The sequence below is a fragment of the Chelonia mydas genome, chromosome 27, assembly GCF_015237465.2.
Source record: "Chelonia mydas isolate rCheMyd1 chromosome 27, rCheMyd1.pri.v2, whole genome shotgun sequence".
Classification (NCBI taxonomy): Eukaryota; Metazoa; Chordata; order Testudines; family Cheloniidae; genus Chelonia; species Chelonia mydas.
In genome coordinates, this window is record NC_057860.1 from 9,763,968 (window position 1) to 9,904,793 (window position 140,826).

The 140,826-nt window shown below is 45.5% G+C and overlaps 6 protein-coding genes across 13 annotated transcripts; 4 read left to right on the forward strand and 2 right to left on the reverse strand.

Annotated features, from left to right (window-relative positions):
* The first annotated feature begins 710 nt into the window (after window positions 1-710).
* LOC119564558 (pro-glucagon-like) lies at window positions 711-27,176 on the forward strand. The gene is made up of 7 exons (XM_037887222.2): window positions 711-822; window positions 16,369-16,501; window positions 21,447-21,535; window positions 22,187-22,333; window positions 22,662-22,793; window positions 24,264-24,356; window positions 26,418-27,176. The coding sequence occupies exons 3-7, from the start codon at window positions 21,462-21,464 to the stop codon at window positions 26,425-26,427; spliced, it is 456 nt and encodes a 151-aa protein (XP_037743150.2). The 5' UTR covers window positions 711-822; window positions 16,369-16,501; window positions 21,447-21,461; the 3' UTR covers window positions 26,428-27,176.
* A 4,811-nt stretch (window positions 27,177-31,987) lies between these two features.
* Window positions 31,988-50,245, forward strand: SNF8 (SNF8 subunit of ESCRT-II). 2 transcript variants are annotated; one of them, XM_043536826.1, is made up of 8 exons: window positions 31,988-32,133; window positions 33,907-33,957; window positions 37,397-37,535; window positions 38,361-38,465; window positions 39,592-39,664; window positions 40,812-40,953; window positions 41,245-41,319; window positions 49,106-50,245. In XM_043536826.1, the coding sequence occupies exons 1-8, from the start codon at window positions 32,080-32,082 to the stop codon at window positions 49,130-49,132; spliced, it is 666 nt and encodes a 221-aa protein (XP_043392761.1). In that variant the 5' UTR covers window positions 31,988-32,079; the 3' UTR covers window positions 49,133-50,245. The 2 variants fall into 2 exon arrangements, with proteins under 2 accessions (XP_043392761.1, XP_037742718.1); XM_037886790.2 differs by lacking the exon at window positions 49,106-50,245 and adding an exon at window positions 42,012-42,592.
* On the reverse strand, window positions 42,518-56,281 carry UBE2Z (ubiquitin conjugating enzyme E2 Z). The gene is made up of 7 exons (XM_037886791.2): window positions 55,791-56,281; window positions 53,004-53,076; window positions 51,079-51,266; window positions 49,209-49,320; window positions 48,178-48,290; window positions 47,172-47,262; window positions 42,518-44,874 (listed from the first exon to the last, which is right to left on the reverse strand). Exons 1-7 carry the CDS (start codon window positions 56,129-56,131, stop codon window positions 44,704-44,706), a joined length of 1,089 nt encoding a protein of 362 aa, XP_037742719.1. The 5' UTR covers window positions 56,132-56,281; the 3' UTR covers window positions 42,518-44,703.
* Window positions 56,282-61,044: 4,763 nt separating this feature from the next.
* Window positions 61,045-64,748, reverse strand: ATP5MC1 (ATP synthase membrane subunit c locus 1). Of its 2 annotated transcripts, none has more exons than XM_043536974.1 (5): window positions 64,606-64,748; window positions 63,430-63,478; window positions 62,736-62,813; window positions 62,130-62,305; window positions 61,045-61,271 (listed from the first exon to the last, which is right to left on the reverse strand). In XM_043536974.1, exons 1-5 carry the CDS (start codon window positions 64,731-64,733, stop codon window positions 61,157-61,159), a joined length of 546 nt encoding a protein of 181 aa, XP_043392909.1. In that variant the 5' UTR covers window positions 64,734-64,748; the 3' UTR covers window positions 61,045-61,156. The 2 variants fall into 2 exon arrangements, with proteins under 2 accessions (XP_043392909.1, XP_007061983.2); XM_007061921.4 differs by having other exon boundaries at window positions 64,594-64,748.
* A 3,651-nt stretch (window positions 64,749-68,399) lies between these two features.
* CALCOCO2 (calcium binding and coiled-coil domain 2) lies at window positions 68,400-90,887 on the forward strand. 3 transcript variants are annotated; one of them, XM_037886832.2, is made up of 14 exons: window positions 68,408-68,535; window positions 76,071-76,259; window positions 76,936-77,038; window positions 77,645-77,778; window positions 80,398-80,523; window positions 80,606-80,764; window positions 81,771-81,898; window positions 82,415-82,505; window positions 83,676-83,798; window positions 84,659-84,745; window positions 86,155-86,250; window positions 87,726-87,867; window positions 88,559-88,587; window positions 89,239-90,887. In XM_037886832.2, the coding sequence occupies exons 2-14, from the start codon at window positions 76,080-76,082 to the stop codon at window positions 89,407-89,409; spliced, it is 1,569 nt and encodes a 522-aa protein (XP_037742760.1). In that variant the 5' UTR covers window positions 68,408-68,535; window positions 76,071-76,079; the 3' UTR covers window positions 89,410-90,887. The 3 variants fall into 3 exon arrangements, with proteins under 3 accessions (XP_037742762.1, XP_037742760.1, XP_037742761.1); XM_037886833.2 differs by having other exon boundaries at window positions 68,452-68,535; window positions 84,659-84,703; XM_037886834.2 differs by lacking the exon at window positions 84,659-84,745 and having other exon boundaries at window positions 68,400-68,535.
* Window positions 90,888-102,317: 11,430 nt separating this feature from the next.
* On the forward strand, window positions 102,318-133,078 carry TTLL6 (tubulin tyrosine ligase like 6). 4 transcript variants are annotated; one of them, XM_043536977.1, is made up of 16 exons: window positions 102,318-102,354; window positions 108,727-108,957; window positions 112,886-112,923; window positions 113,867-113,985; window positions 114,106-114,236; window positions 115,017-115,173; window positions 116,423-116,686; window positions 117,326-117,411; window positions 121,956-122,181; window positions 122,931-123,112; window positions 125,334-125,522; window positions 125,925-126,081; window positions 126,858-127,160; window positions 130,078-130,441; window positions 130,754-130,967; window positions 132,590-133,078. In XM_043536977.1, the coding sequence occupies exons 2-16, from the start codon at window positions 108,728-108,730 to the stop codon at window positions 132,594-132,596; spliced, it is 2,667 nt and encodes an 888-aa protein (XP_043392912.1). In that variant the 5' UTR covers window positions 102,318-102,354; window position 108,727; the 3' UTR covers window positions 132,597-133,078. The 4 variants fall into 4 exon arrangements, with proteins under 4 accessions (XP_043392912.1, XP_043392911.1, XP_043392914.1 ...); XM_043536976.1 differs by lacking the exon at window positions 102,318-102,354 and adding an exon at window positions 102,360-102,396; XM_043536979.1 differs by lacking the exon at window positions 102,318-102,354 and having other exon boundaries at window positions 108,827-108,957; window positions 112,883-112,923.
* The last annotated feature ends 7,748 nt before the right edge of the window (window positions 133,079-140,826 follow it).

Sequence of the window (140,826 nt, forward strand, 5' to 3'; positions counted from 1 at the left end):
TTATTATCTGCATTATATCTATTGTGTCTGCATTGATAATCGCCCAGAAACTTTGGTATATAAAAATACTTTACATACATTTTCTTTTCTTTTGGTAACCATTTTTTTAAACTGCTTACTTTGGTTTTGGAGGGTTTTTTGGACACAAATTGAATGATACATGCCCTACTAATATGAGTTACTTAATGTGGTTATTCTCTATAAATACATTTCCATCTTTAAATTATTTGGTTTCTTAGTTTTTTAAATAGTATTTATATATTAAAGATTGCTTTGATGAGGGTTTGCATGCAAAGGTTAGTAGTAAACAAACTTTAAATCACTCCAAGACATGAAGTTGTTATCTAGTGCAGGTAATTTACTCCTATACCCAACCGAATGTGTCAATTATATGCCACAGATATCTAGGAGTTTCATAAAAAATGACTTGTGAATTACTTTTTGTCTTAGACTCTTTTAAAAACCTTCACTGCATCTAAATCAGTTTGTTATACCGAGATCCCCTCTTTTTAAAATGGGCACACTGCTCCTCTGTAGGATAAAGTGTGTTTCCTCCCTTCCAGGGGCATTGCTTATTGGCTCTTTTAAAAGACCCAAACTAAATTCACTCTTTACAGGGGCACTGCTGTGGCCATATGCATGTTATTAATGCATTCAGTTTGTAATTCAAGCTTGAAATTTACAGGTGAAAAGAACAGAGCAGTGAAATTTGTAAAGAAACTTACTAGTGCAGAGAATAAGCCCTTCAAAACTTCTTCTTTGCAACTGATCTGAAAACTCTTCAAACTCACATTGAAATGTGGCTGAGATAAATGCAGCCAGGTAAAATAAATGAGTTGTTTTGACCACTACTTAGTTCAGATCTTTTTCAAAACTTGACCAAAATGCTTTTGTTGTAGTTTATTAATTTCCAGAGGACAGACCCCATGGAACATTACCCTCTAAAATTAACGAAATCAAGGGAGCCTCTCCTAAAAACAATCCAAACAAAGAGGGAAGTCTTTAATTTAGATCTGAAACAAGAAAGAATATCAAAGGACTTCCCCTTGGTGGAGCATTCCAGATGCAAGGTATTTAGGGAATGCAAACAGAAGAGAAGGCTAAATCATTGATCTACTTAGGGAAAATAGGCTTGCATTCATTCACTTCAAGAAGATGGTGTGGGGAGACTGTCATACAATGTTGAACTTCCATGTCTCAGCTGAATGTGGGAGAAAATATACTTTTGGTAAACCAATCTACTAAGAGACACAAAATTTCTCATGGAAATTTAAATGTTCTTACTAATTGCAATAAAAAACCCAGTAAGGAAGGCTTTATAAAATGAATGGCTTAAACAACAGTTTTCCTGCAGTTTAAGAACACTGCCAGTTTTATAAATGTGTAGTTTTTCTTAAATATTTCCCTAAACATGTTTGTATTTCTTTTTAAAGTCACTTCAGACAGTTGCATTTTTGTGTATGGTTGAGGCACTATGTAGAATAGAAGCTTCTGTACTTTTTGTTTTTTAAACATCAGCTTAAGGCTTTTGACTTCATAAATACAGTCTGATTTTAGCATTTGTTTTCTTTTTATTCTGGCATTTTTTGCTCAGGCAAAAAAAGTGTTCTTACTGGGTTTTAAAAATTTGTCTGCAAGTATAACAATGATTTTTCCTTAGATGTTTAGGAAAGTTTCTTGGCATGGAATGTTGCAAGTGTTTTGGGGGGGGGGGGATGTGCATGACATTTCATTGAAATGTGGGATTGCTATGAAAAGGCACACTTAAAGTCTATTGTTTTCTGTTTCAGATTAACACCAATAAATTATCTGTTTCAGAAATCTTTTTGGTACATTAGTAGCAAACAAGAACAAGTTAAATGCAAATAGTTCTCTACAAATTCTCGTTTGAACCTTTCATGAATTTATTTCTCTAATTGCTTGTGCAGTTACAAAAGCTTATTTATACAACGTTGCATTTTAGTTTAAAGAAAAACTTGGAACTTTGAAAAGTCTAAATTAGTATCAGTTTGAAAGTGTATCATTACTAGTTGCCAAACAAATGCATGCTGAGAGCTTTAAATAAAATACACAGTATATAAAGCAAGAAGAAATTGTGGTTTTATTTTTCATTTAATTGTAATTAACCATTTCAATTATATAACAATCTTTGGCTGGATCTGAACATAAAGCAAGAGACTGTAGAATATATAAGTGAGAACTCAAGACAAAAGAAATAAGGATGGCTATAATTGTGAAGTATTTCATTTTACTGTAAGTGGAATCACAATTTCAACTATATTTTGTTTAGTTTGTTTAGAAAATATTCATGAGAGGGAAAAGAAACTCTCCTCTCAGAAAATTCAGTTGGTGATAGCTAGTTCTGACAGATTTGTTTGAAATCCAACTCAGTATTAAATTAGCAATTTGCTTATACACCAGATGAAGGTCTGAATTAGCCTATGAATATCTTCTGAGTTGCTGAACATTAACTAAAATCTGCTAATTTAAGTAACTTTTTGTCAAAACACAGAGGTAAAAGAGGATCTGCAATTCAGGACAAAAGATCAGAAATATACTTTCCTTCTGTGAAAGGACACTTAAATCAGGAATATATGTGAGATTTAAACATGGAAACAGGTCTGCCTCAAAGAGAACGAGTGTTTCAGATGAAAATGGTTACAGTTGCAGCTTCCCTGGGGATCTGAACATTTCATAACCTTGTAGGTGCTTCAGTCAAAAACAAAGCAAACACTGAAAGGGGCTTTGGCTCAAAAACCAAATCACATCTGAAAAAGTTCTCTTACCTTTGTTACTAACACCAACTTGAATTGTTAAACCTTAAAGATGGAGGTTTTGAAAATCTATATTTCTCTCCATCGCTTTTGGTTACTGTTTTTGCATTTGATTCAGTCTCCACTGGTCAGTTTCAGGTTTGTCTCTAGGCAGTTTCAGCTTCTGGCTCTCCAGGACTAAAGCAATGTGATGCTGTGTTTGGGTTTACAAACTTCCAAAGAAAGGTTGTCATTTAAACAAAACAAAACACCATTTTCATTTACATGTATCATGAAAATGCTTTTGTTCCATTTTGGTTTTGCAAGCCCCCTCCTTCTTTGCTTTAGGAGAAAACTTTAAATTTGGAGTCTTGAGCAGGTTGGGGAAAGACCTGTAACTGTATTTCAAGGGCTACTGTGAAAGATACCATATTCCCTATAATTTTTCACCAGATTAACAGGTTACTATTTTTTACAGCAGAATTTTCTAACCTACAAGTTATGGTCTCTCTCTATCTCTCCCCTCCACCTCCTCCCTAACAGCTGATGTGAAAAAAATGCTAGGGGCTTCCCCTCCCTCCCCTTCATGGCTTGAATGAGTGATGTAAAGAGTGGGGTTTGATACAGTGAATAAACAAAATTTACTCAGTACATAAAGCATTTAGGAGGATGAATTCTGCCCCTGCTGAACTCCCACTGACCTTACCTCAAGGAGGAGGTGATCTCTTTAAACCTCAAATCCCCCTCAGTGGTTACAAAACACAAATTCAGTGTTGTCCTCACAGTGTATCTCTATCAGATCCTGATGGAGTTTGCTTTTTAAAAGGGAAACGTATGATCTGTGAGATTAGGTTCTGACCTCGCTCATTCAGAAGCTAATGCCCCTGTTCCAAATTTACACTACTAAACGAATTCAGAACCTGGCCCTGTATTTTCAAGTCATAATTCAAATCCTCTACTGAATGGAGAGATCTCTATCATCAAATGTCCCCCCCCCCCCGCTTACCTTTGTAAAGTCTCTGTAACACAGAGAAATGAGTTGCTTGCTGCCTAATGCCATTTGACTTTTGTCTAAAGCTAATTAAATCATGCACAAAATCATTGCCTCTCATGGCATGGGACCCTCAAGCACTGGTTTATATTGTGGATCACTTAATAAATTAGAGATCTCTCCTGGACCAGCCCTACACACCTGTCTTGTTGCAACAGTAATACTTGCCCAAAGAAAAAGTGATGTTAAGACAGCAGTAAACTCACTTTACTGCAGTGGCTGCTTGGTCCCAACTCCTTCCTGGTGTAACTGTGCTGTTAATTTCCTACCCCTGCCATGAATACACTTCATCAGGACTGATTCTTTCCCCTCCTTACTTGAAGCTTCCACTGTTCTAATCTCTCCAGCTCACTTGGCTGTTTCCTTCTAGCTAGGTCTTCGCTGCAAGAAATAGAAAGCCTTTTTCCATAGGGAAAATAATAAACAAACTCTTAATGGAGACAAGACACAGGTAGATTTTACCTTGATGGCGCTAGTCCAGGTGAACCCTATCCCACCATCTGGGGTATACTTCATCATCATCTAGACACACTGAAATAAAAACAACAGGGTTTTGTCTCCACTAAGGATTTTACATTAAGGTAGCTAGCTTGATGTAAAAACATGCCTTTTTTTTCTTTCTTTCTTTCTTTGTATCACGATAGAGCCCATCAGCCCTCATCATGGATCAGGACCCCATTGTGCTAGGGGCTGTACAAACACAGAACAAAAAGATGCCCTCTGCTCCAGAGAGCTTGCAATCTAAGAGCTGGATACAGACAGACTGATGGGGGAGTATAAGGAAGCCTTTCTCCTTTTCTGCGTTGTACTCCAGTTTTTTGGATTTGTCCAAATATCTTGATTGTGGTTGAATTTTCAGCAAGGAAGGATCTGGAGCAGCCACACAGGTGAGTATAGTTGGTCAAGACCAACCTCTGGAAACAGATTCTAGGGCTTATTTGCAATTAACAGGGAATGTCACTGCTTAACAGCATATCAGGTGTCTCACCTCTGTAACGAAAACTGTGTCATTGGCCATCTGAGAGCACAGCAAGCCGGGGCAGAAATGCAATTTAATATCCAGCACAGAGGGTGAAGCAGTGTTCTTCAGTTGTAAGATTCCCCGTGAGCATGATCTGAATCTTACTTGATTCTGAATTCAGATAAGTTTGATTCTTGGGGGAGGGGGGGTGATTTTAAAGGCAGGTGTCAGGCTTTGGATGCTGAGGCTGGCAAATACCACCACAGGGATCTGGAACTGTATTGGCAGGAGATGTGTAATGCCCCACTCCTTGGTGGGATCGAACCTGTGAGCTCTGGATCTTAAAGCATAACCCTCTGGTGCCTGATCTAAAAGATTCACCTTTGTTAGCCAAGGCTGTAGCAGATTGATCAGCTTTACTAAGGGGGACGGACAGCACTCCACTGAAGGGGTTTGGGTCACATCTACGCAGGGGCTGACACAGAGAGTGACACTAGACAATGCAGCTGCCGAGACACAGGAGGAAGTGTGGGAAGGAAAACCTGCACCAGGGTTTATTCCTCTGCAAATTAACTGACTGGACCCACTGACTTCCAAGTTTACTTGTGTCTTAGGCAGGGGGAGAAAACTGGACCCTGAGATTCTGATGCCTCCAATCCCTTCTCCTTTACAAACAGCAAGGCTGAGCTAAGGATGCAACCAGGTCTGAAGTGGAGCAACTAGTTACTACAGGCCACGGGTGCATTGTAAATGGGATTGGTCATACTTTGACATGACCAGGAATGTGGGCTCACCCCACAGCATAAAGTCGTTTTCTCATGGAAAGTATGTAACTGAAATCTGTCTGGCACTGAACAGAACTGAGATTCTTTGGGTGAAGGCAGCATTGGTTGGAGCACACAGCCAGATTCCATCCCCACCCATCTACTCCCCACAGCCTGGATCCAGCATCCACCTAAGTCAATGGGAATCTTTCCATTGCCTTCACAGCAGGCTCGATTAGCCCCCATGTGTCGATCCCTGAACCCATGGAAGGATGATAGTTAAGAGGTGGTTAACCCCATGAGGAAAGGGTAAGATCAACCTGTGGCGGGGCCCCCCTGTGTGTGGATTTCGAGGCGGTGGGGAATCGGGGATAATCAAGCAGTTGGGAAGTTAGCAAGAGGCATCCGCATGGTCTATTCTGACACAACGGATGGGTCCACACAAAGCAAGGAAGCCCATTGCAAAGGTACTGAAAGCATAAGATGCTCGTTTCACTTGCCCATGCGGTGCTTCAGTGCCGTGTTGTTTCTGATAAAACCATTGGGTGTATCCCCCACAGCTGCGCTTGTCCCAGTGCATTCTGGGGCTCAGAAAACCCATTTCCCATAAGTCAGCTTTGCTACTGAGACGAGGGGAATTTGAGTCTCCTCCAGGCATGAAGCACTGCATTGTGGATAGGGTTATGGGGAACATGGAGAACTGGGGCAGCTGCGGCTCTCACGGCTTCCTGTGTATGCTGCAGAGAAACCAACACAGGTTGCACCGGTTGAGCGAGACCAGAGCGAAATGGTCCGACTGATGCTGGTGAGATGCCTGCCCCTGAGAGGGCTCTGTGTGGATGTGAGGCATTGCAAAGGAGTTTCCAGCACAAGGCAACTGAAGCGCTGGGCTTTTGGCAACATCTTTTTGCCTAGTGTAGACAGGGCCTGCGCGCTGTTGGCAAGGAGGGCTACCTTCTTATTGCCGTGGAAACCAGGAAGGAGGAGATGGATCCGCTGCTCTCTCTGAGCTTCAAAGGGTGCATAGCAAGAGCGTGCTCTTAGCCGGGCCTTTGTTCTGCAGGCTCACCTGAGAAAAGGGAGGAAGGATCAAGAAGCCGGAGGGCAGTTCCCAGCAGGGGTTATTGCCTGGGAGGGTTGTGAATCCTGCCGATTCCCAGCAATGCAACCGTGTATTTCAGTGCATTATCCATCAGAGGTGTAAACCCCAGCTGAAGACAGCTGGACGTATTAAATTGCCGCAGGACAATGCACTAACTCCGCGGCTGTTTCACCAGCTCTGGCCCAACATCCCATGTTCCAATGAAGGCGAGAGAGATGGCAGGGCCTGGGCCACCGAAGCGACCAGCAGAAATGTGGTATCAGCCAGGCTAAAGACAGGTCTGCTCCCTCTTCCTGCTGCCAGCCACGTTAATGAGGAAAGAAGATGAGCCACATCGGACGCTGTCAACGGAAACTCTCTGCCCAGATCGATCACCACACTGTGCAGCGGACAGACCCCTGCCCTTCTGTCTACAACAATCACATGCTATGTTGCTTTTGGCAGGGAGGAATAGGTCAGTGGTTTGAGCATTGGCCTGCTAAACCTAGGGTTGTGAGTTCAATCCTTGACGGGGTCATTTAGGGATGTGGGGCAAAAATTGGGGATTGGTCCTGCTTTGAGCAGGGGGTTGGACTAGATGACCTCCTGAGGTCCCTTCCAACCCTGATATTCTATGATCTTTACCCTGGGCCTTTCAAAGGGGCCTTAGGGATTTAGATGCTGCTACCATTCAGCGGGGCACCTAACTCCCTCAAACTTCTTTAAGAATCCCAGGCTTACACTCTTCCTCTCTCTTTTCTTGTCGAATGTGAGGATTTTCCTTCCCACCACCCCCAGTGACGATGTAAGACTTCAAACTTGTCTCCTCCTCAGCAAACTCACTGAATGGAGCCCCACTCAGCAGTGACTGACACGCGGTAGGGCTGGACGTTGGGTGCCGTTGGTCATGTTTGAAGGAAAGGCTCCGATTTTCTCAAGTGTGAAATGGGAATGTGTGTTTCACCCGTGCTGCACTGAACAGCTGCCTTGACAACAGCTAGTGCAGCTATCTAAATAAGACCACCGGGAGGAAACTCTGTTATTCAGTCACTCGGACAGCAACCCAGGGGGTTTCGTGGTTAGCTTGGACGCGCGCACTGTGGTCAGTTATCACAGGCATGGGCAAGACGGTGCAGAAGAAACCTTTACCTCCCAGCATGATAGTTCCCCACTAGTTCCAGGTTAGGTGAGGGAAATCCCCTTCCTAAACCCCTCATTATTTTTGGTATTGAGGTAATTCCTGGGAGCCCCATCATGGGACCCCATTGTGCTGGGGGCGCACAGCGAGTTAATGTCTCATGAATTCTGGCTCCCATCCAGTATTCTTTCTACCCATTTGATCTTACTCCTTCGTGTCTGGGTTCTCAACACCTGACTGCCCTCGCTTTTATTTGAATGGCCTGTATAATCCTTTAGAAGCTGGTAATATTTTCTCCCATATGTACAGCTGATATTTTAACCCCTCCTAACTGTGTCCTAGGGAGGATCCATTTGCTTAACCTATTGTTTCCTTTAAATTGTTAATATAAGTAACTTTTTGCATTTACTTGTTGCTTTTCATAATCAGCTACTTTCCAAATATTGGGCCACGTTAATCCCTGGCATCATTCCATTGTCATCAATTACTTTATAGGGTCTTGCATGTGATACATGCCATCATGTGCCAGCAATGCCCCTCTGCCATGTACATTTGCCAAGCTGGACAGTCTCTACGCAAAAGAATAAATGGACACAAATCAGACGTCAAGAATTATAACATTCAAAAACTAGTCGGAGAACACTTCAATCTCTCTGGTCACTCGATTACAGACCTAAAAGTGGTAATTCTTCAACAAAAAAACTTCAAAAACAGACCCCAAAGAGAAACTGCAGAACTGGAATTAATTTGTAAACTGGACACCATCAAATTAGGCCTGACTAAAGACTGGGAGTGGATGGGTCATTACACAAATGAAAAAAGAAAAGGAGTACTTGTGGCACCTTAGAGACTAACCAATTTATTTGAGCATGAGCTTTCGTGAGCTACAGCTCACTTCATCGGATGACTATTTCCCCATGCTAATTTTCCCCCCTACTGTTACTCACACCTTCTTGTCAACTGTTTGAAATGGGCCACCCTGATTACCACTACAAAAGTGATTTTTCCTCCTGCTGATAATAGCCCGCTTTAATTGATTTGTCTCATTAGAGTTGGTAAAGCAACCCCCATCTTTTCATGTTCTCTGTGTGTGTGTGTATATCTATATCTATATCTTCCTACTGTATTTTCCACTCCATGCACCTGATGAAGTCGGGTTTAGCCCATGAAAGCTTATGCCCAAATAAATTTGTTAGTCTCTAAGGTGCCACTCCTTGTTCTTTTTACTTTATAGGGGTGTTTGTGAAAGTGCAGTTCAGCAGCCATTCATTTGCCACTTGTCCTCCTCGGGAGTTATAAACTGAGCGGGAATGTTCTGAAATCTGATGCTGTATAAGGCAATAATTAAATGATACCAGTGCTCTCCAGGCTGCTTGTCGAGAAGATGGCCCCGCATTTCTGTGCCTCTATCTGAGTGTACGCTCCTTCAGGGCAGGGTGCTTGGAGACACTTGCCTTCGTTGTATGATTTCTTATGTGGATACTTGCGAGGCTGTGTCTGGCGCAACGTTGCTACTTTTGTGCGGTGGCCATGGATCGGGGGGGCGGGGGGGGGCGTGGCTCTGATCACGTCGGTACCAGCAATGGCAGATCTGGGGTTAGGCTACAGGGCAGAGTGGAATGTCTGTAATAATATAAATGCTGTGAGAGCAGCTGTGAATTAGGGTTTATGGGTTCACTGGGGATGCATAAAAGCTAATGGCTCCCCAGTAAGACTTCCTCTCCACTCCCCTAGACAGACACTTCCTCCCTTTAGGGGGGACTCTCCTTCTGAAAACCCATCATGGATTCTTGAGTACACCCTCTGCTCTCGCATCTTTGATCCTTCTCTCAAGAGTGATAGGCCAGGCCACTCCAGGGGGCATTTCCATGGCAGCATCAGCTGTGAGCTACACCATCTCTGACTCATCCCTCTTGGACTATGCGGCTTGGAAACCCAAGTGTTCAAATGTCACAGAGGAAGCTTCTGGTCCCCCGTAACTGCACACAAGTCAAGTAACACCCTTCCTTCACACCTGATTTATTATCCACCATCACTGCAGTCAGCATCAACTTGTCTCAACATGAATCTGAACAGTTGCTGCCTGAAACCCGGCTCCTGGTGCCTAGTTGTTAAAGCCTCACTCTCCCATTCACACTTCTGCAGATGCTTCCTACCAGGTCTTTTGCCTGGCTAGTTCAGACAGCCCCTTCCCTGACTCTGGGCCTCTCTTCTCCATTCAGACCAGCTCCCTCTTATGGGAAGCACCACCTCTAGGTTGCCATCATGAGACCCGAGGTCACCTGAGCCCACCACTCACTCAAGCCTTGAAACCAGCACCAGTGAGCCTCCATGTGTCCCCAGGAGTGTTACAACAAATAACTTGCCTTAATCCACCCTTGGATGGGGTGATGAGGAGAAGAGATTAAATGAATGGTAAAATGGCTAGGGAGGAGCTCTGATCTGAAGTGGGTGTAGGCTGGGATGAGATCATGGTCGAGTCATTTCCACAAAGCAGATCGATCCCCACCTGCCTTTGAGAAAGCTTGCTTGACTGTGTGGTGTTTAAGGGGGTGGGCGTGGTTTCTCCAATGTATGTCTACGGGGTACGTTCAGGCAAAGCTGGGTGGCAAGGCGGGTGAGCGAAGGGCTTGCACTCTGATTTCAGCTGTGTGGGGCATGCTTGGACTGTGGAATAAGTAGCCCAGCATAAACCTGTCCTAGAAAAGCGAGCTGCGTTTGATAACAGGTGCCAGCGATGGCATCCACGCCCGTAGCCCATTGAGCAGTGCTGGTACTGTTTTCTCGCTAGGGTGGACAAGGCCAGCTGAGCTCAACACCCCATGTAGCTGGACACCCGTTTGAACGTAGTGCCTGGCGCACCCTGCGGCAATAAGGAGTGACCTCAGAGGTCCAGGCCAATGGGGAAAATAGCTGTCAACACCGTGCAAAGTGGTAACGGGGGGGGAGCCATTTTGGCCCCTGGTTTAAGCTGCGGCTGCCCCAGGTGCAGGGAAGGCCAAAGCCACGGAAGATTTTGCCAGTAGACAGGCAAAGGAAACGAGTTGCTGGCCCCATCTACGCAGGAGTTTCAGCTGTGCTCGGAATCTGTTTGTAAAAGAGTGGTTGCTCAGATAGCTAAGATACTTTACAGTAGGCAGCCTAAGATGGTTTTCTGGCTGTTGTTATCCAGGAGGCAGACTGGCTGGATCACAATGCAGGAGATATCATGCTTATAAGCACAAGCCATGTAAGACACACCTCTTCTTGGGGTAAAATGGTCGGTATTTTTGCCTGGCCAGACACAACTTTTCAGTGTGGCCAGCCAGGCAAAAATACAGGCCATTTGACCACTCCCGTGGTGGGAGGCTGCCCAAGCCAGCTGGGGCTCATTTGCTGAGCCCTTCTGAAAAAGCGGCCCCCAGGATATGCCGACACTGCACAGTTAACCCAGGCATTTGCCTTATACCTGGGTGGGTTAGCCAAGCCCAGATCTGAGCACGCCCAGGGCAAAGCCTTACCTGTGTCACTGTGCCCTCTTTGCTTCTGCACTCACCCCTGGGTGTCCCAGATCCTGTGCTCCTGAGTGCTGAGACACTCTGAGTCTTTCCCAGGCTGCTGTGCCAGTTGCAGGGGAACTTTACTTGTCCTTTGGGAGGACTATCAGCCGGTGATTTAGCCAGGGTCCTAACTGCAAAGAGGACGGGTTCCAGCCCAAGTGAAAGCAGGGCCTGGGTTGTAACTAATACCCCTGGCCAGGGAAGCTAGTCTTAAAGCACCTCCAAACCCAGCTCAGAGGGTTTTCTGTGTGGAGGGTAGAGGGGGTTGGGCTAAAACCCAGATAAGAGCCCGGGTTAACCATGCAGTGAAGATGGGTGACTTGCCCACTACCCAGAATCACAATGAGTCTGTGGCAAAGCAGGGAATTCAGCCAAGGTCCCCCCCCCTGAGTCCCCCTCCAGTACTTCCTTTCCTGTGTATCTACTTTGCAGGGTTTGGCTAATTAATTATTTCAGATGCTCTGAAATCCTCAGCTGAAAGGTGCTACAGAGGTGCCGAGTGTGAGCATACCAAATATTGAGAATGGCAGGCAGTCCTGTACCATAGATTTGTTAACGGTAAGTTCGTGCTTTCACTACTGTCCTGAACTGGGGCCTGAATTAGTACACAAAGATCAGCCATTAGCATTATTAAACCATGGACAGTTGGGAAACAAAATTAAATGCAGGCTACGCAGGTTCCATTCTTTAATTTCAGAGCAATGCAACAGTTCAGTGTGGCTCCCAGGTGAATGCACTGAAATCACCCTAACTCGGAACAGCCGGTCAGTATTTAATGTTGCTGGATTTTTATTTCACCCTATTAACTTCACATCCTACAAAGGAACTTAATGAAGGGAAAACAAATGTGTTGCGCTTTGGAGAAACAAGATATCAGAGTTGGCTGGGAGTTCAGTATTCAGAATACATATAATAAAGGGCTTGGGATATACTATTCCATCTTATTGATTAGCATCCACACTCAGAGCGCAGATTGGCTATTTGTAGCTATTTAGCACTCTTATATTGCATCATTAGTACAAGGACATTAAGGTAGCAGCTTGGGGTGGGGGTGGGGGGCTGGTATAATAGGTCATTGGTTCAAATCCAGGCCAGATTAAAAGTCGTTACTTTTTGGTTAATGAATAATTTCCCCTCTTCTCACACATTCTACCTAAGGATCTCAAATGCTAAAGAATAAAATCTCAGCACCCTTCTGATGAAGGCAGATGGGGAAACTGAGGCAGAGGCAAAGTGACTTATGAAAGCTCAAACATCAAGTTGGTGGCAGACCCAGGAAGAGAACCCAAGGTTCCTGTCTCATGGTGGAGAACAATGATTTTTCTCAGTCTCAACCATTTCCAAAGTTTGACTAGCCCAAGAGGCAACTACAAGGCACCATGTGGTACACTATGAAATTGCCAGGCATGCTGTAACCAGGGTGTAGTGTGATGTAGCGCTTACGAGCTCTAATAAGACATATGAAGACGGGCAGTGCAAAATGAGGTGGTGTTTCTTACCCTGCTGCAGCGTGCTTAACAAAATGGCTTCGATCGTTACCATGTCATGATCTCTCCATTTCAGATCCGGCCATCTGTATGCACCTAGTTAAGGACGGGGTTATCCAGGCTTTGAAATAGCTGGTACACACCTATATGCTGTGCCAACACCTTTCTGAAGCTACTGGCTCGTACTCCAGAATCTGTTCCATTTAAAAGGAAAATGAAGGCCTTCACTAGAAACTTTTGCCAGGATAGTGATTTTGCTTTCGGGGGTGTGATTTTTTTTTTAAGGACATTTTTATACCGGCAAAAGCCCGAGTGTAGATGCAGTTATACCGACACCATGTCCTTCTGTCAGGATAGCTTATTTCATTCATGGAATTGGTGTAAGCTGTATGGACAAAAGCATTCTGTTGCTGGGATAAACTGCATCTCCGTGGTGCGGGGAGAGGGTAGCCGGCGCAGCACTACCAACAAACCCTTTACAGTGTAGACAAGATCTGAGAGCTTGTCTGCACTTGAAACACTACAACAGCACGGCTGCAGCTGCTCCATTATAGCACTTCAGTGTAGACATTCACTGCAGCGACGGGAGGGCTTCTCCCGTCAGCGTAGTTAATCCACCTCCCTGAGAGGTGCTAGTTAGGTTGTCAGAAGGATTTTTCTCTTGAACTAGCACTGTCTACCTTGGGGTTACATCAGCTTAACTACCTTGCTCAGGAGGTGTGGATTTTTCACACCCCTGAGTGACATAGCTGGTTCGTCTTAACTTTTGAGCGCAGACCTGGCCTGCGTCTCTAGCTGTTATGGTTGCTAAGAAAACGTGAAAACATGATCCAAATGTAATGGATGTGTTGCTGAGTGTGCAGAGAGCCTGGAACAACAGCTCTGAGAAGTGTGCAACACTCCATTCATCTCAGGATTTGTCTGCACTGGAGCTGAAAGGTGTAAGTTCCAGTTTAGGCAGACATACCCGCACTAGCTGTGATCGAGCTAACATGCTAAAAATAGCAGCGTAACCACCATGGAACAAGTCGCGGGACAGACTGGCCATCCTCAGTATGATCTTTTCTTAAACGCTAGGTATGTTCTCAGGGCGGCTATCCCCTCCTGCTGCCCTTGGAGCCATGGCTGCTATTTTTAGCTCGGTAGCCAAGTACTCAAATACCCAGTAAAGATCATTTAAATATCAGTGCTGTTAACTATTTCATTCCATAGGTCTGCACTACGCAAATGCTTGTACCAGAATAACATTTTTGATTAGTCGGGATGATTTTTACCAATGTAGTTATACCAGTGCAGCTCCCAATTTGGATGCAGTTATACCACCGTGAAAGTGTCTGATACCAGTATAGCCTTGCTTGCTACCCTCTAACGACAGCCCTAGCTTTTATATGTAGAAAATAGTTATTGTGGCACAGGTGGGCCATGGAGTTTTTATAGCATGTTGGGGGGTGGAGGCTCATAAGAATGGCCCTACTGGGTCAGACCAAAGGTCCATCTAGGCCAGTATCCTGTCTTCCAACAGTGGTCAGTGCCAGGTGCCCCAGAGGGAATGAACAGAACAGGTAACCATCCAGTGATCCAACCCCTGTCGTCCATTCCCAGCTTCTGGCAAACAGAGGCTAGGGATGCCATCCCTGCCCATCCTGGCTAATAGCCATTGATGGACCTATCCTCCAGGAACTTATCTAGTTCTTTGTCTACATTGTAATTACAACTGTGTTAAGGAATCCAGTTACAACACAGTTGCATCTAGGCCACGTTGTTATAGAACCATAGAAATGTAGGGCTGAAAGGGACTGAGAGAGGTCATCTAGTACAGTGATTCTTCACCTTTTTTCATTTGCAGACTCCTATGAAATTTGGACTGGAGGTGCGGACCCCTTTGAAAATCTTAGACATAGTCTGAGGACCCCCAGGGGTCTGTGGACCACAGGTTGAGAAGCACTGATCCATCCCCTCTCGCTCATTCCCAGCTTCTGACAACAGAGGCTAGGGACCCCATTCTTGCCCACCCTGGCTAATAGCCATTGGCCTCAGAAAAAAAACCTTGAGAACCCATGCTCTACTCAGCACCGGTGAGGCCTCAGCTAGAGTATTGTGTCCAGTTCTGGGTGCCGCACTTTAGGAAAGATGTGGACAAACTGGGGAGAGTCCGGAGGAGAGCAACAAAAATGATCAAAGGTTTAGAAAACCTGATTTAGGAGGAAAGGTTGAAAAAATATGTTAAGGGCTGTTACAAAGAGGACAGTGATCAATTGTTCTCCACGTCTGCTGAAGGTAGGAAGAGAAGTAATGGGCTTAATGTGCAGCAAGGGAGATTTAGGTTAGAAGTTAGGAAAAACTTTCTAACTATAGGGGTAGTGAAGCTCTGGAAAAGACTTCCAAGGGAGGTTGTGGAATTCACAGGAGGTTTTTAAGAACTGGCTGGACAAACACCTTTCAGGAATGGTCTAGGTTTACTTGGTCCTGCCTCAGTGCAGGGAGCTGTATTGGATGACTTCTCAAGGTCCCTTCCAGCCTGCCACTTCTATGATTCTATGAAGACATGGATGGTTCTCATTTGATAAATTTACAAATGGAATTATATGATGTGGTCGCTGAGGATAACAGGGGATTGGACCCGCTGACCCAAGTGGTCCCTTCCAGCATAGGTGCTCAAACTGGGCATGCTAGGGGGGCTGCCACACCCCCAGCTTGAAGTGGGTTCCATCATATACAGGGTTTAGAGTTTGGTTCAATGGCTCTCAGCACCCCCACTATACAAATTGTTCCAGCATCCCACGTCCTATGTTCCTTTCACATATACCCCTTTTATACTGATATAACTCCATTGGGTCAGATTCTGTGCTGCACCTCAAAGCTGATGCAGCACTGGAGACTGAGGGAAAAGGTGGCTTTACCCTCCGCCCCCTTTGTGCTACCTTAATTCTGGCATGGTTAAGGGCCTGCCCAGCTCAGTGTCCCCAGGGGCTGCTCTAAGTTATGGAGGCCATGTATAACTGCCTATGAGCGGCTCTGCTGTCCAGAGCCCTCCTGCCATGCCTCTGATCCAATCCCTCTCACCCCTGGGAACACCCCAGTACCCCGGGCTGCACAGGAAGGCAGAGTAAGGCAGCCTACAGCACCTCTAGGCTGGAGCGGGAACCCTCCCATGCCAGGTGAATTCCCCAGGGATTCTATCAGAGCAGCATAATGGGGCCATAGTGGGGGAGACAGAATTGGAGCCACTGGCTTTAGTGCAGTGACTCCTGCTTTATACCAATGTAAATGAAAAGAGAATCAGCCTCTGGATTGAGTAACAGCTGGCCATTTGCATTTGGTAGAGGAAGTGAGGGGAATTAAGTAACATTGCCCCACTTTATCAGACCCTACGAAACTGGATCTGAAAGGAGGCACCATGTGGGGTTCAGTTCTGGGCCAACACAGTTTATGCCATATCTATCATGCCCATAACGTGCACTAGTTCTTAATTTTGTGATACAGCCATGCTTAATTGCCATTAATGTAAACATATTTTAAAAGGGTATTTTCCTGCTCTGTAGGTCAATGGACCTAATGTAGCTGATCTAAGTGGCTTTGATTTGTTTTAATTAGCAGACTGGTTTCCTGTTTATTTCATGGAAATAGAATTGGTCCATCGCACCGGGTGTATATAAAGGGTCTGAAGGTCCCAAGTTGAGACCTGAATCTGCTGGAGTCCTAAGTGCTACATCGGAGGACCAGGAAGGTAAGAAGCTAAAATCCAATCTCTTTATTTTTGTAATCTCTTCTCTAAAATAATAGTGTGATGGCAGCAAAGGGCTTTGACTTTCTCAGGCAGAAGGAGGTATAAAAAGTAGGAACGTAAGAGCTGCCTTACTGGTCAGATCAATGGTCCATCTAGCTTATTATCCTGTCTCTGACAGTGGCCAGTAACAGAGCTTCAGGGACAGTGAACAGAACAGGACAATTTTGGAGTGATCCACCCCTGTCTTTCTCTCGCAGCAATGAGAGGTTTAGGGTCACCTTAAGCATGGTGCTGCATCCCTGATTATCTTAGCTAATAGCCATTGATGGATCTATGTTCCATTCACTTATCTAGTTCTTTTTTGAACCCAGACATACTTTTGGCCATCCCAACATCCCATGGCAATGAGTTCCACAGGTTAATTGCATGTTGTGTGAAAAAGTATTTCCTCTTGTTCGTATTAAACCTGCTACCTATTAATTTCATCAGGTGACCCCAGGTTTTTGTATTGTGGGAAAGGGTAACTAACACTTCTCTATTCACTTTTTCCACGCTATTTATGATTTTATAGACCTTAGAACCGTAGCACACTAGTGGTTAAAAATCTCCTGGAATGATAGAAAACTTGCAGGCTTGTTGGTAAATTTGGCAGCAGTGAGGTAGAATATTCTGCACAAACGAGAAGAATCTTGGGTGACCAGGGGCTTTGTCTTATATAGGCAACTATCTCCCCCTACCCCTGAAAAAACAAAGTGTCCCTATTTTTCATACTTGCTGTCTGGTCACCCTAGGAGAATCAGACGGTGCACTTACACCATTGCACAGGACAATATCAATTCTTTAGAGCAGAAGCCAGCTGTCAAGAGATCTGGGGTCAGCTTCTGTGCCTCTGTGGGGGCGCTGCATGGAAGGCCTGGTCTAAAGAAGAGGGGAGGGGTGTGTGAGGCAAAAGAGACTTTAAGCCTCTTTTTGTGTCCTTCCAATTCTGAACTGCTGTTGGGGCCAAAACAACCACTGGTGCAATCCAGGCAGCCCAAGAGTGGCTCTAGAATCAGATCATGGCAGCCTCGCCAGGGCTGCCTGTGGCTTATGGTGCTAGCCAGAATAGCTCTAAAGGACTGTCCTGTGTACGACCTTGCCACCTCCCATTCCTGGCTCCTCTCCCAGCATGCCCCCAAGAACATAAGAATGGTCCTACTGGGTCAGACCAAAGGTCCATCTAGCCCAGTCTCCTGTCTTCTGACAGTGGCCAATGCCAGGTGCCCCAGAGGGAATGAACAGAACAGGTAACCATCAAGTGATCCACCCCCTGTGGACCATTCCCAGCTTCTGCCAAACAGAGGCTAGGGACACCATCCCTGCCCTTCCTGGCTAATAGCCATTGATGGACCTTGGCCTCCATGAATTTATCTAGTTCTTTTTTGAACCCTGTTATGGTCTTGGGCTTCGCAACATCCTCTGGCAAGGAGTTCCACAGGTTGACTGTGCGTTGTGTGAAGAAATATTTCCTTTTATTTGTTTTAAACCTGCTGCCTATTCATTTCATTTGGTAACCCCCTAGTTCTTGTGTTACAAGAAGCAGTACACAACACTTCCTTATCTACTTTCTCTACACTAGGCATGATTTTATAGACCCCAATCTTATCTCCCCTTAGCTGTCTCTTCCAAGCTGAAAAGTCCCAGTCTTATTAATCTCTCCTCATATGGAAGGCGTTCCATACCCCTAATCATTTTTGTTGCCCTTTTCTGAACCTTTTCCAATTACAATATATATTTTTTGAGATGGGGCGACCACATCAGCACACAGTATTCAAGATGTGGGCGTACCATGGATTTATATAGAGGCAACATGATATTTTCTGTCCTATTATCTATCTCATTCTTAATTATTCCCAGCATTCTGTTTACTTTTCTGACTGCCGCTGCACACTGAGTGGATGTTTTCAGAGAACGATCCACAATGACTCCAAGATCTCTTTCTTGAGTGGTAACAGCTAATTTAGACCCCATCATTTTATATGTATAGTTGGGATTATGCTTTCCGGTGTGCATTAGTTTGCATTTATCAACATTAAATTTCATCTGCCATTTTGTTGCCCAGTCAGCCAGTTTTGAGAGATCCTTTTGTAGCTCTTTGCAGTCTGCCTGGGTCTTAACTATCTTTAGTAATTTTGTGTCATCTGGAAATTTTGCCACCTCATTGTTTACCCTTTTTTCCAGATCATTTATGAATATGTTGACTAGGACTGGTCCCAGAATAGATCCCTGGGGGACACCACTATTTACCTCTCTCCATTCTGAAAACTGACCATTTATACCGACCCTTTGCTTCCTACCTTTTAACCAGTTACCAATCCTTGAGAGCACCTTCCCTCTTATCCCATGGCAGCTTACTTTGCATGAGAGCCTATGGTGAGGGACCTTGTCAAAGGCTTTCTGAAAATCTATGTACACTATATCCACTGGATCCCCTTGGTCCCCATGCTTGCTTGCAATGCAATGCTTGGTCTGGCGGAATTCTCCTTTGGCTCCTTGTAGGCTGCTTATGGCCCCTGTATACCATCGGAATAGCATATAGAGGCTGATGGGGGTGGGGAAGATCCTTCCTCTAGTATCTTGCCACGGTGGAAAGGCTTGTGTGTTCCGGTGACCCAGGGAGGTATGTTGGTGGGAGTTTTAACTCCTGGCAGGGCCACCCAAGCTGGACAGGTCAAAGGGTAGGGGCCAGACGAAAAGCAGACCACTTGCCCTTCAGGTTGGGAGTGGAGGGACAAGCCAACAGCCTAGCCTTGTAAACAAGTTAAGTTATAGTGACATGACAAGGTAGCAATGCGGGCAAACCGTATGATCGAGGGGGCCGGCAGAGCCGTTTTTATGCCTTACGCAGTGGCTGATAGTGTGGGAGGGATTTGGATTCAGAATTTCATACCAGAACCCCAATCCTGCAATACCGTTAAAAACATCATCACATTACTGCGCTGACTCAACTCTGAGTTTCATAAAATCTCTTAACCGATTAAACCTTTTTCTCCTGGCTCGGGTAAATTTAACATAATTTGGGAATGTTTTACTACACGTTTTCCTTCTCTTTCATACATGGTAAAATTCTACCCCTAGCCCAGCTTGACCAAAAATTACCTTTTAAGTAAAACAGTGTTCTTCCACAGATTAACTATTTTTATATATGTAACAAAAAGCATTTGCAAAAAGGAACAACACCAGTTATTTTAGCTTTATGCCTTTTAAAATTCAAAATCAATCAAATACTATTCAACTTTGCATTTCATGTAGATTCTTTTTGTAATTCTTTAGCACATTCTGTAAACATTTGTCTTCTATTGTTTTAGATATAAGCATTTGAGGGGTTGTTGTTTAGCGATACATTTGATTTAAATATGAAACATTAGATTCTTGATTCATTTGATCTTGATACATTTGATTTAAACACTATCCCTTTGATTTAACCACTATGATGTGATCTTGATTCATTTGATTTTTGATATATTTGATTTAACCACCATACCTTTGATTTAAACACTATCCGTCTGATTACTTTTCACTTAATAAAAGGGCTTCACAAATATTTTTAAATGTCCTGTTTTTCCAGAAGTGAAAAAGGTGTCATTCATGAAACGGCATCTAAAATTTTCACAATTTTTGTAAAATCATAAGTAAGGGACTGATCTTGGAACTATTTAAGAATATAAGTAACTTTATTTATGCGACTAAAGTTACTCTCATATAAAAGTGATTGCTGGACTGGACACCTAAATGCTGATATATAATGATCTTTTTTATTGTTGTTAATAATATTAAAACTCAGCACTGCAGCGCATTTCCCAAAATATCTGTAAAAGAGAGTGAGATGCTGAACAACAAAATGTTTTCAATGTGTTTTGCTATAAATACAATGAAAAGACAGGATGATATTTTTGAAAAGCACTTGGAGAGCTGAGATGTTAATTCAAAGCAGTCAAATGCCCAATGCGTTTTGAATTTAAATCTGGAAAAAAACACGTGGACTAGTGACAACTCAAAGACGCTAGCTTCTTGGGGACTGATCCAAAGTGCTTTCAAGTCAACAGGAGCCTCTCCATGAACTGCAACGGACTTCGGCTTATATCTTTAGTCAAAATCCTACCCAACTGAATGGAAAAAGGCCCATTCATTTAAATAGAAATTAGATTGGGCTCATAAATCCTGCAGAACTGTTACATAGAATAATCTTCCTATCAGGATGCCATATTATTACCATTTATTATGTAAGGGCCTAATCTGAAGCTATTGAAGCTATTGAAGTCCCACCCATTTCACTGGGCTTTGGAGCAGCCCCTAAAGCAGCATAGGGGTACGCAGCCCTTTTGCAAACATGGAGGAAGATAGGGTCTTTGTGTTTGTCTATGCTACGGGCACTCCGGCACCTGGGCTATGCCATTATAACCCTGTAGTGTAGATGCAGGCTACACCAACGGATGGGTTTTTCTGTTCTTGTAGGAACTCCACCTCCCCGAGGGGTGGTAGCTAGGTCTATGGAAGGGTTCACCTGGTGCCCGAGCCGTGTCTACGCCGGGGGGTTAGGTCAGCATGGCTGTGTTGCTCACAGGTGTGACTATTTCACACTCCTTAGCAATGTAGCTCAGCCAATCTACATTTTAAGAGTAGACCAGGCCCTTGCCTCAAGGAATTTACAATCTACCATGTATTGATGATTCCGATATAAAACCGTAAAGTGGCAGGGAATGGCTTTGGGTATGGTGTGTGCAGAAGTCACTTTGTGTTCAGGAGAGACGAGGCTGTTCCAAGCATAGGGATAGGATTCATGCATTACAGTCACACACGCAAATTACACACATCTCCTTCAGCTTGCTTTCCTGTTCGTAGATCACTTGGTTGTCTGGCCTTGTTGGTCATCTGTATTGCCCACACTTTCCGTCTTCCTTCATAGAAACAAGCCAGGAAAATGGTGTCCTTGAAAGTTCTTGCTCTGCTCATGGTCTCTCTGAGCCTTGTTCTGACAGAGGAGAATGACTTCAGGTAAGCCACAAACATTTTCTGTGCACTTTAGCCCTCCAGTGATTTCACTGGGCACTGGATCAGATCCTTAGCCAGATCTCACGTGGTGTATCTCAGTGCGCAGAGAGGCGAGCAGAGCGGATGATCAGGTATAAGGGAGATTTGTCAGCCAAGTGCCCTGAGCACAGGGATGGGAGCCAAGAATTCCTGAGTCCCCAGCTGCAAACTTCACATGCAAATGAGCTAGAAATAAACTAGGATGGCTAATTCCTCAGGGGTGACAGGCTTGGAGGGCTCTCATGTATTGAAGCTGGTGAAACCACAGGCAATTATACAAAATGGACATATGATATGACTCCCCCCCACCCCCCGTAAACTCACTCCCACAGTGGGACACAAGTGACTCCCACTGAAATCAACAGGAGTTACTTGTATCCTGGGGGATGGAAGGAAAGGTGGGAAAGGAGGATCCGGCCCCGGTGTACTTCACTAAGTTGGGCAGGCACTGGGGGAGCCTCGTCATGGCACTAGAGATATTGCAGCTGGTAATGAAATGTCACTAACCACAGTCATTAAATGGGGCATTTGCCTTGAGCTAGAAGCAGGGGGGCCTTTGCAACGTTTTCCCTCTGCCTAGCCATGATTCGCTCTGTGTCTCTCCTGCATTCTCAGTGCCAACCCAAAGAGTCCCAGCACCAGAGCCATACAGCGACGTTACTCTGAGGCCATCCTGGCCAGCGATTACAGCCGGACCATGGATAACATGCTCAAGAAGAACTTTGTCGAGTGGCTGTTGGCCAGAAGAGAGAAGAAAAGCGAGTGAGTCTTTAGTGTTGCCGTTGTCCAAATTTCAGGCTGTCGTTGGCCACACGGAAGCGTATGGAGAGTGCAGAGCCCAGAATATGTTTCTTGCATGACAGCAGCAATGTTGTGGGTGCTTGAACCCCAGGAAATGCTTCTGTTCCATGGGGGGGACACAGCACAGCAAGTCTCCCCTTTGCTATCTAAGGCTGCCTCCTTTGACAGCTGTGCTGCTGGTACATGGCATGGGGAGGGAGATGGGGCTCGGAAATCAAGGAAGGGAAGCATGTTACCACACTCTGGTGGAAACCCAAGCTGAAGTCCTCTTTGAATTTTGCCTTTCCAGGAATGCCATCGATCCATCCAAGAGGGAAGCTGAACCCCAAATGTCAGTTGTCAGTGGCCCAGGCTTGGAGCTGGCCTCCCAAGGGGCTCAGGACTTCTTTGTCTGGCTTCTAAAAAACAAAAGAAAACAGAGGTGAGTTCTGTGACTGGAGAGCTATTTGATTGTGGAATAGTATCCCCATTGCAGGACGGGATCCCCAGTGGTTGAGTGATTTGAAGGAACACTTTCAGATTATAAAGCTTTGCTAAGAATTAGAGAGAGTTGAAACTTGGCATTTCCGATCTTTAATTGGGACGCTGGTAACAACATGACTCACAACAACAAATTCTGCTGGAAAACAAAGTGTATCCCTGGTGAATTCCAAATGCAACTGTCAATTCATTCCATTCATGGCCCTCGCTTTTATGCACGGCAGAAGGTTTAGGAACAGGTGTGGGGGTGTCAGAGAGTTTGTAGAATACCCCACACCCACAAACACACTGGTCACCATGCACCCTAGAACCGCAAAGAGGAGTGAGCTCAACTGACGGACGATCAGTGCCACATTAATGACTGTCTGAAGGGCTTGTCATGTCGGAAGGGGGTTAAGTCACTCACGTTTCCTTCCTGGTTAGTCAGCAGGAACACCCCCAGCCATTGAGATGTCCTCTTCATTCTGCCTTCCTCACTGAAGCTTTTATATTGCACAAGAGAGCCTGGTTATTAAGACCAAAAACCCTTTAATTTAAACTGCCTGTCACTGCTTATGGCTTTGCTGGGATGCTCAGACAGCAGCTTGGGGGCTTCTATTAAGGAGCAAATGACCGAAGGGAGATTGTCTTGCCTGCTGCAATAACCAGGACTCCAAGTGGCATCTTGAGGGACAAGCCTGGATTTATGCAGGATTACCTAGATCAGGTCCAGATTACCTAGATTGGTCCAGATCAGGAGGCAGAGGTTTATTTGGGAGATTCCTCAACACGGGGGGTAAGACGGAGGGAAAGCCATGCTGTGCTTTCAGAGGGAAAGAGCGTGGAGTGATACATTTCGTAAAGGATAATGGGGAGCACTGAGAGAGGCAGAGAGGAGGGAAACACATGCCCCTGACTGGGGAGTCCTTGAACAGTTAGAGCCAGACAGCAGGTGAATTCAGACAAGACCCTGAGCTGCAAAATTTGAATCTGGCTCTAAACTTTCCCATTCAGATCCAGGGGGTTGATCTGGGCCCAACTGAAATTCTCTTGGCTTTACCCTCTGATAAGAGAATCACTGTCCAGTCTGTCCAGCAAAGCAAGTTCTCTTTGACATTGGCACTGCTACCTTTGCAAAAATTCTCACCTTCAAACCTCTCTTCTGGGCAACCTGAACTGCCTGAGCAAATTTTCTAGTGAAGACAAGACTTTGAAGCGGAGAAGGAAGCTTGCTCTGCCAATGCCCCATCCTGTACCTGTCCAGTGTAAGACTCCAGTCTCCAGGGCTGGCAATCAAACATCTTCCAATAGCACTAAAGCGAGTGACTATATTTGCAAGCGAAGGAAAACACAAAGCTGCCGGTCATGGGGGGAGATTTGTATTCCTGGCTTCTTATCAAACCCCTGTTCCTCTGATTTACATTTATTGCAGTCTTACTGCTCCCAAAGAATCTGATCACTTGAAAGACGTTCTGAGCCCGGAGCTATTGGCGTGGCTGATGTCTGCTGATCTCTGCAGACCAACGTGAGTGGCTGTTCTTCCTATTCCTGTTTTTGAATGCTTCTCTTCAGTTCCCATCCCCCTCGCTCTCACTGTACAAATAGCTGCATAGAGGTGCCGGGCTGCTTTGGTGACAGACTTTAGATTTCTTCAGCTAATGTTCAGGTCAGGTCATTCGCTGCGCTGGCACAGCCCAGGAATAATGTCTTCATCCCACCTTAATAATAACATAACATACATGAGAACAGCCACACTGGATCACACCAATGGCCCATCAAGCCCAGTATCCTGTCTTCTGACAGTGGCCAATGCCAGAGGTTTCAGAGGCAATGAACAGACCAGGGCAATTATCAAGTGATCCACCCCCTGTTGTCCAGTCCCGGCATCTGACAGTCAGAGGCGTAGGACACCCAGAGCGTAGGGTTGCAGCCCTGACCACCTTAGCTAATAGCCTTTGGTGGACCTATCCTCCATGAACTTATTTAATTCTTTTTTTGAACCCAGTTATACTTTTGGCATTCACAACATCCCCTGGCAAGGAGTTCCACAAGCTAACTGTGTATTGTGTGAACAAGTATGTCCTTTTGTTTGTTTTAAATGCGCTGCCCACTAATTTCATTGGGTGACTCCAGTTCTTGTGTTATGTGAGGAAGTAAATAACACTTCCCTATTCATTTCTGCACCACATTCATGATTTTATAGACCTCTGTCATGTCCCACCTTAGTGTCTCTTTTCCAAAAATCCCAGTCTTTTAAATCTTTTCTCATATGGAAGTTGTTCCATGCCCCTAATCATTTCTGTTTTCCTTCTCTGTACCTTTTCTAATTCTGGTGTATCTTTTTTGAGATGGGTTGCCCAGAATTGCACTCAGTATTTAAAATGTGGGCGCTCCATGGATTTATATAGTGCCATTATGATATTTATTGTCTTATTATCATTCCTGACATTCTGTGTGCTTTTTTGGTGGCCGCTACACATTGAGTGGGTGTTTTCAGAGAACTATCCACAATGAATGAATAGTAAGAGGGGGGCCATGATAAAAGGATGTAAAATAAGGAACGGTCTACAGAAGGAAGATCAGGAATTTCTGTTCTCACAGTCTCATAACACAAGAACAAGGGGGCATTTGATTAAACTAAAAGGTGGGAAATAAAAACTGTTTAAAGGAAATACTTTGTCACACAACGTGTGATTAAACTGTGGAACTCACTGCCACAGGAAGGTGTTGAGGCCAGGAATTTAGGAAGATTCAAAGATGGATTGGACACTTAGAAGGATATCAAGAATATGCACCACTGTCATAATTAATTATGACAATTTTCAGAAGGGATATTAAGCCTTGTGCATCAGGGTTTAAGCCGATCTCTTTTAGAGACCAGGATGAGACCTGGAGGGTGGGGGACAGATTGTCTCATATCTGCCTACTGTGGGGTTCGTGCACCTTCCTCTGAAGCATCTGCTGCTGGCCACTGTACTGGTCAGACTTTGGATCTGATCCAGCCTGGCAATTCCTGTGTTTCACCTTGACATGTCATGAATTCTGGGAAGGTCTGGGAGTCCCTGCAGCTCCCTGTGTAAGTTAGAGCAGTCCTAGGGAAAGGAAAGACTCTCATTGACTTCAGTGAACTTTGGATCAGGGCCTTGGTGCCCACTGCTCTGCACAACAGTGTGTGTAGGTGGGTATTTAACAGCCAAGAACAACAGGGTAAAGGCCTCTTCTTATGAGAAGTAAGAAGCTTAGATACAGAGGTGATGGGCACCTTAGAAATGCCATAGAAAGAAAGCTGGAGAGGATTTGTAATATCCACCCAGAGCAAGTAGAAGCTTGGGCCCAGCTCCACAAAGTTATTTAGGCTCCTAACTTCCATTGATTTCAATGAAAATGTAGATCTGGGCCTGTTTCTAGATACCATCTAGGAGACCCCAGCAGGGTAAGTTGCACGGAACGCTGTTTAGAATGATGGGCTCCTCCTGAATTCGAACCCACAGCTCAGAGAGAGAATTATTCCTGCCCCCCCACTCCAAAAGGCTTGAATATAGCAACACATAACATTATTCCTTCTCCCAATTATCTGTTTTCCCAGGACTCAGTAGCCCCAGGACTCTCCAGAGGAGCTGTCTATGCACTCTAACAACGGATGTGTTAAGAATGAAGAAGGATTTTGTAGCCACTTAGCTCAGTATTCCCCCTCTGTGCATATTGTGCTCTTTGCTACTGTAAACAATAAAGAAGGTAGTCTGAAGCTGAAATGAGACTGAGATTTTTTTTTTTTTAATTAATGGAAATATGACAGGGTGACTGGGAGGATTGCCAACCCTCCAGGATTGTCCTGGAGTCTCCAGGAAGTAAAGATTAATCTTGAATTAAAGATTATGCCATGTGATGAAACCTCCAGGAATACATCCAAGCAACATTGGCAACCCTACCAGTGGTCCCTTTAAGAGTGAATGGGCTCCAGAGTACCAGTGATTGGTTACCTTCTGCTGAATTGGGTCTGAGGGACGGCCCCTGGGCCTTATATAGGGAGGATTCACAAAAACAAGGAGGAGAAAAAGGAAGAAGGTAAGTCTAGTAAGAGGCACCCAGAGTCCTGTGCTAGAGGAGAAGCTCGTCTCCAGAGAGAAAGCTCTGAAAAGGCACCATCTGGGGGAAGGTGTCAGGGTGCAGATAATGCTTAAAGAAGAAGTTTGTCTCCAGAGTGAGAGCCTGACGAGAGATCACCTGGTGAGGGGGCAGTGGGATGTCTAAGCACTGATTTAAGATGGTTCAAGGAGGAGTGGAATTGTTGAACTGCAGAAATTGAAAGGAGAAGGACAGACTACTTTTGTGTCCGGACTTTGGGGTTTAGAACAAGGTGAAACCTCCTGTCTGTGCGAGTGAGAAGGTGACTTTTTCCCAATAAAGAAACCCAGGTTGGGCATCAGCATGGATCATCCTGGTGTAATTCTAACGTGGAAGCCCTAACTTGTGGGGAAACTGAGGCAAGAAAGGTGCTACAGAGCCACACTTGGCCAGAAGGGGCTGTCACAGGGCAGGCACGCTCTTTTACAGGGAGATATTAAAGGAACAACAACACTGTGCCCTGGCAACCAAGGATCTCCAAGCACTTTAGGAAGATTTATTAATTTTACCCTCATTTTACAGATGGGCAAATTGTGATACAGACAGGTTAAAAGCCAGGTTTTTAAAGGCCCAGCTCCCATTTAGGCACCTGACTAAGGGCCTGATTTTCAGAAGTGCTCAGCAGGCTGATCCCTTCTGCAAGTCAAGCCCTGACTGGGGGCAGTGACCTTTACTAAAAACCTAGCGGTAAATGGCCTGCCTAAAGGCATAGAGTGAGTCTAGGGCCGAGGCTGAAACAGAACCCAGATCTTGCCTATGCTCAGCCCTATGTCATAACCACAAGACAACTTTTCCTGTCCACACTCTTGGTTCCTCTTGCACACGCGTATATATTATCATCCCAGTAGGGCTGGGCAGGGCCGAGACTGGAAGTCCATTGCAAAATAAATCCTTTGTTAGAATCCATTTTGGAATTAAAAATGGTTGCCTGCAATTGTTCTGGGCCCTGATACAGCAAAGCACTTAAACCAAGCATTGCTGAATTCACACCTGAGACGTTTCAGGATTCTAGTTTGATTGGCTCACCGCTAGAGGGAGGGCTTATAAAATAAATCAAGGAACACACTTTACCAAGCTCAGTTTACTATGGCAGGACTACATTTATCCATGGTGTAACTCAGCTGAGGCCGGCTCTATGCTACATAGTTTTGCCGACACAGCTATATCGGTAAGAGGTGTGATCCTTGACTGCCATAGCTGTACCAGCAAAAGCCCTTTGTGCAGGTGCAGTTATAACGGGAAAGACTGCCCGTTTGCTTGTTTCACTGGGGGGGGGGGGAAGAAGGGAGGGTGGAATCAACTAAGGGGGGATACGATATAGATCTATAAAATCATGAATAGTGTGGAGGAAGTGAATAAGGAAGTGTTATTTACCCCTTCCCATAACACAAGAACTAGGGGTCCCCCAATGAAATTAATAGGAATCAGGTTTAAAACAACCCTAAAGAAATACTTCTGCACATACTGCACCATCAACCTGTGGAACTCCTTGCCAGGGGATGTTATGAAGGCCAAAAGTATATCTGAGTTCAAAAACAAATTAAATAAGTTAATAGCAGATAAGTCCATCAGTGGCTATTAGCCCAGATGGTCAGGGATGCAACCCCATGCTTGGAGTGTCCTGAAGCCTGACTGCCAGATGCTGGGACTCGATGACAGAGGATGGATCACTTGACAATTGCCCTGTTCTGGTCATTCCCTTTGAAGCGTCTGATATTGGCCACTGTCAGAAGACAAGATACTGGACTAGATGGATCATTCATCTGACCCTGTATGGCCACTCTTATGTAACAACACCCGTGTTGACACAGTTTTGCTGGTATAAATTGCATCCACATTAGGAACCCTTTGCCAAATACTGTATACCAATATAGCTGTACCAGCAAAGGGTAGACTTGACCTGGGGTTAATGATGGTATCTCATGAATTTGGACCCATACTACAGCCTCATCTAAGGAATGTGCAGGGCACGTTGTCAAGATACCACTGTGTCAGACTCCTCTACTGGATGATGCATGGCCTGGGTAAAAGGATTGCAACCCATTTCACTGTGGACACGCGTCCATGCCATTTAAACCAAAAAAAAAAAAAAAGACACAGTGTTCATTGTCGCCTCTGCAGGCAGACGCAGCCGCAACGCCAAGGCCTGAATGGAGACTGAGCTGCCCTTTCAGTCCTAGAGAGGTCTGCTATAGCTCAGCGTTGAGACACATTGGCAGGAGGTGTAAACGTGTCCAGCTACTATGCATGCTATTCCTGCTGCATGGCTAAATGGAGGACTTTAGTCTCCAGGGTTAGCATTGATTCCCTTGTTATCTTCTTGGGGCATGCACTACTTTGTGGCTCTCCTTTATTACCCGCTGGAGCCAGCCCTGCAATTTTGATTTGTCCTAAGGAATCAGCTGTCCTCCACTTCATTTTGGCCCATCCCCTCTTTTGAGGGGGGCCACCAATTTTGTCTGCAGGCAGGCCCATTCAGGAGCCATCCCACCACCTGCTGGAGATCAAAGGGGATAGCACATTTCACCAGCACTACATTCAACACTGTGCTTTTTAAAGGCAATTAATAAAAAGCAAAATTGTGTTTTACATGGATTTTTAATAATATTTGGACAAGACAATCTTAGAAAGGACCAAGAGTTCTTTTAACTCTTGCTAGCATGGTTGTAAGGGGAGTTTGTCTATAGACAGGGATTGTTTTATTTTGGACCCATGCCACAATTACCAAAAACTTCATTAAGAATTGAGTTTGCCCAGTTGTATCTTGTGCCCTACCAGAATGTCAAAAGCGGCTAAACTGAAACCTCTGAAAACCAGAAAATACAAATTTAGGATAATGCCACACCCAGCAACACAGCCTCTTTGAGCGATGCCCTAATATGCCACTAACATCCACTACCATCCCAGATGCTACAGGACACTTTGGGAACAGAGCACATTAGTATTACAGGACAGAGTCTAATGCATTAAGACCTTTAAAAATCTGGAACTTTGTTTTATTTTTATATAGATCATCTATATATAGATTGAACTTTAAGACAGTTAAAAGCAGAAGTTCCATAAAGCGCTTTTGTGTGTGTGTTTTAAATAAACAAGAGCATTGGAGATAAGGCGGGATTCATTTAATGCATGACTTCATTGAGGGTTCATGAATATCAGGGGGACTGCAACCATCTCGCACCCTGCCAATGTTGCTTAAAGATAAGGGGATCCTGGGTAGATCAGAGGGAAGTCCTGGTATGGAAAAGGTGTCGGACCACTGATTTAATGTATGAAGTTGGATAAGATCTGGTTCAAGATTTAGCAGGCAGGGACTCTCCCAGCAAGTGACATGACTATCTCCATGGGGCTTAAATCATTTGTGAGTTTCACACACAGCAAGGGTGGGGTGAAGCCGAAACGTAAATGTGAAATGAGCAATGTACTTTATAATGAAAGACACCTGAGAGATCTGATCTTCTCTGACTCTGATCCCTGCCTTCTTCTATCATTAGGCAGGCCACACAGGGTATGTCTACATTGCAATATAAGCCTGGGATTCAAACTCAGTCTCAAGACTACCCACCTTCCATCTACATGCAAATCACGCTAACCCAGGGCTTGGTCCCAGCACCCCATGGCATGGAGGGTCCAAGCCTGAGTCAAGCTGGGACCCAGGGTTCAAGCCCTATTGCTATGCAGTGCAGATGCAGCACCACTAGACTTGTGATCTGGGAGCCTGCCAGCAGTACCCCATGAGCCCATGGGCCAACTTTCTTTGTCATCTGAACAGTCAAGTTTGGTGGACAGTTAAGTTTTCCCACACTTCACCATGAACAAAGGGCTACAGCAGATGCCTGCCACATTTTGGGAGGGTGCTATGAAGTCTGGGGAGCCACAGGTGGGGATCCTGCATTCAACAATGCCTAGCCTAGGGTTACAAATGAGTGTAGACACTCAAACTCTAGCTTAGCAAACCCAGGGTCTGCTAACCTGAGTTTTACTAACCCTGAGCTTACATTTACTCCTGGGGGAATTGTGTGCCACTGTGCATGAGCAGAATTCATGTCCCCTGCAGATTTCTTTGCTTCCCCGCAGAAAAATGACTTTCGGACAGGGAAGCAAAGAGCAGTCACGCACTACTCCCTAGCCGCGCAGGTACATTGTTTCAGGCACCTGAAGCAGCTGGCGGAGAGCTCCCACCTTTGTGCAGGCAGTGGCCTGTGCTCCCCACTGCCATGCTGGAGCCTCTGCATGTATTTATTGACAAATAAAACTTGCAGAATTTTAAAATATTGTGCGCAGCGTTTTAAATATTTTGGTGCATAATTTTTGTTTGGCGCCGAATGCCCTCAGGAGTGCTACATTGCAGTGTAGACAGACCCACAGCGTTGGAGAGAAGGCAGGGGGTACAGTGAACCCTTCAGGGCTGAGGTCAGGGGAAGGAAGGAATCAGAGAGCTGCTGGGGGCAAGTGGGACTCAGCCGCCTCTGCCGATTATTTCGAGGCTGCCAGTGGAATTGGTCTCCCAGGAACCTGGGGAGTCAGCTCCCAGATTTTGGAGGGGATGCTAGCAGGATTATCCCTCCCCCGCCCCCCCGCCCTCAGGATTTTGGTAGACGGGGAGATTAGACTCCAACACCCAAGATTTTGGTAGGAGGTTGACCCCCAACATTTGTGGGGGTACACATTGGTATGAGCCCTTCCCCCAGGATTTTGGGTGGTATGAGCCCCTCCCCCAGGATTTGGGGTGGTATGAGCCCCTCCCCCTACATTTGTGGGGGTACACGTTGGTATGAGCCCCTCCCCCAGGATTTGGGGGTACAAATTGGTATGATCCCCCCCGGATTTGGGGATACAAGGGCGTATTAGCCCCCCCCCCCGGGATTTTCGGTAGCAGGGGAATTAGCCCCACCCCTAGAATCTCGGGGGGGAGGGGAATCAACCCCCACAGCGAGAAGGCGCAGGCGCATTGGCGGGGGGTGGGGGGCGGGGAGTGGGAGTTAGCCCCACCCCCTTAGGACGGGGGGGCGGGAGGGAAGAAGCCACTTCCTGTCGCAGAGCGATGACGTTGCCGCGAGGCAGTTCCGGTTCGGCGGACGCTCGAGCGCGTCCCGGGAGCCGGGCGGTTCCCCGCCGCCGGGATGCACCGGCGCGGGGTGGGAGCGGGCGCCATCGCCAAGAGGAAGCTGGCGGAGGTGAGCGCCGAGACCCCCCCGCTCCCTTCACTGGAGATCCTGGGGGTCGCGCCAGATCCGGGGGCGCCACGGAGTCCCGGGTGTCGGCCCCCCCGCCCCCCCTTCCCTCGCTCGAGGGGGCGCCGCCGAGTCCCGGGTGTCCGGCCCCCCCCCCGCCCCCCCCCCTTCCCTCGCTCGAGGGGGCGCCGCCGAGTCCCGGGGGTCCGGCCCCCCCCCCGCCCCCCCTTCCCTCGCTCGAGGGGGCGCCGCCGAGTCCCGGGGGTCCGGCCCCCCCCCCGCCCCCCCCCCTTCCCTCGCTCGAGGGGGCGCCGCCGCCGAGTCCCGGGGGTCCGGCCCCCCCCCCCCCCGCCCCCCCCCTTCCCTCGCTCGAGGGGGCGCCGCCGCCGAGTCCCGGGGGTCCGGCCCCCCCCCCCCCCCGCCCCCCCCCTTCCCTCGCTCGAGGGGGCGCCGCCGCCGAGTCCCGGGGGTCCGGCCCCCCCCCCCCCCCCCCCCCCCCCCCCCCCCCCCCCCGCCCCCCCCCTTCCCTCGCTCGAGGGGGCGCCGCCGCCGAGTCCCGGGGGTCCGGCCCCCCCCCCCCCGCCCCCCCCTTCCCTCGCTCGAGGGGGCGCCGCCGCCGAGTCCCGGGGGTCCGGCCCCCCCCCCCCCGCCCCCCCCCCTTCCCTCGCTCGAGGGGGCGCCGCCGCCGAGTCCCGGGGGTCCGGCCCCCCCCCCCCGCCCCCCCCCTTCCCTCGCTCGAGGGGCGCCGCCGCCGAGTCCCGGGGGTCCGGCCCCCCCCCCCCTTCCCTCGCTCGAGGGGGCGCCGCCGCCGAGTCCCGGGGGTCCGGCCCCCCCCCCCCGCCCCCCCCCCTTCCCTCGCTCGAGGGGGCGCCGCCGCCGAGTCCCGGGGGTCCGGCCCCCCCCCCCCCGCCCCCCCCCTTCCCTCGCTCGAGGGGGCGCCGCCGCCGAGTCCCGGGGGTCCGGCCCCCCCCCCCGCCCCCCCCCTTCCCTCGCTCGAGGGGGCGCCGCCGCCGAGTCCCGGGGGTCCGGCCCCCCCCCCCGCCCCCCCCCCTGCCCGCGCTCGCGGGGGCGCCGCCGCCGAGTCCCGGGGGTCCGGCCCCCCCCCCCCGCCCCCCCCTTCCCTCGCTCGAGGGGGCGCCGCCGCCGAGTCCCGGGGGTCCGGCCCCCCCCCCCCCCCCCCCGCCCCCCCCCCCCCCCCCCGCCCCCCCCTTCCCTCGCTCGAGGGGGCGCCGCCGCCGAGTCCCGGGGGTCCGGCCCCCCCCCCCGCCCCCCCCTTTCCTCGCTCGAGGGGGCGCCGCCGCCGAGTCCCGGGGGTCCGGCCCCCCCCCCCCGCCCCCCCCTTCCCTCGCTCCATCCTGGAGAGGCTGAGCCCTTTTTCCCTCGAGTAAGCGGGGTCTGAATTTTCCATCTCAGGGTGCGGAGAGTCTGTACCCCCCTACCCTAAATTCAGCTGGGTCTGAGTACCCCTTTTGACAACTTAAAGTCCTCCCTCCTCCCCCAGCAACTTCGAAACGACTGCTTCTTTTCTCCGACGCAACTGGCTGTAGGACACCCCTGTCACTCAAACCAGGAGTAGCTGATCCTCTCCCTTGAGGATGAAGGGTTGGTGGGTGGGGGGCAAGTCTGGGATGGGTTTTCTGGTTTAAAATGCAGACATACTGCAGAAATAATGGTGGCACTGGTGGGGGACCCTGCAGAGGAGAAGTGGTCTCAGCCCATGTGTGACCTCTGAAAAACTTAAATAAAATGATTAGGGGGATTTTTTTTATCTCCTAGGCCAAATACAAGGAGCGAGGGACAGTGCTGGCTGAAGACCAACTGGCACAGGTGAGATGCTGGCTCCAAGTTGAGTGTGAAGGGACCATTGCTGGTATGCGGTGGACTTGAAAGTTGGAAGGAATGTGAGGTTTTGCAACATGCTCAGGAACTGAAGCTGTCCACCTGTATATTATTGTGGCTTGATGCGGTGATGTTGGCGAAAAACAAGAGTACTGCACCTGTTAGTTTTACCTGCTTTTAGGCTGGAAATCTGGAAGTCATGGGTGACTGTGAAGTTTCCTCCCACTTACATTTTAGGGCCCTTCTTCACAACAAGAACTATGCTTAGAACAGCTTTCCTCTTCTGTGTGCACCAGGTAGCCTTCCAGATCTCTGCCTCCACCCCAAAAAACACCTGCCAACAGTCTCTTCAGCTGGCTTTCCACCCCTTATCTTGCCTCCCGTGCAAGGTTGGTAATTTCCTGGGGAAAACTAGTTTAGGGCAGGATGCAAGTAAATACCAGCTTAATCCCACTTTAAACTGGGAAGTGGGGAATTGCCTCAGTGTTCAGCAAGCCCAGAATGAACCTTTTCAAATTTTGGATACATCCATTCAAATGCTCAGTCGATCCACTACACATCAGAGTTGGTCCATTACAGAACACTGCATGACCAAATGGACCTGAACTAGTAGGCAGCAAATCTGCATTCTTCAGCTTGCTGTGGCAGGGTCGGGCCGGATGGACAGGAGAGTAATTTTTTTTTTTGAAGCAAAAAAAAAAAAAAAGGGCAGATATATTAGCCCCAGGTTAAGTAGGTTCCTTTTCCCCAGGTAAGGTAACAGGGAAGGTTCCAGAAGAATCAGGAACCTTCTGGAGACAATTAAGACAGACAGGATGATTAGAACACCTGCAGCCAATCAAGAAACTGCTAGAATCAATTAAGGCAGGCTAATCAGGGCACCTGGGTTTAAAAAAGAGCTCACTTCAGTTTGTGGTGCAAGGAGCTGGGAGCAAGAGGCACTAGGAGCTGAGAGTGAGAATGCGGGCTGTTGGAGGACTGAGGAGTACAAGCATTATCAGACACCAGGAGGAAGGTCCTATGGTGAGGATAAAGAAGGGGTTGGGAGGAGGCCTTGGGGAAGTAGCCCAGGGGTTGTAGCTGTCGCACAGCTGTTCCAGGAGGCACTCTAGACAGCTGCAATCCACAGGGCCCTGGGCTGGAACCCGGAGTAGAGGGCGGGACCGGGTTCCCCCCAAACCTCCCAACTCCTTGTCAGACACAGGAGGAGTTGACCTGGACTGTGGGTTCACGAAAACGGCCAAACTGAGGGCTGCCGTGAAGCTCCAAGGCGAGCAAATCCGCCAATAAGCACAAAACCCACCAAGATAGAGGAGGAACTTTGTCACATTGCTTAATGCCTCAAGCCTAGAACTCTGCACTATTGGCGTTTTCATATAATCGATCGTCTTTGACTTTTGTTGCAGTAATACTGAAATGAGTCATTACATATATAGCTTCCTTGAGGAAAACACTGAACCAAAATGTACACAGACATTCTGATGTTCAGTATTTCAATTACCTATATTATTATTACACCCACTGCAGTTTAACTTCTTATTTGTGCAACCTTAAATTAATCCACGCATCTGCTGTCTTATATAACCACAATTTGAATATGTAATGAAATCTAAGTGTAATATGGCCTACGTTAATGAAAAAGTTTCTAAAATAGAAAATGCCTTAAACTGGGACTGACTAGTTTTTTCGGGGATAATAAAAAAAAAAAAAAAAGATTTTACCTCTTAAAACTGCCTCTGGTAAATGCCAGGCCATCCTACCCTAGTGTGGTCTACTCCATTATTTATGCCTGATTGTTTAAATATATATTTAAACAAACAAAAGGATTCTGACTTCTCATTATGTGTCTTCTGTTATATAGTCCATCTAAGATCCCTATGGTCAATTGTCTTGTTTTTTAAACAGCTCCAGAGGCGATCCTGGAGTTTACAGTCCAGTAAACCTAACTTTACTACCAGGAAAATTGTTTGAAACTGTAGTAAAGAACAGAATTATCAGACATATAGATGAATGTTCGGGAAGAATCAATGTGGCTTTTGCAATCATGCCTCGCCAATCTATTACAACTCTTTAAGGGTATCGTCAAGCCTGTGGACAATGATATTGCAGTGGATATAGTGTACTTGGACTTTTAGAAAGCCTTTGATGAAGTCTCTCACCAAAGGCTCTTAAGCAAAGTAAGGAGTTCTGGGATAAAAGGGAAGGTCCTCTCCTGGATCAGTAACTGGTAAAAACATAGGAAACGAAGGGTAGGAATAAATTATCAGTTTTCACAGTGGAGTGGTAAATAGTGGGAGTCCCCTAAGGATCTGTACTTTGACCAAGGCTGTTCAACATATTCATAAGTGATCTGGAAAAAGGGGTAAACAGTGAGCTAGCAAAGTTTGCAGGCAATACAGAATAGTTAATCCAAAGCTGACTGCAAAGAGTTACAAAGGGATCTCACAAAACTAACTCTCTGGGCAAAAAAATGACAGGTGAAATTCAATATTGATAAATGCAAAGTAATGCACATTGGAAAACATCCCAACTATACATACAAAATGTTGGGGTCTAAATTAGCTGTTACCACTCAAGAAAGAGATCTTGGAGTCATTGTGGATCGTTCTCTGAAGATATTTGCTCAAATGTGCAGTTACAGGTGTAAAAAAAAAAAAAAAAAAAGTTAAGCGTTAGGAAAGGGACAGATAAGGCAGAAAATATCAAATGCCACTATATAAATCCATGGTATATCAACACCTTGAAAACAGCACACAGTTCTGGTTACCCCATCTCAAAAAAGATATTAGAATTGGAAAAAGTATAGAGAAAGGCAACCGAAATGATATGGACAGCTTCCATACAAGGAGATATTAAAAACATTGGGACTGTTCATCTTAGAAAAGAGATGACTAAGGGGGAATACGATCGAGGTCTATAAAATCATGACTGGGCTGTAGAAGGGGAATAGGGAAGTGTTAGTTATCCCTTCACATAACACAAGAACCAGGAGTCTCCCAATTAATAAGCAGATGGTTTAAAACCAACACAAGGAAGCACTTCACACAATCAGCCTGTGGAACTGGGGGATGTTGTGAAGGTCAAAAATATAAACTGGATTCAAAAAAGAATTAAGACTCTATGCTCTGGGTGTTCCTAAACCTCTGACTGCCAGAAGCTGGGAGTGGATGACAGGAGATGCATCACTTGATTATTCCCATTCTGTTCATTCCCTCTGAAGCACCTGGCACTGGCCTTTGATGGAAGACAGGATACTGGGCTAGATAGACCATTGATCGGACCAGTCTGGTTGTTCTTGTGTCTGTGTAGGTTAGCCAGGGACCTTGTCATGTTTTGTACTTCAGTGCCATGCCATGCTTTTTTATATAATGTTATAAAGCAAGCGTTCAGTCATAGATGCTTTCCTCTCTTTACTCATCACTTACAGATGTCTAAGCAACTGGACATGTTTAAGACCAACTTAGAAGAGTTTGCCAGCAAACACAAGCAAGAGATTCGTAAAAATCCCCAGTTTCGGGTCCAGTTCCAGGACATGTGTGCAACCATCGGAGTGGATCCATTGGCATGTAAGGAATATATGCTGGAGAGGTTTAAGGCTGAATGTCGTGATTGAGTTTGGAGACAATTTGTATTGTCTTTTCTCAGTAAATCTCTCATTGAAGTTGATAGGAGCTGTGAGTAAAGATGATGGGATTTGGTTCTTAGGGTCTGAAAACTGATGGGCTGTTTTGCCAGCCTGGGAAGGTAAGCAAGCACCAGGCGTAAGGTATTTCCTTTAGGACAGGGATTCTCAAACTGGGGTCAGGACCCTACTGGGGGTCACGAGGTTTTGACATGCGGGGTTGTGAGCTGTCAGCCTCTACCCCAAACCCTGCTTTGCCTCCAGGATTTATAATGGTGTTATAAATTAAAAAACACTTTTTAATATATTTAAGCACTCAGAGGCTTGCTATATGAAAGGGGTCACCCCAGTACAAAAGTTTGAGAACCACTGCTTTAGGACATGTTTTATTATTTGAATAAAAAAAAAATATGAACAACCCAAAATAAAGCAACTCAGCTGACAAGTGTGACAGTCTCCAGTCTGTCAGCCAGAGGAAAAGAGGACAATCCTTATACATCTTGCCGAGCCTGCGATAGGCAGAACTCCGTAACCCCTTGTGGGCTGCTGCATCACCTTATCGCAGGGCCCAATCCTGCAAACCCTACAGGGGACGGTGCTTGTGACTGAGGGTAGCCCTACTGCCATCAGTAAGGCTCAGAGCCGCCAAGGTATTTAGGAGCCTAAATGCCTTGGAGGATCTGGGCCAAAGTGCTTGCAGGATTAGGCTGTTAAGGAAGAAGAATAGCAGTGATGCTTAATTTGATTTTTCTTCTCCCTTCCTTTGCAGCTGGTAAAGGATTCTGGTCAGAAATGCTGGGAGTTGGCGATTTCTACTATGAGCTGGGTGTTCAGATTGTTGAAGTTTGTCTGGCTCTGAAACACAGAAATGGAGGTGAGGACGCTACACGTTTGCCTCTTGAGCACAGGAGCAAATACTGCCTTCCGCCGGCTGTATGTTACAAGGTGCTTCTGGAAACCGAGCCACGCTTGGTAAGACGCTCAGTACGTGGTGTACTTGAGCGGGTTTCAGAAAGTGCCGAGAAAACAGTTTTGGCTCTGGCTCCGGCTCCGGCTCCGCTCCAGTAAATAGGGGTAGCTTGGTTTTTACAGCGAGGTAGCTAACGCACGCAGCTTTTGTGAAAATCCATTGGAGGCAAGGCTCTGTGGCTTTTTCACCGTGCTGTAGCTAGGTGAGCTGAATTGCGGGTGAGGGGGGATAGCGTTGACATTGCCTAGCCACAATGCAGTAAAAGCTACCTACAGGCAGTCACCAATAGGATTTTATAGTGAAATAGCGAACGTGTGTTATTACAATGTAAACTTCCCACACCTTTTTTAGCAGCAAAGATGTCGCTTAACACTGCCATAGAATATGCTTGGTGAGCCCGTAGCGGTACGTCCGGTTCATAGCAAGGATTGGGGGATTAGTAATTGATCTGATTTTTTTTTCCAACTATACAGAGAGAGAGAGAGAAAGAAAAATGAATTTCTGGCCCACTATTGCTAAAGAAAGAACTTGACAAAACTCTTATTTTAAAGAACTGGCCTCGTATCCTGCAAAGTAAAAGTGATAAGTAAGGGCCTGATTTAGAAATACTTCCGACATCTAGAGTAAGCAACTCATTATGCAAGCATTTATTGTAAGGTAATGTCGTGTGTGACATCTGCTGTTAGTTTGTATTGCAGCCCCCGTTTTGGACCAGAACTCCATGGTGGTAGGTGTTGGACAAACACAGAACAAAAAGACAGTCCCTGCCCCCAAGGACCTTGCAATCCATTTTTAATTAAATGTGCCTGATCCATTAATGGGAGAAAACAGCAACCAACTCCGCAGTACTCTCAATTTGGGAATAGAAATGTTTAGACCTTTAATATCCTACCTAAAGCTGTGAAATCGAATACAGTGAAAAACAGATTAAAGTGACTACGTAAATGAAAGGAACATGTAAGATAATGGCAAATGTGAAAAGGAACCTTTGCTCTGTATTAACATCACCGCCCTCATTTGTTCTCTCTAGGTCTCATAACCCTGGAGGAACTTCATCAGCAAGTGCTAAAGGGAAGAGGGAAGTTTGCCCAGGATGTCAGCCAGTGAGTGTCTGCTTGAGCTGTGTTGTAACCCAGGGGAGCCTGAAAACAGCATGAATAAAAAGTGACAGTTAATCTAGGCAGGCACCTGAAGGTGGTTCTGCTGCTAATATGACCCCAGATAGCTTCATAATTATGAAGCTATCAGTAGTGAGTCCATAATTAAGGTTGCAAGCAATGCCCTATTATAAATGTATATGCCTGCTGGAGGGGCTCCTCTCAAGATTATAGTATACAAAATATTGCTGTGATAGCTTAGATACTCAGTTAATAATCAGAATGTGTGGTAACAGTTGCAAATCATATATTAAGACAAATTACACTAAAGTCTTGCAAGTGAAACAACTCAATCTGTATTGCAATGTAATCAGTCTACTTGCATAGAGGAGAGTTGACAGACTAATTTTTTAAAAAAAATCTTATTTTTGACTTTACATTGAGAGTTACTTAAAAGAACTGCTACGATAGGGAAATCTGTATTTAGTATGTTAAGTGTAACGTCTTATCAAAATTAAATTCATACTTTTGCCACAGATTCACTTGAACAGTGAAAGTAGACTGAGTTTCACTTTCTTTTCTTGCATTAGCAAGCTGTTACTATGTACCTGTCCACCTGCTAGAGAGTATTACTTGAACAAATAACAATTTCTACTGAACTTTCATTATTTCAACTTTCTTCTGCTTGGAGACCTTTCTGTTGATAGGGTTTGCAAAAGATTGTCTTACAGGATCTGAATTTTGGGCCTGAATGGCCCTGAGATTCTTTTGAATATTTTATTTTGGCAACTTAGCGTTGGCATTCACAGGACTTGTAGGATGAGTTCACTCAAACAGTTTAAGTGACCATCTCATGATCCTGTTGGAATCAGAGCACACCTTAAATGGAAGCAAGGCAGGCAATCTTTTTTCGGTTGCTGTTGCCTCTTGATAAGTATGAATGAAAAATTAAACAGATAGCAGATAACTTTTCAGAGGTGCTTAGCATGAGAAGAAATAACTGTAGCCACTTAACGTGCATGGTTGGCCTCTGCCTTTCAGACCTTCACTTGTACAGCTGTTGTCCCTTATTTACATCACTTAGGGTCTGGCCCAAGTGAAGAGCAAAAGCTTTTCTTTTAAAGTCTTATGTTCACTCCCACCGCCTCTTCAGGGACGATCTCATCCGAGCTATCAAGAAGCTGAAAGTTCTGGGCAGTGGCTTTGGGATTATTCCTGTTGGAGGGACATATCTGATCCAGTCTGTACCAGCTGAACTGAACATGGATCACACAGTGGTTCTGCAGCTGGCTGAGGTACTGTGGCAAGAGATTTTTGTATAAGCTACCCCTAAGGGGCCCAGGGTACCCTTGATTCACTTGGGCAGGCTCCATAGATAAGAAATAGATGGTATGAAGAGTTTAAATTCTAATATGAGCGAGAACCTAGGGTCTCAGCTTGTAAAAACGTGAACATGTAGGCAAGTAAACTTACCAAAACATGGACTCTGATATTACGTCCAGCTCATTAGCAGATAGTTAGGAGCTTTAACTGTGCACTGAAATCATTGTCCTACTAAAACTTTTTTTTCCCTTCCCTTATTTCAGAAAAAGGGGTATGTAACTGTCAGCGAGATCAAGTCCAGTTTAAAGTGGGAGATGGAACGTGCCAAGCACGTGCTGGTATGTATGTGGACCTTGTGTGGTATGCTTATTACATGCTGTTTGTAGTAGGATTATGGTTGCATTTACACTACCAGCTCCACCGTAATGGTAGGACAAAGTAAAAACAGTTTAATCCCATCTAGTCTGCAGGACCAAACCAGGGAGAAAGTAAATGAGTTCTTCACCCTGTAAGACTTAATGTAGACAGGATCTGAGGCAGAATCCTCTTAAGGGCAGGTCCATACCTTTCATTGGTGCTGCTATGAACTATGTACATACTTCATTTCTTGCCTTGGGATCTGTGCTGCACCTTCCTTAATTCTGTAAAATTTACACACTAGCTATGGCTTTGTATCCATGGTTCTCGAATACACTTTTTGAACATAATCTTCACTTACTGCAGGGACAGATGGAGATAGCTGTAGTGAAGTCAGTATAGCCACTTGCCCTTTAAATATTTGTAGCGGGTGAGAACACTTCCAGTAATGGAGGTGGTGATCTCACAGATGTCTGAACTACCTGCAGCTAGAGTGGGGCAAAGGAAGCCCTGTCTAGTGCTAACTTGAGTCATGGGACTCTTCCTTCTCCTGCCTGTAGCAGAGCTGGAATGCAGAAGTGGTTCTTGTGTACTTGTATGCCCCGGTTCACTTTTTTTTGGCAGATCCTTGTTTTCTCCATTCAGCTTTTGAGCCCTTGGTCTGTTTTGACAGGAACACCTGCTGAAGGAAGGCATGGCCTGGCTTGACACACAAGCTCCAGGGGAATCTCAGTACTGGCTGCCTGCTCTCTTTACAGAACTTTACTCTCAGGAAATCACTCCAGAGGAAGCAAAGGAGGCACTACCCTGACTGTTAAGAGGAACCACTGAGCTGTGTGCACCTGTACATATTCCCCCTTTGCTGTTGTATTACCTGAAGGAGGACATTTAACTTTAAATAAAGTTGTTTAAAAAAAAATCCCCAGGTTACCCAATTGATCAAAATTATACATGCTTAACTAACTTCAGATTGTACCAACCAAACTACCATCAGTGTGATCTAGAGGTCTGAACATGGAGAGATGCAAAAGTGATTTTACCTCCTTAAAGGGTAAATTTCCACTCTGAGCTTTTATCAGCTGTGGAAACTAACTGTCCCCAGCAGCATCCCTGCTCTGGTGAAGTGTTTTAGGAAATTAAACTCAAGTCCCTTCCCCATGAAAAATACAATAGTCTAGATTCTGCCAAAACAAACTTTATTGCACAAAAAAATCTTATGTACAATTTGTATATAAACAAGGTGTTTTATAGTGACACTTGTGCATATATTTTCAAATCATTAGGTCTAAAATTGTCACTAAACCATGTCTGCCTAGAGCAGTCATTGAGGATTGTCACTTTGAAATGGAAACATTCAGAAACAGCAGGACAGGTAACAACGCTATAAAACTAATGTTCACAGCCACATGCTTAGGTGAATGGTGTCCACAGTAAGGCATTGTGTGTGTGGATGGTAATGCCACATGCACCACATACACATTTCTGAACCAGATCTGCCTTATGAAGGCATTAGAGGCCCAGCTCTAACCCATTTTAAAGTGGAGATACTATTGATTTATGAAACCAGTGAAATTTACAAGGGGATTAAACAGAGGCATCACAGTAGCACAGCTCAGACTTCTCATACCAATATGCCTCATATCAAGGAGTAAACTGCTTTATTTACTTCCAGCTGGTGTGTCCTATGTAAGTTTCCCTTCAGAGAAGATAAGGTTCCATTCTAAACCATACCAATGACAGACCCAAGGTGAGATTTTGTTCTCAATAGAAAGGTTGAGTTGTTAAATGGCAGCTTGAATTCAGGAATCTTTCAACTTCTCAAAGCTCCTTAAGCAGCAGGATGAAATTTACAATAGTTGATATTCTACAGAAACAATCTGTATTGAAAATAATTCACCAACCCATAGGACATTTGAAAACTGCAGTTTGATCTACAAAAAAAGACAATTTCTTTAGAACAAAGTTACCTGACCTGGAGCTTCTTTCCATGCTGCAAGAAGAATCAGAGGATTATAGCAAAGAAATTTTTTTGGGGGGGGGGGAGGTTGGTGCACCATAGTATGTGCTCAACTTTTAATCAGTGCTCTTGTAAAACAAGATTAAGCCCTTCATCTGGGGAAGATTTTACCACCCAGTTTGGTGATGGTAAACTCAATCAGGCCTATATCTGCCTGCTTGACCTGGGTGTGTTTCATCTCCATGCCCCTTACTTTAAATACATCCTTGATGTAATGGCACGCACAGCCAGCAGACACCTGCCCAAGAGGTATGAATTGCTCAAAATGAGACACTGCGGTTAGAACTATCAAAGCGTTAAGAACTAGTTTTACCACTGGCCAAGTTTGGCAAGGGAATATTCTGCTGCTATTGACATTCGCTCCATGAAGATGGCTTCCTGCTTATAAATGTCCCTTATCCTAGCATTTTATTTGTCCTGGATCAAAATATTAGCAGAACAAAAAAACAAACACACAACACTGACTTCAGGGGCTGAAAGCAAACAGCAGTCAAGGAAACAGCACTTCCATTTAGAAGAGCCAAAGATTTAAAAAAAAAAAAAAAAAAAAAAACACAAATACAACACAACAAAATTAGATTGGGGGGAGGGAGTGTTTTTTTTAAAAAAACCCCAGTGATTTTCTCTCCAATGTTTCCAGGGTAAAAGCATCTGCTCTTGATTTATAAGCTTTTACAGCTTGCATCCGTTTCTTCCCCCCCCCTTCATCTTTTCCCTCTTCCACCTAAAGTCCAGTCAGCAAAAGCGACCCAGGGACTGGATGAAGCTTTCAGAAAGAAAGCTAGAGTCCACCCTGTTTATCTTTGGTCTGTCTAGAAGAGATATCAGCAGATAGATGGGCTTATGCAGAGCACCTGTGCCCCACCTCTCCCCAGACAGAAGTTAACCCTAGGCAAGCAGCAAGTGGGCCCCTTAGTATCATGGACTCCACCCAAGTGCTCCTACAGCTCTGGTCCTTGGGAGTTCAGCATGGCCAGAGGGAAGGGCACATACTGGGTATTTAAGAACAGAAAAGCTGTAAAACGGACTCGCATTCTACATCTCATTGTTTTAATCCAATAAAGAAAAAAAAGCCACCCAGTGTAGGTGTTTCCAAAATAACCTGATGCCACATGCTCCAGCTTTCTAGCATAGGAAGTACCTTTTAGAGTAGCCTATCACAAGCTTGTCTTTGTCTACCATGAAGTCCTCTTGTTCGGTATCCACCAGAGCATTAAATGAGACTGAAGATCTCTTCCAGCTCTAGCCACTCTGGGATTGGCTTGGTTCTCAAGTCTGTCAGGGGTAATTCTAGAGTTCGAAGACAGAACCATCCCCACAATTGGGTTTCTCACATAGAGAGAGACCTCTAAGCCTTGGAGCTCCCTTGAGTGTCTGTCTCCGTCTCCGAGGAGCTGCTGTCAGAGTCTATTTCTACATTCTCCTGCTGGTGTTTCTCTTGCACCTTCAGCCGAATCCCTTGCAAACGGATTAATAGGGACTGATAGTCAAAGTGGCCTCGTTTCTCACCAAAAGGATCCTGGGGGTGGGGAGGAGGAAGGAACACAAGATTTAGAGACACACTTGTATGGTGCTAAAGTACATCACACTCTACATGGCATCTATGAAACACACCCACCACAAGGGCAGACAACAGCAACTGAGCAGATAACTGCAGGGCAAGGAGAGACATTTTGGCCAAAGACACTGGTTAAACCTCTTTTTGCCAAGCATGGTAGGGGTTCGTCAGTGTCAATGCAGAGCATAGGGGACCTTGGCTCTTTTAAACACACTGAAAAAAACCAAGCAAAATGAACTTGAGGGAACTCAGTTTACCTTCCGCAGCCAGATGAAGGTTTGAGTGGACACTGGCTGGATTTGAACCAGAGTTTCAAAGAACTGATGGATTGGTCTCAGGCAGGAGAGAGGGACAGTCTCAGTAGGAAAGACTAAGGACTTAGTAACTAACACCTCGTGTAGTGCTATAGAGGCTTTATAAAGAAAGGCAAGTATCACCCCCATTTTACAGATAGTGTAACTGAGGCACACAAGTGACCACACTTGCCTACAGTCACTCGCAGTTGGGCAGTGGCAAACAGGCAAGAGAGATTTAGCTTCTACCCTCACACCCTGATGGGACCACACTGGCAGAGCAATTGGGAGGAAGCTTGCACTGCCCATGCTGTACCTGCTCTGGGATAAATAGGAGGACTTTAGACTCCAAAAACCAAAAAGCCAGCTTCTTTCCCAAACACTACGCTCACATGGGAAAGCTGCTGACGACGACACTGACCTCAACGTTTTGGAATGGCTTCGTTTTCACACCATTCTTTCTTTTATCTCTGGTTCATCTAATGAAGTGGGTCTATGCTACAATTTACAACGGTTGGGGACAGGAACACAGCAGTAAGACCAGCACTGTTTGTACAGCGCCTAGCACAATGGGGTTCTGGTCCAGGACTACGGCTCCTTGCAGCTGCAGCAGTTATGACCACAGAATGTGATCGGTGCCATTCCCAAATAACCCCTCAAGTCATAACCCCCTCTAGTCACTGTACTAAAGATTGCAGCTGATGTGAGTCAGACAGTGTTGCCTGGTGGCACTATTCAGTCCAAACACAGGCGGTCTGCTTTTGTCATGCGTTGCGGGTGCTCTCATTTTATGGATTACAGGGCTGTTTGTTGACAATGAAGGGCATGGGTAGATATTCGGTTATAAAATTAATCACCTCTCTCTTTCATCAATGGTGATATCTTTTAATGGGACAGACAGGACATGGGTGATTAGAGCAGAAGCAGCTTCTATTCATACTGAAATATCTTAGCAATCAGCAGTAAGAAAAAGCAGGGTTTTTTCTGATGAGTGGCTCAGGAGCAGTGCTAGGAAAAGCTCAGTGGCTTGTACTGGGTCCGCGAAATCAATGGAAATTGAAGGCACTTGGCACCTCAAGGGACCGGGCCTCAGCAAAGCACCTTTGATTCCACACTTAGGCTAGTGCAGATAAAAATTACAAGAGCTAGTTCTCAGGACTGGAGAGCAGGAAGAAGCCTCACCCCCCACTTCTCAGGATTGTCTTGCATAATGAGTAACATAGTGATGGGGCCCTTAAGAAGAGACTAGAGGAAATCCTAAAACTCCAGCGATGCATAGCCAGAGCCAGCAGAAAAACACCAGCTAGCTACACCTTTGACCAGGACGTAGGAACTGCCCTACTGGAATCACACTACTGTCCAAACAGTGGTAGTTTCCTATTCTCTTAGCATGGGTCAGAGGATAGACCCGTGGTCCTCAACCTATTTACCGTTGTGGGCCACATATATAGCCCACAATATGTTATGTGGGCCACATCCAACACTACTTGTATGGCCCTGATCCACATGAAGAGGAAATACAAGCACATTTAAGCTGGTGTATCCCCCCCCTAAATTCTGGCTTTCAGAGGAAACTTTCAAATGAAGTACAATTGGCACCAACAGACAGAGAATTAAGCAGACATTTTGTGTTAGAGGAAAAACAGTACCTAATAGGAATTTCTCATAGCCTTATTTCATGGCTGATGTGAAATCAAAGCACATGAAGGGTAGAATTTCTTAAATTCCCTCCAGATAAGGAACTCCCATTCTCCTCCCTCCTAAATTAGCCATGTCAAGAGGCAAGCTGATGGCTACCGTGGCTGAAGGAGGTAGCCAAGACAAAAATAATCTCAGCAAGCAGACATCACTTTTCACCACATAGGTTGTAAGAAATGAAAGTGTTGATGTGCCAGCTAACAGGGCATTAAACTGCACCCTTCTAATTAAGTCGTAGCATGGAAAGGAGGGTTGCCAGCAGCTTACCTGCATTGTCTGTCCTTGGAGGTGAAGCCTCTCTTTGCATGCACCCTCGTAGAAGTCAAAGTATTCCATGAAAGACTTCTCCATAACACCCCTGGAATGCCACAAAAGAGCACATGGTCAAATGCAGGCTGAGCGAGCATTTAAGCGATGGTCTCAACACCTCGTGGCCACGTGAGACTCCATTCAGTTAAAAGAAAAGGAGTACTTGTGGCACCTTAGAGACTAACCAATTTATTTGAGCATAAACTTTCGTGAGCTACAGCTCACTTCATCGGAAGCTTATGCTCAAATAAATTGGTTAGTCTCTAAGGTGCCACAAGTACCCCTTTTCTTTTTGCGAATACAGACTAACACGGCTGCTACTCTGAAACCATTCAGTTAAGCAAACGTGTCATTCATCTAATCCACAACACTCTGTGTATGCCTTAAAAATGTACGAGGACGATCCAAGCATTCAAAAAATCTGCCCTGGCAACTGAGGCAATCATCCCGCTGCTCAGCAGAACCTCAGACACATGGGGTTTGCATTAACTTGTGTCACTGCCCTGATTGAATTACACCACACCAGGAACAAGAGTATGCAGGAGGAGGTGGTCGTCATATAGCAATTGGATGTATCGTGAGACAAAGCAGGGCAGGGAACAAGTACAGGTGCTGTATAAATATTATACTCAGTACACATCAGGAACAATTAGCCATCCACCCGTGCAAGCAAGACAGGGACACGTCATCCCCCTTTACAATATGGGAATGGGAACAGAGGGTTTAGCAGTGCCCACCGTGACACAGCTAGGACTGGAACTCAGGAGTTCGGAAACACCAAGATAAGAGTTCCTGGCACCCAGATCAACGTATGACACTGCCCCTTCGACAAGATCCAGCCCCTGACAGCGACTTAGCAAGCGAACATGAAGCATACAGAAGCGCCCAGTTAAAGCGGACCCTGACTGTTCAGAGCGAGATGGGGCCACGTTTGTGCATTCACTTCTCTATCCCCATTACCTACCGTAAAGGCTCAGGACAGGGACACTTTCCTTCCAGCATGTCGCACACGGCTACTCGGATAGTCTCATGCCGAATGCACTCGTTATAGTTCTTACTATCCCCAGGGTGCCTCTCCTGTAAATGTAAATTGCTCCACTGAGTCCGTGTGGTAAACAAGTATTATCCCTTCCCTTCGGGCCATAAGGATTTCACACTCTGCAGCGAACTCTCCTCAGATCTGCCTGCTCAAAGTACAGTGATCTAGTTTATCCTGAAAAGCTGGTAAGAGATTCCACATGTTCCCAGAGCCCAGGATTCGGGTAGCTGAGGAGATGGATCAACTCAAGCCAGCACAATAGTCTCTCTCCCCTTCTCTCTTAGGGACCGTAGGCCAGGATAACCTGAGCAGTTTGGGTCATGTAGGACACAATACATCCCAGGGAAGCCATTTACTTTCAGCACAGATTGGCAGAACAAGAAAAAGCCCCTGCAGATATAATCAGTTTTCTGTCTGTTTCCAGTTAATTCCACTACCTTACTTATAATGTAAATTAAAATGGGATCTATGGCAGGAAGGCTAAACACTTTCTAAACCCATGCTGTCTGTATAAGCCAGGTGACCATTAGTACCAACAGGATATTCCACCATAAAAGTCTCAAAAGGAATTACAAGTATTTGAGCTCTTCTGCAAGTCAGGTAGTATCATGTGGGGTAAATTGGGGCTTGGCACAGTTAACAGACTTACTCAAGGTCACAGCAACTCAGCAACAAAGAATGAAACAGAAAGCAGGAATCTCCCAGTTCTCTTACTACTAGACAACACTCCCTTCAGCTAAAAATAGCTCTCCTTTCCAGAGGTGTTTGCAGGACACCCATCACTGGTATCTGGAGAGATGAACACCAAAGACTTGAATAGCCTCAGGATGACTGACTGAATTCCCTTTTGCAGAGAGACACAGTTGGAGAGCGTGTGTGAGAGTGTGTGACGACGACGACACGGGAGTCAAGTCATTTCAGAACTGGAGTAAACCATGCTGAATCAGAAGTATTACCTGCTCAAAGCCAGGTTCGTTGTGATAGGGGTTCTCAGTCATCAGAGACTGTATGGAGATGAGGACTGAAGAGATACTCTGTGCTGGGCTCCAAGCAGGACCAGTCCAAGTGCTGAAACATCATAAACACAGGAACCGTATTTAAACACAAGCCCTAGAATAGGACTCAGTGACCTCCCCTTTCACCGTTACCATTCTCAAAGATCAACAAACCCCAGTTTAGGAAATCAGAAAAAGCTAAGAGGGGACTACCCAGAAGGGGAAGTGGACAAGAAAAACAGGGAGCCCCCAATGATCTGCAGTGTTCAGAAGCTTTTATGGGTGAAGTTAGTGTTTCTTTTCACCCAGTTGTGAACACTAATCTGGATAAGTAAGATTTTTGTAAATTTCACTTTACTGCCAGCATTGAAGTGCCTGGCAGACTGGAAAAGAGTAGCACGCCCGGGGAAAACTGCCCAACATCAGGGTTAATATTGAAAAATGTTCTGCTTGAATAATAATACCTAGTTCTTATATAGCACTTTCCATCTCAAAGCACTTTACAGCAGAGGTCAGTATCATTATCCTCATTTTATAGATGGGGAAAACTGAGGTGCAGTGACTTGCCCATGGTTATCCAGGAGATCAGTGGCAGAAGCAGGATTAGAATTCAGGTCTGAATCCTAGTCCAGTCGTCTTATGCATTAGGCAACACTGCCTCGTTTAGTAGCAAAGATCTACTGGTCCCTATGCCACATGCAGGGGTGCGCACACCTTTATGCAGAGGGACATTGCTAGACAAAACAACAACTCTGCATTGGCCGCCCTTTGCTACAGATCCTTTCCCCCCCTGGAATGGCAGCATTTCAAAAGAGGGATGCACCTGGCACATGAGATGCTTTCTAAACCCTTTCATTTTACTGCTCCTTTTCCCTCCACCTCCCCCGCGCCTTTCAGTTTGATGCACATCCCAAGAGCTTGAGGTGGTCTGCCCAACCAAGTGCCTCCCGTTTCAAACCCCCTCCCTTCACATCAATAAACAGTCTTCCTTCCTTAAACCATTGTTCTGTGTTTGCTCTAATTTAGGACCCAACCCTGTGAGACGACAAGCCTCTGCCACTTGCACTGGCTTCACGCTGAGCTGCCCTGTGCCCAGTGGCACTCAAGATCCAGCCCTGGCATTGTTAACATGTCAGGGAAGGGATGATGTGTTTGCAGGATTGGGACCATCCATGCATGTTCTTTAAGCACAGTAGTCCGAATTGAAGCTAATGGGGACTGCTCCCAGTGCTTAAAATTAAGCATCTGCAGAATTGGAGCCGAAGTTTGTAAAACCGCTGTTTGAATAGGCAGTGCTCTAGTGGGGACTTAAAATAATTATCCTACTCATGGTTTTGCGCCAAGCACAAGCGGAAGCAGAGAAGCAGTTAAACAGCTTTCCAGGGAGTTCTTAGTGGCTCTTTTTTTTTTTTTTAATTTCTTTTTTAAAAACCACACACACACGGGAAATTAAAACCACCAAAAAAAAAAAAACCCCTACATTCAAACAACAATCAGGGTCGGCCTTCAAACCGCAAAAGCAGAAGAAATGCAAAGTTCAGGCCCAAACTCTATGGGGGGAGATGGGAGGAGTGCTGTGTTACTTAGGCACAATGGAGTGAGAGAACAGAATTCAGTCCTGCTTTAGGTTCAAAGAAAGTCAGACTCGCATTTTTGCTAAATTTTGGCAGCTTTAAGGCCTCCATCGTGCAAGCAACTCCATAGAGGGTCTGTGCAGGCAGATGTCACTGCAGGATCAGGACCTAAATATGCAAAGAGGGTCACATACAGCAGAGAACTGCCTACAGCAAACTCCTGGCTTCCCCCTGAAACAGCTGAAGTCTCCTCTTACCCTAGAATACTCAGGCAGACTTTCCCATTGCGGTAGAAGTTGGGGTTAAACCTCACTGTGTTATTCCCTGTTGTCATCAGTTTGACCCTTGGTGGGTGGATGGGATAATCTGGAGGACAGCGAAACAGGAACAAGAAGAAACCCCCTTCATAAGGCGTGTCAAATGGGCCTGTGATCAATGCATGAATCTGCAAAACAAAAGCCCATCTTGCGCACCACTTCAAAATTGCGCAGCACTGTGAAATTTTCAACAAAACCAAACAAGTGCAAGAAATCGCGATACAGAGCTCACGACCAGGCCTCTCCCACAAGCACGTCATACACAGTCCACTCTTTCCCCTCCCTGCCAGACTCACTTATACCCCGAGCCACTGCCACACATTTCTCTGCCACACCTGGGCGCGATGCATGCCCCCCGTAGCCGTATTTACACGCCTCACACACTTGCACATGCATCCGCTCCATGTCTGCGCAGCCAAACGCAGAGTAAACAGTACTTCATCGGAAGAGCTCAACATTTCAAAAGTTGAAAGATTTAAAAACAAAAAACACAATTAACAAGAAAAAATATTCACTGCCTATTTCCATCCCCAACCTTTATTTTCCAACTTCTGAATTTCCACCAGCAAGAGGATTTTTCTTAGTTTGAAGATACTGCACTGATTTGTACTTAAACGGATCACTAACCTTCCTCAGCCAGGACCTATGGTTAGGAGCATTCTCTCCTCACTGTAAAGTTACCTCTGAAGATCCTGATCACATGCAGGTGAAATTACTCCCCTCAGGCTACTAGCTGAGCAAGGTTATTTCCTTCTGTGCTATTTCAAATGTGCTCACTTGATCAATTTTAAATGCTTCTTAGCTCCTCATGATTTGCAAGATGCCGCCAAGACTAAGACGCTTTAAGACATGGTCAATGATCTAATGCATTGTTGGAAAACGTGTGTGTATTTTCAGCTTCCAGCATCAAGTTGGACCAAAGTTATGATTAAAATACTGAGTATACACTCAGAATACGGAGTATTCTTGTATATAGGAATTCTCTCCAAGAACTATTCCCTTGCAATATCTTAAAACCCAAAGGCCTCACTTCAGCCAAGGGTTAGTGCTGGTGGTACCTGGAAGTGGAAAGATTGTTGGAGAGGTGGGAAAAGCTTGCAGCAACAGGAAAAGAGGTGGCAACTTCTCCTCCACCACTAGCCTCACAGGAAACCAGTGCAGCCCAAAGAGTGGATATGGCATGGAGGCTGGAAGATGCACTGCATAAAATGCATCCTTTCAGCAGCCAGCGTCTGCAAGCTTACTAGGGTATCCTGACCGCAGTGTGACACTTAGCAGAAACGACATGGACAGGCATCTCCCAAGAACACCTCCACTGGGGCACAAGGATGCAGGCTAGCACAGGGAGTGCAAGTGACACCTCTCTGCATAAGCTTGGGTCTGAATCATGGCCTAATCTGAAGTTTCTGCACCCAATGCACAGATGCCTCCTGACTACCACATTTACCACCCCCAGTCTCTGATGGAAGCTTCCCATAGCCCAATGGTGCTCACAGCGGAGTCAGCTGTTCCTCAACATTCCCACTGATCGTTTTCAAGCATTGGCAGGATAGGTGCTTTACCGAGTCATATGGCCATGGCGGCTCTACTGGATTGATCTGCAGAGCCACAGTTTATCACTTCACAAAGTCAGCGTCCTTGAAAGCCCTCCTCCAGTTTTAAAACACAGCCCCGTCTCACTGTCCCCAGGAAAATTTAAGCTGCTATATTCTTTTACAACCTTTTGAGGATGATCTATGGGACTCTTCCCTACCCCTCTGCCCAAAATGGTATGGGCAAGCCTTATATGGATTAACTCTTCAAGTTGCCAGCAAAAGAAGATACACAGAAGGAGAAAGTTGGATCAGTTCTGGATATTCACTTACCTTAGTCATATCATGAGGATCAGGCACAACAAACATTCCAGGGGGTGGTTCCTTATAAATGGACATGATATCCCTGAACAAAGAAAACAGGAATTAGCCATTATCTCCCTCGGGGTCCAGACCAATCCAAAGAACAGAACAGAGTATGAGAGAGAGTGAGAGACAGACAAAATAAACCTGTTACTGAAAGCACTTGTTTTTTTTATTTTGTTGCTGCTTCATTGTTTTCTGGCTAAGCTGTTCCTGCTTATCCAGAAGAAGAGCTGTAGGAGAGAAGGAGTGCACACGCTCTCAAAATACATAACAAGAGACATGGCATCAGATATGACTCATTGTGAGTTGGGGGACATACAGCAGCATTCTACCTCTAACAGCGAGAGTGCTCCTCCCAGTGTCGACCTGAGTTGCACACAGCCACAAAAGGATTTTAAAAAAGTCTTCCTGTTTGTAAAGAAAACTGAGCTGAGCTAAAGTTTCAGCAGTATGACTAAGCAGATGAAACTTCTGAAGTGACAGGAGAACCTCAACTTCTTACCAAGTTAGTGCTTTCATCCATTTGGACTGGAAGCATAATTTGTACCATCTTATGGTGAAGTTCTAGGAGTTTGCATATCCTTGTTCTACTGCTGGTTACTAATCATTTGGCAAGCAGTAATGTTTGTGAGGAGGGAAGAGGAAGAATCTATTGAAATAATGCCAATATTTATAACAACGTAACAACATATTGTTTTAAAGTTTATCAACATGCCAGACCTAATGTGAGCAATCCTTTTACAGGCAGCCTCTAATACTGCAGTTAGACAGGAAACAGCTGAATTGTTCAGTTAGCACCACTCAGGCAAATGAAAGAATAGGGTTATGGGTGGGCCAATAACACCTTATAAAATTCAATCTAGGAACACAAAAAAAGACAGCTATTCCCCTACTGATCTAATACAAAACTACTAATTTGCAGATGCACAGAGACACTTGGTTTCAGATCACTCATTGGCAGACAGCTGGCACAACAGATTAAATTTTAAGATTAAGTAGAGGCAGTTTTGGTCAGGTGAGGCATCATCTTATATTGAATGCACAGGACAGAATCAGGAGATCAGAACGCTACTCTTGTCTCTGACACAACTTCATTGTTAACCTCGGGGAAGTCACTTTGCCTCTCTTGTATGCACCTGTAAAAATGCAGTTGTGAGGCTGAATTCAATGTATGGGCTTTGAGATCCTTGCATGGATGGGGCAAAATATGACTTCATACAACTCAACAGAGCATACATTTTCTTAGCCACTGGTAGCAGCAAGAATGGTTTAACCAGGTGGGGGCAGAGGGAGGAAGTTTTGTTAATCCCCTCTTTAAAATGATAAACGTGATCACCGAAATAGACTACGGCAGTTTTAGCAAGAAGCTGCTGACCCATATGAATTGCCAAATTTCAGTGGTGGATAATTGATTCTGTCTAGTACATTTCCCTGGACATTTCATGTGGACATGGGATGCTTCATCTCCTGTGCTGTACTGCATTGCTGCACGTGGAGAACAGCTATCACATTCCACCCGAGACGTGGATACATGATCTTACATTTATATACCCTGCAAATCACTGTGGGATCCGTCTGGATGAAAAGTGCTTTATAAATACAATGCGGCATTAGCACGCTGGGTCTCGAGCAGCAGCAGTGAGCTGAAACTAGACTGTGTCAACAAAGCCAGAGGGAATCTAAAGCATTTTGATGCACAGAACGTTCTCCTAACCCTGGGGAAGCCTACTAAAACCTAGAGAGATGCAGATACCTCTGGGGACAAGACCAAAGGGGTGATGAGTGAATCACAGAATATCAGGGTTGGAAGGGACCTCAGGTGATCATCTAGTCCAAGCCCCTGCTCAAAGCAGGGCCAATCCCCAATTTTTGCCCCCTATCCCTAAATGCCCCTCTCAAGGATTGAACTCACAACCCTGGGTTTAGCAATGTTCAAACCACTGAGCTATTCCTCCCCTCCCCCCCCCCCCCCCCCCCCCGTGTGTGGTAGGCTCACAGTCCCTTGTGGAAAGCTGTAATTGCCAGTGCATAAAGAAATGCGTCCACTTCCCTAGGATATATAGGTGTCTCCATAGGTGGCCTCAGGCCACAGAGAACAACATGGAAGAGTTCGTCCTGTCCCTAGCACAGAGGCTGATGACATCCATGGGGTAGAGGCTATCCAAGTGGTTATGGCCCACAGGCAGATGGGACAGTGGGTGTTGGTAATGCCAGTCCCCAAACCCTAGGCTCAGAGGGCAAGACGCTGGAAAATATCAAGATGGGACGGGGAAAGATTCGTACTCCTTTCAGAGAGAGGGGGAAGGCCCCAAGCACGGACAACCGGCTCTTTGCGGGGGAGGGGCCGGGAGAGAAATCCAGAAGAGAGCAAGGATCGATCACCATGACGGGGCATTTACTCAGCGGTGATTTCGCCTGGGAAGTCCCTGGCTACCCCAGCACCGCGGCGCGGCAGGAAGAGAAAGGACTGCGGCGCTGGGGGGGGGGTCGCCGGGTCCCGAGCAGGCAGGCGGGGTACTGGCTGGGCCCGGAGCTCCCAGGAAAAGACACTGGAGCCCCACGGGGGATGCCCCAGCACCGGCTGGCCCGGATCAGGCAGAACCGGGTGGGGGGAGGGGGGCCCCGGGTTTGGGGCGCGCGCTATCCCGGGGGAGGGGCCCACGGGAGGCGGGGTTTGTTGTTAGAGATCCCCCCCCCACACACCCCCCGGGGCGGGGGTCCCCGGCCCGATGCGCAGCAGGCCAGCCCGCTCACCGTTTGATCCGCAGCAGGCAGGCCGGGCTCGGCCTCTCGCTGTCCCAGTCGCCGCTCACCGTGGGGTCCCAGAAGGCGGAGTGAGTGAGCAGCGCGGCCCCGGCCGCGGCGGCGGCGGCGGCCGCGGGCAGCCCGGCGAGGGGGGCCCCGCCGCTCCCGGGGGGGGCTCCGGCCCCCGCGGGGGGCGCCCCGAACCCGGCCGCCGCCCACAGCTCGGCCGGGATGAACACGCCGGGGCTGCCCGCTCCGCCGCCCCCGGGCCCCGCCGGGACCCCGCCGCTCGTGGCGGCCGCCAGCACCGCCGCCGCGGCCGCCTCCTCCGCTGCCGGACTCTCCGCCATTCTCCGCGGCCCGTGCCCCGTCTGGGAGAGCGCAGCTTCCGGGACTCCACACCAGCGAGTCCGCCGGCCAGAGCGGCCCTCACCCGGCTCCTCCACCGCCGAATCCGGGCCAGAGCGTCCACCCACCCCGCCCTGCCGCCGCCGCGAGCACGCCGCTCAGCACCATAGAGTCGCCTCCGGGCTGCAGAGTGTCGCTCCCGAGCTGGCCACCCAGGAGACGCCTTTCACTAGAGCGTCCCCCACCCTCAACCAACGAGTTGCGGACTATAGAGTCTTCTCTGGGAGTAGAGTGTCAATCCAATCAACGAGACGCCCAGCAGCGAGGAGGAGGAGGAGGAGTGCCCTGCTTTTCATGCCCAGGAGGAAGTGGGCGTGGCCTGGTGGTGCAAGAATTTGCAGGGGCAAAAAGAAAAGGAGTACTTGTGGCACCTTAGAGATTAACCAATTTATTTGAGCATGAGCTTTCGTGAGCTACAGCTCACTTCATCGGATGCATACTGTGGAAACTGCAGAAGACATTATATACACAGAGACCATGAAACAATACCTCCTCCCACCCCACTCTCCTGCTGGTAATAGCTTATCTCAAGTGATCATCAAGTTGGGCCATTTCCAGCACAAATCCAGGTTTTCTCACCCTCCGCCCCCCCTCCCCCCAAACTCACTCTCCTGCTGGTAATAGCCCATCCAAAATGACCACTCTCTTCACAATGTGTATGATAATCAAGGTGGGCCATTTCCTGCAGAAATCCAGGTTCTCTCACCCCCCTCCAAAAACCACACACACAAACTCACTCTCCTGCTGGTAATAGCCTATCCAAAGTGACCACTCTCCTTACAACGTGCATGAAAATCAAGGTGGGCCATTTCCAGCACAAATGCAGGGGCAGGGCTCTGTGCAGCTAGGCTGGTGCCAGGGTGTCATGACAGCATTGTCCTCGGCCTGTGCTTTTGGTGGAAGGTGATGCTGTATCAGTGTGACGGCATTCATGATGTCATCACATGGCATCACAGCCTGAATGCATGAAATGCAGGTAGAACCGGGTGGGTCCCAGGATATTAGAGAGGGCAGAAGAGATCTCTGCCAGGGAAAGTCAAATGTAATAAGTAATTTCAAATTCAGTGAGTGAGTCACAAAGGCCAGGGAAGGCCAAAGTGCAGTCTGCAGTGACTCATTTCTCTGCTAGAAAGGAGCAACACAGAGAGAGTACACCTCCCAGCAATCCATGCTTTAACATACCCGAAAGCAATGTGTGGCCTTTTATTTACAATTAGACCAACAGGGAGGGGTGGGGAGGAGGGGAGGGCGACTTGGCACCTTAAATAAGAGAAGTGCGTAGAAAATAAACAGGTTTAGAAACATCTGTACAAATATCTCTTGCGGAGGAGAGGAGAGGGGAAGGGAGCTCCATCCCCTCACCCTCACAATACACCCTCACCATAGAAAAAGGCTCCCAATCAGGAGTTGTGAGTCACAATTTGGAAGATGGGATTAGGCCAGGGGTTCTCAAACTGGGGGTCAGGACCCCTCAGGGGGTCGCAAGGTTATTACATGAGGGGTCGCGAGCTGTCAGCCTCCACCCCAAACCCCGCTTTGCCTCCAGCATTTATAATGGTGTTAAATATATTAAAAAGTGTTTTTAATTTATAAGGGGGGGTCACACTCAGAGGCTTGCTATGTGAAAGGGGTCACCAGTACAAAAGTTTGAGAACCCCTGGATTAGGAAGACTCACCTCTCCTTGGGTCTCTGCCGGTGTAGATCAGGGGGTCATTGTGCACCCCCTGCTCTGGGGTGACCCCCAACAGTTTATCCTAAGATGAAAGTACCTTTGCTGTGTTTTTATGTATGTTGTACAATTTGCCACAGCAGCCCCTGTTCTAGGTTATCCCCTTGTAAGATCCAGTTATTCCACAGCTATTCCTGACACCTAGTGCTAAGGGTAGCCTTGAAATTTAGATTAAAAATGGGAAAATATCAAAGAGTCCAATCAGCTGATGGGGATTCTACTCTGTGCTTCTGTCTCATCACTTGACTCATGGCTGACTGACTAATCACTTTTTCCCTCTTGGGTACAATTCTACACTGGAAGAGGCCAGATAAAACAAGCAACAATATCTGACTCCAGATTGTTTCATTGTAACTGGGTACTTAAGATGGACAGGTTTTTGGGCTTTTTAAGATCCTGATGTATATAGAGCTTTTCATTAAACTAGCTAACTCACTTCAGAGTAGGCATATTGCATACATCCTGATACATAGAGTCTACACTCACCAGGCAGGCAGACCCTATGAAGCAGGTATCATTGAGAAGATGTAAGTCTATCATAAACCAAAAGCTTGCCTCTCTCACCAACAGAAGTTGGTCCACTCAAATTTATTACCTCATCCATCTTGTCTCTCAAATATCCTGGGACCGACACAGCTACAACTACACTGCAATAAATGCAAGCATCATCCTTAGATGGGCTCAAGGGGATGGGATCCACACGGGGACGTATGAGCCACGATGCTCAGCATCACAATGCCTAACTTTTAGGCACCCAGAAAATCATAGGAACAGCACTGCAATCCACAGAGCCTGAGTTAGGTGCCTAGGCTCCCTATACAATGAATGGGGAAGAGAGAACCGCCTAAGCTAGCCACAGGAAGAAGCTGAAAGGGGCGTGTGCTAAACCCCCACCACTCTCATAGAGATAGCTGCCTACCCTGCTACTGAGCCTCAAACCTGGGGAAGATAGGTATTTGGCCCACTAAGTCACATGTGGAACTCAAAACAAAACAGCCAGGAGGAGGTGCTCCCTTATAACCTTTAGCCCAGTGGATAGGGTACTCAACCAGGATGTGGGAGACCCCTAATACAAGTCCCTCCTCCACGTGAGGGCCTATGTGGCCCTATGGAAAAAGATAAAGGCACCAGTGATGTGTTATTGCCACTCCCATCTTTCCTACTGCCAGAGAGGAAAAGAGGGAGCTGCCAGGCTCATGTGGGACGATTGCAGAGTCCTACATAGCTGCTTCCTTTATTTATGCTTAAGGCCAACCTTGAGTGGGGGTAAGTCAAGCATGTTAAGAAGCCACACCTATAACCAAACCAGTCAGGCCCAGATCCTCAGAGGTACTGATGATGCACCTTACCTCCATTGAAATAAGAGTTAGGTGTCTAAATACCTTAGAGGATCTAAGTCTCAAGAGTCTTTTCATTTAAAAAGTCGTTGATCCTGCTCCGTGTACAGTGATCCCCTCCAGCAGGACTATGTACATCCTCAGAGCAGTCCACAACAGCTACCTATCTCAGGACAAGTTACATTCATTCCAAATCCTTTTCCCTGCCTTCCTCTTTATTGGGATTTCACACAATGTTTTTTGTCCCAGATTCCTCCTCTCCCCACACAGATACTTGCTCCCCACATAATCACTTTCCTCAGAAAAAGGTAGATACTGGGCTTGTGTAAGATAGGAAAAACAGGACAAGGTTCATTGTATTAAGTGAGTTTTAGCTCACTTAATACAGCAGTTGCCTAGGAAACACAACTGTAGAGCCTTAGCTATGGTACCATATGACCATGTACAGAAAGCAGTTCCAGCCATGCAAGGGGAATGCCCCTAACTGGCTAAACACCAGGACACAGAAGTCACCATACTTAAAATAGCATAGTCCTTTCACAGTCATTTATGTATATTTAGCCAACAACTTTTAACCTGGATTCCTCTGAGATTCAAGTAAGCCATTTTCTTCAACACACTCCCTGCCTCCTGAGGGTACTTTCTCACTCCTACAGGGGAGTTTTGGGATTTCTTCTGACTCCTTGTTACTGTTTGCCTCATAAGGCTACTCTGATAGCTAAGTAATGAGAAAGCACCCTCATTATTAGTACAATCCATTTTAAAATTCACATTGTCAGGAAAGGTCAGAACTAGAACTTCAACAAGGGCTTTAATTTACCAAAAGTTGTTTTAGAATTAATTTATCAGAAGCAGAGAACCAGGTAAGATTTCAACAGAGTTGTGATATTCCAATTTTTATTAAGCACATAATTTTCTTTGCACTAAGATACCAGAGGAAGTTTAATTGAGTTGATTTAGAACCTGTTAGAGTCTTGGTGCTTTTCTCTATGGTATGTTCCAATCTCTGTTATAACACTGTCAGTCATGCACAGCTGCCACGGAAGTAAAATCCATGTATTCATGTCTGAATATCAGTGACAGATCATCAGAATTTTCAAGTGGAAAAATAACCTTCACTGGGTACCACTTTACATATTGCTTACCAGAAGCTGATGCAAAGAACCCAGGGAAGGTTGGTTGAGGACAGCTATTTTAAACCCTGACCTTTGGCCCACCCCATTTCTCTAACACAACAGGGAAGTTAGACGCATAAGGCATGTGTTGTTGGAACTTCTCCTATGATGAAAGGTATCTTACCCACATTCAATTACTACTACCAGATATGCTCAAATTCTCCTTCTGAGACTCTCAAAATACTCAGTTTCAGATGTTGCATAAGAAAGGCACCAGTTAAGATATTGATATGAGGGAATGGTGCTGTCTCATATCAGCTTAAGCAGTTATCTGCTGTGTCTTTTGAGATCTTAACAGATTTGTGTAAGACCGTTGTATTTATGAATGCGATCAGCACCAGTGGCCCTTCCCTCAATCTATTATGGTAGTATAAAACTGCAGACTCAAGTCACTTAGTAGCAACCAGCCAACTTTCCTTATCTTGCTACCTTATTTACAGTAGCTACCTTCTCCCGCAGCCCACCATTCTTACCCTTCTGGGTCATCTTTAAAAATCCTACAAGATTACTTTCTTTTATCAGTATACCATGGAAGATGAATCCCTAAATACATCCCAGGCCTCACCACTGGGCCATACTGAGTGTGAGAAAGGAGGAGTCTGAAACCAGTTTATTAGGAGAAAAGCTTTTGTTTAATTATAAATCTGGAACGCTCTGGTGAAGGAGGCAGACTCAAACCGGAGAGGACACAGAGTGATGGAAGCCATGGGTTGGCTCAGAGGCTGTCACATAGCAAACAGGATGAGGAATGCCACCATCAAACAGAAGAGTCCCATGGCCTCGGACAGGGCAAAGCCCAGGATGGCGTAGGAGAAGAGCTGTTGCTTGAGAGAGGGATTCCTGTAAGGGACACATCAAAAAACAGATTCCTAAGTGAGAAAAAAACAAATGTATTCCACAAGGAGCTAAGGATGGTCTCTCACAAGCCACTGGATTCAGTGGCTTGTGATTATGCCTCCTGAAGACAGGATCCCACAGAATAGTGGATACGGATGAATGTGGACATGACAGTGGGAGACTCAGAACACACACATGCATTAAGTTTGAGCAGAGAAAGAAGTGAGAGAAAGCCAAAGTAGTTCAAGGCATTTCTCTGGCTTCTTAGCATGTCTGTGTGCAATCCCCTAAGCCCCCAAAGGCTGGTCTCCACAGAATTATTTTTATCAGGCAGCAATCCCTTACCAAGCATTAATGGGATTAGGCCCTCTGTGTGATGGCAGCAGCTGTGAAGTTCTACTGAGGTGTTGTAAACATGTTAGAAGAGTGAGGAAGTGACTGATATTCTTTACATCTTGTCTTAAACTATGTAGCGTAGCTGTTTAGCAGTGTAAATAAGTCACTTTCTACCCCAGAGGTGCCTTCATTTCACTGATGGGCAAAGTGATTCCTTAGCATGTATTAATTGGGAATTAAATTTGTAAAGCCTGTGGGATGTGTGTGGATAAAAGATGCTATGAAAATGCAAGATCCTCATTATAAATGGTTCCTTGGGCTTTGGAACACCACAAGTACTCCTTTTCTTTTTACAGTTCTAAATTCACCTTCTTATTCCTCTCCCACTTTTTGGTTTGCTATGGTCAGTCTCAATGTCCTTTTCCTACAAAATAAGTAACAGCTAAAACTGAGTGTTTACAAAAAGGGCCTACAAAACTGACTGCTGGAACAGGGAAGTAGAGTTGAAGCCAGTGGCTTGCTTACCTGGCATAGCCGATGATCAAGCTGCCAAACACTGTTCCAATACCTGCTCCTGAACCAGCCACCCCAACTGTGGCAGCACCTGCACCAATGAACTTAGCAGCAGTATCAATATCCCTAGAGGTAGTGCTCGTTTGGAACTCCCGGTGAGCCAGCTGTAGATGGGAAACACCAGAGAGCTGTGGGGAGAAGGGAGAAGAAGCCAAATAGCAACATTATTTTAATTGAATACATTTATTAAGTGTCTGTCTACAGTTTATCCTCTATTCTAGGTATAGCAAGGGCATCCAAACTTTGCCCAGCTGAAAGGCAACCCTAGCATCTTGGTAGGGCAATACTCCAACCCATAGTACAACCTCTAGCCATTCCTTAATGTAAAGGCTTCTTATCCTCCCCTTCCCCCTCAATCTCTGTACAGAGTCACCAGCAATTTCAGCTGGTAACCTGAGCCAGGCACTGAAGACAAACAGTATCTCCATTGTCCAAACCCACATACATCTGGCTAGTGATTAATGACAGGGCTAACCACGACAAGGAGGCATTCCATCTCAAGATGTTAGAATTAGAGACACAATTACGGCAGCTAGAGGCAATTTTCTTTAGTCTTACCTGTACAGTCTGAGTCTCAGGCCTGCTCAGTACAGATATGGAAACCGGCCTTGCCAGAGCCCTGGAACAGCAGCGGAACTGAAGTGAAAGAAAGACATGTAACCCATCATGGGACACCTCCACATTCCTTAGATTTGAAGGCAGTTTACAGTCGTCTATTGGGGTCTTTGAACAGCTTTTGTCAGGAACAAGAAATTAAGAGTCACCCTCAACTCCACTGATAAAATTTGAAAGCAAATGTCTCAGGGACTCAAGCTAGCTGACTAACAATAACCTATAATCTAAGGACAAGACACTATTGAAGTATAATTAGTGCCACTATATTTGAGTTTTGAGCCAGTGTTGTACACTTTGAGGGACTTATAACTAGGAAGGAATCCTATCAAGAGTGGAGATGGCAGTACCCTTAGCCACAATAGGTTAGCATATCTTCTCAGCCTCTGGATTTGCATAACAAAACAACCCTATCGAGACTGAGAAGATATCCACCCTCCCTTCACCAACACCACAGATGACCTTGATTCCCCCAGTCAAGGAGTCTGGACTGAAAGTTATCCACCATAACACATCCCAAATAGAAGGGTGTCTGGGACAGCATTTTGAACACAGCTCTAAACAGAAATGCCTTCATTTACCATGGTAGCTGCATCCCCACCTCCTGGCATTACTCCTCTGCAAACAAAAAGCTGCTTACCAGAGCTGGAGAAGCAAGGAGGGCCACTGGAGTCTGCATTTTGACTGATCTAGTGAGAAGAAAGCAAAAACACATTGAAAAGGAACAACACATACCCAAACCCCATGTTACTCTTTACAGTAGAACGCACATCAGATCAACATACGCTCCCCAGGAGAGCTATAAACAAAATTTAGCTACTGTGCCTTATTCTTGTCCTGCTTCCTTCCCCTGATTCTCCCTTCAATTACGACTCAGTCTCGCTCTCTGCCAAAGTTTGTTGTAGTTTTACTTGGGGTCCTTCAGACACAGGCTCGCAAAAGGGTTTTGCTGAGTTTCAATAATAAAACTAAACTAAAAGAAAAGGCTGGCTTTCAATGGATGCTGACAGAAGGGTTGAGTCAATCCCTCAGAAACAAGAGAGAACCACACAGATGGAGTAGCATGAGCGAGACAGGGACCTCCAATTGTGGAAAGTCATCATGAGGGCCAAGCTGGGAAGAATAAACTAAGGGATTGCCTAGATTAGAATAAAGTTTTAAAGCTAGTATATTTAAAAGATTTATTCGGCACAGGGACAAGTTGTTAGCAGGTAGAAGCGAATTCTGGTGGGGTGGAGCCTAAAGTTTCACCGTTGACCAGAGAATAAGTTACAGTACAGCTTTCCCTGTCAATGCCAGTTTTAAAACACACCATTATTGTTAGCCACTACACTTTAAAAATACACCTATTGTCATAATCAAGACCCACCCTAATAAGGGAGAGGGTGCAGCAAATCAGTAAAAGGCCTCCCCCCCTTTCTGCCTCCCCCCCCCTCAGCTGCCCCCCCCTTCTACCTCCCCCCCCTCAGCTGCCCCCTCTCCCCTCAACTGCCCCCCTTTCTGCCTCCCCCCCCTCAGCTGCCCCCTCTCCTACCTCCCCCCCTCAGCTGCCCCCCTCCCCTCAACTGCCCCCCTTTCTGCCTCCCCCCCTCAACTGCCCCCCTTTCTCCTCCCCCCCAACTGCCCCAGCCACGAAGGTCAGAGGAGAAGGCGGCCGCCCTAGCGAGCCAAGCTCGGGCTGCAGCCGGAGCCGAGGCCCAGCAGCAGCCAGCTCGGGCACCTCACCTGCGGACGGTCACCCCCACGCGAGCCCCCGAGCTGCAGCCCCTTGAGACAGGAGAGCAAGCCCCGCCCCGCCGCTCACCTTGCCCTGTACCTCAGCGTCCTCCACTCCCATTGGCCGCCGCCACGCAACGTGCGCTGCCCCGTTGCCTCGTGGGGACAGAACGTGCTCTCCCTATTGGCTCTCCTGGATGAGTCCCCGCCTACCAAAATCCGGGACATTCGGCCTGCGTGAAAGGGCGACGACGTGCTCACGTCCCCAGGTTCTGATTGGCTCCTTTGGGACTTCTGATTGGTTGGCTGCCTGATCGCGTTCCAAAGGACCGTAGAGTTGGCCAAGGGGGAGGCTAGAGAATCCCTGTTACTTTGACTCCTTCCCCCTTCAGTCCTGGAGATTATTGCAACGTGGGAGCGGAAGCTACCTTGGGGGTCACGTGATGAGGCTGTAACTGCAGGGTGGGGACGGGGGTTCGAATCTAGCCTCGGACAGCTCCTTGGGGGCCCCAAACCTAACTCACGCACAGGGGACCCCAAGGAGTTGTCCGGGTCTGGATTTGAATCTGGGATCCTCATCCGCCATTCTGGGCTGGATTGGAACCCAAGTCCCACCGCAAGCTATTCTGGGCTGGATTTGAACCTGCCCCTTCACCTCCCAGCAGCTGCCTCCCAGTTGAACCCAGGGTCTCCAGTGGCCAGTATGGGCTGGCTTCAAACCACGGGCCCATGAGTGGTCGTATATAGGAACAGTTTTCCTTGCACAACTCTCAGCCTGGTTTTGAACTTGAGGCCTCTGAGGTCACGGGTTCAAGTTCAATCTGAGTTTGAACGCTTCACTGTTTTATGTTTAAAGGTGATCTGTCTTTTTATGCTTCTTTATGATGCATAACAAAGGCTGGAAATGTTTATAATTATTTTATTTTCTACTTTTTTTCCTTAGCAAAGTTATGCTTCCCTTTTGTCAGAGGTCTCTGTGGATATATCTACACTGCAATGTAAGCCCATGGTTAATAGAACACAAATGAGCAGACCCTGGGTTCGTTAACCTACAGCTTGAGCATCTACACTTGTTTGTGCCACCAGATTACCAATTGTTGAACCCTGTTTGTTGAACCATGCGGGCCCAAGACCAATCACCGATATCCCAGACTTTCTAGCACCCTTCCAAAATGTGTCCGCTCTAGACCTTGGTTTGTGGTAGTGTGGTAAAACTTGACTGTCCAAATGACAAAGAAATTCAGCCCATAGAACTGTTAGATACTTTTGGTGGACTCCCAGAGCACGAGTCCAGTGGGGCTGCATCTGGAATGTTGAGCTTATCTTCCCTGGAGATCTCCTGGAGATCTCCTGGAAGGGTGCAGAAATAGCTGAGGACTTAATTATAGGACCTGGGATGCCGAATTAAACAACAGCTTTTCTTCCAACTGTTTGCAAAGCAATAGGGCTACCCTGGATCCCATCTTGACTCAGGGTCAGACCTTCCACCCCTGTCCAGTAAACCTAGGTCCAAGCCCTGGGTTAGTGCGATTTGTAGATAGCAGAAGAGTTAGGTTGGATCCTGAGTTCAAACCTTGGTTTACACTGCAGCATAAATATAGTCTGTGGGTCATTTGGAAATGCAGGCTTGGGGCTTTCTCAGCCTTTAGTTAAAGGATGTATATATGTGATCAGTCCTCAACAAAGAGGGGTTTTCTCCTGTGTGTTTGAGTTTAACAGATGCTGACAAAATCAAATAAAATTTGAGAGGTTTTAAACACCAAATAATAATAATAAAATTATTCCCCTCTCACTTAATTGGGTTTATTTTCCATGTTATCTGTGATGGCACTATTAATAATTTTTATTTGTATTACCTAGGAGCCCTAATTATAGATCAGGATCCCATTGTGCTAGGTGCTGTACAAATACAGAGCAAAAAGACTGTCCCCATCCCAGAAACCTTATAATCTAATTTATAAGACAGAGACAACAGATGGATACAGACAGACAGGTTCATAATTCTACTATCCAGTGCTTCAGAATTTTTTTAATTCATATTTTCTTTACACCTCCGGAAGAAGCAAAAATGTCAGAAGCCCATTTTTCCCCTTTTGTAGGGTTGCTTCTAATTGTGGTTTTTAAAATGCACTGTTTAAAACACTTGGTTTTCCTTTGTTTTGTTAATATTTGTATCTCAAACACCTGAGCAAACAGTTGGAAGAAAAGCTGTTGTTTAATTCAGCATCCCAGGTCCTATAATTAAGTCCTCAGCTATTTCTGCATCCTTCCAGGAGACCTCCAGGGAAGATAAGTTCAACATTCCAGATATTTCTGAGGTAAAAAACAAACAGAAGTTACACACATATAAAATTTTCAATTAAGTCAGAGTTATGTAATTCATGCATGTATTAAGAAGTAAATGGTCTGATTTTTAAAGACCTCTCACATACTCTAACATGTCTCAGTGACCTTGACCTTTCCCCACATCAGTACAGACTGCAGGAGGGAAACAGGGCAGCCACAGGAGAAAAGTAGAGAGAGGTGCTGCTCAACCATTCTAGCAGAGTAAAGAAAGAGACCCGGTGAGTTAGGCTTTGGGTTCATCCTAGTGAAAAACCTCAACCACTGAAGAATTTGTCTCCCTGTTCAATACTTTATCTTGTCTTGAGTTAAACAGGTGCTGATAAACAAAAAGCGTAGAGGTTTTAGACACTGAATAATAATAAGAAAAAAACAAACCCCACTTTCTCTCTCAATCAGGTTTCTTGTCCATTTTATCAGATGGCTGTCGGTCAATCCACAAACTAGCCAGTGGGTGGAGCCATCTGCCTGAGCAATAGGGTGTGTTCCACCCTTTCCAGTGCCCAGTTAAATGATTAAGAGGATCCTACCTTGTCACTCTTTCCTCCAAACATGAAGGACCCACAAAGTCTCCTTGCACTGCGACCTCCAAAGCCATATCCCAAGGCAAGGAATGCCACCATGATGTGCTATTGCAGGAGGGCAGGGTGGGTGAGCCCCTGGGCTTGGGAGATTCACACTTATTTCAAATGGTGTCCCATCCTACCTCTGGCTCTTACCACATCAACTGTCGTCAAACCCATTTCTTTCTTCTTCTTTGTGAAGCTCCCTGCCTTCAAAGCTCTGAACAGCTCCAGTCTCCATCTGCATCTCCGCCTTTGTTTTCATGAACAGGTTAAACCAATTGGTCCCTGGCTTCATCTACTAATAAATATGCCAGGACATCAATCAGCATCCTCCCTGTCTTGTTCTTTACCTTTTAATGTATTCTGTTCATCTTCATCCTCTCTTAACTTTGTGCCTTTGTACATGACATTCCCCATACCTGGAACGACCTCAGTATTGCCTATCTGAAGCATTAAAAAATCATGAGTAAGTCCTCCCATAACATTATAAAACAGGCTTTAAATTTATGAAGACTTTTTTGGAATGACTATATTTTGGGGTCTTTTAGTTGGCAACCTGGTTTTTGAATCTCTAAGATTCACATTTTCAAGCTTTCTCCATAACCATGCAGGCTAGAAACTTTTATTTGAAAAGTAAGCACCCCCGCCCAGCACTTCCCTCTCCTTGCTTTAGATGGGTCAGACGTCTCTCCCTCCCCACCCCAAGGATCCTTTGGGCCCTGGACTTTGGCCACAGCATCCTCCTTGGGCCAATAGCTCCAACCTTTTTGAATGGCCTGCCCCTAATCCCCAGCATCGCTCCTTATAGGGCCTGCTACCCTTTTAAAAGACCCCTCTCTCCCGCAGCGAATAAGACGCATAGACAATACCCCCCTCTCCCCCTCCCACATTACGTCCCCTAAACCCAGGGGCGGGGGTCCCCTCTGGCAGAGCCCTCGCCCCAGCAGCAGCGGAACTACAAGTCCCAGCATCCTCTTCGAGGGGCGGTGCCCGGCTGAAAAAATTCCGGGCGGGGCTGAGGGGCGGAAGCAGTCGGTTCCGCCCTTTCCCGGCGGCTCCACCTCCTCTTCCTCCGTCGCAGCAGGGTCCGAGTGGCGTCGAGAGAGAGTCGTTGTCCAGCGGTGAGCGAGTCGGCGGTTCTTCCCCTCCCCAGGGTGGGGGGTGTGAGCCCCGCCCCCCCCCCGGGGATACTGGGGGGGGGGCACCGGGGAGCTGGTTGTCCTGTCTGCGTAGCAGCTGCCCTGCTTTCACTTTCGTTTCCCTGCGCGCAGAGCAAGTGGGGCTGGGGGGCCCCACTTGGGGGCATCCCCCAAGGTCTGGAGGGGGCGGGCAATTTCTCCCCTCCACCATCAGGTGGGGGGGGGCATGCCCCACAAGGCCTGGCACTGGGGATGACCCCCCCCCCCCCATAGAATCTCCACAAAGTGTCACCTTGGGGCACCATGGTGGGGCTTGCCCCCCAAATCCCGTCCGCCTTCTTCCCCCTGCACCCCCTTGCCCCTACTTACTCCCATCTCCCAAGGCCGCTCTGTATGTGCCCAGCAAGGTCAGATGGGCGGCACAATCCCCCACGCCTTTCCCCCCTCCCCCCACACCAAAAGTGGAAGGAGGCCGTCTTTATGCTTTCTATGGGTCAGATGTCTCTCCCACCCCAAGGATCCTTTGGGCCCTGGACTTTGGCCACAGCATCCTCCAGGGGCCAATAGTGCCAACCTTTTTGAATGGCCTGCCCCCCCCCCCCCCCGAGATTTTCTGGGGCTGTTTCCCCCACTGCCCCGATAATCTCTCAAGGGGCCCCATTTGAAATGTTGCAACTTGTGCCACGTGACGCAACGTGCTAGTGCACGGCGGCAAAGGGACGATGTGTCAGTAGTCGCCGGGTCCACGTGGGGTCGTGATGCCTGAGTTGGTAAGGCGGTAACTCTGCGTGTGCCCCACGTGACTGGAAACAAGGAGTTTGGGTGGAAGGGAGCTATGTTTATAGTATTGGGGAACAAGAGCGTGTGAAAGGGATATGTGAAATAAAGGGCTGTATAGATAAGGTAACATGGAAGCAGTCTGTTACCTTTATTCATGATTCTGAACTATTAAGGAAATAAGCTTTAACACTGATAAAAGGAAATAAGGTTTTCTAACGCCCACATAATCAGCCTGTGGAACTCACTGCCACAATATCCAACTGAGGTCAAGAGCTCAGCAGGCTTCACAAGATGATTATCCATTTATATGAATAATGAGAATGTCCACTCTAACATTGGGTAGGGAAAAAAGTGTAAGGGATATAATTCCTTTACTTTAGTAGGGAGAAACTTCCCAAATGGCAGTTGATTTCATAACTGCCCTAAGCAGTGTTTGTGATCGTTTGTGTGAAGCTAGATGGACCCGACGGTCTGCTCTGATATGGCAGTTTCTATGAGTGATGAAGAGGGAGGTCAGCATTGGAAACCTAGCAGAAAGAAGTGGGTCTTGGGAAGTTGCGTGGCACCCAGGATCAGGGAGGATGTTCCACTCATATGGGTTGATGTGGAGAAGACATGGAGCTGCTTATGGGAAAAGGAGACTAGAGGTGTGTCAATGCATGTTGTGTTGGCACAGTGGAGAGAGAGTTCACTGGGCCCAGTTACTCATTTCTGTACAGTGTCTCCCCCTCAATACACAGAGGGCACATTGGGGCTGAGCTGGGCCAAACCTAACCATTCTCTCTCTGTTGCTGCAGTACCCATAAGGGCAATAGCTACAGGGGGTGCCTCTGAATAGAGGAGACACATTCTGCCCCCCTCTGTCCTTGCATTGGCATGTATTTGGCTGCGTGAGCAGGGGAATCGTGAAAGGTGTGGGGGTGAAATATACGAGGGATAGAACTATGAATAGCTTTTATGGTGAGAGTGAGGGGGTTGAGCATGATGCTGAAGGAAACGGTAAGCTAGAGTAGGGATTCAAGTGGAAGAAAAGGGGATGACCTCGTAAGAACAGCAGTCAAGGAAGTAAAACATAGAAACTGTCCCTCCTTTGTAGTGGTAAGGTTTATACTCCAGATTTGCAGGGGTAGTCAATTATTTTTTGTCAAGGTATAAATTTCTTGGTCAAGGTCCAGACTCCAGAGAAAATTATTTAAAAAAATGATAAAGAAATAAAAAGATTTTGGGGTCCATTCAGAAGCATCTGGCAGTCCGGCTTTGGCCCATGGTCCGCCTATAGACTACCCCTGCTCCAGAGTGACAAGAGTTGCTGATAGCTTTGCTGGCAAAGGGTTTTTTGTGCTTGAGCTTACTGCTTCTCTCCATCCCGTGATTCATCTAACTAGGCTCCTTTAGGACTACAGTAATCCTTGAAAATAAGTGGCGGATCATCTGTCAGAGAAGAGGGGAGGGAGAAAGGGGCTGATGTGTCTGAATGATGTTGTTGGAGCGAGAGAATAGAGTTGGAGTTCCTGCTCACATGAAGGCCATCATGATTTTACTTGCGCAGCTTCTTTCATTCAGTGATCTCAAAGGGCTTTACAAAGCATTTGATCATCAGAGGGGATGGGAGGGTTGCATTGGGCGCTGAATTTGTGGACTGGATGATTCTTGCTGTTTTCTTTTCTCCTGGATCTGGACTCCCTGATTGAGGCCCTGGCATATTTATTCATTGGTGACACCATGGACCAATTGGTTTAACTTGTTCAGCAATCACCCATGCTAGGTATAGGGGTTTCTTGAAGGGTTCAGTTCTGGTCCTTGTGGAAACAGTCTTTCTGCCGCTGTCTAGATACTTGTAATCCCCCTTTATACGTTTGTTTTGATTTCTTCTTGCAGCAGGGAACTGAGCCATAGAGGGATTAAGTGACTTGCCCAAAGTCACACAAGAAGTCAATGGCAGAATCAGGAACTGAATCCCAATCTCCTGAGGGTCTCGTTTTAGCCACAAGACCAACCTGCCCCCCTCTTTTTCTTGAATCCAGTTATTTATTATCTAGCTGGTACCTGAGGGCTGTATGAATATTTTGGAGAGACTCAAACTCTTCTCAGATAACTTTAGTTGATTAACACCTGTGAGGTGCGAGTGCAGGTCTCAGCTTTCTAATCATGGCAATTAAATGACCTCTCTTGCTTAGTAAGGAGAATTCAGGGTTTCATATAGTTCTAGGAAACGGTGTTCATACACAAGCCTACCTTAGGATTTCTGGTGCTTATATGATAGAATTGAAAATGGTCTCTTCTTAAAGAAAAAACAACAACAGTCCCTCAGAGATGGACTGTAAAAAAGGGAAATCTGTAATTGGGTATTTATTTCTCCCCCGCTGGGTGCATGGTGTACTAATATCTCATTAGTTCATTGCACAGTCTGTGCAGCGGCGAGTTACTCATTAGCATGCCGTAAGGTGTGGCTGTCACTGGCCCTTTCGCAAGGAGCAGTAGCAGATTGCTCATTTTTTCTTCCCTTTTCTTTCTCTGCTGATGGCTTATGAACAGCTCAAGGAATGAGTGGCAGGATTTGGACATCATTACATTGTCACCTCATCCTTTTTTCCTTTCTTTCATGCCCTTATAATTTCCTCCTTCCCCTATGTCTCTTTTCCTCCTCTCCCTCTTTGTTGTCCTTAATTCATTATTGTTCTAGTGATTGAAATGAGCCGACAAACAGCGTTGCATCAGTGAAGCACTGGGACAACGCATGCAGACAGCTGGCAGGCTTAGAAGTTAGAACAGGGAGAAACTGGGATACAGCACTCCTCCAAATTCTGTCACTGACTTGCTGTTTGATCTTGGGCAAGTCACTTAAACTCTCTGTGCCTCAGTTTTCCCCATCTGTAAAATGGGGATAATAATACTCCTCTCGTAGAAGGGTTGTGAAGTTTGCATGGCACTTTGTTGGAAGATACAAGAGAAGGGCAAAGTATTGCTAATTATAAGACGAACGCAGAGCCCTGTGTGTTTTGTGGTTGTGGAATTTGCCATGGAATTCACCCATAGCTTCAGATTGTACTCCAGAACCTCAGCTTTCATTTTTTTTTAAATTAAGTTTGATCTGTAATGGCTATAACAACGTCTAAAACATGAATCAAATGTAAAGCAATGCCTGTCTGAGTCTGCAAAAAGTCTAAAATAATTGGGTTTGAGAGTGGCCCAGCCATCTCACTCAGGGCCCTATGGATTCTGCTATTGGGCAGCTGCTGAATTTAGCATTTTTGCTGATGAATTCATTATTTGGCTGCAGCCAGACACTGGTCACATGTAACCTTTGCACCATCTTGGTCTCAGACCCAATTCTGGCATAGCACAGTGGCTGTTAAAGGTCCCATGGCATAGCCCGGAAAGAGCCAGGATCCCTGCCCTCAGGCTGGCTAACTCCTCCCTGTCCCAAGAATACACATTCCAAGGTTCAAGTGGTTTTGAGCTAGTGCTGTGAACAGAACAGTTGCTATGTTTGTCCGCGTAGTCCTTGCTCTCTTAACATCTGAGTCATTGCTTTGTAATGTGCCTTGAGGCATATTGAACATGAAAGATGCTAGATACAAGAAGATCACACTCTAAAAAAAACATTGTGAAATGTAGTGCTTATTTGGGGGCTGGGGTGATTAATGTCATTTAAACATGGAGTCTGTAGCTGTCCGCCTGTGTACCTTGATCAGGAAGGCTGGGAAACAATGGAGATACATTTTCAGAGTAGCAGCCGTGTAATTCTTACCTACCCACAGCATTTTGTTGTATGCTGTGGATGCGATTGGGCAGAGGTGATATCTGCACCACCTTTTCCTGAATAAATTCTCAGCTGGAGTACTAGTGAATTCATCCCTGTACTAGGAGACCTGTGAGAACCCATGGGCCTAGAACCAAGGCTGCAGAGTTCAAGGTAGGTACTACTTTCTCACTGCCACCAGGAGCCTGGTTAGGGTTATCACCAAGAGGAACTGAGAGGCTAAGCCCTGCAGGAAGTCCCACCCTAAGGGGCATGAGTGACAGCCCTCCATGATTTCCTGATTGGCTGAAACTCCCCATATAAGCTAGGTTTCAGAGTAGCAGCCCTGTTAGTCTGTATCCGCAAAAAGAAAAGGAGGACCTGTGGGACCTTAGAGACGAACAAATTCATTTGAGCATAAGCTATAGCTCACAAAAGTTTATGCTCAAATAAATTTGTTCGTCTCTAAGGTGCCACAAGTCCTTTTCTTTTTCCATATAAGCTAGGAAGCCATGTCCGGGAGTTGTCTGAGCAATGCAGACTCTGGTGCGCTTTTGCCCTAACTGCTTGCTGTGATCCTGGCTCCGACCCTGGTTTACTGTCTCTGGCTTAAGACCATTCTTGACTCTAGTGAAAGACCCTGGCCTGGCCTGACTCTGATTCTCACCTCACACTCTCAGTTTTGTAATGGACTTTGACGTTGCAGTTTTGCCCGGACTTGGATTGATCTCTGACCTTTGGCCCCGGTAGTGAGCAGCTCACTGTGCCCACAGGCTGCCCATGTCCTGGCTTTGACAATACCTGAGTAAAAATAAGGACCAATAGTGCCCCCCGTTCTCTCTATGGCTGGCCGAGATATTACAGCTTTTCTTTTCTGAATGCGGCCCTGGGAACAGCCATCTACACCCTTGCCACCTTCAGGCTATACATCTGCCATATGTTCCATCTAGAGCTGCCCCAGGAGGCCACCGGGAAGTATTGGCTGGCACAGAATGCAGCTGGCCACCTTCTAAGTGATCACAGAAGACCAATGCTCTGATCTAAGGTCACTTCCACATGGAACTCCTGGTGCTGGTGATGACATAGACTGTGATAACACAGTCCCAGACCTTCTGGGGATTTTATCTGAGGTCATCTCTTACCCTATATGCTATAGCTGCAGTTAAGATCAGCTGGGAGGTGCCTACTTTCTATTCCTGGAATTGGGCTGTCCTGGACTTGCAGCAGGATTTTCTTGGCAAGGAATCCCTCCCTTTGGCAATCTGCCAGACCCTGAGTCTGGCTGCCTCTAGGGCATGATGGTAAGGCATATATTTAGTTTTCTGAGTGTTTCTTGTCTTGGATGTTGCCTCTGTTCTTGGTAGTTTGGATACAGTTTTATTAACAGTTGCGGGGTCAATAGTTTTGAACTGTCTCGTGCAGGTAACCGCGTGTAATTTATTTTTTGAACTTGTAACAGCACAATTAAAAGGTTCCTAAATAAAGAAACAGGTGAAAGTTCTTATACTATTTATTGATGCTGCTGCTATGCAACAGATGTGTTTTAATATGGAGAACCATGTGGCAATTTTACTACAGTGGTTGCTAGTAGCAAATGCTACATCCTTAGGGTTTAGACCAGAGGTGGGCCATATCCGGCCCGTGGGCCATATCCAGCCCGCGGGACCGTCCTGCCTGGCCCCTGAGCTCCCGGCTGAGGAGGCGAGCTCCCGGCCCCTCCCCTGCTGTTCCCTCTCCCCTGCAACAACGCTGCTGGGCAGGCAGCGTTCTGGGCGGCGGGGCTGCGTGCTCCTGCAGGGCAGCGTGTCTGGCTCTGGCCGGGTGGTGCGGCTGCCAGACATGCTGCTCTGAGTGGCATGGTAAGGGGGCCAGGGCCGGGGGGTTGGATAAGTGGCAGGGGGGTCCCAGGGGCAGTCAGGAAACAGGGGGAGTTGGATAAGCGTGGGAGTCCCGGGGGGCCTGTCAGGGGCGGGGGTGTGGATAGGGGGTGGGGCAGTCAGGGAGCGGGGGGGGATTGGATAGGGGGTGGGAGTCCCAGGGGGGCCGGTCGGGGAGTCCCAGGAAGGGGGCGGTAAGGGGAAAAGGAGCAGGGGGGGGTTGGATGGGTTGGGGGTTATGAGAGGGGTGGGAATTGGGAGGGGGCAGATAGGGGGCAGGGGCCAGGCTGTTTGGGGAGGCACAGCCTTTCCTACCCGGCCCTCCATACAGTTTTGTAACCCTGATGTGGCCCTCGGGCCAAAAAGTTTGCCCACCCCTGGTTTAGACCCTTAAGAGGAACTACTGCCACCTAGGGAGCAAGGATCATGTTGCATGGGAGGTGTGCACAATGAGTAGGCTTGGAACCATTAGATTTCTATTGGTTAGTGTCGGTAACCGTCAGTTTCACTACACCCCCCCCCCCCCCCCCAAATATTCCCATCAAGGATATTTGAAAGTTACAAATAGGCAAAGCAGGAAAAATGTTTCTTGAGAACTTCTTGCAGTTTGATTTAAGGATATTGGTTTTGTATATTTCGATATGTGATGCTGACCATTTGTGTTTTAATGGTTATAAAACTTTAACTTTTTGAATCTCGATGTCTCCTGTTGTTTAAACAGTTATTGTCTGACCTGCCCATAACTTCCTGCGACTGAACATTTAGAGAGATGATAATAAAAAAGGCTTAAAAATAAACATCGATATTATCTGTTAAACTTACAAGTAAATAAATAAAAGTTGATTTCTGCCAAGTCTAACAATGAGGTTGAGCCACAAAGATGAGGATGACACAAAATGTGTTGGATTTGGATGCTAAAGCATTATGGTGAATTGCTAATGAAAAAATAGGAAGGCTTTGCTTCTTACTGGCATGAGTGCGTGTCTTGCATTTCTCATGCTGACCAGCCTCGGGTGCTAAGAATGCTCTGGATGAGGTCCCAGGAGTCTCTTGTGTCCCAGCACCACAGGCTGCAAGGTTTTGTCTTACTCTTCGCTTTTGTTCTTGTCCTCTCACAGAACGCCGTCATGGATGAGACCTTAGGTGAACCTCCCACTTCTGCTGTCTTCTTGGACAACTGCCACTTCTCCCAGGTTATCTTTAATAACGTGGAGAAGTTTTACGTCCCCGGAGGAGACATAACCTGCTATTATACCCTCACGCAGCACATCGCTCCTCGCAGAAAGGACTGGGTGGGCATTTTCCGGGTAAGTGTGTGCACCGAACCATTAGCCACCATGTATTGTAAGGTGGCCGCTCACGAAAGGAATGGCTTGGTGTGGACATTTCCAGTTATTTCACGCTTGATCCCTAAGGGAGAGTTTGAGACTTGGAAAGAACAGAGTAGCAGCTCTTTTTCAGTGGCTAACTTGTAGTGTCTGTACTGCAACAAGAGACGTGGGACCTGACTCTTTGTTGCACCGTTTTTGCACTTGGGAGCAGGAAAGGAGTAGGGGAGGTTAACGTAGCATTGAGCCACCTTTGCACTTCCTGTATTCTGGGACTGCTGAGGGGCCAGCCTGAAATTAGAGCTGTTTCGGGGCCAATCTGACCTGTGCCCTATTTCCTAGGGCCAGTGAGGAATAGGCGTGGTGTAGTGCATTGTGCCCACATCTGCCCTCAACGCTCTTCCTTCTCCAGAGCGCCTCTCATTCCCCACCTCTCCCCTCCCTCTTGCTCCAAGGAAGGGTAAGCTGTCAAAAAGCCCGGATTACTCCTATGTGCATGGACCCAAGATCTGGGTAACTGGTATAGTAGTGTAAAGGGGGTTCTTACGGCTTAGTGCGGGCCTACAGCCCAAGTTACAATATTGCCCTCTGTGAATGGTCACAGGATAAATGTCATTAAGCTGTATGATACCGTATAATTATCTTGCTGTTGCAGGTGGGATGGAAAACAACCCGGGAATATTACACTTTCATGTGGGCTCCTTTCCCGGTTGACCTCAGCGGTGATTCTGTCGTGCAGCAGCAAATTCAGTTTCGAGGTCAGTTGGGAAGGGATGGGCAGTTCACAGTGCGCACATGCACGGTCATGTACCAAATTGCTCTAAATGCCGGTAATAAGTGTTACCACCTGAAGCTGTACAACTGTTGAATAGGAATATTGTCCCGTACTTGGGTAAACTTCATTCAAGGAGCCGTGGCTATAAGGTCACCTCAAGGATGTACTGTCAGTGCAGTTCAGCCTGGAGAGAGTGTCCCCTCCTGCTAATACGGAGACACATCCATACGGCACATGCCGTCCTGCGGCCTCCTCTTCCGCTGTTATCAGTGCAGCAAAAGCCCCTGGTGATAATCCCCCTTGCAGGTACTGTGTTCAGTTGTGTCTGACGATCCGTGTTCTTTTGGTGATAGGGAGTCACTGACCTGCTCCTTGAGGAATCATTTACATCAGTGCAAAGTGTCAGTGTTTTACGCTCACTTTGCACTTCTATAGATGATCGCACAAGGAGCTGGCCCTATAATGTGTATATTGCTTTGTATTCTGTCGTCTTAGGTCTGTTAGATCTGGGCTTTCTGTGCTGTACAGTTGACAAGAGGCCCGAGTAATTAAAAACACCCTATGGTGGGGTTTTTTGTTTGTTTTTAAGCCTACTACCTGCCAAAAGATGATGAATATTACCAGTTCTGTTACGTTGACGAGGAGGGGGTGGTCCGTGGCGCCAGCGTACCTTTCCAGTTCCGGGCAGAGACCGAGGATGATATCCTGGTGGTTACTACACAGGTATGTTCCCTCTCTCTTCCTGCTTTCTCATGACCTTATCTTTCGTTCAGACTCTCTTTTCCCTAACACAACCTGGTCCAGTGACTACAGCACTGAACTGGGACTCACATTTGTCGAGTGCACCAGTGTGCTGCGTGTTAACTTTCCCCATGCGATCCTGGCTGGTGTGCACTAAATCTTCTGTAGCGCACATTGATGTAGTCCATTTCTCATCAATGCATGCTAGCAGGGTCTACATGGGGGAGTCTCAGCACAACACACTGGTGTGGTCTGCACATCACATTCCCGGAGCGCGGACTCTGGGGTCAAAGTCTGAGGGCTGGATGAAATGGCCTGCGGGCTATACATTTAACAACTGTGGTCTAATCCAAGTTATTGGGCTCAGCACAGAGATGAATTTAATGGCTGGTGATATATGGGAGATCAGGAGATGATTTATAGATCCCTCCTGGGCCTTGTGAAATCTATGAAATGAAATCTATGAAATATTGTACCAATAATGTACACTCTATAGCACCTTTTACTCAAGAATCTCACACACTTTGCAAATGTTCATTCATTAGCCCTTGCAGCCTCTCTCTGAGGTAAGCAAATATCATTCCCATTTTCTAGATGGGTAAACTGAGGCACAAAGCAGTAAAGGAACTTGCCAGAAGACTCAGAGCAACTCACTGACAGAGCTAGAAATGGAACCCAAAAGTCCTGGTTCCCAGTCTCTTGCTCAGAAGACCAGACCTCACTTCCTCCCTAGCTTGGTAGAACTTAGTGTGGACAGCTTAGGACAAGTCTTTCCTGCTTGGCAAGCAGGAGGTAGAAACTGGCATTTTATTTGTCTCCAGTAGCAGAATCTCCTTGTCAGGGTAACAGTTTGAGGTCTGTTGTTGTTTTACAGACTGAGATCTGGAACTGAAACAGAAGAACAAGTTTTTTCCCTCCCCTCCCGCTGTCAGGCTGAGCAAAATTATCCTGTTTAGGGCTCTTTGCAGAAATTGGCCTTGGAGTCAATTAAAAAGTTCAGTGTTGGGTGGAGGGTCAGACAGCCAACTTAGATTGTCAGCTCTTTGTGGCAGGGGCCGTTGCTTTGTTCTGTGTTTATACAGCACCTTGCACAGTAGAATCGTGGCCCATAATTGGGGTTCCTAGATGCTGTGGAAGTACTGTTGTCAGATTCAGTTTTCCACTGGACTTAAGGAGACTCTTCTTAAAAGAGGCAATGTAGTATAGCTAGAATAGAGGACTGGAAATCAGGACTGCTGGGTTATGTCCCCAGGTCAACCACAGACTGTGCTATTTGGACAAATTCCTTTATCGCTTTATGCCTCAGTTTACCCCTTTGTAAATTGAGGACTAATAGACTTTGTAAAGCCCACTGAGTCCCTTGATGAAGGTGCTGTGTAAGTGGAAAGTGTTTTTTTTTGTTTGTTTGTTTGTTTTTTTAGCTGGGCTACATGGTGGTGTGTTGTATGTGGCCTGTAGCTATCTGTGGCTCTTTCAGCTGCTGCTCCCTACAGTCCTTTAGGGAGCCTTGAGCCTGGGTGTGTCTCTGGTGCAGTTCACTACCTTCCCTGACACCTGCCCCTTCTGCAGTGAGAGGGAGACCCTGGCGCTCACCTACATCAAACGCACCAGGTTGCAGTCCCCTTTCCGGCTCCTCCAGGACCTTCTCCTTAAGTTCTGGCTGCACTTTTCTGCATCTCTTGACCTATGCACACCTCATCTGTGGCCCCATAAAGTCGCAAGACCTTCTGGTTGATCTCCTCCTGGCACTGGCCAAGGTGGCCGTCCACTGTACCAGGAGGAGGAAGCTGGACAGGGAGGTATTCTGTGACTGGAGGGCCTATTTCTGATCCTCCTTTAAGTCTCTGGGCAGAGTTCCTCTGGGCCGTGTCCACTGGCTCCCTGGACGTCTTTGAGGGTCAGTGGGCGCTGTCTGGGGTTCTCTGCTCGGTGTCCCCCTCTGGATCCCTGCTTTTGACCATGTGACCCTCACTCCTGTCTGTTTTTTCATTTATTGTCTCCCATAATCTCTTGACGCCTGGGTCCAGTGGCTCCTTCCCTTAGGCTGGGGGAGGTGGGGGTTTAGAGGTCTCCCAGAGCCTCAGTCTCCAAAAGCCTCAGTAAGTGTTGCTCCCTGCAACCCCAAAAGTAGAAATTGGACCATTCCTGTGTTATCAGGGTGGGGGTGGAAGCGCAGCTGTGGCAGCAGGTAATACTGTGCCAGGAAATGATCAAGGGTGCATTTGGGTAACCAGCAGGTGCTTGTTTGTATCGAGGACTCAGCTGGCCGCCTGAAGTTAATGGTTGTGCAGAGCCGTCAGTTCATGGGCCTAATCCTACAAGAGGCAGAAGACCCTCTGCTCCCACTGACCTCTGGGGGAATTGAGGGCATTGAGCGCCTTGGAGGTTCAGGCCTGGTGTGTGCAGTATTTTGGAGCTTGATTTTGAGCTCTGGTTGGACAAGCTCTGGCAGCACCAGGAGAAACTGAAAGGGAAGTCCAGTCTCCCTGGTGTCAGTGAAGGGGTAGGGAAGAATATACTGTGGTTTTCTGCAGGGCTTATGTTCCTTTGCTCATCACTACACACTGCATTCTTATTGAACAAGTCTGTGTTGTTTACAAGGGAGAAGTGGAGGAGATTGAGCAACAAAACAAGGATTTACTTAAAGAAAACAAGGAACTGAAGGAAAGCTGCCTTTGTCTCCAGAAGCAGAACCTGGGTCTGCAGGAGGAGCTCCGGCTGGCACAGGTACAGACAAGGGATAATACAGGAATTCAGAGGCCCTGTGGCTGACAACTCAGGCTTATACATACCCATTATGTGCTTCCAGGAGAAAATGAAGGAGTTAGAGGGAGAAGTCTGTTTCTTGCAGACTGGGAACTTGGAGCTACGGAGAGCTCAGGAGCTACAGGCCGGAGAGATGAGCTCTGCCCAGATGAATTTGGCTTCAGTTAGGGAACAGAACCTAACACTTGGAAAGGAAAATAAGGTAAAAGTCCAGATGAGCTGGAAACTGGGATGACATGGAGGAGGGAAAAAGGGGAGACCAGAGAAAGTGGAGAGGGGAGAATAAGATAGACTTAAGGTCTTCGCCTGAGAGAAATGTGAGCAACTGTATCTCCCATTGTAACCAATGAGGGGGTTGGTAAATGCTTCTCAGGGTTAGTCCCAAAGGGCAAAGAGAAGAGAGAATCTCCCCCTCACTTCTTTCCCTCGCCCCATCCCCTTTGATCTCTGTGGAACAGTCTTGCGGCAGCCCCAGCACCTTGCGTGTGGGAATGGAACTGATGGGAGCTCTATGCCGAGCTTCTTTCTGCAATTAGACATGTTCTGAGTAGAACTGGGCTGCTGGGCCCTGCAAAGTTGGTAACCCTGGGCCTTCCCAATTCGGGGGGAACCCTCAATGCAACAGAGAATCTCCACATCCATTTAAAAAGCAAAACAAAAAGAGTTTCAAGGCCCTTTCCTGGCAAAAAGCCTTGAAAATACAAACCAATCGCGTGGGTGGAAAGGACCGAGCAGCTGGGCTTCATTTCTGCAGCCAGAGCCTGGTGAGGTCCAAAGATTTAGAGAGAGAGATCTGACGCACATTTTGTGTGCAAAGAGTCCGTTGTGCGTGTATCTCCAAAAAACGATCTCTCCAACGCTCTCCCAAATCCTGAGGCTGACCCAGTGCAGAGCAGAGTGGTCATGATGGGCTGGAGTTGGTCACGTTTGGGAAAGGGGAGTGCTCAAAAATGATTTCATAGGCGTGTCCCAAAACCCCAAAGACCAGCTCTGGATCTGACCTGCCTATTATTGCTCCCTCCTCCTCCTCTTTTGTCCAGGGCCCCAATTTAAGCAAAACTGGAGCTGAATACATGAGAGAGAAAATCTTGTTCCCTTCAGGAGGGTTGTCTGGGGTTGTTGCATTCAAAAGGACGTGCGGATACAGTGGGGAGCAAAAATGATGGCTGTTTCTGTGGTTTGACTCCCGTTTACCTTCCTGCACTCAGGAGCTGCAGAAAGGACTGGAGTCTCTGAGGAGCAGCTGTGAGAAATTGGAGCTGGAAGGAAATTTCTTGAAAGAGGAGAACAAGCGGCTGACGGAGCAGAATGGCTGCAGAGAGAGAGAGTTGCAGCAGTGAGTGTTCACACCATACGTCTGCAAATGGGAGTTCCTGGAAGCTCCCAGGCGCAGTGGGTTGGGTTTCCTCTTCTGTTTCGTGCTGATGAAAGCCAGTGACTGTATGCACAGAATGCACCCTGTGAATGAGAGTATAAGGAACCCCTGGGGGTTTTGATCTAGGTATGGCATTCACAGGCCCTCAGTCAACCAGATGTGTGAGGGTGACTGTGCAAAACTGACTCTTGGAATGTGTCCACGTATGATAGGCTCTCAGCTGTCTGTGTCAGTTGAGGGGAAAGCAACCCACAGGGCTGTGGGATCTCTGGTAACTTCATGTAAAGGTTTGAGCAAGACAGCAGGGCTTTGGTATCTAGGGTTACTCCATTTGAACCTGCCTGAGGACAAGATAAGCTTTTGATTAGGTTGAGAAATGAAGGCTGCGGGTGTGGTTTACCAAGGGCTGGTGCTGAGGGGGAATTTGGGGGGGCCACATGCAGCTGAAAATGTTACAGTTTGGTTTGCTCTGAGCAGATTCAAAGAGCACAACCAAGAAGTGTCATCTGAGAAGGAACAGCTGGAAAACAGATTGAAAACTACCCTGGATCACATGGACCAGCTGCAGGTAAGCAAGGCGCGGTCTGTTTCTGCTTCTGCAATCTGTGTAGTACTTGGCACGTCTGGCTGGGAATAGAGCTGCCTGTAGCAAATTAGGATGGTGTCTGAGTTGTTCCTAGTGATTCCATGGTTTCCTTAGGAAAATGTGAACCTACAACATGACAACCTAAGCTCCAGGAAGCTCCTAACAAATGCTGTATTTGGGAAGCGAATCATTGCAGATTTTTCATCTCATCCCCAAAACACCTCCCCTCTGCACCCATGTTAGGTTCATCATAAAGATTTTGTACTCCTCTAGCTCCTCCTATCTGAGGATCTCAAAGGGATTTATGAATGTGGAAGGGTTTATTCTCACAAGAGCCCTATGAGGTATGTAAGTGGTAAGGCTAGCTGGAAACTAACAACTCCATTTCATGAAACACAGAGAGGTTTCAAACAATGTGCTATTGTCCATCAGAAGGAAAAGGAGAGACTGACTCTCTGTATCCTGGAGGCTGGAGACATGGGAGACCCAGGCCAGTGTCTGAACTACTGGATTATGGAGCCTCTACCCACCAGGCTACATAGCTTTCCCATCCTCCCGACCAGAAATGCCATCTTGGTCCCGACGAACCTTTCCAACAAAAATTTTATCAAATCCAATATGACTCCTCTGAAACATCCCAATTTCACTAAAATGGCATTTGATGGAAAATTGTTGCATCAAAATTTTTTTTTACCTGCTCTCACATTTCTAGCTCTATTTTACAAATGGGGAAACAGAGATTGAGTGACTTGACTAAGGACATGCACAAAATCAGTGGCAGAGCCAGAAATAGAACTGAGCTCTCTTGTCTCCCAGCCAAAGGATCATCTTTCTTGTCTCCAGATTGGTGCTTTTCCAAAAGTTTCATTGGGTTCCAAAAATGTTTCACTGGAATTGGTTTCCAGACATTTGTTCTACAACTGAATCAGGTCAACATTTCAGGGTATTTACCACTAGTGTGCAGTTATGTAAATCACACCCAAAAGCCATGTGAATAGGGTGGGGTTTGGAATTAGGATCTATGGCTCGGTAAGACTTTGCCAAGCTACTTTCATTCTGGACATTCCTGCTGCATTATAAATTGCCTGTGCTTCCTTCTGTCCTGTATGAACTGTTGGGCCATCACTTTCATCCACTCTTGTTTCACCTCAGTCACAGGTGTTGAATCAAGAGAAGGAAATGGAAAGCCTGGTTCGGACGGACCATGACAAGACTGAGCAGCTGGAGCATCTGAAGGAGGAGAATCGTCAGTTACGCATTACTGTGACTGAACAGGTAGCGCCTTCCCCAATAACGTTGAGGCTCGAGGGAGCTGGGGTGGAGGGATAGAGAGCAGCCCATAGCGGTGAGCAGATGGAGGTGATTTTATGGAAGCTCCAGGGGAATTAGGTGATGGAGGGGAAGGGGTTGCCCCTGTTATAGCAGGCGGTGCTGTTACACACAGTCTTCTCTTCCAGGTGCTCTTTTTTAGTGTGCAAACCAGTTTTTAGTCTTGGGGGGAAAACACTTGTATGGTTGGTGGTTGTGATTCAGTTCCTTTGGAAGAGCTGCTGCAAGCAGCAAGAGAGTTTGCTCCCTGCCTTAATCTCTAACTAGTGTCAATTCTTTGGTCAGATTTGCTCCCTGGGAGCCAGGGATTTGTGTTTCGCTGAGATTTCTAAAAGAGAGGATTGTCTGTGTTCTGTCTGTGACCGCCCGTGTCCCAGGACTGGTGTATACATGTAAATAAAACAAGGTATACTAGGAATATACCCAAACTCTGCATCGCTGATTTCTGCTCCAGTGGGAAGCTGGTTTACAAAGCCCTGTACATCTGCTACTGCTTGATGGAGGGGCAACAACACCCTTATAACTCTTCTCTGTTGTCCCTTTACTCATCTATAGTATCCTAGTTTAGCAAAGCCATTTAATAGAAGTGACTACAAACAGATGCACTTGGAGCAGAGAGGGTCTAAATTACAGAAGAAAGCCAGAAACAGTGGGAAGCATCCATTTTCTGTGGGGGATGAGTTGATTGGCTGTGTGCGTGTCCCATGCCTCCTCCGACCTCCCTTCTCTTTGGTGTTCCTTTTGTTATTTATATGCGGCTCCCACTCACTGTTGCATATGGTGCTGAAATTTGTGGTCCTGTGCAGAAGGAGCAGGAAGAGAAGCTGGAACAGAGTCTGGAGGATCTGAAGGTGACAGAGGCCAGCATGGCTCTTCATCTGCAACATAAGCAGGTGTTATGTCTTTCTTTGGGTGGATGTGGGGGATGGTCTCCAAAGAGTAGAGGGAAAAGTGAGGGGATGAAATCTGTGGTTGTATAGAGGACAAGGTGTTGCTGGGATTCAGGGATTACTGAAAGGAATGTAAAGTCAATGGGAATACAGCAGAATGGAACACTTCTTTATCATGAAGGGAATATAGCTGGCAGGTTAGAGAGGTCACATCAAAGAAACAGGCCTTGCACTTAGAGAGGAAGGGGGAGAGGTTTGTCTTTAGTCCTGTGGGAGTTTGCCCCACAAGCTCCAACTAGCCCTGAGAAAGCTCTTGTTCTTGCACACACAAACTGTTACTTTGGTTGTAGAAAGTTCCATTGTGCCTGAGGAGCAAAGTTGTTGAGCTCGGAGCTTGAGGCAATCTTTTAGATACCCATGGCTCAGGTCATTGAGCACCCTGAAGATGAGAACCAAGACCTCAGACTTGATTTGCTATTCTGTGGGAAGCCAGTGTAGGGAGCTGAGGGCAGGTTTGATGTGTTCCCAGTAGGGTTGCCAGTTTTGGTTGGCCGTATTCCTGGAGGTTTCATCACATGACATAATCTTTAATTCCTGGAGACTCCAGGACAATCCTGGAAGGTTGGCAATCTTAGTTCACAGTAGCCAGTGTTACTGAGGAGATGTGCTGTGGTGTTCTCTACCAGCTGAAGTTTCCTAAGTGCTGAAGGCTTCATGCCCAGGTATGCTGCATTGCGGTAATCCAGCCTGAGTGGTAACAAAGGCATGAATAGCCAAGGCCAGGTCACTGTTTGCCAAGATGATGGAAGCTTCTAGACAACCAGAGATGGTAGAAAACATTACTCACAGTTAGTTTTTTTAACCGCTATTTACATCCCTAACTGTGTAACCAAGTAAAATTTTATCGGTTACATGGTTAAACCTTCAACCAGCGAATTAGGGGTGCAGGGGGTGTGTGTGCTGCCGCACCCCCACGGAGCTCCACTGCCACCCCGCATCTGGGATCCCCACGGCCGGCTCCACCGCGCCAGGGCATCCCTCCCAGCTGCCAGCCCCGTGGCGGCAGCGGAGTCCTGGGCGCAGACCAGCTGCAGAGTTTAATTGATAACCAAAACCGATAAGACCGATGCTTATCGGGTAAACTTTTATATCCCTACTCACAGTATCGCCATGTATGTAATGAGGGAAATACAGACCATGAGTGGTTTATTTTGGAAGCAATGGTGACTTAGGTTGGTTGGATATGACATGGTCAGACTCATGTTGAAGGTCAAGGTTGATTTATTGGTGAAACACACACACACAAATGCAGGCATAAGAAACAAATGATATCTGAGCAACCCCCGATGCTCTCACAGCTTTTCTTTTGGTGATTCCCCATCACTGACAAACCTAATGCTTTTGCTTCACAGCATCAAAACCGTGATCTAGCAAAGGAACTCGAGGAGAAGAACCATTTGTTTCAGATTCTTCAGCGGAAAAAGGATGAAATTGATGAGAAAAATCTGGTGAGAAACTCACACCCGCACTACCAACCTCACAGCACAGAGAGGTCTTCATTAGCAGTTTTCAGAGTAGCAGCCGTGTTAGTCTGTATTCGCAAAAAGAACAGGAGTACTTGTGGCACCTTAGAAACTAACAAATTTATTTGAGCATAAGCTTTTGTGAGCTACAGCTCACTTCATCGGATGCATAAATCTCCCCACTGTATTTTCCACTGAATGCATCCGATGAAGTGAGCTGTAGCTCACGAAAGCTTATGCTCAGATAAATTTGTTAGTCTCTAAGGTGCCACAAGTTCTCCTTTTCTTTTTTCATTAGCAGTGGTACTGAACACAGTTCAGAGTTAGGCAAGGTGGTTGAACAAAAAGCTGTAAGAGGTTTTGCTGAGACTTATGAACCATTATTATGAAATAGAGAATCATGAGAAAATAGTTAAAAAGAGCTGCCTGACAAGGAAATTGTGGAAGAAAGCTTTACTAAAATGCAATCAGATGACATGGTGGGGTTTTTTCAGATGCTCTCAGCACTGGCCTAACTGCTCCCATGGAATTCAGTGGTCCTACCCCGTATTTGCAAACAAACCACACAAAGTCCTTTCACAGAGTTATTAGCTAAAGAATAGCTCCGGGGTTCTGTTCAGAGCTCTGCCACAAACTGAATGACCTTAGGCCGGTCATAGATTTTAAGGGCAGAAGGGGTTGCTTTGATCATCGTGTCCAGTTCTGGGCACCACACTTTAAGAGAGATGTGGACAAATTGGAGAGAGTCCAGAGGAGAGCAACAAAAATGATAAAAGTTGAGAAAACCTGACCTATGAGGGAAAGGGTTAAAAAAAAAAAAAAAAAAAAAACCACCTGGTCATGTTTAGTCTTGAGAAAAGAAGTCTAAGGGGAGACCTGATAAGTCTTCAAATAGGTTAAGGACGGTTATAAAGTGGACGGTGATCAATTTTTCTCCACGTCCGCTGGCAGTAGGACAACAAGTTAAGGGTTTAATCTGTAGCAGGGGAGATTTAGGTTAGATATTGGGGAAAAACTTGCTAATTATAAGGCTAGTTAGGCTCTGAAATAGGCTTCCAAGCAAGGAATCCCCGTCATTGCAGGTTTTTAAGAACAGGTTGGACAGACACCAATCAGGGATGGTCTAGGTTTACTTGGTCCTGCCACAGCTCAGGGGGCTGGACTTGACTTCTCAAGGTCCCTTCCAGCCCAAAATGTCTATGATTCGATGATCATCAGGTCTGACCTCCTGTGTTACATGGGCCATCAAATAGGTGTTTTCACCTCTCTTTGCCTGTTTCCCCCATCTCTAAAATGGGGATAAGCCTGACCTATTGAAAAGGATTTATGAAGTGCTTTGAGATTCTCAGGTGAGAGGAACTATATCAGTGCAAACGGTCATGGCTAATAATAAATGGCTTCTCTCTGAAATGGCCCCCTGAGCTCCTGGAACTTCATTCTGCTCTTCTGTCCCTTTGCAGAGATTAAGGCAAGAGAACAACGAGCTGCTGATGCGCCTCTCTGAGAGCTCGGATTATTCTGCCCGGGTTGCTGTCCCACTGGCACAAGTTCCAACTCGGCCTCCAGAAAGCGCAGACCTTTTGTTTGGGAACCCGTACTATAGTGAGTTACTTGGCATGCTATGCAGAGGCTCCCAGGGACCAAACGGGATGGGTCCTATCTAATCGCATCCTGACTGCTCCCGAGCAGGAGAACCCTAATCAAGGAACTGGGCTAGAATCAGAGATGAATTAAGAATGAATAGAGTTGGGAGCTCCCACCCCCTGAAGATCCTTTCTTCAGTCCTCCTACCTCTTCTTGGCCAGTGAGAGATAGAAGGTGAAAATCTACTTCCTCCCCATAGCTCCTGAGAAGATGGAATCTGTCTATTCACTCTTTGTTGGCAGGACGGACCTCCCCCTCCTCATGTGGTGGTGGGGGTCTTAGCAGGTTGTCATCCCTCTTGATATGGAGGTTTGTAGGAAAAAAAAGCTCTCAGCAGCATGTCTGTGCTGCCTCCCATGTGTTCAGAAGATGCCCTGGCAGCTCCAAAACTCTGTCAGGTCTGCGAGTTGACTTAAGTGATTAGCACTGTGGTCTCTTTCTGCCAAGAAAGAGAACCAGTTTGCCCAGCTCCAATGCAGCCAGTCCCATGTCCTCAGTTCAGCGTTCTGGAGTCTTAAATGTGGAGGTTCCTTCCAGATTCAGAGCTAGATCTGGTGCTTCAAGAAGAATCAAGAATAACAGGTCTACACCATATCAAACGGTTTACTTTTGGCTATGATTAAGACTTGCATTTTCTGTTCTTTTGCAGACTCCCTAGAATCAAGTGCTGTGAACGTGGTGAGTAAAGTGGTTGGTGGATTTTGCTTAGTGTTATGAAGGCAGAAGTCTAATTGAGCTCCATAGCCAGTTTCCTCTATAAGCTTTTAGTTCTGGTCAAGGTAGTGGGTTCTACCTTCCAAGACCAGAGGAATGGAGCCCTGTATATTTCAGAATAAGCTGGGGGAATTAATGATTGTGCTAAGCAGGAACAAGGGAACTCTGCTAGAACTCAATTGCAGCTGTGGGCAACATCAGCGTGGAAGCCCGAATGAGCAGAATTCAGCTGCCAGATGCTGTATTTCATATTGGAGAAATGGACACATACTGGGTAGGATAGAAAGCAAAAGCAGTTCTGAGAAGCTTTTAGGCTTACAGAGCCAGTCACTGAGGCATGGAAACATTTAAAACCCTGTGGAGCATTAGAAACTAAAGCAGCCTGCCCTGTAACTGATTATTTCTAACCTCCCCTCCTCCGTTACATATGTTTCAGAGTAACAGCCGTGTTAGTCTGTATTCGCAAAAAGAAAAGGAGGACTTGTGGCACCTTGAGACTAACCAATTTATTTGAGCATAAGCTTTCGTGAGCTACAGCTCACTTCATCGGATGCATTATATATATATATATATATATGTTGTTATATATGTCATTGTTTTGTATTTGCTTTTCAGCCCTCTGTGAAGAAATGCCCCCTGTGTCATGAGGTCTTTTCTGATGACGTTGGGCCACGTCAGTACGAGGACCATGTGCGAAGCCACATTCTGGATTGCCCGTTCTGTGATGAAACCTTTGGGGATAAGCAGGTGTATGATGATCATATGTACTGCCACAGCCTGGAATAATTCTTCATTCTGCTTTGTGCTGTATAGCAGGTGTATAGCTCCTCTTTCAGGTGTGATAGCACAGACTTGATCATAACCAATACTGTAGGGATATAGATCCTAGTAAAATCACCCTAGCAAGGCTGGACTCAGCACCAGTACTGTAGTGCTAACCCAGGGGTCTCCAACGCGGTGCCCGCGGGCGCAATGGCGCCCCCTGGGGCAGTTGTGTGTGCCTGCAGGACACCGCGCCACCAAAATGCCGCTGCTGAGCGTGGCCGCCGGAGAGCCGCCCGCCGAAATGCCGCCGAGAAGCGTTGCCGTTTCTTGGTGGCATTTTGGCGGCAACGCTTCTTTCCGCTGCCGCTTCTCGGCGGCATTTCAGCGGCAGGGTGTCTGGCGCCCGCCGCGGTCTTCTGGGAATAGGAATGTGCTATTCCCACAGAAAGGTTGGGGGCCCCTGTGCTAACCCATCTGTTCCATGTGATGTGACCCATCATCAAGCTGGGTCAGATACCAACCAGTACTATTGAAATAATCCATCCTTGTCAGCTGTGTCCTTTATCTTCAGCCAAATATGGGCACTGTTAAAGAGCTCAGTCCCTGTAACAAGTTGTTCAGATCGAATGCGATACCAGTACTTCAGAACAAAGCTGTCACTGTGCTCTGTTGTTCCGATCTAGTCAAGTACTGATATTGTAGAACAGCAGTTCCCAATTGCCTGTGCTTTGCAGAACCCTCTCTGTTACAGATGTTTTGTTCTTCAGAGCAGAGCTGCGACCACTAACCCTAAGGCCAAAAACAAATATATGCTGCCTTTGAGCTCAAAGTCCCAGTCTTGTTCACGGTTACCGGACTGCAGATCTAACTTAATAATAAAATTGACTCCTTCCTTCACCCTTTATCCCAAGCCAGTGAAGGCTTTACATGTCTCAGGAATGAGTTTAACCATGTATGTGCATCCTCTAAGGAAACTGATGCGGGGGAGCCTGAATTGTTTCTCTGATGTGCTTGTCTGACGCTTTCTGATTCCAGGACAAAAGGAGCCTCTTCTGAGTGCAGAATGCCGGTGTTCAAACCTGTCAAATGCCTGGGGTGATTGCACTGCTTTTGCACAAGTTTTAAATTCTTTTTGTTGCCATTTACAGTAAACATTCTTTCCTCTATGCAAACACAAGGGTAAAGTTTATTATCCAACAGTGTTATACTGTGCATTAATTTTGTGATGAATATCTATAGGGAATCCTAATAGGTTTTCAGAATAGCCTGGTTCAGATAAAGTTAAGAATAATGGATACTTTAAGACATTGCTTTAATATATTCAATGCTAAAGGCTTAAATAAACTTGTATCGATCAACCTTTGATTAAAACGTTGGACTTTTTTCTTCGATTATGTAATAAGGCTTTTATTTTATTTTTTTAACTATTAGCAGGCACTATACAAAACCATGTAACAGAGAAATGGAAAAGGTGAATAAACAATAGCCAACAGAAGCTACACTAGGAGAAAGTGTCTGGTTATTTTTATAACAAATAAGACAGGTGGAGATTCTACCATCCCATCCCCAGTGAAAGATGTCCTCAGGGAGCTGTCTTGCAGGCGCTTAATTCCCTTCTAAGGCCCAAGTCCATTTATGCACATCCCTAACTTTTAGCACATGAAGTCCTCCACGCTGAAGTCAACTGGATTGCTTGCACTTATCGTAAAAAAAGGGGCATGTCCTCACACAGACTAGCACCAAAATAACTAAATGGGTTGTAAGTCACACCTTGTGCTATTTTCGTACAAATCTGTGCGTGGACACTCTTATAGGCCCCTTTTATTCCACAGCAAGTGCCCCCACATGGACTTTTCCAATCCCCAAGCACGTTCCCAACTTCTTCATTCTTCCCCCAGCATTGCTACTGAATCCTCTTGATTCTACAGCCCTTATCACCATCCAGAATCATTATTTATTTTCTGGTAGTATCCCTAGCTGTGGACTGGGGCCCCACTGTGCTAGGTGCTGTACAAACACACAACGTTTTCCCATGTGCAGTCACCTTCCATGTTGCTCACACTCATCCCTTGCTGCCCAGTTTGCCTCCATGCTGGCATAAATAATCACCATCCCCAGAATTGGATAATTATTTCCTCATAAGAGGAACATGCATCGGTTTCATACCCTGGGCATTTACTTAGTAAGATGCATCAGGACTGACACAATCATGTCACTTTGGACAATCACTTAACCTCACTGCCTCAGTTTCCCCATCTCTAGCATGGGGATACTGACCCTTTCGTACGTGTCACCCAAAACCATGTTGCATAGCGCTGAAGAGGGAGAGCATTGTATTTGTGCTCAGTATTATTATAAAGTTTGCAGGTTTTTACCCTGTAGGTGGGACGATAGAGCAATTTTCCTCACCTTAGCTTTGAATTAATGAGTCACTGGTGTTCAGAGGTTTGTTTGAAGTACAGGAAGAACAATTCAGTTTCCTCCTCTATTCCCCATCCTTTTATTATCACTGGGTTTAAGTTTGACTTGAGGGTTTCTGTGGTGGTGACATCATGCAATCCTCTGAAGACATTTGTCTATAATTAGGGCTTTGCATGATTTGCTACATCATTACCCTGTTTTTCTCCACTTGTTGCCTCTCCTCATATGTTTAGACTGTAAATACTTTTAGGCAGGGATTGTCTTTTTTTAATTCTGCGTGTCTGGTGTCTAGCACCCTGATTCCCTGATCCATTGACAGATGCCTGAGTTTCACTATCAAAGTTGGCCTTTATTTCATCCATGGGTTTCCATGTGGTCTGTCTGGGCCAGATCCTCAGCTCATGTAAATCAGTGTAGCTCCATTTATACTAGCTAAAGATCTGACCCTCTGTGTTTAACTTAATTGGCACAAAAGATCTTGGAAAAAGGAAAGATTCCTGTTGTTAGCTGCCTCCTTAATAAGGGTTCCAAGCAGAGCAGATTGAAAAAAAGAATTTTTATCCTGTAGGAAACTCAATATTTTGACATTTTATTTTCATCCCCAATTGGGATAAAAATTGCAATACAGAGACGACTCGCACAACGAAAAGTTCTGAAATGTTTGATTTTGAAATCTCAACGTGTTCCATTTTGACATGATCAAAATGAAATCTCAAGATTCCCCAAATGAAATGTTTCATTTCAATTGTCCCCAACAGAAAATGTCACCAAACTTGTTCTTTTCCCACAGAAAAGATCAATGAATCCCCCTTTTCCAGTGAGAAACCATTTTTTCCCACCAGCCCTAGTACCAAGTTATTTTTTTGCTTCCTAGGAAATCCTCTGTTTTTACAGACACATGGCTATGATACAGACAGATATAGATGTTATTAAAATCCTGATATCAGCACGTGCTCCTGTTAGACACAATTACCACACCTCTTTCCCCACCTACACTGTGGTTAACACTTGCTTTAGGATCTGAGTTCACAAACCCAAACCATGGTTATTTGAGGTTAGATCCATGGCAGGAGTCTGTCTTACGCCCTTTATGCGGTTGATGCCGTGAACTGTGCTCCTAGTTCGCCATTCCCTCCCTTTTACATTGGTTGCTGTCTCCATCATCTTCCCTCTTGCATGCTCCTGGGTTTCTGTAGGTCTCATCACAGGACATCGCCCCTGTGCCATTCCAGTAGCATGCAGAGACAGGGGATGCCCAGCAGGGGGGGTTAGACGGCAGGAAGTCTCATGGACGAGTAGGAATTTTCTGCAGTCCTGGCACAGATTCAGCCCTGCGCCTGTACAGAGCACAGTAAGGTGCAGCATGCATCTTCTCCCTCCTGGGGTAATTTGGCCCCAGCACAGATTAGGGCATCCATTTGCTGAGCTGTAATGTACAGCACCATTTATATCACCAGTGAATGGGGCCCAAGGAATCCTAGCGCTTCATTCTCCTCTTGTTACACTGGTGTAAATTAAGAGTAACTCCACTGGCATATATGTACTTCCTAATTTTGGAGGTGCTTCTCTATTACATGGATAGATGTTGAGTAAGAACCTACAGAGAGCAACCCCAAAAAGGCAGAGGAGGAGTTTTCTGCCTGTGGCAAAGTTTCCACCCCAACACGGCCTCCTAGCTGGCTGTGGTGCTGTGAAAACATTTGTCTCAGTTTCCCCCACCATCCTTAGGCCTGCTCCAGGCATAAAAGTGTACTAGCCCTTGGCCAGACTACTTTGCAGAGTCCCTTACTAAAGTCCTAAAGGAATGTATACAAAACCCAAATCTTCATCCCAGCTGAGCTTAGCTAGCGGTTATGCTCAAATAAATTTGTTAGTCTCTAAGGTGCCACAAGTACTCCTTTTCTTTTTGCGAATACAGATTAACACGGCTGCTACTCTGAAAACTACCATAATAGTTTCTTTCCTGTACCTGTGCAGAGTTCAGCAGGATACTTTCATGTCCAACTTTGGTTATATCCTAGAAAAGGGAAGGGTGTTTGAAATTTGGCTAAAGGGTAGGACTTAGAGTTTGCGGGTCAAATCCACAGTGGGTGTAAATTTGGTCAGCTCTATTCATCTCAATGAAGCTACATCAATGTACTGCAGCTGAGGATCTGGGGGACCAATGATCTGTTCAGGGTAGCAACTCCTGTAAACCATGCAAGCCACCCAAATGAACGCAGCAATCATCACAGGAACCTAGTGTCAGTATCCCCACCATATTTCTCTTCTGCCCCCAAAACACTCTCTCTTTGCCCTGTGAATGAAATAAAAGTATCCCTCTATCAAGTCACATGCTCCACAAATTGTTAAACCAAAAAAAAAAAAAAAAAAGTACAGCAAAACAACCCTAAACTAAAATAAAATCAGCTTTTGGCATTTAAAACCAAAACACAACCACATTTGGAAAACTGACAAGACATCATTTTGTCCACGCTCCCAATGGGCTCTGAAATCCTGGGCATTAGCAAACTGGCCAGGTTTCCACCCCCCCGGTTCTTGCTCTTTTAAAGTTGCAGGTTGAGTTTGTTCCTCCTATCTGAATATACAATTAGATCCAGTTTTAACACATATTAAATGTGCCTAGATGCAATATTGACGAGTACACTGTAAATATGCTAAACAGCGAGCTTATTGGAGCAGGAACCATCCCTTCCTGGATGTGTGGAAAGAACCTCGCATGTTGTAAAGGTGGCCATAAATTATTAAATAATTATAATAATTATTTATTAATAATCAGGGGTCAAATCAGGGATAAGTGATGAGCTCTGCTTCTGTCCCATTGGTCACATCCCCTTCCCTATTGACTCCTCCCCTTTCACCTTCTTTTATCGGTACACCTCCACTTCCCCCATTTCCCTCCCTGGAGGTTTTGTTTCTCTGTCTTTTCTTCCGTCTTCCCATTCCTCTAATCGCTGGCTGTAGCTAGGAAGAAACAGTCAGTGACACTTCATGGAGGAAGCAATGATGCGCACAGGGATGTGGGTGGTTTGTGAGAATAAGGTAGTGATGCAGGCAGGGAGAGTATGCCAGAACTTTTCTTCATAGCCCTACTCAAGTGCCTGCAGTCCCCTTCTGGGCATGTCTGTTCAGCCTGGGAAGGCCCTGTTCCCCTGCTTCACTGGGAGTTCCCTCCATCGTTTGATTTCTTTTTGCCCTACTCTTTGACTTTCTCCTCTTTCCTAGGCAGTTCTCCTCTCCTCCCTTGGGGGCTTTTGTTTTCCTGTTCAGACACACAAGAAATTTATCTGTCATATTTTCAGACAGCTCATTCCATGGTGGAACATTTCCCAATTTGCATACAAAAAAACTTTGCTCAAAAGTAAAGGGTTCATATGTGCAGTGATCATTGTCACAAACACTCAAAATCCAGGAAATAAACAGTTAAGTCCTTATATGCATTAAATGCTAAACTCCATTAACAGCAGCAACATGCTACCAACCCTGTGATCACAGAAAGCATCACACACTCAGTGATCTCAATTCTTTCAAGAGGGGCCAGTGTTTTTCCTTTGTCAAGATACTCTTGGTGCAGGAGAGAGGGAGAGACCATCAGAAAGCCAGTTGCAGCTCCCTGATTCTCAAAGCCACCTTAGTCCTGATATAAGTTAGAGCAGCCTAAGGGCTGCTGTGATTTATGGCTGTGGTTAAGGTTCTCTAAGGGATCTTACCGTATGCTAGCAGAGAATTGCTGTAGAGGAGCAGAACTCTGCACCATCTGCTCCGTCACAACATACCCCTATGTTGGAGTGGGGAGAAGAAGAAATTTAGGAGCCAGCTCTGCAGGCTTTATGCAAATTGGGAATTGACATCTGCTGGAAGAATTCTCAGATGGCCAGCTGCAGCCACATTACATCGCCTTTATGCTGCTTAAACCATGTAGAGAGGATGGAAATGGGGCTGAGAATCTGGCCCAAAATTCTTATTAAGCAGTACACTATATTATCTGCATTAAAAGAGGGAAACCTATTTTGTGCTTATTGTACCTCAGTCACAAAGCAAGCATGTTTCTTTAGAAGCACAATACATTTTTCATAATTTCTATTTCAACAATACTAGCAGACAGTGTTAAAAAGAATCAAGGTAGCAGTTAAGGCCAACGTTGTTGATGGAGCAATTTGTATAGGTATAACCTATGTTTGCTAAACTAAAGTTAATGACTTATGTGGAGTTGGTTTGCTTGTTTAGCATCTTATACATACGTGAATTTAATAGTTTATTTCCTGGCTTTTGAGGGTTTGTGTCAAAGGTAGTTGCATGTGAACATCCTACACTGTTGGGGAAACCATGCACACACACTCTTATTCACCACTGACTTGCACTTTCAGTCATTAGTTACTCCTGTGCAAATTGGATGTTAAATGCTACAAAATCAGAATGGTAGCATTTTATTACACTTGATTTGCACAAATGTAGGTTACTATGTAAAGTGTAGGAGGGTGGAAATCAGACTCTCCATGTCAAATTTTCAGAAGGGCCCAAGAGACCTACGAGGAAAGCTGTATGAATAACTGATTTTTTGGTTTGCTGGGAGTTCTGGAAAGAAATTAGTTTGGAGTCAACCCAAATCAATTTTTTTTCAGAACATCTAGCAAATTGAAAAGTTAGAAAAGAAAAGAAAAAATATTTTGGGTTGAAGAAAATATTTTTTTTAAGCTCAAACCAAAATGTTTCATTTCAATTGTGAGGGCTTTTAATTTTTTTTTTTAATTTTAAAATCAAATGGAAGGAAATTTCAAAACAAAAAGTTGTTTTGAATTAAAAAATCAAAATGTTTTCAGAATTTGTGTAGGTTTTTTTCCAACTGAAACAATTCGGGAAAATTCATATAAATTTGTGAAATGTTTGGGTCGATTTGAATCTGCCTTTTTTATCGAAAAAAGTTTCAGCCAAAATATTTCACCCAGCTCTATTGAGTAGCCTAAGAGCCATTTTCAAAAGTGACTTAGAGCCAGATTTGTAAAGGTATTTAGGTGACTAAAAATGCAGATAGACGCAAAGTGAGATTTTCAAATACACCTAAGCAGATTAGGTGCTGCTTTTGAAAATCTCGCTAGGCACTCATCTACATATTTAGGCACCTAAATACCTTTGTAAATCTGCTCCTTTGGAGTCTATGTCCTGTGACTTTGCCTCCTAAGTCACTTTTGAAAATTTTACCCTCTGTGTATCTAGTTATCTATTATTCTTCTGCATATGGTGAAAAACATTCACATGTCACTTTTAAAACATAGAGATGTCCCTGCCACAAGAAATGTAAATAGACAAAATGCAGGCAAACAATGGGGGGAAAGGAAAGCAACATACCAGCAAGTGATTGAGTGGTTATGCTAGCCATTCCGCTTGTCAGTTCCATTTTGAGACACAGCAAGAGAGATGGTCATTTCTTTACACAGTTTTGTATAATATACATCCTCATGCTTAAAGCTATATGATCATTAGAATGCTTTTTTCATGGATCATTTCTATTTTGTTCATGGTAGTTATGTTAGAGATGTACCCATGTTTTACCTGTCATTTTTCACAATTTGACAAAATGCTGGGTATTGTTGTTCCAAAAGCCACTTGGCATTGATTGTTAAAGGTTCAGAAACTGTTACAGGAAGAAAATAAACCCTAATGTGCCTATGTAGAATTTGGAAAATAAATGAATAAATGCAGAGATTCTTACTGCTAATTTTTTTTTTTTTTTGGTTCATATTGTTTTCTAAGTACAGATCCCTTTTTTGTTGTATGTCTTTGCATTACTGTGGAGGTCCCAGCTGACACGGAGAACTTGCTCCAATTAAAGTCAACAAGAGCCTGTTTCTCCGTTACCCTGCAGCTTATGTTGTCATGTATATCAATGCAAAGCTGGCGTAAATGCCACCAGATCAGAATGGCAGCATTGTACACTCACTTTGCATTGGTATGGACGATGACATGAGGTGCAGGCATGGCAGAATCAGGCCCTGAAAGTTTGGTCAATGGGAGCAGGAGTGAGTCTCAAAGGAAATCAGTTGTTTTCACCAACCAGTTGTTGGGCTCTTCCATTATACTAACCGAGCTGGTTTCTCATTTGTTCCAAACAGCATAATTGAAGCAGAATGGTGCCTAGGCCTGGGACATTAGGAGCACTGTTGGCCCTGTCGTAAATCACAGGTTGTCAAGGATTTTAATGGAAGCCCTCTGAGTGCTGTAAATTTGTGCAGTTTTGCCTGCATTCCCTCCCTCATTTCCATCACAATATCACTCCAGTGGGACTGCAGCCCTGCAGCATGTGCCAGGCAGCCTAGATTGGTAGGGCACAGGGGAAGAAGGAGAAAAAAAAGAGAGAGAAGGGGCGGGGGATTCAGAACAGTTGGTATTGCAGAAGCATCTGCCGGGTGGCCAGTTATAGAGTCACCTGGTCCCATAGTGGGGGAAGGGCAATTCATCCAGGGGATTGGAGACCAGGAATAATGTAACCATGGAGGCTGCTGGAATAAAGACAGATGTGCTGCAGTTTACACTCGGCTCCCTCAGTCTGTGAAGCAGTAAATCTTAGGCAAACACAGGGCCTCCTCCTTAGCAATGGAGTTTCTGATCCAAGTTGGTTTGGCAGAGTTACTGTATTTGTACTACACATCCTATCTCCCGCTGTTAGTCAGAGGAGGCTTTTCTTTTCAAGATGGATCCTTTGACCAGGTTATCCCCCCATAGCCAACCCCAGCTATCGTCAGTGGAAATGTAGGGCCGTATCCTGGTCCCAGTGACAAAGTTCCCCTTGGCTTCCGCATGACCAGGATTTAGCCTTTTAGGGATTGTATTTTCACACAATTGCCACTCTGGTGTGGAGACTCCAAAATACAGTGAAATCCTTAGCAATGCAGACGCAAATCTGCAAAACCTGCTGTGAAACACAGCTCATTCTTTGCCCTTTCCCTCTCAGGATCTCAAAACACATTACAAATATTGATGAATTAGGCCTCACAATTCTGCCTTTCCTCCCTCCTCCCATTGACATAGAATATTATCCCCACAGAGGCACAGAACTGAAGGGACTTGAGCAACGTTGCACAGAAAGTTTGTGGCATAAAAAGACTTCAGATCTAACATTCATCCGGAGTAGGAACAGGTAGCAAAAAGAGAGAGCTGGGGTGAAGGACAAAGGGATTGATGCCTCAGTCTCCTGGGAGAGTTTAACTTTCCTATTGGTGGTCCTGAAAAATCTACTTGGGCTTTCAGACTATGGCTATGTTTGCACTAGTACTTTTGTTGCTATAACTTATGTTGATCAGGGGTGTGAAAAAAACACCCCTCTAAATGACATAAGTTACAGCGACGGAAGTGCCGGTGTGGACAGCGCGATGTCTGCGGGACATAGCTACCACCGCTTGTTGAGGGTGGTTTAATTATGTTGACAGGAGAGCTCTCTTCTATAGGCATAGAGCGGCTACATGGTAGATCTTACAGCGCACAGCTGTATCTGTACAGCTTGCCGCTGTAAGATCGCTCGTGTAGACATGGCCTATGACCCCCCTCCATCAAACTGCAAGAGATTTCCCACTGACAACTCGCATATTGTAAGCTCTTCCACTCAATGTATTTTTACAGCGCTTATCCCAATGGGACCTCCACCCTGAAGAAGGCATGCAAATGCTGTTACAAATAAATAATAATAATGATGAAAAAGACAGAAAGGACACCCGTTTAAAGGCATTTTATAAAAAAAAGGCAAACTGCTTCAATTTAAAAATAAAATTGGATTTGGCAAGCAATACTATCTGATTACTTTAATTCTTTTGTTTTAGAACAGTTAGTGTATTCTTAAAAGCAGCAGCTGCACATGGGCAGTGATATTGTCTAGAAAGTCATATGGATCTTTAATCCAGGGATTTATTACTCAACAGCAGTGGATATAACAAACTTCACTGGTCCTAACAGACCCATTAGAACTGACAATCCTCTTTTAAAGGGATCAAGGCAAATTTGGTCCAAAATTTAGGTTTTGCATTTACCTCCCCCTAGATATTTTCCAGGAATTCAAATTCACACATATCATCACAAAAAAGATCTTTCTAGTGTGTCACATTGGTCAATATAGTCCTTTGATCACAATAATACCTAACCTTTGCATTTAGTACAATGGACTCCAAAGATATGTAAACTTAATTCAGTAATGACAGGTTTCAGAGTAACAGCCATGTTAATCTGTATTCGCAAAAAGAAAAGGAGTACTTGTGGCACCTTAGAGACTAGATGCATCCGATGAAGTGAGCTGTAGCTCATGAAAGCTTATGCTCAAATAAATTGGTTAGTCTCTAAGGTGCCACAAGTACTCCTTTTCTTAATTCAGTAAGGTTTTTTTAAGGGTATTTCAAGCAATTTCCCTGTCACAGTCACTGCTAGGGGTGAGAAGATAGTTAAACTTTACAACCCATTCAATCTTTGGCCTCTCTCCACTGAGACCCGAACCCCCCTCTCCCCCCATCAAAAAGTGATGTGTGTGTGTGTGTTGGGGAAGGGGAGGAAATCAGCTGTGGTGATTTTTGAAATCTGGGTACTTGTCCACTAGAAATTGGACTGAGACCCCCCCCCACACCACTCATTTCACATAGGCCACCAAACAGCCATCATATGGTAGCAGTGTTGCCAACTCTTGTGATTTCATTGTGATTTTATTGTTGTTAACTTAAAGCCCCCGCTTCCGGAGTCAGGTAATTTTGTGAGAATCTCAGCTTTCATTTTTTTAAACAAACAGTAAGTTTTTAGATCTCATGGTTGCACAGAAAAACTTGAAAATGTGACCCATGTGCACCCTAACACCAGACAGCAAATAAAAAACCCTCAGTTATTATTTAAACCTCCATGATTTTTAAGCCAATCTCATTATTTTGGGGGGGACCAACTCACAATTTCTGAACATTTGGGGTTGGCCATATTGTGTCAGTGAGTGGCTCACATTAGCCATGCTCTAGATTTAAACTAGCAACAAAGGTCCAGTCGGCAGTGCAGCTCCTGCCTGCTCTGGCAGCTCCCAAAGTGGCGGCATATCCCTGTGGCCCCTAGGAGCAGGGGTGGCCAAGGGGCTCCACACACTGCCCCTGCCCAGAGTGCTGGCTCCACAGCTCCCACTGGCTGGGAACCGCAGCCAATGGGAGTTGCGGGGGTGGTGCCTGAGGGCACAGGCAGCACGCAGAACCCCCTGGCCCCTCTGCCCAGGGACATGCTGGCCACTTCCGGGAGCCACGCAGAGCCAGGGCAGGCAGGAAGCCTGCCTTAGCCCTTCTGTGCCGCAGGCCAGCAGGTGCCTGACGTAAGCACCGCCTGGCCGGAGCCCGCACCCCGAACCCCCTCCCGCACCCCAACTCCCTGCCCCAGCCCTGAGCCCCCTCCCACACCCAAACTCCCTCCCAGAGCCCACCCCCCGCCCCTCAAATCCCTCATACCTGGCCCCACCCCAGAGCCCACACCCCAGGCCAGAGCCCACACCCCCTCCCACACCCCAACCCCCTGCCCCAGTCCTGAGCCCCCTGCCTCACCCAAGCTCCCTCCCAGAGCCCACACCCCCTTCTGCACCTCAACCCTTTGCCCCTGAGCCTCCTCCTGCACCCCAAACCCCTCATCCCCGGCCCCACCCTGGAGCCCGCACCCCGAGCCGGAGCCGTCACCCCCCACGTCCCAGCCCGGTGAAAGTGAGTGAGAGTGGGGGAGCGCAAGCGACAGAGGGAGGGGGGAGTAAGTGGGGGTGGGGCCTTATAAGGGGCGGGGCCTCAGGGAAGGGGCGGGCCAAGGGTGTTCCGTTTTGTGTGGTTCGGAAGTTGGCAACCCCATGGCAGTGACACGTTTGGTGCACTGACGCATTTAGTGCAGTGTTGTCACGGTGACTCATTTAGCGCTGTGATGTCACAGTGACGTGTTTGGCATGGTGATGTCACCGTGACATATTTAGTGCTGTTGATGTCATGGTGACACGTTTAGTGCCCTGATGCCATTTCAGGGTAAGGCAGTGGTTTAGAAATGGGTGGTGGAACGGATCCAGTCATGAGGGGGTCTCCTTCCCTGTGTCTGGACCCCCTTCTCTCTAGGCAGAACCTCAGTTGCTGGCCCCAAATCTCCTTAGGAGGAGGAGAGTGACTTACATATATTCAAATCAGCCAGCGCCCTCACAGCTCTGATTGGCTGCGGTCCGGAGGTTCAAACCGAGGCCCCGCCCCCTGCCTCCACACCCGAGGTAGGGCGGTTGGTGGTGACAGTTAGTCTCGAGCTTTTTTTTGAGGGAGGGAGTGGGACAAGGGGGAAAGGAGAGTCGCCGAGAACCTCAACTGCGCATGAGCAGAATGGCACGCGCCCTCACTCTCGGGAGCGCGAGGCCAGAGCGTCCTAACATCGCCGTGACAACCCTCTTCTCACCCAATCAGAAACCTGGCTGACGCTTGGACCAATGGGACTGAAGTAGGTAATGCTCTAAAGGTCTGGGGGAGTGAAGAGGAGGGCCGTCGGTATGTATTTCAACCAATAAGAAGGCAGGAGATAGCCATCAGGGTAGGCGGGGTAGGGGTGCAGGTTGGTTGAGAGCGTTACGAGGTGAGGGGGAAAGTTGGGGAACAAAACGGGGAGTGAGGAGGAGAGGAAGGGAGCGGGGTCAGGTAAGAGCGGGGAACCCTCCCCCCATTATCCTCCAGTGCAGAGCCCCCACCTCAGCGTCCCTCCACCCCCTATTCTCCCCAGTGCAGAGCCCCCACCTCAGCTTCCCTACGCCCCCTATTCTCCCCAGTGCAGAGCCCCCACCTCAGCGTCCCTCCACCCCCTATCCCCAGTGCAGAGCCCCCACCTCAGTGTCCCTACGCCCCCTATTCTCCCCAGTGCAGAGCCCCCACCTCAGCGTCCCTCCACCCCCTATCCCCAGCGCAGAGCCCCCACCTCAGCGTCCCTCCACCCCCTATCCCCAGCGCAGAGCCCCCACCTCAGTGTCCCTTCAGCCCCTATCCCCAGCGCAGAGCCCCCACCTCAGCGTCCCTACGCCCCCTATTCTCCCCAGCGCAGAGCCCCCACCTCAGTGTCCCTTCAGCCCCTATCCCCAGCGCAGAGCCCCCACCTCAGTGTCCCTTCAGCCCCTATTCTCCCCAGCGCAGAGCCCCCACCTCAGCGTCCCTACGCCCCCTATTCTCCCCAGCGCAGAGCCCCCACCTCAGCTTCCCTACGCCCCCTGTTCTCCCCAGTGCAGAGCCCCCACCTCAGCTTCCCTACGCCCCCTATTCTCCCCAGCGCAGAGCCCCCACCTCAGCGTCCCTACACCCCCTATTCTCCCCAGTGCAGAGCCCCCACCTCAGCTTCCCTACGCCCCCTGTTCTCCCCAGTGCAGAGCCCCCACCTCAGCTTCCCTACGCCCCCTATTCTCCCCAGCGCAGAGCCCCCACCTCAGCGTCCCTCCACCCCCTGTTCTCCCCAGTGCAGAGCCCCCACCTCAGCTTCCCTACGCCCCCTATTCTCCCCAGTGCAGAGCCCCCACCTCAGCATCCCTACGCCCCCTATTCTTCCCAGTGCAGAACCCCCACCTCAGTGTCCCTTCACCCCCTATCCCCAGTGCAGAGCCCCCTGCCCCGTTCTCCCCAGTGCAGAGCCTTTCCCAGTGCAGAGGTCCCTGCAGACTCCCCAGTGCAGGGCTCCCCACATTTTCCCCTGTGCAGAGTCCATTCCAGTGCACAATCCCCACCTCAGCATCCCTCCACCCCCTATCCCCAGTGCAGAGTCCCCCTGTTCTCCTCAGTGCACACAGCCCCCACCTCAGCAATCCTCTGCCCCTTTCTCTAGAACAGAGCCCTGCTATTCTCCCTAGTGCACTGCCCCCACCTCAGCATCCCTCTGCCCCTATCCCTAGTACAGAACCCCCTGATTCTCCCCAGTGCAAACATCCCCCATCTCAGTGTCCCTCCACCCCCTATCCCCAGTGCAGGGCTCCCCCGCATTTTCCCCTGTGCATATTTTCCCCTGTTCAGAGTCCACTCCAGTGCAGAGCCCACCCTGATGCAGAGCTCTCCCATTGCCCCCCAGTACTGGAGCAGAGTTGGAGGGACCTGACAGGCCCACCCTGCTGCAAGAGTGAGGAGTAATAGGAAGCAGTCCCTTACTTTTCCTTCTTTTCCCCTTCTTTTGGGAACAGTACCTAATCATTATCGTTGCTTTCCCGACTGCTGCCAGATTTGAACTGTCCCCTTACCAATTCCTCTGACTGGTGACCTCTAGTGGACAGCGTTGTTGTCAGGATAGGGATGGAGGAAGGAGAGCAGTGCTCCTTAGCAAAGGTAGTAATATGGTGGGCACTGCAGACAGTAGGGACATTATAAATATTTTACTAAAAACCCCTTGTCTCCCCTAGACAGGGTGGCTGTGTATGCAGTACAGTATCTGACTATGTCTTGCCCTTGTTCTAGCCATTTGTTGTCTGGCACTCCTGCTGAGGCCACATAGGCCTTTGCAATTTCTGAACACCTGTGCATCTTTGTTCGTGAAAGTCTTACTGAGTGTCACTTTTCTTTCCTTGAGCCCACCGCCTGTTGTTTATACTCAGTCACTCACTCACGCTTTCTGTCTCTAGTCCCACCTTCTTTACCCAACAATATTTCCCCTTCCCATTCTTCACACTCCCCTCCTGGGGAGATGTGCATATAGATATCAGACAGAGGGTAAACAAGGACATATATTGTACAGTAATTTATCCAAGTTGTGCAGTGACTGATAGTGAAATCTGTGTAGATAATACAAGCTTACCTATGGTGTTGGTGAAACACCCCCCACTGTCTGATTAGTCGGAAGTGAACTAAAAGCCTTTTATAAATTACATTACTCATAATTAAATTTCTAAAAGTAAGTTTGCAAGTTGCTGCTTGAAGAATCTGTAGCTGCAGTTTAATCTGCCTTCCACCAAGCAGGTGCTTGTTCTGCATGAGCAATGCAGAAATGAAAAAATTGGGATACTAGGAGAAAATATGTACTGATAACAATCATCCTGAATTATGTGTATATGTTCAGATACCGCAGAGATGAGTGTGGCATGTGGACTCTGTCAAAAGTCCACTGAAAGAAATAGAAGGGCTCCAATTGATTACAGTAGTCTTTGGATTGGGGTAAAAAAGGCCTGGATATAAAATATTTTTAAAATAGTTTGATTCAATCATACTATATATAAATAAGAGAAAAAGACTATATATTACAAATACAGTAACATTTTCTGACACACTTTAAATTCAGTGGCCCTGACACTGTGTGTCATCATTTACACCGATTCAAAAAGCGTGAAGTGAATATATAATTCTACCAAATCATTCACTCACTGGTGGTAGCATATTTCATCCACTTTGCACAGATGTGAATGACTACACAAGATTCAAAGCCATGGAGAATCAGTGAGTCTCTTCAATTACCTTCCAATAGTTCAATGTTGTGCATTTGTCCTGCAAACATTGATGTAATCACGAGCCCTCAAAACAGTATGATTAGTAATGGTTTTAGAAATCCTTCCTTTACAACTTATAGCTGGTGGACCAAATTCAACCCTGGTGTAATAGCAGGGACTTTAAGGCTGTCTGCACTAGGGGTTTTGCCAAAATTTGCCAGTTGTTAATACTGGTTTAGCTGCACCAGTGGTAGCTATAGTAAAAGTACTAGAGTAGACAAGACTTCTATGACTATAGGCATTTTTGATGCCATGTCTTATGACCCTGTTCAAGTCTTAAATACATGACAGTAAAAATACCAGTGACCCCTGGCATCTGGTTTGCACTAGTAGGGCCATTTGTTATGCAATGGTGCTGAACCAGATATAGCACCGGTGAGAACTTTTTGACAGAAAAGTCTGATGTAGACAAGGCCCAAGGGAGTTACAGCAGGGATGAATTTGGCTCAATGTCTTACAGGGACAATGTCAATTGAAAAGAATTTATATCAAATTTAATGTTTTTAATCTAAGGTGTTGCCAGTAACACAGGAATTATATATAAATTCATCATCTGTGTTACTGGCAACACTTTAGATTATACAAATGAAAAGAATATTTACATCTAATTTATTCTTCACTGTTTGTTTACTTTTTGCATTTATTTTGCAGTCAATTTCATCTTTTGGTTTATTTGTTCAGTAGCATATTGCTGCAATATTTGGGTTGAAACTTTGCAGGGGAACATTTGTTTATTTTTTCTTATGTTTATATTAAAAGCCTGTTTCCATTGGAATTTTTTGGGGAAATATTGAATTGTAGTTTCTCTTTTGTGAAAAATTGATAATTATTGAATTGTGGCTTTGCATGTGGGTCAGTCCATGTGGTTAAACTTCCAGGATTGGGGTTTATACCATTCTTTGTCTTGCCAAAAAGCTACTGCATTTATATTATCTAAAAAAAAAAAAATTCAAAAAACTGTACTGATCTAGGATCAATAATATACATTTTATACTTTCCTTTGAAAAGCTCTATTTTTTAAAATGTGAGACAATACAAAAAACAATATTCAGGGTTCTCTAACTTGACAGAAGCCATAATGATCTATAGCAGAAAGCCAGATCTACACAGGTTATAATGAAACACATAAACTTCTGGAAGGTAATGGGCCTAATTCTGATCTCACTTACATGGGGGTGCCCATAAATAACATAACATATATTAGTGGGTTGGTGGTCCTTAATTTTGCATGACGGAGTGTTTGTTTCAGTGTTACAAGGGGATGGGTGGGTTTTGAAAATCGCCAAAATATGTATTACGTAATTTGTGGACAGCCCCCATCAGTTTTACTCCAATGTAGCTCCACTGACTTCAGTGGAGTAACTCCTGATTTACATCAATGTGAGTTTAGAATCAGGCCATCCACGTATATGTGAGGCACTGGCATATTTCACTCTTTCATCAATTGGGATTTGTGTTTGTTGTTTTTTCTGTCTGTGATTCCCTTACTTCAGAGACAACTACTAGATAAAAACTGTAACATGCGATTTCTTTTCCATGCTGTGGCCAGAGCTGGGGAGAACCCAATGTTCATTCCGGGCAGGGCACAGGAGCTAGAAATCCAGGTCAGATTTTGTAAAGAGATTAAGGTTAACATTTAAAGAGGTGCTGTCAAATTAAAAGTGAATCATGTTTTTTTAACTATAGATTTGGTTGTGCTACTAATAGTATTTAGATGATTAAATCTGAGCACTTTAAAAATACATATACATTTAATCATTCATATGCTGTTTGTTTACTATTTGCACTTAATCCCCTTGTATTATAGGCAGGCTGGTAGTACCACATATTATGAAGGTTGCTCAACATTTCCCATTATAAGACTCTGTTTTCAGTTGCTTATAACTTTGCCAAACTTTAACCATTTCGGCTGAAATTTTCCATGCTGGGTATCTGCCTCAGGCTAAATATTTTTTTTTTTTTAAATTTCAGCCAAAGCTGTACAGGCATTTCCAAGAGCAAGGCTAGTGAAAAACATGTTGTTTTGCCCAGGTTAGAAAACCCTGGCAATCTTTTCAAACATATTTGAAACCCACTGGCAAAGTGTTCTGTTCCCCTTTAGCATTGGTCCACATCGAGGGTGACAGTTACTTGTTAGCTCAAATGGCAAAGATCCGTGTGGTGGGGCTAAAGGTTGCAGCCATGCTGATAACCCATATGGATGTCAATATGCTGCCACATGATGGAAATTGTTTTTTGAGTTTGTTTTTTTTAAAAACCTCAAAAATCACATACACAAAACTACATTAAAATAACATTATTAAAGTTGCAAAGTCAAGCGCTCAAAGTTAGGCTGTGCAATCCTAATTCACCTCCCTTGTGTGCATGCATTACAATAAAGTCTTTAATTACATGATCATATTCTATTTTTTTCCACAGGTCCCCTGCTTCATTCAGTTCTTTGTATGTAATAATGGAATAGATTGGTCAATTTTGCTTTTTCTTTCTGATTGGTTTCACTTTCTGGTTCTCAAAAGTTAGCACAGTGTTTACCACTCAGGTGGTAAATACTGCAAGGAAATTTGTAAGTGCAAACAAAAATGATATTTTAAATAAAAAGAGTGAGAATATTTTTGTTAATATAAAGTTTTATAGAGTTTCTGAACTACTTGCTATTTATACTTTAAGAGAAAGGAATCCTTACCTCCTGGAGCATTCTATAAATACAACCCCATTCTGGAAGGGCAGGGTAGAATCTGTAGATATATAGGAAACATTAACTTCTATATAAAGATTGTTAATCTCCGTTTACTTTGCCAAAGATTTCTGTTTGCAGCAGAACCTGATCTGTTAGACTAGGGTTTTACCTGTAGATTTGATAGATGCTGATTCATCTCATCCCTCTGATCACGTGTTAGCACTGAGCTGGCATTCAGATTAGGTGCATATCAGTCAGTGCTTTCGTATTGAATTCTCAAATCTGAGCAGGACTGAACCTTTAGGAAGAGAGAAAGAACAAGATGTTAAGGGAGCACTAACTCTAGTGAGACAAAAGCTATTAATCCTTCCACTGTAATTTCTTGCAATAACACTAAGGACCTGCGCCAAGACAGCTTCCTGATGTTCTATTAGCATAATATCACAGATAGCAGGAGTTTAGAAATATTCGTCAGCGTCAAACAAAGCTATTTTCCTGTGCAGAGATGCCATTCAGATGGGAATCACTATTGGTAGAAGCAGATACATATATAGGTAGATATCTGATCCTGTCGAAATGGGGAGAGAGGCATGGAGGGTGGACTTGTGAGGAGGGGATGAACATATCTGTTCCTAACTTGGGAATATGCAGGGAGTTATACAGTATTCTGTTTTATCAGCTGTATTTGAGGAAGCAGCTGGATCCATGAAAAGATTGATGGGACTATTGCTCATCCCTGTACACTGTTCACTTTTCTTCTGGTCTGTTGTGAATGTTTCCACAGGATGAAGGCATCAGCTATACTGCAAAAATATGGATCCTTTGAAGGAGTGGAACAGGAGACAGAAGAGTCAGATGAGAAAGATGTAACTGAACTAGACTTTTTACCAAGAGAACTAGAAAGAAAAGACAATGCCTTGGACACCATAGACCAGGATACAGTGGGGTGTGAAGAGAAGAAAAGAAGAATTCAAGATCCTAACATATCCATGAAAAAGAAAAGAAAGAGAAAGAGGTTAGAAATAACTATTGAAAGGGCCGTAAAAGTCCTGAAGAGGGCAGAATATGTTCATAATAGAGCTACTGAAAAGGGGTAATGTGGGGTAAGAGATGTTGGAGTAAGAGGGGTAAGAGGAGGGTAATGTGGGGAAGAGATGTTGGAGAATAGGGTATTCAGAGTGGTGCTATGCAGAAGGGGAGGAACACAGAATTTTTGTAGTGAGAGGGATAGGTAAATGTGTTGGAGTGGAGGGGAAATGAAGGTGTTCAGAAAAAGTGATGATTTTAAGTTTTGTAGGTGGTCAGCTACTCAGAGTAGGGATTGCCTTTTCTTGAATGTACAGAAAGAACCTAACATGTAATAGTTACTACCATAATAAATAATAGTAATAATAGTTAGACACTAGTGTTCATGGAAAGAACATAGTTCAGGGGAGCTTTCATTCTGATGTGAAATAGATATGCTAGTAAGAGTTGCAAAATAGTCCAGGAGAAAAAGAAAATGTACAGTCTCTGAGCATAAATATTTTCTGTTGATGCCCATTTGCCCTTTGATCACTTGGCCTTTGGCTCATGACTTTGGGGGATCCCGTTCTTAGGTTGATTCCTAAATAACCAATCTTGTTGAGTAACTGCTATATCTTTTTCTCCCACTGCAACAGAAAGAGTGCTCTTCCTTTGGTTTCATAACTACTGGTTTTCTAGTATTCTGGTATTCTAGTATTATTTTTTATTTTATCTTTACAAGCATTTCTGTAGTGCTCATCACTGTATTCTTTTTCTATATCTATTATGTAAAATGTGCTCACTCTTTCCTATTATATTGTGTTGTTAAAATATAATATTTTCTTGTTGAAATCATCATCAGATGTCTGATGTAGCCTTACTACTGGAGCTGGTAATCCATACCACAATAGACTTGATTAGGGTTACTCTGTCCCCTTTTTTTCCTTCCCCAGGGGACTGCAATATCAGAGGTAAAATTCGTAATCATTATCCTCCCCTTCTTCCTCTTACCATCTCTCCATCCGTCTCTTCCTTATTTCATTTGCATACTGTTGTCCTGTTGGTTAGAACGCCTTCAAATTCTTCTTATTAAAAATCAGTTGAAGCTTTTTGAGTGTATGAAACAGCTACAGAAAATTGTGATTCTAGTGAACCCCACCACTTTGTGTGCTCTCTCTGTGTCTCTCTTCATTGTGGGAGTTTTTGGGAGGCAGGTTGAGAGTGGGTGTGCTTTGCTGTTCACTTTTTCTGTTTTGGGGAAATGGGGTTTGGGTTTTGTTGTGTTTGTTTAGTTTTGTGGTTGTTGTGGCGTTCGTTTCAGGGTTTCTTTTGTCTTAGCAGGCTTTTGTCTGCCCTCTTGGCTGGCACAGTCAGCCCAGAGGGACAAAGACCGCAGTTGCTTGCAGATTCGGAGGGTTTAACCTGGGGATATCGGGTTGTTGATTTGGCTCCAGACTGTAGCTCTGTGGAGGAGTGTGTTCTAGCTGTGGGAAAGGTGATTGGGTATGGTATACCTCCCACATGAGCAAGGCTGTTGTAGTGTTTAGCCTTGTTGAGCTGGTGGTTGCTGAGGGGATTGTTGTGCAGGTTGTTTTTGTTCCTGTTGTGTCTTTCTTGATGCTTGCTTCTTAAGTCACTCTCTCTCTAATGACAGGTTTCAGAGTAACAGCCGTGTTAGTCTGTATTCGTAAAAAGAAAAGGAGTACTTGTGGCACCTTAGAGACTAACCAGTTTATTTGAGCATGAGCTTTCGTGAGCTACAGCTCACTTCATCGGATGCATAGCATATCGTGGAAACTGCTATCGTGGAATATGCTATGCATCCGATGAAGTGAGCTGTAGCTCACGAAAGCTCATGCTCAAATAAACTGGTTAGTCTCTAAGGTGCCACAAGTACTCCTTTTCTTTTTTCTCTCTCTAATGTCCCTCCGTGTTTAGGAAATAAGCAGCTGGCCAGAGACCTGCTGAATTATGGTGAGAGCACTAACTCTATTAAGAGGATTCCTTTGGGCTGTAAAGCCTCAGAGGTTTGCCATCTCCTGTCCTTTCATAGGCAGGTTTTTATTATATTATCACTGCTTCCCAGGTTCTAAAAGTTTCTGTGAAGCATACAACTGGGGTCTGTGACTACACCAGTGGTGTCCAAACTTTTCCTGTTGCACACCCACTTACCAGTAATGGAATCTGTCCGTACCCCCCTCCCACCCATTACAGCACATTTGATTCAGCAGCAGGGGTCGGCAAAGTGTCTGTACACGGACAAGTGCTGTGGTAAAAATTTTGAGGTCCATGTATGAGGTCCATCATTCAAAAAACCTTGAATGACATAATGCCCCCAATGTCTGTCACTAAGTACGGTAATCTTGTCAAGTGTCTGTCGCGCAACATGGTGGTGCCGACCCCTTCTCAGAAGAAGAGCTTGAGCTGAAGACGGAGCCAAGGGCAGAACTGGGAATGGGAGAGGAACTGGGGCTAGAGGCGGAGCTGGCCTGAGGATGGAGCAGGAATGGGGGCAGAGCTGGGCTGGGGATGTAGCAGGGGGCAAAGCAGAGCCGTGGCTGTGGCTGGAGCTGGGCTGGGGGCAGAGCGGAGCTGGGCTGAGGCACAGCTGGGCTGGGTGGTGCTCCCTCCCCACCCTGCATGGGGGCTGGCCCAGCCCTGCCGCGCGACCCCCTGAACATTCCTCCTTGTCCCCCTATGGGAGCACACCCCACCGTTTGGGGACCCCTGGACTACACTGTTTGTGGCCATTGAAGACAGCCTGTTTTCACTGGGGGACACATTTAGTAAATCAGTGCCCTGAGAAGTGGCAGGCTGCCCCGGTGTGGTGATCCTGTGCCTGGGAATGTGTGGGTTTCTGTGAGTAAAGCACAGGGTGGGGTGGTTGTGGCTGTGGCAGAGACTGGGTCCTAACAGGCTCCAGATGTCTGTGGGGAAATGGGTTCTGGGGAGTCAGTGTCCCTTTATGACATGTGGGAGATGCTATTGCTGGTTCTCTGGCTCCTGACTCAGGTACATCTACACTGGAATAAAGGACCTATGGCACTGCTGCAGCTGGCCTGGGGCAGCTGACTTGGGATTGCGGGGCTTGGTTATTGAGCTAAAAATTGCCATATAGACATTCAGGCTCAGGCTGGAGCCCGGGCTCTGGGATCTTCCCCTCCCCTCCCCGCCGCCTTGCAGGGTCCCAGTAGAGTTTGGGCTCCAGACCAGCCCAAACGTCTACAGAGCATTTTTACAGCCCAAGCACTGGGAGCCCAAGTCAACTGACTCAGGCCAGCCTCTGGTGTTTAGCTGCTGCATAGACTTATCCTCAGTGGCCTCTCAGCCTGAGCCTGACTGCAAAATGGAGGCTGAGCTTGCTGCTATGGATTCCACGGTTTTTGCTGTGGATTCTGGCTTGCAGGCAAAGCCCCAGAGTGAAAAATGGCAGTTGAAAGCATAGGGGCCCCCGGTTTCTGAGGGTTCTGCGAAGTGGGTTAGTTTAGCCAATGCAATCGGGGAGCATACTATTAAGGGTGCTGCTGAGGTTGGAAGCATGGGGAATTCTCAGGTCTCCATCCCAGCAGTCTGCTCCCCCCAGTTTCTCTGATATGTGCTGGAGGGAGACCGTGTAACCAGGGAATAACATTCACATTGTGCTTGTTGTATCATTGTCTTCAGAGAAGTTTACTTAATAGTACCTGCCTTTCTTTTCTATAGAGACTAGATGCATAGTTATTTGGTTTGTCTCCAGCAAATAATTTTCAAAGTGACCACTGAGCAAAAAAACAGTGATCAATCCTGGTGACTAGCCTATTAGATGATCATTTAGATAGTGCTTTACATAAATTTATGGAAGTACAACTGTAAAGTTCCCAGGGCTTCCCCATAAAGCGTAAACTGGTCCTTGTCTGTATGCCTCTGTCTTTCTGCTTTTTTTAATTTTTTTCCAGATGACCTGTGATAAGTCTGACCAACTGCAAGTATGATAGTGGTGAGTATCTTTCTCATCTTTCCCAAATGTAGAAGGTAAGCCAAAGAATTGTGACCCAGTCGATTCATGTAAAGAAATGTATATTTTCGTTTGCTCTTAGGAAAAAGAGCTCAATTTAAAATGGAATTTATTTTGTCATGTGACTTGTTAACTGAATTTTAGTGCTTCTGAATATGACCAAATGAAAGCATCATTTAGAAACCTCATGCAGTCTGGGCAAGCATTGTGCAAGATTCCCCTACTAGTGAAACTCATTTCTGACCTACAGCATTCCTGTTATTCCACACATTTGGCACCACATAGCTTTCTTAGCGTATCTCATTATTAACCAACAGCATCCCCTGGTATTTTATTACTTGCCCTCCTCAAGCACAGTCTGCTAATGATGCTAAATCGTCTAAAGGCACTAGCTTGTGATGATCAAATATGTTTCCCTCCTCATGACTGAAGTTAGGCAAGAAGTCATATCCATGAACTTTTGCCAATGCAAGATTTGAATGCTTGTCGTGGATTTGGAACATGGGGAACCGGTTCAAATGGCTCCATTCCACATAAAATGAATCATTTATTTTTTTTATTTCAAGAAGTTCTGCTTTTCACCGTTGTTCAGAAAGACCAATGCAACAGTAATGCAAGCTTACTCCATCCTGCAATTTTTGCTAGCTAGTGTGAAGTTTCTAGCAGCATACTGGAGAGGTCAACTTGTTCAGTAGTCACCAGTGACTGTCCAATTTGTCAGACAAAATGGATGGTTTTTGGGCAGCATATCCGTAGAGATTAGAGGACTGGAAGCTGCCACTCAGAGTAGAGCTGAGGTCTATAGATATCTGAGCTGAGTGGTATAACTGAACCATGATTCTATATCTCCTTCTGAGTCCAAACAGAATTTTCTAAAGTCTAAATTGCTAGTATGATTGAAACTGTTTCTTTTCTTATGATGCAGTGCGTCGGGCTGCTAAGCAGTATGGCTTACGGGAAGCAGGTGAGAATGACGAGTGGACCCTCTATTGGACAGACTATTCAGTCTCACTGGATCGGGTAATGGAAATGAAAAGTTATCAGGTACTTATCTCTTATGTGAGGTGGAGTGGATATTAAATTATTACTTTTTTCCCCAGTGCAAATGACCAAGAGACCAGGAAGATGCTTATTATTATGCCTTTTGTCTGGACTTCTTTCCAGAAAATCAACCACTTCCCTGGGATGAGTGAAATATGTAGGAAGGATCTGCTGGCCAGGAACATGAGCAGGATGCTAAAGCTCTTTCCTAAAGAATTTAACTTCTTTCCCAGGACCTGGTGTCTTCCTGCTGAGTGAGTCTTCCTTACAATGTTTACTGACTGATTTTCCTCTTGTCTTGCTTCTCTTCACCATCACCCTCACTTTTTCCTCTCATCCTTTATGTCAGCCTTCCTTACTTTGGGCCTGAGTCCCTTTTACACCAGTGTAAATTGAGAGTATCTTCTTAGAGCTCCATGAAGATGCTCCAAAGTAAAACTTGAGCAAGTAAGAAGAGAATCAAACCCATTATCTTTCTGCTCTTTTCTTTACCCAGAGTAATGAAAAAAGACTAGGAACATTTTCACAGTAGAATGATATTGCTTTGAGCTGAATGCACCATGTATTCACTGGTGATGCAAGCCCCTTGGCAGTGAATGGAATAAAATTCCTTTTATTTTTCTGGATGAAGTCCATTGCTGTATTACTCAATGGGATGAAGTATCTTCGCTCTTTGGAAGAGGAGATGATTTCTATATCATATTAAAAATCTCTTTTCTCTAAAAATCAAAAAAGATCATTCCCATGAGACTGTGTGATTCACTCCAAACTTGCTTCTACTGGAAATAAAGATTTACTGGGAGCTAGAGAACAGGATGTATTCCTGGCTCTGGAGGGACAGATTTTTTTTCTTTGTGATCACTGGTTCTGTAGACATTTGCATTTGTCTGCCAAAACGTTTCTAGCATTGGTAGGCTGTGAGACATCAAACCTCAGAATCATGTAATTCTGATTGTCTTGCTTTTCTTTCTCCCCCCGCCCCCCCCCCCCCCCCCCCCCCCCCCCCCCCCCCCCCGCATAATCTTTCCCTACAGCTATGGGGATTTGCAGACCTATAGCAGATCAAGGAAACATAAGACATACATCTGTAAGCCCGACTCTGGCTGTCAGGGGAGAGGCATCTTCATCACCAGATCTTTGAAAGACATAAAACCTGGAGAGGATATGATCTGCCAGCTCTACATCTCAAGGGTAATCTCCCTATTCCACATCCCAAGATTACTTTTATGTCATTAAACCAGAGTTTAATTCAGCTCAGCCTTGCTTGCCTGTGATCATCCAGTCATAAACAGCACTCATTGCCTTTGAATACATGACCATTGAAATAATCCCTCTTTTGTGTGCCATTGGGTTCCTAAGTAATTTTTGAATAAGCTTTTTATATAAGCTAATTCACCTTTGCTGGGTGAACCTAACTAGGTGAGGGAAATCTCCTTCCTGCTGTAGAGTGAGTTAGCTCTCAAAGATACACAATATTTCCGTAGGCCCAACTGGAGGAGAGAGTGAAGGGATTGTTTGTACCCAGTCCCACAAACCTGTTTATAACCTATTTTACTCAAGAATCTTTTGGCTGACATCTTGGCATTACCCTCTCTTCCTAAGCAAACATCCACATTCAAGCCTCTGGGATCTCCTGTGTCTTTGGGACACCTATAATGTAAATACCAGAACCTAAGTTTTTACTCTGGTTTGTTCTTTCATTTTGAATATGTTTCATTATTATTTATTACTGATTTTTTTTAGAGAGATAAAGCATGGTCTGGGGAGCTGGGATTCAGAACTGCTAGAGTTTATATCTTCTCTTGTGCTGACTCACTGTGTGGCTTTCAGCAAATCACTGTTCCATGTCTGTTTCCCCCCACTTTTAAAATGGGGGGAGGGAACCTATCCACCTCATAGACTTTATGTAACGATTAATGAGTTTGTTCAATGCTCAGAACATGTAAAGAACTCAATGACGGATTAGTTTAATTACTATTATAGTGTTGCTGCTGTGCTCAGTACGATAGAATACATTACTGTTCTTAAATTCCCCAATTTCCCAATATTTGAATAACTATAAGAAACATCATTTATAAGAGAAAAGTACTCTAGCAAGAATTGCTTATATGCCGGATACTGGGATACATGTAAATTGTTGTTTGCATATTAAGAACACCTAGATCTATTAAGTGTCCATGACTAGTTCTGATCATGTGATCTTATTAAAATGATCATGCTCTGCATAAAGTTTGCAATTACCCTTATTTGGATGGAATGTCTTAACCCAGACAGTTTGCCAATTTCTAAAATGGAGATAGATAAGGAAGTGTTGTTATCGCCCAAAGAATGTTGTAAGGCTTAATTACTGAATATCTGTCTAGCACTTTGATGAAGGAAGGTGATGTATATGTGCTAAGTATTGTTATAAGGATTGCATGTCTTGGTTTTGTTTTTTCAGCTTGTAGGTGGGACTGTACAGCTATTTTCATCACCTCAGTCTCGAGTTAATGAGTTACTAATGTTCCTCTTGAACTTCAAACAAACTATAAGCAACTCAGTTTCATCTTCTCTTTCCCAGCCTTTTATTATTGATCGTTTTAAGTTTGATCTGAGGATTTATGTGCTTGTGACATCATGTGACCCTCTGAGGATATTTGTCTATAATGAGGGCCTTGCACGCTTTGCTACATCAGCCTACTCTGACCCCTCACACAGCAATCTGGTGAGTAAAGAACCCTGTTAACATAAATTAACACCATTCAAATTCATAACAACAGGAACTATCTGTTGAAATGTAGTGGCACAGAGAAAAAATAATGCTTTGGACTGCTACAATACCTTTAATCTGAGGATCTGCACGCCCTTCACAAACAATAATAATTAAGCCTCACTTCATCAAAGTGACATGGGTAAGGTTATAGATGAATCATCTCACCCACCACTGAAATGCAGCCACCTCTGTGGTAGAACATAGCTAGAGTTTAACAGCACACAATAACACTACATAATAGTTTCTGGGCAGTTAGGGGCTGATCCTGCAAACACTTACATACCACAAAAAGAAAAGGAGTACTTGTGGCACCTTAGAGACTAACAAATTTATTTGAGCATAAGCTTTCATGAGCTACAGCTCACTTCATCGGATGCATACCACAATGACTTTACTCATGCAAGTGTTCCCATTTAAATGATCTTAAGACTGTGTTGGGTTCATGAGAGTGATGAGATAAGTACTGCTATTAAATGTCTTGTACTTAGATTTTTTTCTTCATTAAGTAGTGTGACCAGGTATCATCATGTACAGGGAGAGTGAAGAAGGCAGATGTCTCTCTCACCCTATAACCCATTCGTTTATTTGTAGGATGATGTCTGCATGCACCTGACTAATTATTCCATTAACAAGCACAGTACTAATTTTGTCCAAGATGAAGATTCTGGAAGTAAGAGGTAAGAGAGAGAGAACATTAATCACAGCCAGGGGATGTCAGTCTGTTCTCATGAATCTTCATATGCATTTTCACACTTTTTTCATATATGTTTAGGAAATATTTCTTTCCATGCAGCCAGTGAAGAGTGTATTTTGTGTCATTGGTTATATAAATAATTTAAAGAAGCTCAGATGAATATTAGTGTGAGGCCAGAAGCAGGAGGAAAAAAAAGTGAACTGTCCTTCAAATTGGAAATACCAATGCGTTTGTTGCAACTGGTGCTTCTGGATTACATCACTCTGTTTATTGTCCTTGGTGGTTAAGTTTGGCTGTCTAATGTAGATAAATCTATATATAATGATCAGTCAGGTTTTTCCTCTTGCCCACATTCTTCTCCCAGTCCTCTTCTCTTCTCTCTTCTCTCTTTCTCTTTTTTTTCTTTTTTTCTTTTTTTCTTTTTTTCTTTTCTTTTCTTTTCTTTTCTTGCTGTTTCTACATAGTACCCTGTCCATTGCCACTAGGACTTCAGTGGTATCCATTTCTTCTTAGCAGTATTGCTCTTTGCCAATAGCAGCAGGAACTCCAGCTCTGCCAACGTTTCTTCTGCAGTGCTCTGTTGGTGCCAGAAAGGCTCCACTAGTATGAATTGTCTTGGAGCAATGCCTTGGGCCTGGTCTACACTACAGGGTTAGGTTAAATTTAGTCGCATTAGGTCGATTTAAAAATGACTGCGTCCACACAACGAACCCTGTTCCATCAACCTAAAGGGCTCTTAAAGTCGACTTCTGTACTCCCCCCCCAACTAGGGGAGTAGCGCTAAAATCGACCTTGCTGGGTCAAATTTGGGGTGTGCTGATGCAAATCAACGGTATTGGCCTCCAGGAGATATCCCAGAGTGCTCCATTATGACTGCTCTGGACAGCACTTTGAACTCCGATGCACTAGCCAGGTACACAGGAAAAGCCCCGGGAAATTTTGAATTTCATTTCCTGTTTGGTCAGCGTGGCGAACTCAGGAGCACTCAGCAGCACAGCTGATCATGCAATCCCCCCAGAATCGTAGAGCGTAGAATGTTTCTACGCTCTCCCTATCATCTCCATCCCTGAGGTTATCGCAGATTAGAAGGCGAAAAAAACGCACTTGCAATGACATGTTTTCTGAGCTCATGCAGTCCTCCCGCACTGATAGGGCACAACTTAGTGCATGGAGGCATTCAGTGGCAGAAGCCAGGAAAAAATTAAGTGAGCATGAAGAGCAGAGGCAGGACATGATGCTCAGGCTAATGGGAGAGCAAATGGACATGATGAAGCATCTGTTGGGGGAGCAAACGGACATGATGAAGCATCTGTTGGAGCTGCAGGAAAGTCAACAAGAGCACAGACCCCCGCTGCATCCACTGTATACCTGCCTACCCTCCTCCCCATGTTCCATAGCCTCTTCACCCAGACGCCCAAGAACACGGGGGTGGGGAGGCTCTGGGCTCCCAGCCACTCCACTCCAGAGGATGGCCCAAGCAACAGAAGGCTGTCATTCAAACAGTTTGATTTTTAGTGTAGCTACAATAAGCAATGTGGCCTTGTCCTTCCCTCATCCCCCACCCCACCCAGGCTACCTTGTCCGTTATCTCATTTTTTTTTAATTAATAAAGAAAGAATGCATGGTTTCAAAACAATAGTTACTTTATTTCGAAGGCGGGAGGGTGGTTGGCTTACAGGGAATTAAAATCAAGAAAGGGGGCGGGTTTGCATCAAGGAGAAACACACACATCTGTCACACCGAGGCCTGGCCAGTCATGAAACTGGTTCTCAAAGCCTCTCTGATGCACAGCACGCCTTACTGTGCTCTTCACCCTGGTGTCTGGCTGCTCAGAATTGGACGCCAGGCAATTTGCCTCAACCTCCCACCCCGCCATAAATGTCTCCCCCTTACTCTCACAGATATTATGGAGCACACAGCAAGCAGCAATAACTATGGGAATGTTCGTTGCGCTGAGGTCTGATCTAGTCAGCAAACAGCGCCAGCGAGCTTTTAAATGTCCAAAGGCAATTCTACCACCATTCTTCACTTGCTCAGCGTATAGATTCATAGATACTAAAGTGAGAAGGGACCATTATGATCATCTAGTCCGACCTCCTGCACAACGCAGGCCACAGAATCTCACCCACCCACTCCTGCGAAAAACCTCTCACCTATTTCTGAGCTATTGAAGTCCTCAAATCGTGGTTTAAAGACTTCAAGGAGCAGAGAATCCTCCAGCAAATGACCCGTGCCCCATGCTACAGAGGAAGGTGAAAAACCTCCAGGGCCTCTTTGAATCTGCCCTGGAGGAAAATTCCTTCCCGACCCCAAATATGGCGATCAGCTAAACCCTGAGCATATGGGCAAGATTCACCAGCCAGATACCCAGGAAAGAATTTTCTGTAGTAACTCAGATCCCATCCCATCACAGGCCATTGGGCCTATTTACCATGAATAGTTAAAGATCAATTAATTACCAAAATCATGTTATCCCATCATATCATCTCCTCCATAAACTTATTGAGTTTAATCTTCTAAAGTTGAACTGCTCCTTACTACTGTCCAGGCTTCCTGAGCTATGGGAGCAAGGGGTAGGCTGGGGTAGGTGTTACTGCACAGTGCTGCTGGCTGGGAGAGCAGCCTGAGGCAGAAGCCTCCAGCTCGCATGATATTCCAGGCAAGACTGAATCTCCATGAGACGAAACTTAAAGAAGAGAATGACTTGGAGTCTCTGGCTCCCATTCAGTGCTCTAAGAGGAGGATAGCCATGTCTGTCCAGGCACCCCTGATCGATCTCACCGAGGTCTGCCAGGAGCACCCAGCAGATGTTCAATGGCTATCAGTCCTACTGCATCATCTGCCGCGAAGGCAAGGAGCTGCTGCTGTGTAGCAATGCAGTACCACACCTGCCAGCAGCACCCAGGAGATGTACGGTGATGGTGAGCTGAGTGGGCTCCATGCTTGCCGTGGTGTGGCATCTGCATGGGTAACCCAGGAAAAAAGGCGCAAAATGATTGTCTGCCATTGCTTTCATGGAGGGAGGGAGGGAGGGGGGCCTGACGACATGTACCCAAAACCACCCACGACAATGTTTTTGACCCATCAGGCATTGGGAGCTTAACTCAGAATTCCAATGGGCAGCTCTGTAAGTTGATGCTAAACACGGTAGTGAGGACACATTCCGCCGACTTAATGCACTTAGTGTGGACATAGAATCATAGAATATCAGGGTTGGAAGGGACCTCAAGAGGTCATCTAATCCAAACCCCTGCTCGAAGCAGGACCAATCCCCAACTAAATCATCCCAGCTAGGGCTTTGTCAAGCCTGACCTTAAAAATATCTAAGGAAGGAGATTCCACCACCTCCCTAGGTAACGCATTCCAGTGTTTCACCACCCTCCTAGTAAAAAAGTTTTTCCTAATATCCAACCAAAACCTCCCTCACTGCAACTTGAGACCATTACTCCTTGTTCTGTCATCAGCTACCACTGAGAATAGTCTAGATCCATCCTCTTTGGAACCCCCTTTCAGGTAGTTGAAAGCAGCTGTCAAATCCCCCCTCATTCTTCTGTTCTGCAGACTAAAGAAGCCCAGTTCCCTCAGCCTCTCCTCATAAGTCATGTGTTCCAGTCCCCTAATCATTTTTGTTGCCCTCCACTGGACTCTTTCCAATTTTTCCACATTCTTCTTGTAGTGTAGGGCCCAAAACTGGACACAGTACTCCAGATGAGGCCTCACCAATGTCGAACAGAGGGGAATGATCAATCGACTGTATAAAATCAGTTTCTAAAAATCGACTTCTATAAAATCGACCTAATTTCGTAGTATAGACAAGGCGTAGGTCACTGTCCAATAATGTGTGGCTTCTTTCCATTTCCTATCCTAAAGCCTGGTCTACACATGAAAGTTGTACTGCTCTAAGTTAAAGCTGTACAGCTTCCCTAGTGTGGACGCAGTTATATTAGTATAAAGGTGCTTTATGCTGGTATAGCCATTCCCATATAGGAACAGGAATAATTATACTAGTATAAGGCACCTTTATACCAGTATAACTGTGTCCATGCTAGGGCTTATGCTAGTATAACTATATCATTAAAAATCACCTCGCCCCCAACTGATGTGGTTATACTAATACAATTTTCAAGCATAGGATTGTCCTAAGAGCAAGAGGTTAATTAGAACAATGGTTCTTCTTTTTCGTACAGGGAATCCCTTCCCATATATCTGGGATCCTCTCCCTATTAGCAACATGGTAAAGGCAGGCAGGACACACTTCACTGACATTCATAGCATATTTGGTTGAGACCCTACGTATTAGTGTGTCTCCCATCCTCAATGTCTGAGAAGCTCTAATATTGATCTATGCAAGAGTTTGACTAACAACTTGTTCTGTTAATCCTTATTTTGTTTCTGTGGGTACGTGGATCTCCATGAGACCCAAATTTCTATGCTTAACTTAAGCAGCATTGAAAGATACAGAAAAATGCTTACTGTGAACTGATTTGCCATTAATATGGGCTACCAACTTCCTTTTTTTCTTCATAGGAAGCTCTCCACCTTTAATAAGTACATGCAGAAGCATAGCTATGATACCGACCAGATGTGGCGGAATATAGAAGATGTTGTTATTAAAACCCTGATATCAGCACATCCTATTATCAAACATAACTATCACACTTGCTTCCCCAACCACACTGTGGGTAGCGCTTGCTTTGAAATATTAGGATTTGATATTCTGTTGGATCACAAACTCAAACCCTGGTTGCTTGAGGTAAGAACCACAGCAAAAGTCTCTTAGATCTCATAACAAATCCATACCATGAACTGGTATCCTTTTTTCACCCTTCCCTGCCTGTGGGGCCAAATTCAGCCAAATGAGTTGCTATCGCCAACCTCTTCCTTAACACCGATTTTTGCCTTTATCGTTTCTCTAGATCTCCTAACAAAAGTCCATCCTGTAGCATTTCCTACATTATTCCTGATGGATGACCAGCAGAGGGGGTTAGACTGCAGATAAACTAATAATAGTCATTCCTACAGACAGTCACATTGATCTGTAGCCTTGAAATTTAAATCTGTTCCTGTATGTGGGAGTCTAGCTCATGGGGACAGCCTTACTCTCCAGTTCTTTGAACAAAGGAATCTTCCAGGGGTATCCATTAACCTCAATGGGAGCTGCATTTGCTAATACCAGAGCCTGAATTTGGTCCTCACAGCATATCAAATTAATATGTTATTGATCTTGCACTGAGTACTAAATTGGTTCAAGCTACATCACTCTGCCACTTGCACCTGTTTTCTCCCAAATCTATCCCACCCATTATGTCACTTCTGAATTTGGCCCATGGAATCCTACTATACACCTGTATCATACATTGAAGTCTGGCAAGGATCCTTGCCAACTCTAGATTCTAAACTGGAATCCCCAGTAATCTAGATTTCAGACTAATTTAATGTCCCGAGTTGTAATTTCCATTGCATCTCAACTGCAGCAAATAGATTACATTCTTGTTGTTTCAGGTGAATCACTCTCCAAGCTTCACCACGGACTCCTGGTTAGACAAAGAAGTGAAGGACCAGCTGCTATATGACACTTTGGTTCTGATAAATTTAGGGGCCTGTGACAAGAGAAAAATCCTAGAAGAAGAGAGAAGGCGAGGAAAGGAGAGACTCCTGAAGCAATGCTGTTCTCGAGAGACCAGGTGTGTTCTCATACAGCTTCAACTAATTTCCTCAGATTATGTGAGCCATAATTTTAAGGTGACCTGCAAACAATGTTTTTTAATTAGTTTATGACCTTTTTTTTTTTTGCTTCTTTATGATGTATACAGATGGCCTGCACAGATATTTTTAAAGGTTTTTTTCTTTCTTGTTTTTTTAACCTTCAAAATACCAGGAATGTAAAGTCTGGTCTTTCCTGGTTTGTTGGCACACCACTGGGATGTGTAAGGGCTGTTTACTATAAGCTCTTCACAACTGAATTGAAAAAGTGAGGGTGCTGAATGTTTAACAAAGTATTCCTTTATTCAAAATGTTAATTAACATTTCATTGAACAATTCGTTTAAAGTAACAAAAATGACTTGACAAAAAATTCTTTCCCCTCTTGATAGCTCATCTTTCACTTTGTTGGTTGTTGTGATGGCATCATTTAACTAGTTCTTTAGTCATCATAGAGTCTTCCAGCTTAGACAGTTCCCGAATTTCTAATGTAAAAAACAAGCAAAAAATAAAATAAAATTTCAGGCCCTCGTTAACAACCATAGGGAAACCAGAAAGACAAGCTCATTTTTTTTGCCTTTGCAGATAATCTTTAAATTTATGTTATAGGTTATGTAGGAAGATAAATGAGAACCATTCTACATTTCACCAAAACTAAGAAGACAGGATTAGGGATGCAATTACAGTGTGAAATGAAAATAACTCCTGCTCTGGAGATTTCTCCGAGGGTTTGGCTACACTTCAAATGCTGCAGCTGCGCCGCTGTAGTGCTTCAGTGAAGATGCTACCTATACTGAAGGGAAGGCTTCTCCTGTTGGCGTAGGTACTCCACCTCCTGGAGAGATGGTAGCTATGGGCTTGTCTACATTACCCGCTGGATCAAGGGGCAGTGATCGATCCAGTGGGGGTCTGTCATAAATATAAAGGGAAGGGTAAACACCTTTAAATCCCTCCTGGCCAGAGGAAAAACACTTTCACCTGTAAAGGGTTAAGAAGCTAGGATAACCTCGCTGGCACCTGACCAAAATGACGCATGAGGAGACAAGATACTTTCAAACCTGGAGGAGGGGAGAAACAAAGGTTCTCTCCCCCTCCAGCTTTGAAAGTATATTGATCTCAAAATGATTTCAAGTTAATCCCACCGCTCTGCCACCATGTCAAGGTTCCTTCCCCACTCTGAACTCTAGGGTACAGATATGGGGACCTGCATGAAAAACCCCCTAAGCTTATTTTTACCAGCTTAGGTAAAAACTTCCCCAAGGTACAAACTATTTTTCCTTTTGCCCCTGGACTTTATTGCTGCCACCACCAAGCGTCTAACAAATATATAACAGGGAAGGAGCCTGCTTGGAAACGTCTTTCCCCCCAAAATCCTCCCAAACCCTACACCCCCTTTCCTGGTGAAGGCTTGATAAAAATCCTCACCAATTTGCATAGGTGAACACAGACCCAAACCCTTGGATCTTAGGAACAATGAAAAAACAACCAGGTTCTTAAAAGAAGAATTTTAATTGAAGAAAAAGTAAAAGAATCACCTCTGTAAAATCAGGATGGTAAATACCTTACAGGGTAATCAGATTCAAAATATAGAGAATCCCTCTAGGCAAAACCTTAAGTTACAAAAAGACACAAAAACAGGAATATACATTCCATTCAGCACAGCTTCTTTTCTCAGCCATTTAAACAAAACAGAATCTAACGCATACCTAACTAGATTGCTTATTAGCCCTTTACAGGAGTTCTGACCTGCATTCCTGCTCTGGTCCCGGCAAAAGCAACACACAGACAGAGAGAACCTTTGTTTCTCCCCCCTTCCAGCTCCTCATTGGTCATTTTGGTCAGGTGCCAGCGAGGTTATCCTAGCTTCTTAACCCTTTACAGGTGAAAGGGTTTTTCCTCTGGCCAGGAGGGATTTAAAGGTGTTTACCCTTCCCTTTATATCTATGACTGGGTTGATTTATTGTGTCTAGTCTAGACACGAAAAATCGACCACGGAGCACTCTCCCGTCGACTCCGGTACTCCACCTCCCGGAGAGGTAGTAGCTATGTCAATGACAGAAGCCCTCCCAATGACTGGGAGTCAGGTCGGTATAACTGCTTTGCTCAGGGATGTGAGCAATGTAGTTATAGCAACATAAATTCCTAGTACCAAGCCTGTATCCCACATGATTTGTTAATGGTTATACCTGAATTTCTTTTTTCAGGGCTGAGAAGTATAGAAACTGCCAAGCCACTTGGTTGAAACAAGCTGAGAAATATGAGGAGAAAAACCTAGGTGGTTTTCGCAGAATTTACCCCAAATCTGATTTGGACAAATATGATAAGTTTTTCCAGCACAACAATTCACTCTTTCAGGAGACTGCAGCTTCCAGGGCACGAGAAGAACATGCTAGGTAAGGAGGATTTCCAGCTCAGTTTTCATTAGGTAGGGTGGAGGATGCATTCTGAATTCATGTTAAATAATAATAGCTATCACTTACATAACACTTTACATTAACTGATGGTTCTTTGAGACGGCCCTGTCAGATAGGTAAATGAGTATTATCAATCCTAATCTGACAGGTGGTGAAATGGACACACAAAGGTTAAGTGACTTGCTCACAAATCCATGTCAAAGCCAGGATTAGAATTCCAGAGTTCAGCGCAGAGCTCAATACTCTGAATCATGTTGCCTCTAGATCTGGCCAGACTTGTTCCATATAAGGCAGAATTTGTAGCCAAGATCCAGTCCGTGGGACTTGTATCATCAGAACTATTTTAGACCTGTTAGGACCTATTTGTATCTCTATCTACAGGCTGCAGCTACAGGAGCTGCGAATGAAGCACGAGCAGAAAACAGCCCATTTGCGAGAGAAGAAGATAGAGCTGCTGGGGGAGTCTGGGTCTGAGAAGATAAAGACTTCCAAACAGAAGTTAGTGAGTAGGACAGCTACGGCACAAGGATTAAGACAGGTATAATGCAAGGGAAAGATTCAGTTGATTTTTCACTAATTCTCCTACTTCTTGGGGCATGGGAAATAGAAGTTCGAAGGTCAGAAATAGAACATCCACAAGAAAACTAATGAGATGGGATAATAATGGTGATGGGCATATTATATATAAAAAGACTCCACTGGTGTTCACAAACTTTCAATTTTCTCCACTCATGCAGGTGAGGGACCCTAGGCTAATCATCTACAGACTTTTCATGTAGGCAAATATGTGCATCCTATAAGCAAATATCGTCGCCTAGATCTGGTTGTCACCTTTTGTCAGACATCAGAAGTGTTTTCTAAAAACACTGCTGAAGACAAGATAACTGGTGCTCATTTCTCCCCTGTCTGAGGTCAGCCCGACACAGAGGTGGTCCACCAGGGATCCAGTTACAGCATCAATTAGTGTGTTTCTCTAACTTTATTTCTGGCATAAAATCTCTAAGGGACCTTATGCCAGTAGAGGATTGGTGCAGTGGAGCTCTCCTGTGCCACACTACCAGAATGTTTCCTCTTTCCCTCAGCAGTCCCCCTATACCAGATTAGTGAGGGGTCATGTGGCACTGGACATGCCTCCCCTAGGTTTATACAAATGGAGATTTCCCCTCCACAAGGGAAATTCTCCACTGGCCATTTACAACCAGAATATGGCCCTTTTGTGCTGTTTACACCAGAGAAACTGGCCCCAGCTCTTCTTCTGGCAACAGCGTTGCTCTTTATTCATATGAGATTTAATTAATTTTTTTCCATTCTCAGCATTATCTTTGTTCAGAGTCAGGACCTGGCACTCCTCTTCTGCTTCAGAGTTTCTCAGGTGAAAAAGAAACAAAGAAAGAAATAGTTAACGGGGAATCAAGCATCCCACAAAAAGAGCACACCAAAACTCACGAGTATTCAAATGCACATGAAAAACAAGCAGTACGGCACTACAGCTCCATGCCAAACTTGATAGTGCAGAACTCAACTAGTGCCCTGGACCAGTACAACTCCAACCCTGACCTGAGGGACCACAAAGTACATGGTCATCACTCTGCAGCAGATATGAACATAAGATTAATAGTAAGTAGCAGAACACTAGTAAGTATATATTTGTAGTAGTTTGCCTATATTTCTATCTCCAGTCCATTCAAACATCCATCTCAGACTGGAAATGACACTTAATGTGGGCCCCAGAGCCAGCCTACAAACTGTCTGTTGCCTACTTTGCTTCAGGCTCACTGAAGAGTTTAATGCGAGCATATGCTCAACACAATTAATATTAACAGGGGAGAAGGACTGCCAAAACAGGGAAAGAACAGATTAAAGAATATTTAGGTAAATTAGATATATTCAAGTCAGCAGATCCTGATGAAAGTCATCATATGGTACTTAAGGAACAAGTTTAAGCAATATCAGAACCGTTAGCAATTATCTTTGAGAAATCACGGAGGATGGATGAGATCCCGGAGGATTGGAGCAGGGCAAACACAGTACCTACCTTTAAAAAGGGGAATAAAGAGGACCCAGGGAATTATAGACCAGTCAGCCTAACTTTGATACCCGAATGATACCGGAACAAATTATTAAACATTCAATTTGCAAGCACCTAGAGGATAATAGTGGTATAAGGAATAGCGTCAACATGAATTTGTCAAGAACAAATCATTCCAAACCAATCTAATTTGCTTTGACAAAGTTACTGGCATAGTGGATAAGGGAGAAGCAGTAGACATGATATATCTTAATTTTAGTAAGGCTTTTGACATGATCACATCCAACGTTCTCATAAGCAAACTAGGGAAATATGGTCCAGATTAAATTACTAAATGATGGGTGCACAACTCGTTGAAAGACTGTACTCCAAGAGAAGATATCAATGGTTTGCTGTCAAAATGGGAGGTTGTTATCTAGTGGGACCCTGCAGGAGTAGTCCTGGGTCCAGTACTGTTCAGTATTTTCATTAATGGCTTGGATAATGGAGTAAAGAGTATGCCTATAAAATCTGCAGATGATAACAAGATGAGAGGGGTTGCCAGCACTTTAGAGGACAGGATTAGAATTTAAAATGACCTTGATAAATTGGAGAAATGTCTGAAATCAACAAGATGAAATTCAATAAAGTGCAAAGTACTATACTTAGAAATGAAAAATCAAATGCACAGCTACTAAATGGGGAATAACTGGCTAGGTGGTGGTACTGCAGAAAAGGATGTAGGGGTTATAGTGGATCACATATTGAATACGAACCAACAATATGATGCAGTTGAGAAAGGCTGATATCACTATGGGTGTATTAACTGGAGTGTTGTATGTAAGACATGAGAGGTAATTGTTCCACTCTAGTTGGCATTGATGAGCCTTCAATTGAAGTACTATGTCCAATTCTGGGCACCATACTTTGAGAAAGATGTAGACAAATTGGAGAGAGTCCTGAGGAGAGCAACAAAAATGATAAAAGGTTTAGAAAGCCTGGCCTATGAGGAAAAGTTAAAAAACCTGGGCTTGTTTAGCCTTGAGAAAAGAAGATTGAAGAGGGATCTGATAACAGTCTTCAAATATGTTAAGGGCTGTTATAAAGAGGATGGTGATCAACTATTTTCCAAGTCTACCTACGCTAGGACAAGTAGTAATGGGCTTAATCTGCAGCAAGGTGGATTTAAATGAGATATTATGAAAAACTTGCTAACTATAAAGAGAGTTAAATTATTTAATAGACTTCCAAGGGAGGTTATGGAATGCCCATCACTGGAGTTTGTAAAGAACTGGTTGGGCAAACGTCTGTCTGAGGAGGTTTAGATTTACTTGGTCTTGCCTAAGTGCAAGGGGCTGGACCTGATGACCTCTTGAGGTCCCTTCCAGCCCTACATTTCTATAATTCTGTTATTCTACAAAGGGTATAATTCTAATGGAAACTACTCTATTATGTTAAACAACAGGATCAATATACCGCCCATTCTGATTACACAGTAGCTACAAAATCAGTCCTTGTCAGCAATGATCAGATAAGTCAGATGTCAGAGCAGTACAAAAAATGTGGTGGTAGTGTGCAAGCCAGATCCTCCCACAATCTCAGAATAGCTAGGTGTTGCTCCTAAAATCAGCAGCAGTGAAATGATTAATGTTGACATTTAAATTTATCATCATTAGAGTGCAAAGTCAGCACCCCATTGAGGTTAATGGGATAGTTTTTACAGTTTACTAATTTTTCTTCCAAAAGTATATTCAACTGTCATTCTGCACCTGCTGACATGGTAGTTGAATCATTCCTTGGTGCTGTCAAGGTGTCCGGCATATAGCTTCATGAGCAACGGAGCACCGCTGAGGTTAATGGGATAGTTTACAATTTACTAATTTTTCTTCTGTTTTTCTGAAGACTCATTCCAGACAATGCTACATTACATAAGCTGGAAGTTATCTCCTCAGTCATAAGGGCTAAAAATTTAGACCTTGAATCTCTGTTTCTCCAAACCTATGCTTCACAAAGGAATGGAAGTGGGTGCAAACATGACTTTAAGGCAGTACGCTCCCCAGTTGAATCTTGGAGCAGCTGTTGGCCTGCCTAGCCTCCCGCATAAATATAGCAGCCTCAAGTATTCTCCAACCTATGCTCTGGCTGCAGCAGCCCCAAATGAGCCCTGTGAGAGGTGATAATATCTGGAGAACAGTATGCTAAGACTGTCCCCTCCCTCCTCCAGTGTGCCCACTTCACTGCCTCTCTCCTATAGAGACAGCTCTGCACTGGCCTGGGAACCCCATAAACTGGGGTATTTCTCTGAGGTTGTTTCTGCCCCCTTTGTAGCTCCTAAACTCCACTACAGTAATGTAAAGGGGGCATTAGCATAAAAGAGAATCCAGCCTTTAGTTTTTTAAATAATAATCAAATTTCAAATCCAGTAGAAACTGCTGGGGCCACTAGAAAAGTTTTGGTCCTAGGTACCATCGGGCTAAGTCTGACTCTTCCCCTCATTAACTTGATCTTTCTGATTTTCCCCTCCAGCTCCAGACACCAGTGGATTGTTCCAGGGTATCTGATAATCCAATTCATTCTTCTTCAAAGCCTTTCCCAATATTGGCTCAGCCTCGGGCTGCAATCACAACAGCAACTGGCGTGGTTTACTGTGAAAGCACAGTCACTCAGATTTTGGTGCCATTTGGATGCCAGAGAGAGCAACACCAGCCCCATGTCAGGGAGAACTTGGCCTCATACTTAAAAGTCCATAGATCACACAAAAACTTGTTAGAGCCTGAAATAGACAAGAAACCTATCTTGTCAGAATTCTTCAGCAAACTCAGTTTCGGACCAGGAGAGAAGGCCATAATATTCCCTTTTCGCCACCACCCTCATCTCATCAATAGAACACGTGAGTCTCATCTTCATGGAGCACATTTGTATCATATCATCTAAGTGCCTAGTGCATCTCTGGGGAAACACAGGGTGATAGTCCCAGTGTGCCTCAAACGTACATTATTACAACACAAGAGGAAATCTTAGCATACCCGCAAGTCGAAGTGTAAGAATACAGCAGATCTGCCCCTACAGTATTCTTACTCTCTGTCCCTCTATCTCTTCTCCCTTTGTATCTCAGATTCAGATACATAGACATGGACTTTAGGAAAAGAGGTCTGGGGTGCAAATTGATTGCAGAATATAAATCTGACTTTTGTTTACACAGAAAGTGCTTTGCACTCCAGGAGAATCCATCTGAGTAGCAGAAACTCCACAGACAAGAGACAAACGAAACTTCAGAGTGCCCAAACAGTATTCCAAAAAACAAATTGTCCCCAGTTCAGCCTTCAAGACCTTTTGGTGATCTCCACCCCAGGTCGAGTGGACCCGCGACCTAGGAAAAGCAATACCCTAACTTCAGGGGATATTCCAACGGGCAGGTAATGGGTAGAATCACTCTGCTATAATATTGTAGAAGCCAGTAGCATTCTGGCCTGCTTCAGGGAATACTTTTCCGTTAATGGACATTGATTAGTGAGGGATAAATTGCAGTGTGAAATTATGCTGTTTAAGTGGACCTGGTCAGTTTTCAGATGTGAGATCAGGTTACTGCAGGAAATCATGTTAGTCACATGACTCGATCAGTTATATTCTTTCCTCTGAATTATCATTGTATCAGTCTCTCAGCTTGATGCTCAAGTGTTCTGTGCTTAATGGTATTGGGTAAAATTTTCAAAAGTGCCTAAGTGCCATTTTTCAAAAGTGACTTAGGTACTCAAGAGCTGCAATTTCATTGAAACACTAAGGCCCAGGTCCTCGAAGGTATATAGGCACCTAACTCCCACTGAAATCAATCTAAAAATCAGTGGGAGCTAGGTGTTTTAAATAGTTGAGGATCTGAATTTTAAGTGCCAAAGTCACTTTTGAAAATAGGAATTAGTCTCCTAACTCACTTAGGGACAGATTTTTAAAGGAATTTAGATGCCTGAATATGCAGGTAGACACCTACTAGGATTTTAAAAAACACCTAGGACCTTTAGGAAAATCCTGCTAGGTACCTATAGGCATCTTTAAGTGACTATATACCTCTAAAAATCTGGCTGTGAGACACTCCTGAAAATTTTACCCAGCATCTTTTGATAATATGTAACACCAAAGCCTGGAACACATGGGCTCAATTAAAATCCCATGACACTTTTTGTAACACCAGGGGGTGCTAAATCCAGTCTCCTTTCATGCTGGGTGATTACATTCTGCCTTCCTAGATTCCTGCTGAGTTTCAACTGGATAAATTCTTCTTCACTTCCCTACCTAAAGGTTATTGGATAGTGTTGCTACTGTAGAAAGCTTGCTGCCTTTCATTGTTGGGTGACTAATGACTATATGTTTAGCACTTTGGGATCCTTCAGAATGAAATAGGTGTAATCTACTAGTATTGTCAGTTTCTGGCATAAATTTGCATATAGGAATAGCAATGAACTCATGCAGTGATCTGGGACAGGGAGGCACAACAGAGAAGGTGCATTCCAGGGAGAGAGAGAGGGCAGATTCGAGGTTGCTACTGCAGTGAGTACAGCCCACAGCATAATTTACAGTAACCTCCCCAGGGCTGTCTATGGATTACACAACAGAATCCTCCATAGCACTGAGGGCTACACTACTCCACCTTTCTCTGAGGGCTGTGAGAGGGGTATATAAGGCCTCAGATATTAGCCTGATATAGCTCCTGTACCCAAGCAATTCTCCCAACACTTGAGGCTTCTGTCTGGCCCCTATGCACTGCTGGAGAAGTGTATAGTGGCTGAGGGGGGTGAGAGTGCAGAATCGGTCCCTAACCGGCATTACGCAGTGTGATATCTGACTCGAAGCTGATCTGTTTTCTTGGTCTGAACTGTAGCTAGTCTGAAAGGCGAATGTTGACAATGAGGCTGCTGCCTACTCACACTGCCTTCTTCACTTCTCCTATCATATGTAATGTTAGAACTTCTATGAAAAGTGCTAGGAAGAATGTATCTTAGTCCACCTATTCAATGTGCGTGGTGTTGTATTTCCTTCCTTACAGGGACTGAGCAGAATGACGGCACTGTTTTGCCTCCTGAAGTCTGGGAGATGCTCACTCCTGTAGACAATCTGTTCATCAGGAACTGACAGAAACATTTTGTTGTTTCTTTTCAAATATACTGATTGGTGATTGCCTCCAGTTATACAGCTTTCAGAGCATGAAACAGCAATGTGTGACCAATAACATTTGCCTTAAAAAAAAAAAAAAAAAAAAAAAAGTCAGGAGTTTATGGGTGTCTTGATGTGCAACTGTTGTACCGGAACTCAATGTATATCTACTTCCTTTGGCAGTGTCTGCTTACTGCCAACTCTTGTTTTGTTTAATGAAAAATTCTTTTGTAAGAAGAATTCCTGTGTGATGTCTTCTCTATTCCATTGAACATCAGCCCTATTAAGGGGAAAATTCCCTGCATTGAATTTCAGCTGCACAACTCCAAATAATATCAGCTGGAACTGCACAGCTGAATCCCTGCAGCATAATTTGAAAACTTACCCTGAAATTTGCATGACAAATTCATTTTGGCTAATGTAGAGTGATGTTACAGTCTTGACTGTTAACAAGAGTTCAAAGGAAATAAAAATGGGCAGTGTAGTGTAGAAGGGGTTTTACTTTTCAGGGCCACAGAAAGCAAAGGCAGAAAGCGGAAACAAAAAGCCCAGTGGGTACATGCTGTGGCAGAGTAGTATAGATGCCTTCTACATTGACCGAAGGAGTTTTTCCATCAATGTAGTTAATCCACCTCTCTGAGGGGTGGTAGCTAGGTCTACAGAAGTATTCTTCCATTGACCTAGCTGAGCCTACATTGGAGGTTTGGTTGACCTCACTACGTCGCACAAGGCACAAAACTTTTCATAACCCTGAGCGACGTAGCTAGGTCAATCTAAATTTTTAAGTGTAGACTTCCCCAAACATGATGCTGAAGGTATTTAGATTCTGCAGTGTTTGTAGTTTAGATTCTTCCATTCAGAGCCAGTATTTTGCACTTAATGCTCTCAGAGAGTACTCAACCTTCATAAAAATGCCCTTTGTTGGCCCAGTCTCCGTCTGATTAGTGGGGAGAGGGTCTAAAATCGCTGAGAGAAGTTAATTCATTGAACGGTGCTGCTTCTTTTTCAAATTGTGTTTCTGAACATGCATGTTTGATTATAAAATTCGTAACAGCAATGGCTACTCAGATCATGCTGAAAGCCACAATACAGAGAGGGTGGATGGCTGACTGGACGTATGGATGTGTTATGGGACACAAGGATGGGCAACGTAAGTACTGCTAGTTAGGAAATGCATTTGTCGAGATGTGCTAAGATCTATCACCTTGTCATAATGGAAAGTCTTTTAAATATTTTCAGTTGTGAATGAGGAAATCCCCCTAGTTCATTATTAATCATCTTATGTAGTGCCAACAACACTCTGCAGATCTGCAAGAAGGCTCTCGTCCTTCCCAGCAGGCTTACAGTTCAAGCAGTGATTTCTACAAGCAGTGATTTTACTGGGAGTTTTATCCAAGTAAGGAATGCAGGTTTAGGCCCTAAACTCACAGGGCTAAATCCTCTGCTCTAAGCCACCTTAGAGCTTCCAGTGCTCTCCAGTGGGGCCTGCCGTGACCTCCAGCACAAGTTAACAAAACCCAAGGGCTGCTCTAAATTGCACCAGTTTGTAATAGCCCCAAAGGGGCCTATACACCTGTAAGATGCATTGGAGCACAGAGCATTTAGGTCTTGCCCCGTACTTGGGGAGGCATGCACACTCCGGCATAGAACCAGCTATTCTAGCTTTAGACCATCTGAGGATTGCTTCACACCAAGGGAATTCCCAGCCCCATCAGCTTTATAGCAGCTGAGGATTCCCGCAGGCCAAGGGAATCCCCTAGCTGCACACTTAGTGCAGCTTTAAGATCTCTTTGCACCATGTTCCAGGATTGGTCCCATAGTAACCAGTTCCAAATTATTTCACACATTTTCCTCAATAGGAACAGAAGTGTAAATAAAAGGAACAAGAGGATTTCTCCAGAATAGGCAGGAACCTAGCCTGAGCAAGTGAGATCTAGATGATAATTACTATTCATTATTTTACAGTGCCTAAAGATGTGGTAGATCGGAATACAAGTAGAGAGAGAGAGGTCCCTGCTCAAAGAATTTACAGTATCATATTAGACATGGCAGAACAACTGGGTATATTTAATAGTATGGGAGGGTGGAGGTGAGGAAGATCAAGAGTTCCAGCAACAAGACTTAGTTTCTTGAATTAGGCTCATGTAATGGAATTTCTGTTAGCAGGAGGAAGAGGTTATTTTCTTTAGTAGTTAATATTATTAGAGATTATAGGCTCCTTTATAGTGAGGTATTACGGAAGGCTATTTTAAGCCTACATAGTCTCGTAATGATCTTTGATCTTTCACAGTATTAAAGGGAATGTTTCAAGGGAGAATATTTAACTATCTGAGAAACAGTGTTTCTGTTCTTACAATTGGGAACGTTCAGAGGTGGTCCAAAGGGGGGGGATCAATTTTTTAACTTCTAATTCCCACACTGCCACCCTTCCTTCGCACACATTCATGGTCTGATCCATATTGAGAGAGTTGTAGGAAAAGAGGCTACAAGGAAAGCAAGAAGGACCTCCTAAGCCATGATCTTTGCAACAAGCAGTGTCTTTGGAATTGGAAACCTGTTTTCTACATTAGGGTTCACTGGGCTGTTGCTCAGGAACAGCATCACTTCAAAGCAATCTTTTCCTCAAAGGCATCAATGATATGTACTGAGGCCCTTTCCTCTGGGAGGCACTTGAATTTGCATGGACTTTCAACGTGATTATAACCATCAGGGCAGAGCTGGCTCTAATTAAATGTTAAAGATGAAATTGAATGTTTTGAAAAAAAAAAATTAACCATCACATACCATCCAGAGACTATCTGTGGGCTTAAAATGCACAAATTAAATATATTTTAAAACAAGATATTTGGAAATCACATTTCTTTGGCAAGTTATGAGTTTGATTCCAGATTTCCCCTACAAACAGCACTTAGGGTCCCAATCCAGCAATCATGCTGGGCTTAGGTAATAAATGTACTTTTCTTTAATTGTTGGACATTAAAATACTCTTGAAACACCCTCTCAAAAACACTTACTGCCATTACCTAACTAAAATGAACCTGGGAAATGACAAAAATACATCAGCCCTTCTGTTAACTAGTCAATGGAGACAGAGAAAGGAATATTTGTAGTTGAAAAATCAAGTTCAGGGAGATGCATTTGGTGACAAAGGTTACACAGCAAAAAATGTAGTATAAAACGCAGCATTTTTATTTTAAGCCTGTAACTGCATGGCATACTGAGAAAGCTTGTAGGTGGTACCTGCTCGGTCAGCAGTGCTTTTGACATTTTTCTCCATCTGTACTCATTAAAGGATGGCTTGCTAAGTCTCTCTTTCCTTCATCTGCTGGTTCTCTGTTGATATATGGATTTGTGATTACATGCCACCCCTTATTTGGTGTTTAGAGCCAATCTAATCTTATTTAGGCCTATAAGGCCAGTTAACTAACTGGTCTGCCTACCCATATCTGCCTTCCATTCTGTTCCTAATGAAAAGCACAACTATCTTATTCCCCACTCCGTGAACTACCCACACACCCCACTATCCTTTAAGATGCTTTCAAGATTGCCAGAATTGCCTCTCTTTTTTTTTAATCAAGAAAGAAACAGCTCTCAGAGAAGAGCATTAACCTGATGACCATTATCATGAAAGATTTGGGATAAGAGCTTAATCTGTTGAACTGGTGAGCAGTCTTCTTAAATCAGCAAAGCCCCCAAATACATGAGTCATCTGTTAAAACTGAGCATGTGCTGAAGTGCTCTGCTGGATTGGGTCCAGAATGCACAGCACTCTATAGGGCCCCAGATGAGGATCCCACGTCGCCTGCCTTGTCCTTAAGATTTTGCTCTTGAGACACACAGGCTCATCAGTGTCTGAGCCAAGGGATGGGGAAGTTTTTCAACTGTGAATGCTCTTCAGCAGCTCAAGTAGGGAAGCTGTCTTCACAAAATGAAGATGTTCTCAGCCTTTAGCATTAATTCCTCTTATACTCTCCAACATCATTCACTAATGATCTGGAGGATGGCGTGGACTGCACCCTCAGCAGGTTTGCAGATGACACTAAACTGGGAAGAGAGGTACTGGAGGGTAGGGATAGGATACAGAGGGACTTAGACAAATTAGAGGATTGGGCCAAAAGAAATCTGATGAGGTTCAACAAGGACAAGTGCAGAGTCCTGCACTTAGGACGGAAGAATCCCATGCACCGCTACAGACTAGGGACCAAATGGCTAGGCAGCAGTTCTGCAGAAAAGGACCTAGGGGTTACAGTGGACAAGAAGCTGGGTATGAGTCAACAGTGTGCCCTTGTTGCCAAGAAGGCCAATGGCATTTTGGGGGCATTGACAGCAAATCGAGGGATGGACTAGATGACCTCCTGAGGTCCCTTCCAACCAGATATTCTATTATTCTATGATCGGTGAATCACATGCAGGAGAGAAACTCACTGATGTCAGATTTGTTCACAAGTGACTGAATTCTCATGCATTTCAAATGTATAGCTTATTTAAAACCAGAAAACCAGGAAAATTACATTGTCTACATAATAGCTATACAAAAGTTCACTAACCTCTTATTGCCCCTCCTCACCTGTCCACTCCAGTATATTGCACTATATGATTTTACAATGTAAAACAATACACCTCTAAAAAAAATGTTTTTAAAAGGATCAAAGCCTGCATTGAACATCAATAGGAATTAACCCAGATTGGGAGTTTAGGCATGTAAATGCCCTTGGAGATCTGGGTTTACCCCCCCCCCCCGCAACCTCACATTTATGCCTTCGAAAGCCTCCTCTGACATTCCTAGTTTTCTGTCTTGGATGTAATTCCTATTTTAACTTGTGATCCTTTCTGAGCCAATATGCTCTCCCATGCAACGAGGAGAGGACATTTTTAGGCATTGAAAAATCAAAGACACCCCCCCACACATACACACACTCAAATCTTTTTGGTGTGTTTTTTGTAAACATTAAGTAATTGTCTACTATGGTTAAAACAGACTGAGACAAATGTACCCCTGCTGCTGTAATTCCACTGACCTCAGCAGCGTTGCACCAAGGATGAATCTGGTCTATGCCATCAATCAAATGTTAAAGCAGGTGGAGTTACAGCTGTTCAGGCTGGTTGTGAGACAGATGACAGGGTCTGAATGTCAAGGGAAAAAACCTCCAATACAGAGCCCACCTAAAACATTAACCTTTTAAAAATTTTTAATACAGCCTGATTCAATGTAATTTTGCTACCCTGAGTCTTTCCTAGTTCCTGTATAAAAAATGTATCATAGAATACCTGTGCCTGGAACTGCCTTTCCTCCCCACCCTTCTTTTCCCCATACATGGAGTTTGTCATCCTATTGCAAGAAGAGAGAGGTGGAGATGAGGATCATTTCAACCTTGAGTTGCTTTCTTCATCCTTTCCAATATCTTGACTCTCAGTGCAAAAATAGATGGTAGGGTGAGCTCCTGGGGACTGGTAAAGAGGGGGATATCTGAAATTGGAGTGGACATCAGGCCTCAGGAATGGTGGAGGAAAAGATCTGAGGTTATCCAAGGGCCTTAAAAATGTTGGGAAGATCATAGACTATCAGGGTTGGAAGGGACCTCAGGAGGTCACCTAGTCCAACCCCCTGCTCAAAGCAGGACCAATCCCCAATTTTTGCCCCAGCTCCCTAAATGGCCCCCTCAGGGATTGAACTACAACTCTGGGTTTATCAGGAACAGGTATCTGAGAGGGTAGAGGGTATGAAATACAGGAGGTCTGGCTCATGTACCTATATAAAACAGGTCCCAAGAATGGAGGCCAAGGCAGGGAGTATCTCTTCCTTTTATCCTTTATCCTTCGGTTCTGGAACCAAACCTGTGTGAAGAAAATGATCAGGCTTTGCACTTCTGAAGCACTTTCCATGCAAATCACTTTGTAAACGTTAATAACTCAGCCCCTGCTATGCCACTAAGGAGGTAAACAAGAATTGCTATCAATTTCACAGATGGGGAAACTGAAGCATGGAGCAGGAAATAGCTGTCATGGGGGAAGGGACCCTCAGTAAAATGCACCTTATGATGCATAGAGAGGTGGGCCTAGATTCTCAAAGGTATTTAGGCACCTAACTATCACTAAAATCAATAGAATTTAGGTACCTATAATATCTTTGAGGATCTGGGCCTAAGTGACTTGCTCAACGTCACACCCGTCATGAACAGAGTGAGGAACAGAACCCGGATTTCTGGAGTCTTCTAGTATTAGGTAATCCCTTAGATCAGCTCCCGCTTTGATTTGGGTCCTGCTCTGAAATGCCCATGTCATGGGATTTAATCAGTTAACAAACAAGGTTGTCCCTTAGAAGCGACATCAGCTCATACTGGCTCCTGGACAAGACATGAGATCCCATCTCTTTTCCTCTCTAGGGCCTTAGCCAGACCATCGCTGTCTCGGAGCATCCCAGGGACAACAGTTTACCTTGATGGTGCATTCAGGCCGATTCAGAGCACCAGCCACTTCGTACCTCCTGATAGCTCTCCTTGGAATGTTGCTGCTCCAGTGTCACCAGTTGTTCCCGGTTGAAAGCAGTCCTGTCTCTGCGAACCGGGTCAGCCTCTGCAACGGGGGGAGGCAGCTTCTGGGCCAAACCTTTCTCAGTTGGTTCAGCACCACTGGCTGGGTCTTTGCTGTCCAGGATCACTGATAAGGAATCAGAGCGACTTTAAAAGCACTCACCTCCCATTTAGGCACCTGACTAAAAGGGTTAGATGTTTAAAATGCCCACGAAACAGCAGCTCCGGTTGTTGCCGGCTGCCCGGCAGGCCAGATTTTCAGGAGAATTCATTAGGCTGGGAGCTGAAATCTTCTGAAAATCAGGGCCATGATGGCGGGGGCGGGGGTTGGGAGCAAAGCGCCTTGGGTTTTATTGGGGCACCTAAATGGAGCATTCTTGTTAATCTGCCTCCAGTGGGGATGCTGAATGCTTCAAACTCTGCCCTGAGCTCTACTGAATGTTTGGCTAGATGAGACTCACTAAACCAGATCCCCATGGCAGGTTCTGAGTACTGCTGAAAATCAAGCTACTCCATTTAGCTAGAATTCGCTTCATTTAGCTTCGTTTAAAATGAGAACTGGTCTCTTTAAAAACCTGATGATCAGAGACTGTTAACTGCCCCTTTTATTTAACTTGAGGAGAATCAGCCAAGTTCGTACTGAGAAAAAAGAAAAGAAAAAGAAAAGGTACCATCCACTTGTCTGGCTGCAGAGCACATTTTCAATAAGTTTCTGCTCTAACAAGCTGCATCAGTTTCATCTCACTAGATCTGATGGTTATTGAACAATGTTTAATGTTCTGAAGGGGGACGAGGGACATAATTGTTTTTTACAACACTGTGAAATGAATCAGGGTGAAATTAGTGTCACTGGGCAGAATCCCTTCCCTTTAAATTACTTGATCGGAGGGTTAATCAAAAAGGAAATGAAGTTTTGAGGCTGCCCTTCAGCTAAGGGCGAGCAGAGGAATCAGCTGCAACAGCAAAGGGGGTTTAGAATCTTCCTGTTCACACACATGGGAGTCAGTCCCGGTTAGTTTCCCAGCTGTGGAATCCAGAACGGAATAAATGTGCTGCTTCCCTTTCAAGTAATCTCCCCTTAAAACCGGTGCCAGGAGAAGCTGGTGCCACTTCCAGTTTGAATCTCCTGCAAGGTCCGAGTCAGTACGGTTTGGGGTCGTGGGAGGGCTGGCCAATCTGGCACTGCAGAGTGGGTTTTCCAGGAAAAAAGGTTTATAACAAGGGGAGGGGGGTCCTGCCCCTGCCCTTTTAAAGCCCAGAGGGCAATCTCCATCCATCCCCTTGCACTGCTTGGGTTCTGGGCTGAGGAGGTGCGAACTGCATCTGCCAAAATGGCCCAGTTCTCCCGCCATTGCCTTGGAAATCAGCCCCCAACTCCTTGATTTCTCTTGTATAAAGCGGCTCCCCTGGCGATAAACCAAACCTCCATTGTGCCGCTCCTTTTGATGTGTGTGTTTTGGAAGCAATTCCTGTAATCTTCTCTGCCTCAAAAGGCTTTTAAGTCTTGCCATGTATGACTATTGCCTGGTTCTGGCCTTTCACCAGAGCAGTTTTATTGTTTTTTGTTTTCACTCCATCAATATGTATGTGTGTGTGTGTG

Excerpts from the sequence above, each read along its gene's own strand:
- LOC119564558 (XM_037887222.2), top strand. The coding sequence starts at position 21,462 with ATGGTGTCCTTGAAAGTTCTTGCTCTGCTCATGGTCTCTCTGAGCCTT. Across the intron at positions 22,334-22,661 it reads AGAAGAGAGAAGAAAAGCGA|GAATGCCATCGATCCATCCA; the intron begins GTGAGTCTTTAG and ends TTGCCTTTCCAG. Across the intron at positions 22,794-24,263 it reads AAAAACAAAAGAAAACAGAG|TCTTACTGCTCCCAAAGAAT; the intron begins GTGAGTTCTGTG and ends CATTTATTGCAG.
- ATP5MC1 (XM_007061921.4), bottom strand. The coding sequence starts at position 64,733 with ATGTCCCGGATTTTGGTAGGCGGGGACTCATCCAGGAGAGCCAATAGG. Across the intron at positions 63,479-64,593 it reads ACGCTGAGGTACAGGGCAAG|ATCAGTCAAAATGCAGACTC; the intron begins GTGAGCGGCGGG and ends TCTTCTCACTAG. Across the intron at positions 62,306-62,735 it reads CTGAGACTCAGACTGTACAG|CTCTCTGGTGTTTCCCATCT; the intron begins GTAAGACTAAAG and ends TTCTCCCCACAG.
- TTLL6 (XM_043536977.1), top strand. The coding sequence starts at position 108,728 with ATGAAGGCATCAGCTATACTGCAAAAATATGGATCCTTTGAAGGAGTG. Across the intron at positions 123,113-125,333 it reads TGCTGTTCTCGAGAGACCAG|GGCTGAGAAGTATAGAAACT; the intron begins GTGTGTTCTCAT and ends TTCTTTTTTCAG. Across the intron at positions 126,082-126,857 it reads CGGCACAAGGATTAAGACAG|CATTATCTTTGTTCAGAGTC; the intron begins GTATAATGCAAG and ends TTCCATTCTCAG.
- UBE2Z (XM_037886791.2), bottom strand. The coding sequence starts at position 56,131 with ATGGCGGAGAGTCCGGCAGCGGAGGAGGCGGCCGCGGCGGCGGTGCTG. Across the intron at positions 51,267-53,003 it reads ATCCTCATGATATGACTAAG|ATTCATGCATTGATCACAGG; the intron begins GTAAGTGAATAT and ends TTTGTTTTGCAG. Across the intron at positions 49,321-51,078 it reads GTCTGCCTGAGTATTCTAGG|CACTTGGACTGGTCCTGCTT; the intron begins GTAAGAGGAGAC and ends ATGATGTTTCAG.
- SNF8 (XM_037886790.2), top strand. The coding sequence starts at position 32,080 with ATGCACCGGCGCGGGGTGGGAGCGGGCGCCATCGCCAAGAGGAAGCTG. Across the intron at positions 38,466-39,591 it reads TCTGAAACACAGAAATGGAG|GTCTCATAACCCTGGAGGAA; the intron begins GTGAGGACGCTA and ends TGTTCTCTCTAG. Across the intron at positions 40,954-41,244 it reads TGGTTCTGCAGCTGGCTGAG|AAAAAGGGGTATGTAACTGT; the intron begins GTACTGTGGCAA and ends CCCTTATTTCAG.
- CALCOCO2 (XM_037886832.2), top strand. The coding sequence starts at position 76,080 with ATGGATGAGACCTTAGGTGAACCTCCCACTTCTGCTGTCTTCTTGGAC. Across the intron at positions 81,899-82,414 it reads AGAGAGAGAGAGTTGCAGCA|ATTCAAAGAGCACAACCAAG; the intron begins GTGAGTGTTCAC and ends TGCTCTGAGCAG. Across the intron at positions 86,251-87,725 it reads AAATTGATGAGAAAAATCTG|AGATTAAGGCAAGAGAACAA; the intron begins GTGAGAAACTCA and ends GTCCCTTTGCAG.